Source organism: Conger conger, chromosome 1 (assembly GCF_963514075.1).
Source record: "Conger conger chromosome 1, fConCon1.1, whole genome shotgun sequence".
In the NCBI taxonomy this organism is placed as follows: domain Eukaryota; kingdom Metazoa; phylum Chordata; class Actinopteri; order Anguilliformes; family Congridae; genus Conger; species Conger conger.
In genome coordinates this window covers 68,684,073-68,805,968 of record NC_083760.1, presented here as the reverse complement: position 1 = coordinate 68,805,968, position 121,896 = coordinate 68,684,073, and the positions used below count along the sequence as shown (strand labels likewise).

The window sequence follows — 121,896 nt, the reverse complement described above, 5'->3', positions numbered from 1 at the left end:
AGGGCAACACGCCGCCATGGTGAGTTTAGAGAATATCCCATATTAAACTTTTCTGATTCCAAGTCCTTCTGGGTCGAGATATACAGTGGGCATCATAATCCATTGGACAGTGACACATTTTTTTGTTTTGGTTATTTTGGTTCTGTACCTTGGCACTTTGATTTTGATAGGATACAATGCCAATGGGGTTGAAGTGCAGACTGTGCAGCTTTAATTTGAGGTTATTGTCATCCATATTGGATGAACCATTTAGAAATGACAGCACCTTTTGTACATAGTGCCCCCCCCCCCCCACTATATGAAAAACATACAAATGGTTGTCTATTTCAAGTGGTATGTACTAGTGCACCTTGCTTAAAAACAGTGCTACTGCTCTACTTGATCATCTCGTCCTTGACATGTATAAAATGTGTCTTTTTTAGAACCCTCCATGATAACAATATGTTTTAGTAAGTTTAAACCAGGATCCGAAGGAACAGATATACTCCAATGTCATGTCTTTTACTGTACTTCAGGAGTTCCAGGAAAACTATTCCCTGTACCCTTAAGATGAGAGGTACCTACAAAAAGAACACATTCAGTACATGCTGATTTGCGGTTCTAATATAAAGCAGAAAACCAAAAATAACTTATGTTATGCTGGTGTCACACTCTTATTACTAATGATTATATTTGGGGTGACAAAGTGCCTCTAAGGTTTACTGAAGTGTCAAAATCTTGAAAATGTCCAGATTTGCAGAAATTCCAGAGTGAGATTTTGCCACATTATGACAATGGAATCTTAAAATAGATCATCACTTTCATGACTGTCTTTTTGCTTTGTAGCTGAAAACAGTATATTATTATAAATGCATGAAACACATGCCTACCTTTCCGTCATAAGATGTACTTATGTCCCAGAAGTGTGACTTCCCCTGGGGGTGTCAGTGGGGGTGTAGGGCACTGAGGAATCTGAAAAAACGGAACAGACTGAATTTAAACATAATGAAATATCAGATGGGTTTTTTTATGTTTTGTCAGAAGGTACGACAGCCATGTGGTTCAACCACTTCCTCTGATTGTGTCAACACCCTGTGTGTGTGTGCGTCTGTGTTTGTACTGTGTGTGTGTGTGTGTGTACTGTGTGTGTGCGTGTGTGTGTGTGTACTCAGAGAGCCAGTTGATAACTTCTCTTGAGTTGGAGAGGATCATGAAGAACAGAGCTGGTGAGTTACTTTAAGAACTTTCAGTTTACCATCTGTAAAAATTAGTAGGTTTTAAAAATGAATTTGCTGGTCCTTCTTTGATGGGGAATATGACGACACAAATACACACAGAAGAGTAACCATGCTGATGCCCTGTTGGTTATATCACACTGTAGAAACAACACAAATATGAATCTTCAAATATGGTATTGCAGCAAATACACCTATTAAATATAATGGTCAGTTCTGATCTTATGTAGAATTCAGAAGTTGTTTTCTCCTGCATATACTGTAGGTCTGTTTGTATTCACATTCCAGTGATTTTGAATGCAGTGATCTGACTGCAGTCTAAAAAACCTGATTAAAATATATTACTGCAAGATTAATATTGAAAAAGATATTCAGTGTGATACAACTATTTGACATATCAGGTATCATTTTTGTATTTATGCTACACACACACACACACACACACAGATACTGAGTCATAGGGAAAGCTCAAGATCTCATGAGTGCTTAAACCTTAATGAAATCACAAGATATTGAAGTGACACAAAAAACAATCAGCTCCTCCCCATCAAACTTGGGGCACTTCAGGTGTAGCTGGCCGAAAAAATGCTTTTCGTGAACAGAGTATACTTTTATGTGGCTTCTGACATTCTGATATGGACAGGGAGGTGCGAAACATTGTCTCAATACACAGTACTGTTCACATTATTATCTTTGTAGTCCTGAAATATACATTTTGTGAGGAATGAGTGCATATGACAAACTACTATTGAACAACTTGGCAGACTGTACTGGATAGATAAGTAAACTGCACTTAAAATGAAGATGAATGTTGGGGATCACAGGCTGGACCTTCATCACTTATGTATATAGCAGGTGTAATCCTGTGGCATCTTTTTACTGGCTGTGCCCAGAAGCGCACTGCGGTGAGCACACTTTATTTAGCTTTATCCTGCATTAGGTAGATGGGTTAATGTTACTGGTACGCAGGCCGTCGGTAAGAATGTGTGTTGAGTGCGTGCACCCCTGCAGTACTGAGGCTCTGCTGTGGCTGTTTTAGAGAGGAGGAGATTGGTGCGCAGTGCAGGTGTGTGGCCCCAGAAGCCGCACTGTCAGTGGCCAGTGAACAGGAGTGTAGACAGAGGCCTCGCTCCCTCTGGCACGCTCCAGCACGCCCCCTGGGGCTACGGTAAGTCCCTCTCCACCCTTCCCCGCTGCTTCCTTCACTGTACAATTTGACATTTCCAGTGAGCTCACCAAAGAGAGGGGAAAGAGATTTCTTTCTGTGACTTTTATGGAGGAGCGATCAGTTGGTATTTTTGATGTATTTTTCATTGTCTCAGGGTACCTGGTTTTGATCACATTTTATTGGAATGTTCTAGGCAGGAGGTGTTGGCTGGGGCCTTGGCCATGCAACTACCTGGTTTTTCAGTTCCCCATTATAAAGATGATGATATATTCTTTTCATAAAGCTTTTATAACAGTAATTTACAATAACCACATTTTGGTACCTGAAGCACCACAATTAGGCTGATAATTATTATTTATTATATGCAACGGTGGTGGGATGTATGGGCGATGTGGGCGACATGGCTCAGGCAGTAAGAGCAGTCGTCTGGCAGTCAGAGGGTTGCCGGTTCGATCCCCCGCCCGGGCTGTGTCCCTGAGCAAGACAACTAACCCCTAAATGCTCCTGATGAGCTGGTTGGTGCCTTGCATGACAGCCAATTGCCGTTGGTGTGTGAGTGTGTGAGTGTGTATGTGTATGTGTGTGTGTGTGTGTGTGTGTGAATGGGTGAATGAGAAGTATCAATTGTACAGCACTTTGGATAAAGGCGCTATATAAATGCCAACCATTTGCAGGGGCAGCCTGTAGCGTAGTGGTTAAGGTAAATGACTGGGTGGTTCTAATCCCGGTGTAGCCACAATAAGATCCGCACAGCTGTTGGGCTCTTGAGCAAGGCCCTTAACCCTGCATTGCTCCAGGGGAGGATTGTCTCCTGCTTAGTCTAATCAACTGTATGTCGCTCTGGATAAGAGCGCCTGCCAAATGTCAATAATGTAATGTAATGTATAATGAATACATTTTGACTAATATAGCATGATTACTTTTCTTTCCTATTGTCATTTACTTATTATTGCAAGAGAAGAAATACAGAATAAATTAATGATAAATGTCCACTGACCCTGTGAAATATTATGGAATAGTTATTATTCTATAAGTATTCAAGAACGTTGAGAGAGAAAATGATAAATCACAGAGAATTGAATATCTTGTGTCAGTGCGTGATTTCCTGTCATTCTCAGGATTTCTAAGTTACTTTTATTACATTGCAAAATTCTCACCTCATTATCAACCATTGACAATGCAAATGCTAAGTAGTCATAATAAAATGATGTTTGCTTTGAGCAAGTGTGCGTACTGTATTTTGTATGCAACTGTATACAATCCAGAAAGTACTACTTTCCTTTGTTCAGGAAAAGGCTTTGCATGTCAGAATTTTACAGTCTAATTGTGTAGTCTAATGATTCATTTGATGCAGTAATTTGTCAGATTGCATCAAATTAACTATCATTGCTCTCTCTTTATCTAATGAATCACTTTCAACTCCGGAGTAGTAAAGAGACATATTGCGGATTTCAACTGAACTAAGAATAGAGGTTGAATTTAATTGCTGTACACTGAAAGTAAAATAAGAGCTTGATTCTTGGTTGAAGCTTATTTGGAGCTTACTATGGCTGCATATTTTTGGATTGTTCCTTGTTGTTCGTGCAGCACGTTAAAATAAGATTCATTTTAACCTCAGGGGACTCTTTTCCTCCTGTGGCCACTCTGTGTGGTGCAGGAGTGTGCTACAAGTGAAACTGGGTTGTTGGAAGAGGAAGTCTTATGCAGATAAAAAAAACCATTTCAGCTTTGAGTCAAAGCTTTCCAAATTTATATTGTTGATTTTATAAAATGACCTTTAGGAACTTCCCATTTTTTTCTGTTATCGAGCTGGGAATTAAAGTGAAAATGAAGTGAGAACACATGTTTGAGTGTGTCCTGTTCCTCACACACCACGGGGGGTAAGGGGAAACGAGATGCCCTGCGGTTTGAGCCCGGCAGTCACAGTGTATTACAGATATTCCGCTGTATTCGCCTACATATCTGCTGACAACAAGTGCTTTCTCATCAGTATCCCCACTTCATCTCCTTTTGTTCCCATTTAAATGTGATTTAAAAGAACACGGCTCACTTCAGACTTCATCAGTCAGCAGGCTGTTCACAAATGCAAATAATGTCTGAAAAGGCTTTCTATTGTTCAGTGCTGCAGCTTTGAATAACATAACAGATTAGAGGGGACCCGGTTTTCAAAAACTCTTCTAAAATACAGCACAGTATATCATAAGGGTGGCATAATTACATAAAATAGCAAAATACATTATGGCAGCATAACCTCAATACATATACAATTCATATGCATATGTTATTATTTCCTCTTAATCATGTCAGTGGCCACGTCCAGTAAGACCAGGGACTTAGTTATTCTTCCTGTCATTAACATCCCCTCAATGGATGTGTAAGTCCTAAATAGATTGTGTAATGGATATATCATCTGTGAGTGATAAAATAACAAAATACAATCAATCAATCAATTCAATACATTTTATTTTAGGTTGAGTGCTTGCACACCAAGTGTCACTGGGCAGAGTAGTTAAACAACAAGGTGAAACAATACAATTAACAAAAATACAACATTAAAAAGGCAAAGCATCATTCAGTTAGGGTACATCCACATCTATTTGCTAAAAGCACAATTAACCCTTGGGTTGTCTTAAGGGTTAAAAATGACCTGCCACTATGTTTAACAGTGGCAGGTCCTAAATAATCTTGTGAAATTTTGAGGTTTAAAATTCAATTAAGCTGTTTTATTTGAGGGGTTTAGTGAAGTTGGATCATTTTTTATAAACAAGGGGAGTATACAGAATGTTATAGAATAGAAGACTACACAAGGATTGAAGAGGAAGGTCTTCGATTGGGTTATAAACATATCTATGTATATTCTCAGCATTTCTGATGAAAGATGGAACGGAGTTCCACAATCGGGGAGCCACAGTATTGAGGCCATACTTGGGAACAAGCTGTACCCTCTCACCTACAGTGGAGGGATCGAGCTGGTTCAGAAGGTGTTAATAAGCCTACAAGGTAGGAGGCCCCTCTCCCATTTAAGGCCTCATATGTGGTCATTGATTGCTTGTAGTCGATCTGTTGTTTCACAGGCAGCCAGCCAGTGATCTTTGGACAGGTGTGATGTGTTCAGGCCTGCGGGTGTTAGTTACCTGTCAGCTGCGTTCTGAACAAACTGCAGCTAGTATGGGCTACTGTCTGGCAGACCAGTAAACATAGAATTACAATAGCCAAAATGTTATATTATGAAGGAGTGGATCAGCCCCCCTTTACATGGCTTGTTCCAGCTTGTTTATATGGTATTCTTTTTTTTTAATAACCTGAAGAAAAGGCATAGGTCCTCTTGAAGGTGATGAAGGTGAATTATTGGCCATGGTTGTGAAAAAATGAAATTTCCTGTCATGCAGTCATATTCATAGATTTTTTATATGCAAAGCATGTGGTAAAATAATCGTCTAAGTGGTTACATTTACACAAGCACGGTCAGGCTATAACTAAATAAAACCCAATACATCCTGACCACCTGGTATTATCTGTCAGAACCTGTTTGATGTTTGCAATGGTTATAGCTACTAACACGGATGTAATATTATACATGCTAGATAAGGGTTGACACCTTTGAAAATCTAGTGATCCCCAATAATGGAAACCCACTGTGATATCTTAGTAATTTGGCTTACACACACAAACACACATACATGCATGCAAACAAATGGACACACGTGCACATGCTCACACACATGCACACACACACACACACACACACACACAAACTCAACTAAACTAAACATGCTATTGTTTCATGCTATATTTTAAAATCTACATGTATGTGCAGTAACGTACTATAATTTGCTCACTGTTGTATCACACCCAGTATGCACTTTAAGCTTTCCTCCTCTGAATACTCTCAGCTCTTTTGTTTTAACCATGAGCTGTCAGTCAAGTTACTTTTTTATTTTTTCTTACTACCAATGTTCCATTACCTCCAATTTCATCATTTCTTATTCTTTCAACTGCAATTTGAGTAGTGTCAATAAAGAACCTATCATCATTAGCTACATTGGTGAGATAGTATAGTAGATATCCCCCCTTATTTGTGTGAAACTTTGACTAAAGAATCTGTGATGATGCAGCACCAGTTTGATCCACATTCACACAAAGGACACCGGCTGTTTAATAATAAATTAACACATGAATTAATACTTGTGCTTGGAAATGTTTAAAGGGACTAGGCAATCGATGAAAGTGAGTGCGAAAGTCTATGCATGCAAGTGTTGAGTTTTAGAGCACTAAATCCGTGGACTCTGGGTATCATATTTAGATGAGGTGAGTGTGAATTTAAAAACATCTAAAAAGTTTCCGGTGGCTACTTGGCTGTGCCATGCCCAAAGGCACGGGTTTGTGGTTTCTTCATGTATAAGGCTGTGCTCTTTTGCCCTCTACTGGCCACAGGGCATCAAGCAACTTCCACCAACTCATGGAAAATGAACACTACACAGAAAGATTTTGTAGCAGTCTAGCCCTTGCCTATAATTCTTAGAAATGTCAGTGTAAACAGGGCTTGGGTGGGTGCGACAGTGGATGAACTCTGTGAACAGGGAATGAAAGCTCCGAGGACAGAGGTGATGGCTGACATCAGCCTAAGAAAACAAGTGCAGAAATATGGGAATTCTGTGCGTTCACTTCTGCGGATTTAGGGAAGGCATCTGTGTGTGTGTGTGTGTAGGGGGGGTGCATTACAGTTTGGCCAGTACTCACATTCCTATGAATTTGTGTGTGTGTGTGTTTGTGTGTGGTGTGTGTGTATGATTTTGTAGGTGTATGTATGTGCATGTGTGTGTGTGTGTGCGTGTGTGTGTGTGTGTGTGCGTGGAATGGGAGATACAGAGAGAAAGTGCAGCTGTTTGGGGAATGACTGTGGTGGGGTATAGGGTCAGGAGAACTGGGACTGGGTAGTTTATGAGAGCAGGGCGAATGTCTGGCTCATTATAATCCACATTTCAACCAGTTTTAAATGGAGATCCCAGTTAAATAACATCTGAAGGACAGGTCAGGTCACTTCTGTAGGGAATATTGCATTGTTACCCTCATTCTTTTAATCATATTGTATTTTTTTTTTTTACTGTTTAAAACAATGTTTAATAGTTGTTGTTGACATAAGCAGAGCAGATTTTCCTCAAAACACAAAGCTCTGACTGTACATCAGGGGTGAGAAAGCCGCAGTAATCTTGTATTGTATGTGGGCTGCACTTGCAGCCTGAATTCCTCAACAGGGTGCAAGTACTGGAACATATGCAGCTGCACCTGCAGAGGCTATTTATGGATTATTCAGAAATAGGTACTGCATTATAAACTCTGGGTTAACACAAGACAAAATCTATCAGTTCAAGTTACACACTACATTTTTTACACGGCTGAGAAGGATTTACTGATTGCTACACAGAAATATGCACAGTTTCATTTTTAGTGCTCTGCTTCATAAATGTCTTCAGAAATATAGGGGACCCATGGGCCGCAGGACTCCCGCCCTGGCCTCTGGACCTCTTCACAGCGTGTACCTCAGCCTTCCCGTTCCTTATGAGAGATGCTTCTCAGAAGGAGAACAGGTGGCTTGCTGTGTCCAAGCTCTGACCTTACCCCTGTCATGAATACCAGCAGCATGAGGCGTTCTCCCCTGATTGTTCTGCTGTTCTGTGACGCCTACGTATCGGGCCGGGTCCCGGTCTTTAGCCTGTAGCATTCCACACTCTGCACACACCCAGGCTCAGTCCCACTGCTCTGAACACCACCATTATTCCAGTCTGTAATATCAGTACTTTTCCACTCTATCTGAAGGGCTGAGGTTTCCTTATTGTATTCTTTTTTGCATTGCCTTCACCAAAATAAGTACAATGTTACTGCCAGCAAGGTTGAGACTGTATTGGTCCCAGAGGTTGTTTTGTTATTGATGTAATATTAGATGAGGTTACAATACGTCGAAGAAAGGAACACCTCTTGCCCGGAAAACATCCAGAAGATGTTCGTACGTATCAGTTTTACTTGGAATAAGTATGTTTGTAAATGCAAAATTGAAACAAAAATATTTAGCATGCATGTAAAAAAAAATTGTCTTAGGGTAGCTTAGCTTTTCATGCAGTGCAGTACCCAGACCTATCTTCTAGCTCACTACTTATGGGCCACCACAAAAGGCAGAGCGTTTCACGGATTTAACTATATTATATTTACCATATTATGTTTGAATTTAATACGCTTTGGCTGAAATAATTTCCGAATGTTCAATATGGAGCCGCGCCGTGTGGCATGCATTCAGTGCACAGAAGGAGAATTAGCGGCATGTGTTTGAGCCGCACAGTCCCTGTGTACCCCGCTCCTGACTGCCTGAGAATCTGTCCGGGGTGGAAAGGTCAGCGCATTGTGGAGAGTGCGGGCCTTCCCGCCCCCCTAGTTGGAAGATTTGTTGGAAGAATGCGGATACTCCCCATTACAGGGGACCAGGAAAAACATGCTGCGACTACTCCAGCCCTAAAATATGGCCGGTCCTCTGGGCTTCGTCTGCTGCTTTCAGTTCATTTATTATGAGCGGCATTAGATGCAGCAGTCCCACGGAGAAGTGCTCCCCCATTTCTTTCCATTGTCTCTCATGCTTCATCCAGTGCTGTAGGAGTTTACTCTGCCATGAATCATTTATGTATGAATGGTCTCTTTAGGTGGGAGAAAGATGGAATATACAGCACCGTGTATTATATATATATATATATATATATATATATATATATATATATGTATATATATATATATAAATGTATAAAGTACTTCATTTTACTGGCATTTAGCACATCCTTTTATCCAGAGCAGCAAACTCAAGTGTAAAAATCAGGGATCGAAGTGGGGTACTTCTTCCCTGGTGGGTGGACATGTAGTCTCAAGAGAGACAGCAAGTGGAAGAAGTGCTGACTTCTTTGACATTCTCTTGACCACCCTACTAAACCTTAAGCTGAGGTGAGCTGCAGAGGCCTGACAAGGCCAGTGAGAAGACAGTGTATTTGAGATTGGAGAAGGCCAGAGGCTGAACCAGAGGCTGGATGAGATGGTGATGAGGAATAGCTGGATTCTGCTGATGCTATATAACCCTGTTTGTGGACATCTACTTTCCAGTAGGTTTTCACTCCAACTCTAATTTGGGACAACTAATTCTACTAATTAGCAGCTCAGCAAGATCTCTAGCTGTTGAAAGAGGTGTGCTTTGTTAGGGCTGGAGGAAGATAGGAAGGCACATAGATCTCCAGGGACTGGGTTGGGCAGCCCTGTTATGGAGATAGAATCTGCACACCATGCTTGCAGTGGCTAAGGCTTGTCATCCAGCTTCACTCCAAGCTGACGAGAGAGAGATCTCATTGGGAGGAGACATGGCAGAGATGTGCAGCTTTAGGTGGTGGTTTTCCTTCCAGCTGAAGTTGTCATTCAGGCTGGCCGAGAGGCATGTGGAGACCTGTAGGTCAAATGATAGGAAGGAAAGAAAATATTCAGTGTCATCAGCATAGCAATGATATGACAAGCTGTTCGCAGCAATGAAAGACCAAGGGATCTGAGGTAGAGGGAGAAGAGGAGGGCACTAAGGATAGAGCCCTCGGGGTGTCTGCTTGGGAATATGCCAAAAGGTTACCTTCAGATCATCAACAGCTTCTCATGATGGCCAGGTTCAGAATGTTACCAGCTTTGTGTGTGTGCAGCACGATGAGTTTGAATGAGCATGGGACGTCGTGTCAGTCATATTAAGATGGTATAGAAACCAACATTTCTTTCTGTCTTCTTTCTTGCTTTCTTTCTCGTTTATCTTTTTGCTTGCCTTTCACCCTGTCTGTTAATATGTTTTATCTACCCCTTTATAGTATCATAACCCTCCCCGGCTCTAGGTATGACAATCCTTAGTGAGTGATTGATGACCTTCGGAAAGAATCCCAGAAGCCTTTATCTAATGTTGCTGATGTCACAAAGCAGTTTTTTTTCCTGCTTTTTGTTCCCGGGACTTGATGATATAAACAGAGACACTTGAGAGATTCACACTGACCCATCCCTTTATCCTGTGGGTCCAGGGACATGCCAGAGTGCTTCTTCATACCCCCGCTTTCATCTGACAGGAAACCTGTCACCCCGGACAGCTCATCCTGTGAATTATGGGACAGAGGAGGGCCCAGCAGCACCCCTCCCGCCTGCCGTGAAATCTGCCGAACAAACCTGCAGTGGAATTACATAGGGATTAGACACACTCTGGCCAGATCTGAAAGACAGACCTTCTCAAGGGGTCTTTGTGCTTGGATTTTAAAATATGTGTAAAATTAATTATGAACCCATTCGTTATCAAGACAAAGACTGTTTTTCCAAAAAGGAGGAAGTCGTGAGCATTCCTTTCTGAAAGTGTATCGGTAGCATGTTATTCTCCTGATTTATTCTGCTGTTTTCATTCTTCTATAACTCTTCTCTTTTGTACCAATGTCGGCTGTTTACATTATGATGCTTTGTCTCAGCCTTTGGGAGATGAATCTGACCAATCATTGCTGGCTCAATAATGCTTAATTTAGTGGCGGATATTTAACTTGTGCTGAGAAAAAAATAAACGTTATTTAAACTGTTATGAGAGTACACAGCCCCACAGGAGACATAATTTCCTCCTAAAGCAGGGGAACAAGCTTGAAAAAAAATCGCAACATTACAAAACAAACTCATGACAGTTTTGCACAATATTGGGTGACTCCACGTTGTCCTCCAGTGTTATTGCTGAGACTGGGCAGAAATGGTCACAGGAGAATGGGAACTGCGATGAAAGGATGATGTGGGGAAACAGTCAGTGCACCCAGCTCAGTGACACTGTGTGTGCCTGTTTGTGTTTGGCTGTGCCTGTCTATGTGTGTGCCTACAGTATGTGTGAATTTTATTCTTGTGTATACATTTATACATATGTGTATATTATTTATTTGTCTGTATAAATGCCATACATGTGTATGTATGTGCATGTATGCATTTGCGTGTATGTACTGTGTATATTCCTGCTTGTTTTTGTTTATGGATGTATGTATGTGTGTTCATTTGTTTGTTTGTGTGTGTATGTGTAATCATATCCCTCTATTATCGTTCACTTGAGACATTTGAAAAAAAATATTGCCAGTAAAAAACTTTTTTCCTAAAAAAGGCTGCTTCAGCATCATTCATTGTAATGCAATTTCAAATGGTATTCCCAGCATAGCTAGTTATCTGTCCATCAGTAGGTATTCTTTGACAGAGGGCTTTGTTGAGTGCTAGACAAACAATCTCAGTTCTAAGGAATGTTACAAATGCATACAGCTGGCTAGCCGGCTAGGCTGGGGATGGTTGACATTCAGATTCCTCACATAGATTTGTTGCATTTTTATCATGCTATTGTGCCCTTGAGGAAGCTACTTAAGGAACTGGATTTGCGACCACAAAGTTGCAGGCTTGATTCCCATGTTGCGCATAGCCATTGCAATCCTGAGCACGGTACTTAACCTAGATTATGGTGGTGTTACTGTATGTCCGGCTGTATAAATGGCTGATAATATAAATATGTAATCTGTGTAAGCATAGGACGACAAGTTAAGAAATACAAAATATTTCCCAAGAAGTGACATTTAACAATGTTTTAACTAAAACCTTTAAAGGTCTGCTCAACCAAGTGGTGTAATTATTCTATTATTCTATTTTTTTCTTTGCCTGCCAACTGAAGGGATAATGAAAAAACTGTGTGCTTTGTATATGCAGGTGTGAAAATAAATGTGTTGCTTTTGTGAAGCTATAAGCTGTTTCTAATTAGAAGCCATTTAGGAACAATGGCTAGAGTTGTTGAAGGATAGCTAAGAATACTTTTAAGATTCTCTGTTCATTATTACATATTCACATATACATGTATAGGTTACATGGCCCTAATGGGTTAGACTGTAGGGTAGTCAACATTTGATACAGTTCACAGGGCTATTTAAGGAATAATTTACTTGCTGTTCACAGTCTTCCTATAGGGAGTGCTGTTGCAGAGGGATCCCGACTGTTTCCTTATAAGTGGACAGTTTGAAGACTGTCCCCAAGGGCCAAGTTACTCAAAAGTGCATTATAGGAAAATGATCCAAGGGCAAGGGGTTACACCAAGGGACTTTTCAGTTCTTTGAACATTAAAGCATGACCAACAATAATAAAAAAAAAAGATCTGGAGCGGCCTTACATGAATAGAATGGAACAAGCCAATGTAAGGCATTGGATGAGACCACAACAGAAGTAGAGGCCATTGGTTCAGCTCTATGGGGATCTAAACTGATTTAAGTCCATCCAACAGAAACATCTCAAAAAAACATCAAAAAATAATATGACGTATTATTTATTACCATAGAGTATAAAAAGAGCAGATTGGTGCCTGATGTATCTGAGGTCATAGGGTGGCACTGGCTCATTGACAGGTTTCCTCTGGGAGAGAGGGAAGGTGTGATGGATCCAACCTATCAAAAGCTAGTTAGTTAGCATGAGCTGTCATGTAAATTACTACTAGTTAGTTGTTTGCTGGTGTTTGTTGAATTACCTGATTGTGTGTTTTCATCATTTGAATTATTTTGATGACTGCACTTCTAATGGTTGTATATGCAATTCATGTTAATTCCATTACGCTAAGTAGCTATATTGTACTGAATATGATGAACTTCAGGGTAAGGCAAATACCGAAGTCTGGCTTTTGGAGTGGACTATAAGGAGACTAGAATCTTAATCTTGAAGTGCCTGTGACTGCATGGGTGGGGCAGAGCACACGTGTGTTAATAAAATATGTACTGTATGTATGAATTTCCTTGGCAGCAGATACCTACAGTATTACTGATTTATGGGTGTGAAATATGGAAGCAATTAGTCGTATTCTGTGTAGATGCCATTCCTATTCTGTCCTCATTTGTCATGAGCAGACGCTTGGCTACAAACTCCTCCATTTTCCCTGGTGGCACGAGAAAGTGGGATGGAGGGAGAGAGAGCCCTAGAGCTATCAGGAGTGAGGGACAAGCAAGCACTAAGGGTTCATGAGGGACACAAGCGCACTGTAATAATTTTGAGTGCAAAGTGTATTCAGTGAACAAGTGGGCCAACCTTTGACCTCTGGCACAGCCGCCTAGCCGACTAAGGAAGTTGGGGGTTATGTACGCAATTAGAATTGATGTTCAGGTACTCCCACATGTACAAGAAAGGTTTTTTTCAAAACTGCTTGGTCTCTGAATTATGGTGTTTCCACTGAGAGAAAAGGGAGTGTTTGGAGAGAGAGACTGTCAAATGCAGATAGGCTGAAGAGATTGAAAGACTTGGTTGGAGGTAAAATGGTGTGTGTATGTGTGTGTTCACAGTATGTGTCTGTGTGTGGGTGTGTGTGCATGTGTGTGTATGTACTGTACATGAGTGCAATACCCTGTATGTTTGTACTTTTTTTTACATTTGGTTAGAAGCCTTCATTTCAGTAGTGTCTGAAACGGTTGATATAAATCCTTTGGGTTTTGACCTTGATTGTTCAATAGTGGAATAAATAACAAGTTTTCATTCATGAGCCCATAGTCTTCTGAGCGAAACGCTGTTTTCATAGGATCTCCTCCAGGAGACATTGTTTGGGGCTGTTTGAACTGCAGGAAGTGCTCATTTTCATTTTTGTTGTGTCTGACAGTTGTGACTGAAACAACAGCATCCACTGTTGTCAATAAAAAAATGAATAACACCATAACAATAAACAAAATCCAGAATTTATATTGTTATTTTCAGTACTTGAGATGAGTGCTTCTTTACAGTCATTGAATAGCAAAATTAAAAAATCTATTCTAGTCGTTCATTAAAATCAACACCAGTTCAGATAAAAATTTTTTTTTTATTATGAACAATTAATTGTTTATTAATCTTGGTATTGCATATTATTGCATCCAATTCTCTTGAATTAATACTTTATAGAAAATGAGAATACATAAATAAATGTTTGTAAGGAGGCATCCCAATAATTTCTTTACAACATTACACATTTTCATATGGACTGAATTTTTTGGTAACACTACTTGAACCCCTCACCATAAGGCTGTCATACACATGACATAACAGCTGTCACCAGATGGCATAACAGTTATGTCAAATTACATACTTTTACTGATATGGTATGGCAGTTTTATGTCATTTGAACATAATCTGTTATGCCATCTTGTGACTGCTGTTATGTTGTGTATGACAGAGTTATGTCGGCTTTATGACGAGAGGTTCAGGTAAAGTGTTTTCCTATGGACTGTATACATATGCTCTAAGATGAATCGGATATTTAACTGGAGGCATGGCCTGAATAATTTTTAAATGCTCACATTTTGTATATTTGCGTGTTTGTGTGTGTGTGTGTGTGTGTGTGTGTGCGTTTGTGCATGAATACTGTACGTATTATTAATCTGGATTTAGGACAAAGATTTTGTAACCAAATGTAGCAAGGAACATAACAGTAACTCTGATACCATCCACCAAAGATGACAAATTTATAAGTCTATCTGACACCCTCAAAAATTCAACACTTCACAAAGTACTTGACTATGGCTTCTGTATTTCAAGAGAATTTCACTGTGACACCAACTCTCCCAAATGAACAGTCCATTCAAGAGTGAAACTATTGCTTAAGGCCCTGGAGGATTCTGAAGTGTGCGTCATGGCATGTATCATCTGTCAATAATAAGTTGTTCCCTAATTATTGATTGTAGCTGCACCACAGTGACATCTCAGTAGGATTTAAAGGCAAGTTAAAGGAAGTCTGATCTGCAAAAAATGCACATCGCTGAAGCTTGGTGACAAAAATTTGAATCCTCCAATTTAGATTAGTTTTACAAATAAATACTTGTAAAACACAAGAAGCTGTCTTCCTTTGTTGCCGACTCAGTTGTGGTTTGAAGTATTGAGTACTGTATACTCATTGGCACCACAGCAGTTATTAAGTAAATCATGCACAATCATACTATATTTGTGCTGTAGAACAGCATAGATGTTGGGCTGAATAAGATCGGCTGAATCTCCTGGTCTCATCTGAAAGTGTTCTCATGTTGTTCTGTTAGATCAGAGTAACACATTTCATATTGGGACACAAGAACACTCTGTCACTCATGTGCTTATCAATAAATTTAGCTAGCTGTACGAGATCGGGTAAATATAAGGGCTAACTAAATGAAGTTCTAATCTAAATCTACAGATATAGCCCTTGGTGCTAACCTCTGCTGTAAGGTATTGTGTGATAAAGTTACACTTCTAATAATAATAATCTTCCATTAAATTAGCTGACTTTTGGTCAATATATTTCTTATATTTTATATTCTGTTTTGCTGTTTACATAACAATTGAAACTTATGAACATTACTCATTTTATGTAAGCCATCTGCTACTGTATACCCTAAATTATTTTAGTGGTCATTAGGATACAATAGTATATCTTGATTACAAATGACTGGGTGTGGTTGTGATTTCAAAATGGCGCTCAAAGTCAAAGAAGTATAGTCTTGCTGAGAGCATAAGGAAGGGCGGAAAAACATTTAACCTGTAATCTATCAGTGTGTTCAATTTGGACTTGTCTTAACACCATAGTAAGGTGAAAATTACTACAGTCAAAACAGCTATTGCACAATTCCCAGATGCATCAGCCCTCCATCACCAACAGAAGATCAATGCTTTCCAACAGAGCAGAACATATTGATCAATTAGATTTCTGTGAGCTGTGTTTTGTTTCCTGTGACCTGTACTGTTCTACTCAAAGAGCTATTTTTAGAGTTCTATCAATGCAGAGTGTGCAGTTCAAATGCAAGGCAACAAAGCAGCAAAATGTTATGCTGAAAAACAAACTAAGAGGCTCTGTCCTAATATTGCTTTGATAAATGCTTTAAATTTTCTAAAGTGAAGGCTTTGATAATAGACAAGGACCACTCAAAATGTCTTCAAAGAATGATGCATATGAAAGAAAATGATACTGACTAATTTTCCAAGATAAATGTTTTCAATCATAATCCATCTTATTTGTTTCTTGGTGAGGGGTATGGCAGTATGACATGAAAACAAACTAAAACTCAACTACAGCATCTTTGCAGCTAGAATGCCTGACAAATAAATCATGGGTTGGGGACATGCGGTGAGCTCCATAATGTTTTTGACTTATTTCTTGATTTGGCTCTATAATTCACAATTTTATACTTGTAGTCACACTATTCTCATTTGCTTAAAGTGCAGATTATATAATTTACATTTTCTTTATACATTAAGTTTAACCATGTATAAATTAGACCCCCCACCCTCAAATACAGGGCACCATAATGCTTGGGACGAATGGCTCAGATTAGTCAGATGTGTCCAGTTGCTTGTTCATGGAGGTATAAGAGAGCTTTCAGTATCTAGTCTTGATTCTAGGCTTTTGATTACCTTTTGAGTCTGATTTCTGTCTTGTCAACATGAGCACCTTAGCTGTGCTAATGAAAGTCAAGGAATCCATTATGAGGCTGTGAAATAAGACGAATGATTCCAAAATCGACTGTTTGCCACATCATCATGAGGAAATAGAGCTCTGGTGAGCTCAGCAATCGAGAAGGGTCTGGTCGAAAGACCTCTACAGTTGATGACCACAGAATTCTCTCTATATACAGAGACCAGGGTTGCTACAGCATGATAAGTTGCTTGCAAAGCAGTTTAGACAATTAAACAGCGTGGCAACCTTATATGATGAAAAGTTGCTGATACTGGCAAACCTCAAATTCACGAGGATCCCCTATGGTATGTGCACACAGATTTGATATGTTTACAAGCCAGCTGTGAAACAGTTTTCCTTCCACATTTAAAAATAAAAGCATGGTGTTGCAACCTCATTTACTATTATTATTTAATATTATCATCTGGACTTTTAAGGTTTGAAAGCTAATTATGTACAATAGCCACCAAACAAATCCATGCAAGCAAATAGTTAACTGATAACATGACATTGCTGTATACATCTTATGAAATCTTTCATTACACAACAGGCAATCCTATACTTTCATAAATTGATTTAAGGTTATGTACAAAAAAGCACTACCTTTTAAGAGCTTTTTGTATGTCAGTTGATACAATCTGTAAAGTGGGTTGAGTATTGCCCAGAAAGGAAATAACGGAGAAGACTAGACTGCTTAACCTAATAAGAGTCAAAATCATTAGCTGAGAATCTCTTCCCTTTAACATATCCAGACTAAAGGGCTAATTGGATTTTGACCTAAAAACAACAGTTTCAGTGTTTTTGAGCTTTTAAAGGTTTTATTCTGAAGGCTTTGAAATTATGACATAACAGACTTTAGTTATGTATAACCTTCGACACATTAAAGTAGCAGAACGTGCTAAAATAAAACAATAACAATATATTATTAATAATAATAATAATCATCATCATCATCATAATTAAATGCAAATAATAAAGCTGCAATGAAATACTTATAAAAGCACAGCATTAAGCTCAGCAGAATGTAACCCAAAAGAAGAATATTAATGTTATTGTGGGCCTGTGTTTGGGGCTCACTCTGGGTAGATTGGGTTCAGCTAATAGCTGGAAGTAGCTTGTCTTTTAGGCATGGTCAGGTGGAAAGATGCAGGTCAGGTGCTGTTCAGTGATCCTCAACCTGAGGTCAGGCGTTTGTCCTGGGCCCATGGATCCTGAACTGAAAGTGCTGTACTACCGCTGTAGCCACCCCCTCTCTTCAGATGAACACTTACAGTACATACAAACATACACTTATAAAAACTCCCATACAAAGAATAATTTTACACAACAAAGAACCCTTTAACTAGATAGGGTTCTTCTATGAAATCACATGGTTCCTGTTGGAACCATTTATTTTTGAGAGTACACATGCTAATCCTTTATACGGCCTTACAAAAGCTGTTCCATTTATTAAGATAACTTAACTGTATTTTTCCTTTTTTCCTACCGTCACTGTTTCATTTAATGTATTTATAAAACAAAGAATGACAATCATCCAAAAAATGATAAAAATGATCACCATAGGTCCCCCAGCATTGATGGTGTGAAGTGATCAGGGATTCCTGCCAATCTCTCCAATAACTCATACATGCAATAAATGGCTCAGGAGAAGCTGATGCAAGTTTGTTGGCGCAAATGCAATTTGTGTTTTAGTGGTGATTCCCAGCGGCAGCTGCGGTTCTTCCCAGGGTAGGACTGCGGCTCCGGGGACTTCCGACTCGGGCCCGGTGATTACGTCAAGGCTTCCCGTTTCTAGGTGTCTCTGCTCTGGCTACTCCCAGGTGCTTCTCTGGAAAATGGCAACTATCCTTTGGCAATGTTGATGTGGGCTACATCCTCCCCAGGTAACATGATGAAACCTCATAGCCAGGGCACATAGGCAAGGAAATGCAAAGTGTCATGCACTAATAGCGCAAGCCGGCGTATAGTAGAGGAACTGGAACATATACTAGTTGAATTTTATTGCTCTGTGTACTTAATGCATCCTAGTGTAGCACACGTCTGACTGCTTAGAAATATACTGAAAAACAAGGACTGAAATGGGGTTGTTGACTCATCCTTTTCCAGTCATGGATCCCCTGTTAATGAGCATGAGAACCTGAGAGGGAGCTGAGAAAGAAAACAGGATCTAATTAAGCAAGCGGTCTTGTTCACCACTGGTGTCAAATTCTGCTCAGGTGTGTGTGTGTGCGTGCATGTAACAGTTGATTACATAATATGGCCTAGCTAATTACATGTATACAGTACATTCTAGCTGCAACAGGATTGCCTTAACTGGTGAAAAATTGTGGTGAAAATAGTTATTAGTGGTAGGGGTAGGTGATATTATTTAGACCTACTTAAACCTGTCTATAGCAGGCATAATACCATTTTAATATTGTTTTCAATTCAATTTGGGTGATCTGGTCAAATAAACCCCAATAACCCATTGCAGTGATGGGGACACTGAGCTGTAGGAGACACTATCTTTCGGATGAGACGTTAAAACAAGGTCATGACTCACTGTGGTCATTAAACATCCCATGACACTCATTGTAAAGAGTAGGGGTTTCCCTGGTGCCCTGGTTAAATACGCAACTTGGCTCTCTCTACCTGCCTAATCATCCCCTGACATAATTGGCTAAAGGATTGTTCTCTCCCTCTCCAACTCCACTGATGTGTGTTGAGCGTTCTGGCTCAAAATGGCTGCCATGCATCACCCATGTGGTTTATATGCATTGGAGGTGGTTGAGGTCAGTTTCCCCCTCATCTCTATAAAGTGCGAGAAGAAGTGCTTCAGTATATACTCTCAGTGAGCACTTTATTAGGTATTTATTAGACTAATTTTTTAGACTTATTACATATTCTGCTGCTGTAGCCTATCCACTTAGAGGTTTGATGTGTTGTGTGTTCAGAGATGCTCTTCTGCATACCACTGTTGTAATGCATGGTTATATGCGTTACTGTCACCTTCCTGTCAGCTTTGTCTGGCCCTTCTCCTCTAACCTCTCTCATTAACAACATGTTTTTGCCTGCAAAACAGCTGCTCACTGGATGTTTTTTTGTTTTTAGCACCATTCTCTGCAAACTATAGAGACTGTTGTGTGTGGAAATCCCAGGAGACCAGCAGTTTCTGAGATACTCAAACCACTCTGGCACAAACAATAATTCCACGTTCAAAGTCACTTAGTTCACATTTCTTCCCCATTTTCACATTTGATCTGAAAAACAGCTGAACCTCTTGACCATGTCTGGATGCTTTTATGCATTTAGTTGCTGTTACATGATTGGTGGATTAGATATGCATTAACAAGTTGGTGTACATGTTTACCTAATAAAGTGCTCACTCAGTGTGAAGCCATTCATAATTATAATTCAGTCATAAATATGCTCTAAATGCTCAAATTAGTATTCATGTGTACAAAATGTTTCTTCAAGAAATTTTTTCATATTATGTTTCTCTCATTTATTTCATTATTGCAATAGTTCTGGCAGGCCACAAGAGTCAAACCCGGCTCCGATTGAATCAGCTAATGGCTCACCTGAGTAGTGATGCTCACCTACTGTATCATAGTCCATTCACATGAGAGAGTGGTCTATTTAAACAGTTAAACAGTGCGAAAGGTGTCTACCTACAACACCATCTGTGCCTTTGTGGCTGTCTGTTACACTACCTACAGTAGCAATGTAGCTGTGTGAATGGAGCTGGTGAATCTTCTGCGTCCATGTTCCTTTATCAATAGCAGAATTATACCCTTTAGCGCCTGTTATGGCCTCTTATAACCTCATGTCTCTGTAACGTACTTATATATTATGATGAACTCTTGCAATTTGTGGTAGTATACTATGTAATAGTATGAAATATTATTTTTAACACATTATTTTTTTAGCAATGCAGGTGCACAAAGCATGTTACAGACATTTAAAACATAGTGAAAAAATAGGTTGAAATACGTTCATAGCAAAAAGGTACAAATAGGAATAACATTGACTATAATTAAAATAAGTAAACACAATAAAATAATGATATTAAAATGATATGTAAAATGAAAGCAAGTTTATCAAAATACATCTCAAAAGAAGTTGCTGTTGAATGGATTTTTGGATTTTGGGCTCTGAAACAGCCAAAAGGGCTGTGCTATTGGACCTGAAGTGATAATATTTACTATGGGTATTAAATCATACCTCATTGTAAATACAGTGCAATATACTTTTTTGAAAATGTCACGTATTGTTAGCTCTCTTATAACTTATAAAAAATATAATAATATAAAAAATGTAATCCCTTGTATTTGCTCCTTCTGGGACCAATATAAATCAAATTTTTGCCTTGAGGGATCACAAAGGTCAATCAATCCATTCTTTTTGCTGTTGGGTTAGGTTGCAAGATGGGTCATATGTGTAAAAAATGATATTTTTGATTGATTGAATGGATTAATCTAGCTGTATGAGATTTAAAATAAGAGTACTTTAATACACACAAAAAACAGAGCCTATCCTATACACAGTATACACCTATCTGTTTGTTTGTGTGCACACCCTGGAGAATCAATCAGACCAGAGATTTCTGACTGCTTTCATGTTACACAATGCCCATTGTTGTGTGACATTTTGTTCTGAAGCTCTCTTCTTGATGAGGGTACACCCCCCCCCCCCCCTCTCTTAAGAAGGCTGTGCAGAGCTGATGACAAAGGTGGCAGGGCGCTCTGTCTGCGAGGGCAGCGGTGTGTTAGCCGGTCTCTGACGTGGGTGAATAAATGCTTTAATAGGACTAGAGCAGACAAAGGCCGTCATTGACGTAGGAGGACTATAACTGCCCAGCCACGGGTTTGTGACCCAATGTCTTCTTACAGGGCTATTTACAACCCAGCAATCCTTTATCTAGTCCAGAAAGCTAGTTATAAATAAAAAGTGTAGGTTAATCTCAGCTAATGGTCTAAATTAACTGCCTAATATGTATATTTAAGCAGTAGTAAGAGCAGTTGAGTCTCTGGCTATTTCTGTCAGTATTAGCAATTTGAGGAAAACTGTGAAAACACAAATATTGTTTTGAGCAAATATTTTATTTTCCAGAGCTGAGAATGAAAGGTTGTTTCATTGTTTGTGTGCATTTGCTATATATTTTTTATTCTCATATGCATGTGCATATGTATGCACACATGCAATTAACTAAAATATTTAATCATGATTATTATTACTAATTCTTTAAAAAATGCACTTTAGCAAATTCCTTATTCAGAGCAGCTATGTATCATATTAACAGCATTATATTTAGTTTTCAGCTGGATTAGCGCATGGTAAATGGTCTGCATTTTTTTTATCCAAAGCGCAGTGCAATTGATGCTTTTCCTTCACCCATTCACACATTCACACACTCACACACCAACAGCGATCGGTTACCAACCAGCTCATCAGGATTCGGGCAATTGGGCGGGGTGCTCTTACCTCTTACCTCCTGAGCCAATGTCGCCCAACACGCTCAAACAGTGTCATCCAAAACTAAAAACCCTTAACCCTCTGGTAATCAATCAGAACCAGGTGGAGGTTTGGAGAACATGCCTTGATGTGATGATAGATGGAGGTGTTTGATATTGTTTTGCAAACAATAATTTTTTTATGCTATTTCAGTGACCAAAGACCACATTTATCATTTGAAGACTTCATTAATAATTTATGTAGCTTTTGTTTTTTCAGCCTTTGAGGAGTAGAATTAGCAAATCATTGTCTAATGAGGTTTTAAAAAAAAATGTTTTAATTGAAAACTGATATTTTACATTGCATAACAATGAATAAATGTTTTTGTTTCAAGGTAAACCACGTGACGTTTCACACAAAATGATTAAAACTGTCAAGATACTTATAAGCATATAACATGATTCTTTTATATATATGTTTTGGATATTCACAGAAGAACTCTGTGGAATTGGAAATTCATTTTTCTGCTTCCTTGTAAAGCCCTTGTAAAAGAACGGGGGGTTAATTGTTTGCCCGGCTGAAACAACACTGTAAAACCCGTCTTTCTCTTTCTACCCTGCAAGACAGGAACTAAAAATAGCAGCTCGGGCTGGCTGCCTGTGGCTGGGGGACAGGTCAGATTATGGAGAAAGATGAAAAATTTAAAGGCACAGCATGATTGGACACACTCTGCTCTGCATTACCAGCTGGACAGACACAGCACGTCCATGGCATGTAACTGTGACTTTCCTACTGAAATGGGATTCTTTCCTTACATAAAACCTCGTTATCTTGTTTGTCAGATGAACAAACGTGACTCTTTACTGATATATTCTCGTATTCCTTACAGTTCGTTGACGTATTTGAAGATGGTGGATTTATTTCCATCCATTTCTCTACTCCACTCGTGTTTTGTTGTTTATGTTATTTCTTTCAAATGGCGCCTCTGAAATATGTAGGGAACAGAATGGGTCTGGTGAAGAGCATGTAGCTGGAGAAGTCCTGTTTTTGTGTTATTAAGCAGGTTTTGTCTGAGAGCAGTAAACAGGGTGTTTAGGATGCGGTGTAGCAGAGGGCTCTCTGGCTGCAGTGTGCTGGGCAGTGCTCTGAGCCTGCGTTTCCTGAGGGGAACCGTGGCTGCTTCTCACAGATGGCTTCAGTGGTGGTGACAAAGCTGTTCATCACATTTGTTTATCCCACACTGCTGGCACTGGTGATGTCTTCCTGAAGATCTCCTTATGATCAATGCAGCCCTGAAATAGCCCTCATGAGCAACATTCCCATTATCAACTGGCTTCGGCTTCTGTACGATCGATCGCTTTGTCCCTGATTTTTAATAATAGATCCATTTTTTTTACATTTTATTATGCAACTGTAGGGGTTTGGTTTTAATTGATCTTGTTTCAATACCCTATTGCCCTCTCTGATTATTATCTTTGTTTTTATTACTTTCTTGCATCTCCCACCAATGAACTTCTCATACATACAGTAACCTGTCATCTTCATGTATGTGTTACGGAATTTGCACACTTAATGTAGTCCTCGTCTCATAGGAACAGCTTCTTTTCATGTAAGAACGGGCATAACGGTATGGGAATAAAAATAGCAAGCTCTATAGTTGTGAAAAAAATTTAAATCATCAACTGGTTCGTTTTTTTTTACAGCAGTGTGAGTATGGCCATTGCTGAAATAAATGTAGCAAAGCTGTAGTTTAAATCCACATTTATTATTTGATGTAGAAGACAACACCCATTGCAAAGAGTCATAATCAGCAAGCATTGAACCCATTCATTCGTAACATAGGGTTTGTTTTACAAAATTTGGTAAAAATGTAAAGATTTTATCTCTCATTTGAAGTTTTAGGACTTGATTTATAAACTTTTTAACATCTGAGATGAATAAATATTATGAGATATCTGAAAAGTCCAAAAAGAAAAGCTAATCTCATTAATTATTTAAGGGAGATCTTTTTAAAAACTAACATGGATATACCAAGTTTCTCAAGCCATAAAACAGCACAAAAAATATTTTTTCTTCCTAATTCAAATCCAAAAATGGAAGTGGGCTTCATAGCTCCATTGTAATAATAAGTATTTACCCTACATATCAACTCAGAACTACTACTTCAAATATGAATGAGTTTCTTGTGATACCTTATTGTTTAGTATGGTTAACATCCTTCTGTCCAGTTTCTCAAAAAGGGTTTGGTAAGGTTGACATCAATTTATTTGTGTCATTTACATTTTTTATTATATCATAATTTGATAATCATAATTACAAGAGAGGAATACATGAAAATTATTATTTAGCAGGTTTTTAGAACTGAACCTTGGCTGAACTAGAATGAACGGTCATTGGTTATAATAGAAAATAGAAGTGGTTAAAACAAGACAGGAACAGAAAGTTGAAACCAGTCATTTAGGTGTTTTCTTCTGAATTACAAATAGAATCAGTGAAGTCACATGTTAACTATATTCATTTTCCTTGCCTGAACTTTCATAATTATTATTCAAGTACTGAAAGCGACGCTATGGTGTATCTTTTGTCCAATTTCCTGAAATATACAGGGAAATGAGTCAGTCTGTTGGGGTATTGGAACAGACTGACCTTAATTAATACCTTTTGTAACACAGTCTTGGTAAAAAATCCATCAAGTCATTGTAATGATAGATAGATAGATAGATAGATAGATATCTTGGTTGACTCAATTGCACCAGGCAAGATGAATCGAGCAGACAGACAGACAGACCTGGGTCAAATACGTAATTGTTTTGGATTCAAATAGTTTCCTATGCTTTACTGAGCATGTCTGGTATATTGAATCCCATGAAATACTCTCAAAGAGTGTAAACCCCATTCTTGGTTGGCTCAATTGCACCAGGCCAGATCAATCGAGAACAGAAAATATTTCAATCAAAAATAATTATTGTATGTATTTGCCCCAGGCCTGATAGAGAGATAGGTAGATAGATAGATAGATACCGTACATATATAGATAGCTAGACAGATAGATAGATACCATACATAGATAGATACATAGATAGATAGAGGAAGAATGTAAAATACATTTCAGTGTGAGGCAAATCAAAGATGGAGGGATGACACCAGTTAGAAAAGAAGATAAATTATACAGAGAGATTGTACATAGAGGTAACTCAAAAGGAGCCAGGTGACATGCCTTTGGGAGAAGACCGAGAGAGGACAGCTGTGTTTGCTGTGGTATTTTTAAACACGTCAGTGCTACTCCAATCCGTGCACCCCTGCCTGACCTATTTCTGGCCGGGGTTGGCCATTGTTCTATTTATGTCACCTGTGGGCCACGCTGTTGTTGATTCACATGCAAATGAGCTTGCGCCCAGTGCTGGCCGACGACTGGTTGGAGACAGTGACTTTTCATAGGCACTGAAAACAACACAGTCTGGGAGCACTGCTTCCATTTTCTCTCTTTCATTTCACAAGAGGGGAAGAACGGTGGCATAGAGAAAGAAAACGAAAGAAAACGAAAGAAGGACGGTGAAGATGCAAAATAAAATGGAGTTAGACTTGTTCTAACAGGCTACAGTTAAGAGGCAGAAGATTTTTTTTTTTGGTCTTCTTGCCAGCTGCTATTCTGTGGGGATCCAGTGATCTAAAAATACCCTGGCAAAACACTCCTTTAACACGCTCAGCATTGTGATTTCCCTCTCTTGCCACTCAAAGACGCAGACTTGGAGGAAAAGAGGAGGAAGAAGAAAAACAAGGAAAGTAGCAAAAATACAGTTTGTCTCTAAAAAGAAGGCTGAAGAGGAGCTGGGTTGCCCCCCCACCACCACTAAGGTCTGGGTTGGCCGTTCACTGTGACAGGAAGCTCAGGGCAGCCATGAAGCTGCCGGCTCGGGGAACCCAGCACTGAGTGGAGTTTCGTTATGCTTCAGACTATTTACGAGGGTGAGTCCTGCTTCTCATCACACTGGCTCTGTGGACACCGGTGGCTTTTGGCTCCAGAAGAAATACACAGTGCTAATGGCTCAGGTGACCAGACAGGCCTCCTTTCTGCTCACTCCTCCTTCCCTCTCTCTCTGTCCCTTTCTCTGTCTCTCTCTCAGTCGCTCTCTCTCTCTCAGTCTCTCTCTCCCTCCTCCCTCCCTCACTCTCTCTCAGTCTCTCTTGCTCTCTCTCCCCCTCCCTCCCTCTCTCTCTCTCTCTCTCTCTCTCTCAGTCTCTCTCGCCCTCTCCGTCTGTCTCAGGGAGGGGGAGCAGGGGGGGTGGGGGGAGGTGGCTCAAAACTTCTCACAACACCAGAGCAGCATGATTAGTCACTGTTTACTGTTTCAGGGCGATTTCTTTGCTGCTACACTGTTCCGGACAGGGTCTGCCGCCTGCGTGGGGCTTGGCGTGTGCGTGTCGTAGTAACGTTAGCTTGTGCTCTGGATTGCCACTTTCGTTGGAGCTGTCTCCAGGGATCGCTGTAGTGAGTATGAAACTGAGCCTGCGCTCATGTGGCTGTGCACTTAGATAATGATCAGCGAGGACCACAATGCACAGCCTGCCATGCAGTAGGATATTAGTGGCGGGCTTGTTTACCTTATTCGCAAGCCTCCAGCTAGCCTCAAACAAGATGTCATTGCACAAAGGATGCCGCGCCTAGTTTATTGTTGGTTTCCTCTTTGGACAGTGTGTTTAAATAGCTGGAAGTGACAGGCGCGTATAGAAAGCAGAGCGAGGTCCTTATTTGTGACATTTTCAACAGGTTTTGATTGTTCTATTCTTGGTGTCTTCAGTTGATGTAGCCTTAGCTCTGTGCACGTACACTTTTCTACAGACTCCTGTCACTGTGCAACATGATGTGAAGAGCATCAAAAATAGCACAGTGGGAGATAATGTAAAAAGGGGGCCATTGTTATCCCCTCAATAACGGAGACGTGGTCCTGACGGAATGTGTGTCTTTTCTCAATTCACAGTTTGGGGGAAGAGTTCAGTACATGAATGCATGCCTTTCATGCAGAGCACAGAATTGACATCACCATGAGCAACACTTATTAGCTGTATTGTAAGAGCCTGACTCACTGGGCTCTTTCACTGCTGTCCAAGTTTACTGTTATTCATAAAAATAGAGCTGACTTACATCCTCTCTGCAGTTAGCTGAAATGTCATGGAACCAAGTGGGCTGTAGGTGTTGTTTCTGTGTAAAGTTTGAATCTGCTTCCTTTTGATGGGTGGAGGAAGCACAGAGGCTCTCTTACTCACCACCTCTATTTTTAACATTGTTTTATCGTCATGCTTAAGGCACTGCAAACACAGCCACGATTCGTTTAGATTATCTCCGTGCCAAAGGGGAGACAGCCTGCCAGACAGCACGTTGGGTGAACTTAAAACTATTTATCGGTCTCAACACTGGGCTAAGACTTAAAATGAGTGTCATTAGAAGGCACAGCTGTCCCCTCATTAAACAGACCGACTTATGCATACAACCAATGCTTTTTAACAGTACCTGCTAAAAGCCTCATGCTTTTTCTGGTTTTACTTCAGGCATTGAACGGACAATCTAGGCTTCTTGCGTATTCTGTGGGTCAGCTATTCTTAGACATGTTATTTTCAGCTTATGGCATTAGGGCGCTAAGATTAGGCAGTTAGGCGTTATCATTCCATCTGAGCTAGATCCTAATATAACTGTACACCGGAACAGTTATTTATAGAGCATTTTGTCATTTTCACTCTTATTTATGGCAGTTTGTATGAAGATCGACAGCTTTCTTCTGCAACCACAAGTTGTACCTACATGCATGGGTGGTTTGATAGCTGAATACCAGAAAACAAGCTTCATGGTGGGGTGATTTAACCATGAAGGCCTGATTGTATCACCTCTCTTTGGAAATGTCACCAGAGGATTGTATGTCTAGGGTCTTGTTGGGGTACTGTTGTGTAGCCTTGTGCAAGATAATATGCTGATATGAACTATTTAAATAGTTAATGGAAACATAAGCTAACCTTTGCCAAACCATTAAAGTGTACTATATTTCTCAATTAATCTTTTTTGTGGCACAGAATATGTCAGTCAGTTTAGTTGTGCTGTAGGGCTTAGTGTATTTGTGTATGAGCATATGTCATCACATGTTTATATGTGAAGTTATGTGAAGTTGTGTGCCAGTAGCTCTTTAACTGATATTCATGGATCCATTTTCATGATCACTTGAAAGAAGGAGATAATACTGGATATGAGCCATAAACCATGTGCATCATGCTGTCTCTCTTTGCATAATTTGGAGAAGCCTCATTACCTGATAGTGAACTGCTATTTATGCTATCCCTGATCCAGTGGAAAACACACATGTTTAATTTACATATACAGTAGATACAAAATAGGATATCTATATACATTGCGGTGATCATTGACATTGAAGCACATGGGTAAAGTTTAAAATAACAAATACTCGTTTGCCAAAAACACTGTATCTAGCAAACAAAATCATTAGCTAAATTAGTTTGTGCAGTTTTTTGCAGTGTTTTCCATCAGAATAACAATGCATCCCTTGATAATGGATTAAAAATAGAAGACTCATTATTTTCGTTCTATCCACTCCAGCCCTGACAGATCCACCTCTTTTTTTGTTTTTGTAGTCATTGCGTGCATTAACATGAATGGCCTCTTGCTCTGTTTTTGTAGTCATTGCAGGCATTAACATGAATGGCCTCTTGCTCTGTTTTTGTAGTCTTTGCATGCATTAACATGAATGGCCTCTTGCTCTGTTTTTGTAATCATTGCATGCGTTGACATGAATGGCATGTAGCTCTGTTTTTGTAGTCATTACGTGCATTAACATGAATGGCCTCTTGCTCTGTTTTTGTAGCCATTGCGTGCATTAACATGAATGGCCTCTTGCTCTGTTTTTGTAGTCATTGCATGCATTAACATGAATGGCCTCTTGCTCTGTTTTTGTAGTCATTGCATGCATTAACATGAATGGCCTCTTGCTCTGTTTTTGTAGTCATTGCAGGCATTAACATGATTGGCCTCTTGCTCTGTTTTTGTAGTCATTACGTGCATTAACATGAATGGCCTCTTGCTCTGTTTTTGTAGTCATTGCGTGCATTAACATGAATGGCCTCTTGCTCTGTTTTGTAGTCTTTGCATGCATTAACATGAATGGCCTCTTGCTCTGTTTTTGTAGCCATTGCGTGCATTAACATGAATGGCATCTTGCTCTGTTTTTGTCGTCATTGCATGCATTAAGATGAGTGGCCTCTTGCTCTGTTTTTGTAGCCATTGTGTGCATTAACATGAATGGCCTCTTGCTCTGTTTTTGTAGCCATTGCATGCATTAACATGAATGGCCTCTTGCTCTGTTTTTGTAGCCATTGCGTGCATTAACATGAGTGGCCTCTTGCTCTGTTTTTGTAGTCATTGCATGTATTAATGTGAATGGCCTCTTGGTCAATAAAAAACATAACGTGCCTGATAATCAAGATGTATTCATTGTAATCTTCTGTGACAATAATGCTGTACATAGTACTGCTGTGTTCTTTAAAATGGATCAACTCACTTTCAGAGGCCCACATTTCACCCTTTGACTGCACAAACCATTTAACAGATGTGTCTTACCATATTCATAAATGTGCTCTCTAATACAGGAAGTAATATCCATTAGCATTGGTACAGTAGCAGCCATTAGTGTGGATTGCTTGATGAACACATTCAAACATTTGCAGCAGGTGTGCTTTTTTCCTGTTTCTGTGTTTTTCACTAACCAACCTCCCCCTTTCATTACTTTAGATTCCATTATTTCACATTGTATATACAAGTATATATGTTTGAGACATTTATGTGAAAGATACAAAATTAAAAGCATTCAAAATGTGGACATGGTTTACCCCTCTGGCCACTGTGTTAAGCCCAATGTTACTGGTGTGGGGTGAAAGGTCATACACTTCTGCCAAAGCTAGTCACTAAAACCAGCATGGAAAGCCAATGATTCAGAGGGTTAGAGCATGGTACTGTATTCTGTTCCTCCGAAAACAAAAAACACACAATTCACATTAAAGCCAATAGCAAAAAGTAAAATAAAAATGGCCTATACTGTTTAGTGATAAAGCAATGCCTGGTATAGGTTTGCTTCAAAAATTCAACTTCTATACTGAATACTAGGTAATAATGTTTTTGAATATTATACTTGTGAAAATGATTATTTGCAGACGGCTATGTGATGACAATAGTCTGTAGCTTGAACCCCAGGCGTATGACTGAGTGTGTTGTGCAGCTACTCGTGAATAGATATCCTTCGAGCTGGGGGCCTCGTTCAGTGACAGTGGCGATCCTGGGACTTAAAAATAAAAGCCTGTTTCCTGCTTTAGACTTGCAGCTGCCCAGAATATCTCGACCCTTAATGAGAGAAGCAGCATATCACAGGCAGGGGCATCCATCTACTTTTGCCATTATAAATAGTTCCCTGCACCCTCAGCTTCTATTAATACAGCCGAGAGGAAAGAAACGGCACATCTTGGTGGGCCTTGGGTTGTTTCTGGATGCAAAAGCAACTCATTAATGTTGTTGTGACCTTTAAACACGTCCAATTGGAGCATGCACTTCTTTTAAAGTGATGAGGATTAGTCTGTTTGTCGGCAGTACCAAGAAAGCACCAGACATCCTGCCTCCAAACTCTATATACTCATATATCATGTATATATGCGGGACATATTCCATGTGACTTTCCTTTTTAGTTTCCATTTTGACTCACAATTCATTACAAAATTTACTTTTTTCTATAAAAGAACCAAACTTTTTAATGGGAAAAAATCTATTGCATTTATTGCAGATTGAATTCCAGTTAGGGTTAGTTTGTCTCAGAGTTGTGCAAGAAATCGCATAAAAGTTACACTTGAGGTGCTTACTATTTGAGCCCCCTATGAAAAGCGTTTCTAACCACAGCACTATAGTGTTGCCAACAGGTAGCAGATGGAGCCACATTCATTTCTGCATGGAAATCCGTGAGGAAATTGCTTTCCTGGTGACAAAAAAGAGATCAAAACAAACAGAACATAACAAACAACAACCTTGAAAACTATTTCTGAGAGAGCTTGTGAGTATGCGGCACAGTCTTCTCATTGATCGTTGATTTTAGAGCATGGATTTAATTGCATTGGTGCCTTGTCATCCTCTTTGAATGGCAAGTAAAGTAAATAAACATTTCTTGCCATTCACTTATTATTCTTTTATTTATTATTTATTTTCAGTAGCTGCCAAACTCATAGCAATCGAATATCAATTACGTATATAATGCAGGCTTAAAACACAGTAGCCCAGGTAATACAAAGAATTTTGAGAATGTTGAAAAATACTACAGTGAAATGCCCATTTGGTTCTGAGATAATTATGATGTCCCCAAAATAGTTTTAGAACATATTTTCACTCAGTAACAACTTTATTAGGTATTTATTTGACTTATTATCTAAACGTATTGGTCTTCTGCTGCTGCAGCGCCTATCCAAGTTCAGTACATTGTGTTGTTCTTCTGCATACCACTGTTGTAACGCATGGTTATTTGAGATACTGTCACCTTCCTGTCAGCTTCGACCAGTCATTCTCGGTCATTCTCATCTGACCTCTAACAGTTCGTTTTCGCCCACAGAACTGCCACTCAAGGCGCCACTCAGGATGTTTTTTGTTTTTCACACCATTCTCTGTAAAGTCTAGAGACTGTTGTGCATGAAAATACCAGGAGATCAGCTGTTTCTACTCAAACCAAATCGGACAACAGCAATCATTAATTGGTCAAAATCACTTAGATCACATTTCTTCCCATTCTGATATTTGGTCTGAATAACAACTGAACCTCCTGACCATGTCTGCATGTTTTGATGCATTGCGTTGCTGCCACATTATTGGCTGATTAGATCTTAGCATTAATGAGCTTGTGTACAGGTCTCACTAATAAAGTGGTCACTGATTGTGCGTGAACTAATGGTCCTTATGACTTCAGTATTGGCCAAGGGATGTCCGGGAAACTAGATAAATGTCCATGTTGGGGACACTTGCCCTAACATTATGGGAATGGTCTGAGAACCGAAAGTTGTCCACAGGGATGCGTATCTTAGCAAAACAATTCAAAGGGAATCTTGTTAACATGACCTATAAAAGAAGATTAAGCATCATATAGGCTTAAATTTCCATCAGGATAAATGCTATGATCAGGACAGATAAACAGGCTGTAAGCTGGAAGTCTCACATGTGCATGGCCTGATCCCTCTTGGCGGTCTGCAGGGAGAGTCATTTGGGCACAGTGCTGGGTTCTTGTCACTCCTGTGCGCTAAAAACAAACTTGGACCTGTCATTCATAAATCTATTACTGAACAGCATTCAGTGACACGTCCAGTTCCTTTCCACCAATCAGGAACTGCATATTCTTTACCCCTTGGAAAAATGCCCCATTACTACAATCAATACTTTGAGGTATACTGTCTGACAGTAATGCTGTAGGTATATGCTTTTTCACATTTGTCATATTGTTTTTTCACATATGTGTGGCTACTGAAAACACTGCCTGTAAGTTATATAAATGCTTCAATGTAGTTTCTTCTTATTTCTTTCCTTTTAGCAAGAGCAAAAATAGCCCAGTGGCTTCTCAAATGTGACACCCTTTCACACATTGTCTCTGTAAAAAAAACATGGCTCAAAAAAGCTTTTATATTTAGCTGTAGTTGATGGCAGTTCTGAATGTTCAGATTAAAATGGCATCCTTGGAATATGAACACCAGCTTTCAGTTTCACGCTCATGTAATGGTTGAATTTCTGATCTCTTAATGTCGTCTTAAATACCTTAACTCATTTATAATGTATAATTCAAAATCAGCATACATTTAAAAAGTGAAAATAGTTCAAATATTTCATCATCTTCATCCAAGGGCAATGGTAGGAGCACATCTAACCTAACATGAATGTATTTGAGTGTGGGAGGAAACCGGAGTACCCACAGTAAACCCATGCAAACACAGGGAGGAAAGTAGTTGTACTTAAGTACTAGGTATAATGAAGGATCTTGATCAATCTTGATATCACTTTACTTTACAGAACTGACTATTTCTGTTAAATTCAAGTTGCTTTTATTTTAATGTTTATTTCCATTTTTCTCCTGACAAACTGATCGTGTGTTCATTTTCTTTCGTCGTGTGGTATTAACGAGGAGTGTGTTTGTGAGGTTACATGCCCACGTTTGTGAACGTGTGTTTTCAGGAAAGCTCGGCCATGGAACCTGAAGTCCTGGTATTTTGACTCACTGTAGAATGCACGTGTAGACAATGACGTGTGTGGTGTACCTGCCTGTGTCTTTACTCCATAGACAAGGCGACATAACATAATCGCACATGCAGCTTTACCCGGAATAGTGACAGTACCTTACACAAATGTCCTGTATCACCTTCATGTTGGGTTTACGAACTGCATGTTGAGTTTTTCTACTTCACATACTGTAGAGTTACACTCACTGAGCACTTTATTAGGAACACCTGTACACCGACTCAGCCAATCATGTGGCAGCAGTGCAATGTATAAAATCATGCAGATACAGCTTAGGAGCATCAGTGAATGTTCACATGAGCCATCACAATGGGGAAAAAATGTGAACTCAGTGATTTTGACTGTGGCATGATTGTTGGTGCCAGACTGGCTGGTCTGGGGAATGTTTTCTTGGCACACTTTGGACGCGCTAATAACAATAAGTCATTGCTTGAATGCCGCAGCCTATTTGAGTATTGTTGCTGATCATGTGCATCCCTTCATGGCCACAATGTGCCCATCTTCTAATGGCTACTCCTAGCATGATAATGCACCATATCACAAAGCAAACCTTCTCAAACTCAAACTGGTTTCATGAACATGGCAATGAGTGAATGTTCTTCAGTGGCCTTCCCAGTCACTGGATCAGAATCCAATAGGACCTTTGGGATGTGGTATAATGGGAGATTGACAGTATGAATGAATCATGTCAACATGGAACAAAATCTCAAGATAATTTTTCAACATCTTGCAGAATCCATGCCACGAAGAATCAAGGCTGCTTTGAGAGAAATTAAGGCCCTATCCAGTGTTAGTGTAGTGTTCCTAATAAAGTGCTCAGTGATTGTATATGTATATTAACCATGGCAGGAGGTTACCGATTATGATAAAAAAAAATATTTCTTGCTTTTCTAAGCCAAAGTTGCCTAAATCATACCTTGGTTGTGCTGCATACATCGTGATTATGTTATGACCTATCGTCCCATCATAGCTCTTTTTGAGTTTTTACCAGTCTCTTGTTCAGGCAACAATTAATGGAACTGTAATATGTGAATGCTACCAACATATATATATATATATATATATATATATATAATAAATCGTGGTTGATCGTGGTTGAACAGGAGTAGCCACTAGCATTATTGGAAAAGTTATTTGTGCTCCCTGTCTTAAAGCAGCTACAGTAATGACTAAACAGGTGATTTAAAGGCTGTACATTATTTAAGGTAAAGAGTGCAACTCCATTTTTTTTTGCGAACACTTCCATTGATAACCTTCAGAGGGTTCAACGGCAGGTAAGACCTCAGCCCAGCCTCAGAAGTCTTACCACATTGGCCTGGGGTTTTGAAGTCCTTATTGGTTCTTGGTCTGGCTGTGGCTAGGTGGCTACCTCAGGATAGGAAAGGGGTTTCTGTGTTTTTGGCTGTTTCTGTGGTATGGTCTCAATCTTGGGATCAAAAAGAATAGCAGGAGATTCAACCAGCCACCATTTAACATACCCAAATACAACACAATCTGATTTTCATGTTCAATTTATAGCGACAACAACCGAAAATACCGCTTCAAGCTCACAACCTAAAGTACAGCCTCTTCTGTATTTGTTAGAGCTTTCATTTCAGGCAGTTCTGCTGATGAAAGTCTTCTCCTTTGATGACTGTTGCAAGAGTACATGAAACATGGAATAAATGAGAGATCACAGCAACAAATTCTCTGAAGCAGTAGGTGTTTTTCAGGCTATATTTAGCTTCATTAGAGCGGTGGCGGCAGCTCTGTCTGACTCTGCGTGAAGCTTTCATTGGCCAGGTCTGCGGTTGCTCCTGGAAGAGAGCCTGTCTGCTGGTAAAGAACCCTTTGTCAGGTCCTCAGCAATTAAGATTAATATTCATACTTATTTGAATAAGGTCCAGGCTACAGGTTGCCCTCTTACTGTGAAGTGCACCTCTCTATTTAATTGTAGCTATTTTTGCTGAGGCTCAAAGCATTAAAGCAGTCCTTGGTCTGTAAGAAAAAAAGAAAAAAGGCTGTTTATTTTACATGTAATTTGAATAAACAGACATCCGTAAAACTTGTTTATGGCTAATGCTATTTGTGTATAGTTTTTTGGAAATATGGGAGCATTCTATTTTAACTGCGTCAGTCTTACATGGAGGATATCATATCCCTGGTCTCAGAGAGATGACAGAATGTTGTGAGGCTCCTTGAAGGCAGGAAGAGGAGACATAATTATGTCGACATGGTTGCCATGACAGTGTGCTGGTGGGGGGGGGGGGGGTGTCACTGCCTCAGATTGTTGCATTTTGCTGTCATATTTTTGCTCAAAATTGTCACGGGTACAGAGGTGCAAAGATTCTCAGTTGAGGCAAAGCGTTTGCACCTTCTTCCTCCAGTGTGCACTTTGGGCTTTCTAAGAGGACAAGTACTTATTCCACCACTTTTACCCATTTTGGGATAATACGTTTTATTTGTGAGTGACATTGGATTATCTGGCCTCTATATTAGGACCATTGCAGTAAGACCTTAGCTGACGTTTTGGAGTTGTTTGCTGGCTTACATTTGCAAGTTACCCCCCATCTACCAGTAGCTTGTGGTATTTAAATTGAATTAGATTTTATTTTGGTTTAGCAGCGGTAAGAACAGAGTAATAACAGTCGAGACAGGATGGTATACTCATCTGTGTAAATTTGATTTAAGACCCATTTACAGTTGTGGAGCATATACAGTACAATTTTCTTTGTGTACTTGTTTCTCAAACAATGTGAATGCCAAGAGATTAGTGTACAATTCTCTGAACCACCCTGGGTTCAAATTTGTGTTTTGATTAGTTCTGTAAACTGAGATGTCTCATGGTTGTTTTCAGCAGTATGTGCAAAGAATGGCGTGATTTCACATGTGTTTTGATGCCTGAATATCTTAGTTGAGTAACTTGCTGTGTGAAACACACACAGAGTGTGTTTGCTTTTATTTTATGACCTTCCAAAGGGTGTTGTAGGCAACATATTACACCTTAGGGTTTTGTACTATACATGCTATCTGATCGACTATACATATTACCTGTTTATACAGAAAGAATCGGTCTAAGCATATTGTTCAGAGACATACTGTGATGGCTGTGCCCTACCAGGGAACTGTATCAGAAATGCCCTGGACCTGATACTAACAGGACCTGACTCTCTGAACAGCAGCCTCAAACACATGTTGTTGAAGCATGTGGACAGGATATTTTCTAGCCGTGCTCAGTTGTTTGCCAGTAGTGTGGGTTTAAGGCATGAATGGTAAGAGTGGGACTATATGAAGTGGTCAGAGGTCATGCACAACTCGTTCACTGTATTATGGTGATACATTGGCAGCACGCCACAACCCTACTGCCAACGAGAAAGGAAGACTCATCCACACCATAGCGTGCTGCTAAGTTCTTTTGAAAGTCTATATTTAGTCTGGATGATTTGATTTTGGAGCATGGTTGAGACATTTTTACAGTTTCTCAAAAGGCCCCGAATGCCCACCTCCTGCCATTTTACTGTGTGCCTCCAGAGCGCTCCGTCATAGCCCAGAGCACTTTGAGAAAGACAAAGGCCATGTCCAGTCATGCCGAGGATGTTGTGGACTCTTTGAAGGAATGAGTCCGCAGATAAATTTAAACAAGAGCTAAAGCCACAGGATCCACAAACAGATGGAGCCGGTCATTTTGTGACCGGACCATTTCTGTTTATTTTTTCTTAATTTCCGTGGGGAATGAGGAAGGTCAGTGCTACGCATGCTATGGTGTCCCAGGGAGGGAAAGGGGGCCTTTAATTGCCGTGAGTTATTTATGTGATTAGTAATGGTTATGATTTTTCAGTAAATAGTGCAGTGCCCCTCCATGCTTCAAATGAATGTTTCAAGCATTCATGTTTGGCTGCCATCAAATCTCAGCCCTGTTTGTTTTGGTTTGATTCCGGACTCCTCTGACTAAGAACGGATATGAGCATGTGTTTGTTTATAGCAATTATATTATAATTGACTGTTTCCTAGGATCACATAAGCAAGCCAGAAAGAAGGAGGGACTTGTGTTTTGTCTTCCCATCAAGTTTTTTCTCATTCTTCTCTTCTCTTTCTGTTTCTCCCTCTCTAGAAATTTGATTTGTGGTTAAATTGGCACTAAACTGAAATAGCCTATTGAATGTGGTCTCTGGCCAGCGTTTCCACATCACCTATACATATAGGTCACTACTTTCTGTAATGAGAGTACTGAGAACTGCAAGAGAACTGCCTGACACTGTAAGATAAGATGGCTGCTATTCAATGTATTTCAAAGAAGTAAATAGTCAAGTACATCTCTCTCTCTCTCTCTCTCTCTCTCTCTCTCTCTCTCTCTCCCTCTCTCGCAGTGGAAATAAAGCCAGAGGTTCAGACAGTTGTGGAGCCTGTGTCACCGTTGGATCTGCGCACGGACGTGAGGATGCTGGGGCCGGGGACAGACCCGAGCGTGTGGGAGAAGCAGCTACAGCAGGAGCTGCTGCTGATCCAGAAACAGCAGCAGATCCAGAAGCAGCTGCTGATCACTGAGTTCCAGAAGCAGCACGAGAACCTGACCCGACAGCACCAGGCGCAGCTGCAGGAGCACCTCAAGGTGAGAGTGCACTCGTATCCCCCACAACTCATGTCCCACAATTCAACCAGAACCTGCCCATTTCTAGATGAAGAAATTATGCTTTATAATTTTTAAATGCATTTTTATTCTTAAGCAGTTGATAGAGGAAGGTATGCTCTGTCACAACCAGATCAGTTTAGTATGTATAGGGGTTGCTGAACAGAGAAATATTTTAATCTGTGGGGGTGAGGATCAAGGCTGTCTCAGATGACATCACCATCACATCATCCCCATTAACAACTCCCCTACCCCACCGCACACACACAAGCGCACATATAACCACACACATGTTCACACACACAAGCGTACGCACACACACGCACACATACACACACATACACTGTACACACACATACATTCTGTGGACACAGACAGATACACACACAGACAGGCACACACACATATATACTGTACACACACACACACACACAGACACACACACACACTGTACACACAGACACACACACACACACACACTGTACCCACACACACAGACACAGACACACACACACCCACACACACACTGTACACACACACACACACACACACACTGTACACACACACACACACATGCTGTCGTGCTCTCCCTGCTCTAAAGCACTGCTGCTGTCTGTGGGTCAGCTTCAGCAGGAGCTCCTGGTCATGAAGCAGAAGCAGGACCTCCTGGAGAAAGAGCGCAAGCTGGAGCAGCAGAACCAGGAGCAGGAGCTGGAGAGGCACCGCAGGGAGCAGCACCTCCTCATCCTGAGGAGCAAGGAGCGCGCCCGAGAGAGTAGGAGCTCACCTCCGAGCCTGGAGCTTTACCCAACGCAATGCACGGAACACCCTCCGAGCTGCTTATGCTAATGCCCACAGCACTTTACACAAATAATACACAGAATGCAGCTTTTGTGTGAATTAGCCTCCACCCTCTGCATATTACTAACCCACTACATACTGTGCGCTCTTTGTGCATTATACACCATCTCCACAATAAACACTGCACTAGACGTGCACCCACGATCTGCCCACATAGCAACCAAAGCCACAACAAAAGGTCCAATTCGTACAGCGAATGCACGTCTCCAACCGAACATGCACACCCCTTGTACATCTGCAGTAATTAATCGGTAAAAATGGTTTTGCTCATGTATGCATTAACATAAACAGAGTTATAGTTGACTACCGTGGTTGTGCCTCACACTGAACAATGATGTGAAATGACTTTTGCGATTTATATGTGCATGTAGTGAGGCAAATACACAACGAATTGAGTAAATTTAACATAATGCCAGTGTATACATAAACATGTCAATTTAAACTGAATGCACCATAATTATACATAGCCAGTGTTGGTTTGGCTCTCACACTTCCTGTGGGCTCAAACCTCACCCTTGTCCTGCTTCAAAATAGATTCCCCTGGATCGTCCACAAGGGGGAGATATTCCTTCATAAGTTATTCAGTCCTGTGATGGGTTAAAAGATCTGCAGTACTTTCAGCTATTTGTTGTAACTGAAGCATTTGATGTCATAATCTCACATTCTCTGTACTGGTGCTGTCGGCAGTTGTTATAGGATCTAATAGTGGTGACTGAGCTCCTGGCTGCTTGGAGCTTGAGGATAATCCTGAGGTCTCTACTTCTGAACCCTGCTTTCACAGGTGCGGTGGCCAGCACAGAGGTCAAGCAGAAACTACAGGAGTTTCTGTTGAGTAAATCTACCAAGGACCCTGGCCCCAACGGAGTCAGCCACCCCCTGGGCCACCACCCCAAACTCTGGTACACGTAAGTAACATTCCAGCAACATTCCTGAAATCTTTCATAACTTGAGTTATTTGTTTGCCTCTATATGCTGAGAGAGTATAAGATACACAGCTTAGTCCTGTTTTAATAAAAATATGTTAACATTTTGAGCACTTTTGCTGTTCTGATGGTATTGCATGAGTTTGCTTGAGGAGGCTACAATGAAAGACACCGTGAAAAGCAACACTGCACAGTGCAATACTGCACTGTGAAAACAACTCTGGATATAATGCAGTGTTGCATTATGAATACCCAGATGGTTTTGCATGCCCCCTGGGGGAAAAATATGGAAAAATTTTAAATGTGTCCCATAATAACACCACATTCTCCGTGTTTCACCAGTGCTGCCCACCACACCTCGCTTGATCAGAGTTCACCCCCCCTGGGCGGGACTTCCCCCACCTACAAGTACACCCTCCCCTCATCTGTGGACAACAGGAATGACTTCCCACTGCGGAAGACAGGTACGCTAAATACAATCATCATCCAGGATACAATACCCCAGATTACACTCAAGGCAGCTCATGTATAGTACGCGTAGAGAAACACAGTGGTGGAGTATGGCCTGCCCTGCCCCTAAATAGTAGGCTCTTGAAAGAGGGCCAAAAGGCATTAGCCAAATTATTAGATAATTATCACAGTTACACGATAAATCTTTTAGTTCCACACCATTTGCAACAGAGGTGGTCTGCGCATCTCTTCACTGTGTTTCTCAGTCATCTTGACAAACCTCTGCAATGGCGGAGATGAATGTCCACCCAGTAGCACTGACTGCCTAAATGTTTGCAGATGGGTCCGGGTGATATTAATCACTGTGGTATGAGGTCAATGGTGCGTGTCACATAACTGACATCCTCAAGTGGTGGATAATATGGCCTGTGAGTGTTCCTGTTTACATTTCGGGTCACCCCTTTTCAAAAGAGCGCTTGCCTGTGGCTGCTAATCCCGGGGTTAATGCAAGCTCTTGCAAATTATCTCGAAGGGGGCCAATACGAGAGGCGGGGAGTAGGTTTGAGATGGGCTAACGTGTTTTACACCCATATCAGTTTGGAGGTGACTATATTGTCACTTACTGGGGTCACCGTTGGGCCTGTGGCCATGGAGCACTCCCTGAGGATAGTCACCTTTGGACACATGACCTCTGACACAGGCCAAATGGTCTTCCTTGCCCAAGGGGGCACTCTGACGCTGACAGGACTTCTACTCGTCCAAGCTGTTCTTCAGCTAATAGAGGCAATAACTCAAAGCTTTTTTCTCAAAACATCCTATTTTTATTTGTGCCACTTGCACAGAATGAAGTGTACAAGTCTAGAGGGAAACTTGCACAGGAAATCGTGTAATTTCGGCTTACTATTCATAGATAGTTTTTCATGTGCAGTATTTTAGATCATATTCAAAAATAAGCTAAAAGGAAAGGCAGGGTGAATGTATCTTATTTCCCACTGGAAGATATCTACAGACATGAAAGAACTGTGCAAGTTCCTTATTTTGTGGGTTGAGTAAACCCCCAGACAATATCCTCTGACGAGCCTGTGGGCTCCATAGGTTCACTCCAATGAAGCACATCAGTATGTTTCATAATGGAAGACAAGTTAGCCATTTATTTTCCATACCTTTTATATCACAATTCTAGAAGTTTAATGAATGCATATTTATACATTTAAGATAAATATTAATCGCAATAAAAACAGGTAAATACTATAGCTAGCTATAATATTCCCAATTCCCAGCTAAAAGTGTAAAGTGTTTTAGTGTTTTAGTGGTCAGACTGAACGTGAATGTAAAATGCAGTGAGACAGAGCGCAGGCAGAGCAGATTACCTTGCGGTGAAGTACAATCACTGCTAGCAGCACGTTTTGTAAGAGCACAGATGTGATGAGCACAGACCGCCGAGCGGGCATTTTGAGTCATACGCCTGCGCAGAAGACATTGCGCTCTTGAGTCCCTGGAGCCAAGATGGTTGTTGAGATGCCTGTGTAAAATAATACTGCTTCATTAAAATCGCTATTATAACGGCACGCATGCCGGAGGCATGCAGGGTTCATAAGAGCTGAAGAAAAAGATGGAAAGGTGCTTAATTTCTGCTGAGTTATGAGCCTCACTAATTGTTTTGAAAATAGTACAGGACTTTTCATCGGAAAGCGCTTACGTTTTTGGTTTAAGTTCAGGGGAAATCCCACGGGAGCTCTATATAAATAAGAGTTACACCTCCCTCTTGGTCTCAGTGGTCGCAAATGCCTGACAAGCCAAAACTGTTCATAATGTTGCTGTGAAGTCAAGGAAATTACATTACATTCCTTTCCCCCTTTGTGTCCCAATGAATTACAGTTGTAAACAATTATACCTGTTCAAATGACTTTACCATCTGGGCTGGCATATTGTATATCTATGCAATTACATCTTCAAGTTGTGGAAATTTCAGACCATGTTTGCATAGTTTGTATGCAAAATATAAACTTTATAAACTTTAGTCAGTTACATGTATGAAGTATGCTTTGTAGCAGAGTAATTACCTCTGTATTTTGGTTCTGTATCCAAAATGTAATTCAAATAACTTTATATGAACTTGTCTTTCTCTTTGAGAGTAATAGCCTCATATACATGTATAACAAGAACATCCCACAGACCACTTCCTGTTGCTTGGATTTCAGCCTTTAGATGTGGTCATTTCCTCCTCCACTTCCTGTCCATCCTTATTAAATCCCACTCATAAATTGGCACGCAAGGGGAAGAAACAAAGGTACCACTTGTTCTTCTGCCCAGTACCGGTCACAGTTGATTGGCACCTGTCACTGGTGTGTAAGGCAGAGGTGTACATAATCAAGTGTGACAGGACTGTTTACTTAAGCAAGGATAGCTGTTTCAAACCAAAGCAGGGACAATTTGTGGGGCTGAAATCTCAGGTTTCAAATCTGGTCTCACACTCCATTGTATCAGGGTAAGAAAGAGTGAATCTGTTTGACAATAGAGCTTTACTAAAGAGCCACGCTAGAAACCTCAAAGAGAACGTACGCACTGTAAATAACCAGTCAAATATGGATGTTTGTTAAACAAGATAATATATCCTGAGGTAACCATTACCATTTACTGTACCATAGTCTGGTTTGAAACATAGCGGTTTATGAAGGGATTGGAGACCACCTGTTTTAAAGCCAAATTTTAGTGGGCATCTCTGATGTATATAAATCACCTTCATAGTTGAATGCTGTTAGTTTGACTAAAGACTCCCCATGTCGCCATTCTCCTCATACCATGTCCAGACATGGCGGAACTAACCCATGATATGATCCCAAGATAATGAAGATATCATACCAAATTGCAAACAAATATTATGAAATCATGTAAGTTCCGACAACCCCTTCCCCTTATAAAAGGATGTTTACGTCAGGTTTGACAGAACTTCCTGCAGAAGGAGAATTAGTCAAGACCAACAAAGCAGGTCCACTGCAGCTGAGTGCATGTCAGGTCCATATGGTTTTCCTTGCTGAAATTGCAGGTTATGTTTGTTTAAGTGGTATGGAGGCTGGACACACTGAACCACGATGTGTGCGACTGCACAGTTCAAACGCTTTCCATGGTGGTGCTTTACACAAACAAGAGAGGTTACCCCGGTGTTTTCCTTTTGAATTAAATACGTTAAAACCTCCCAGCTAATTGTTGAGCAAATATTTTTACGCTATTTTTCTAATAGCTTGTATTCATCATGTGTCAGAAAGATGAAATAACAATATTTTGTCAAGACATAAAATTAGTATCTCTAATTTTTGCTGAAACTAAATGCATCCTTTTTCATTGTTATTGAGTGCAATTTTCTGCTTTAATACATGATAAATTACTAAGTTTCCTTTGAAGCAGCACATTCTGTCGAGCATTAAGCCTAGCTGTGATGTTATGTTGGAGATATGCCCATTAATATACACTCACTGAGCACCTGCAGAACTGCTGCTCCCTGGATGTTTTTTGTTTTTCGCACCATTCTCTGCAAACTCTGGAGACTGTTGAGTGTGAAAATCCCAGGAGATCAGCAATTTTGAGAAATTTCTGAAAAACATCATTCCATAGTCAAAGTCACTTATATCACATTTCTTCCCCATTCCGACATTCGGTCTGAAGCACAGCTAAACCTCTTGACCATGTCTGCATGCGTTTATGCATTTAGTTGCTGCCACATGATTTGCTGATTAAATATTTGCATTAACACGCTGGTGTACCGGTCTAGCTAATTAAGTGCTCAAATGCACATATTTTCTTGACTTATCCATTCATGTTTCAGAAAGCGAGAGAGAGATAGATAGAGAGGCTTTCAATGTTTTTTAGCGTTTGTAGTTGTTAACTTAGCATGTTAGCAGCCTTATAGAGAATATATAGTTTGGCTCTTGGCCTGGGTGTGGCCAGTGAGGTCTGTCATATGACTTCTAGAGGCCTCTGTTGTAGAAACTGATTGAAAGCAAACTCTAAATGGTTAAACATGAGACCTTTCTGCAAATTTTAAAGCAAGATTGCTTTTTCTTTTCATTTTTTACTGTCTATAAATCATATAAAAGAGGAAAAGGGCCCTGTGCAAAAGTTTTTAAGAAGATGATTACTAAGGCCCAAACCCTGGTGATTCACTAGTTAGGGCTTCAATGAGTCAGGTGAGTATAATTCCAATGCTGAACTTTTTATTTTGACGTAACTCCATGCCTTCTAAAGTATCCAACTGCAGTGGATGTTCTGTCTGGTGTTAACAACCATGGGTTCCTCTAAACAGTTGTCCAAGGATTTCAGAATGAAGATGGTTCATTTCCACCAAGAAGGAGAAGACTACAAAAACACTCTCAACGTTTCAAACTACCTAATTCCACTGTCAGAAACATTATTAGAAAATGGAAGATAAATGCAACAGTTGGAAAAGGGTGAACCCTTTGTAGAGAAGAACACCTTGCCAGCTGTTTATTGGAAATCTGTGGAGAGATCTCAAACATGCATTGGGAAAAATTCCAAAACTGAGAATTGAAAGACTCTTAGCTGGCTAGAGGAAACTTTACAAGCTGTTATATTTGCCCGAGGAGGAGTTACAAAGTACTAACTGACAGGGTTCCAAAACTTTTTCCTTTTTCTATTATTTTGAAACTGTAAAAAAAGTAACAAAAGCAATCTTGCTTTAAAATTTGAAGAAATGTTTAACTTTGTCCCATTTAGAAGTTAGGTTCACTTCTGTTCACTTGGATAGTAATTGTAAAAGGCTTTTTGACCAGGGGTGCCCAAATTCTTGCACACCACTGTATGCTTTGAGGTAGCAAGTGACTGCTTTTGCCCAATTTTGATAACAATGATAAATCCCAGGCCCATATCTAAAATTTGGATTAGCTCTTGGCTGTGTATTTGTGATCCTTTACTTTGCTGGACATTTATTCTCTAAATCCCTTGTACGGGACTAGAATAGACTCAATAAAGGACCTGTGATACATTGGGGGGCAAGAATAGCCCAGCTTACAGACAACGAAGAAAAAGAGCTCATTCTGGTCCTGACCCAATTTTGTGCCCCGAATGTGTGGATCAGGCACAGAGGGATGAGGGGGAAGGCATGGCAACTTTTCATTTCCAGGACTGTTGATAGCTTATCAACTTATACCGTCTCTTGCAATTATGGCAATCACATTTCTGATTATTGGTGCCACAGATACACATGATGGCTCTGAAACCCTTTGATCAATGATCTTGCTGTATCTTTGAAATTTCTGATGGATATTGTGGAGCAGTTTAATTTGAGGGAAGCCCCTCTCTTCTGAAGGAAGAAACGGTGAAGCTGGGCCAAACAGGAAGTGAGAGAAGGGAGTTTGGAAGACTGGGCGCAGGATCGGACAGAGTGCTCTCTGAGAGTTGCGTTTCTGTGGTTTGGAAATGGTGCCAGATCAAGAGCACAGCTGTGAGCAGAGTGGGTTTGTTTATACTGTGCAAAGTTGAAAAGGCCCCGTTTCAGCCAAGTCTGTCCTCATGTAACACACGAGAGCACTATTAAATTACCCATTTGCACAGCAGATACCCTTCTCCCCTCCCACTTACAAAATGCATGCTTCAAGAAAGTATCCTTCATTTACACAGCTTGATTTTCTCTGGAGAAAATCCTCAGTGCTCAAGGATGGCATGCGAGGGGACCGCACCACTAAACTCATAATGTTCTGGTGACACGTCCGTTTACTTTAATACTGCACCACACTGCCACACCCAAGATCAAATCAGAAACTCTCTGCTGTTTTCAGCCCTCAGTGGAAGTTTCCAGAAATGAAATAGAAATTATAGAGTATTTCTGATCAAGCACAGATATCATAATACAATAAATACACGTACAACAACCATAAAGAACAGCCTTGTTTGTCTCCAGAACCATTTCTCTTCATTATAGCTCGGATTTATAGACGTTTTGTTTCAGTCAGATAGCAATCTCTTGGCAGCGAGCCGATGATGTGTTGCACTGTTTTCGTCTGCGTGGACAGTGTGGACTTAAGGTGCTGGTGCAAGTTGTCAAGCCGGAGAGAAAAAAGGGTTTGGAAAGCCTCGCCCTCTCTGCTTTGGAAATAGGCTCTGTCGAGGCTCCCCGCCGCGCCGCTCGCTTGGTGCGCAGACCGCGGAATGAAACGACCACCTCCCGGGCCTCTCCATCTGCGTTACCGTGGTGACCGATTCTGATGCGGAGCGTGGTGGCGGTGCGGTAAAAATAGAAAGCAATCAGGGCGGCAGGGCGTGAAGCGGATTGGAGCGAGGAGCGCTCCTTCCTGCACCCTCGGGGTCTGCATCCCGCTGCCGCTCTGCTGGATCAGAGACTGTCTGCCACAGCTGACAGGGCTGGAAATAGAACCGGCGCCGCGCTGTACTAGAGCTGGCCACTATCGTACAAACACACACATACCCACAAACGCACACTCTCGTATACACACATGCACACACACACCCGCAAACGCACACTCTCATATACACACATGCACACATACCCACAAACGCACACTCTCATATAGACACATGCCCATAAACACACACTCTCATATACACACATGCACACACATACCCACAAACACACACTCTCATATACACACATGCACACACATACCCACAAACGCACACTCTCATATACACACATGCACACACATACCCACAAACACACACTCTCATTTACACACATGCACACACATACCCACAAACGCACACTCTCATATACACACATGCACACACATACCCACAAACGCACACTCTCATATACACACATGCACACACATACCCACAAACGCACACTCTCATATACACACATGCACACACATACCCACAAACACACACTCTCATATACACACATGCACACACATACCCACAAACACACACTCTCATTTACACACATGCACACACATACCCACAAACGCACACTCTCATATACACACATGCACACACATACCCACAAACGCACACTCTCATATACACACATGCACACACATACCCACAAACACACACTCTCATATACACGCATGCACACACATACCCACAAACACACACTCTCATATACACATATGCACACACAGTTCAGGTACAAAATCTTTACATCACAAATGTGATATCAGACTTATGAAATCTTGTTCATATTAATGGCAATCGCTTGCTGCCTGATGAGATTCCTACGCAATGATAAAGAATAAAATATGTTGCTTTCATTGTTCTTCAAATATGATCTTCAATTTTCCTCTACTGAACACACAGTACGGTACGAGCTAGTGCTTTGAATAATTCCTCTCAAGGATATCCAAACTAATTGAAATGCAGAATCATGCATTATGTAACTGAAAAGCAGTATTATGTAAGTTTGAAATGGTATACTTCTATCCAGTAACAGTAATACTTGTCTGGAGAGGAGTCCCCCTAAGCTTACAGTGAGACTTCAGGATAGATGTTTTGGAGAAGCAGTCATGCATACTCTATCTGAATGTGAAACACTGAGGTTCTCTGTGGGAGAATGACAGAGGAGTTTCTCAAACCCCCAGTGAATATGATGGGGACCGCCCTGTTGACTCACTCGTGATTTAACTCAAGAGAGCTCTGGGATACGGTGCCCCCTTCTGACTTGCAGCTGAATTACCCCAGGCAAACACCGTCTCATTAACCCCTCACCGTTAGCAATTCAAGTATAATCATGTATGTTTTCCCATCTGAGTTTCTGATTAGTTTACACTTGTCAATCAGTGTAAAATAATTAAGCTTCCCTGTTTTTCACAAATAATATTTTTTTCAACTTCAGTATGATATCATTTCTCTTAATTTCAAGCACTATTTCTGGTTTCTATTTTGAATATTCAATTAGAGATATATCCAGCTAAAATGTACAGTCCTTTAAGTGATACATATTACATATTAGGTTTACTTGCTTAAAGTATTTGCCCTGTAGTGATGTATTATCTAAATGTTTGCAATTTGTCACCGGAACAACCTGCTAATTTCTGAATAAAATGTTTTCCAAATCTATATTTGCGTACTGTATAATTAATATCATCACAGAATTAATTTGATGCTGTCATCAAGCAAATCTGAATCCCATCATAAAATGACATTCAATGTGTGAGATTTGAAATGTGACAAAAACAACCACATGATTATTCAGCGATTATTCATGTTAATTGCAACACATCCTACTCACATCTGTCAAGTAATACTTTCCGTCGCTTTGGGCAGAGATGGTTCTCTATCTTCGGCAATGCAGTGATGTGGAATAGCTTTGATCTCATTTTGAAACGCAGAACCAGATCAGAGTGTTTTCACCTTGAATGGGTCTGGATCAGTTTAGCCCTGGACACAGCCCTTGAGATAGACTGTGGTAGGAGTCCATGTCTCTGGTTTCCATTAAGAGTCGGGGTGGGGGGAGGGGAGGGGCTCTGTTTTACTGGGCCTGCCCGAACGTCCTCCGTGTTTTTGTGTTAGTTTAAGTGCTGCTACTGTATCGGGCTGTGGCCATCGGGCGGCAGGTAGCGGACTCTTTCACTTAGAGGCTCAGTGTTGTTTGACCTAATTTATTCCAGATGACAGAGAGCCAGTCCCAATCCTGACTCATTTAAATCCTGGGTCTAACCCCAGGATCCCTGCTTCCCTGTATGCTCAACAACTGCAAATGAAAAACAGCAGCTTTCTTCACAAATGAGTGCTTTTCGTTTGTTTATGTCAATCGTTAGCGTAGTAGGAAAGAGCATCATTGGCAACTACTCCGTCCTGCATTGATTTGACAGGAGAGAAGTGGGCCGGTCGGAATTGGATATATGAGCTCACTGCTTGACTGTGCGCGAGATATGAAGGGGCTGAACCATATGGCGAATCACTCGATTCCTCCTAATGAGGTGTCTTCTGCCCACAGCCTCCGAGCCCAACCTGAAAGTGCGGTCACGGTTGAAACAGAAGGTGGCAGAGAGAAGGAGCAGCCCGTTGATGAGGAGGAAAGATGGCAGTGTCATCACACCCTTCAAAAAGAGGACCCTGGAGTTCATAGGTAGGCAGTATGGAATTCTGTTGGACAACTGAGCAATATAATATACTGCACACACACACACTCACACAGACACGCATACAGTAAGATATATACAGTTTATACCCACATCTGTCCTACATAGAGTCAACTGGTGGTATATCCAAACCACAATACCACTTTTGTAAATGCACAGAAAATGTTGTGTATGGAAGTAGAGCAATGATATTTGGAAGCTATTCTGAAAATAAGATTATAAAGACTCAACCAAACTCCCCTGCCCCCCTTTCTGAATATGGACACAATAGTTTTGTTGGATCAACATAGTTTTGTCTCTGCCAACCATTATAGCATGTGTACAAAAATATGAGTCCTCCATTTTATTGATGTCCTTAGTTTGAAGGCCCATCCGTGTGATTGATGAGGCTTTTCATTGTCCTCTGTGTGCTCTCAAAGAGCCTAAATCACTCCTTTATGTAACTGCGCTCAGGCTTTCTGATCTTTTCCCCCTGAACTGACTGTGCTGGGTGAAGGATTTTCGGGCCAGAGAATGATTTTCAATGGTGTCTGGCTGGGCTTCCCTTTCAGTCATTTCTGATCATCCTGATCAATCCTGTTTAAAGCCATGTAGTCATAGTCAATCTTAATCATGGGGCTTCATCACAGGCTTCTACCCTGAAGCACATGGGGGGTGCTGCATAATTGACCATAATTAACCTCTGGGGAGGGAGGGTTTCAGTCTCTGGGGTATTTCCTGTGTCACTACTAAACATTGCTCATCTCAACTCTGTTTGCACCAACTCTGATAGAATCGGCTAACAGTTGTGAATGGGAACTCTAAATCGGTGGTGGAAAGTGGTGGAAAGTTAAAAAAAGAAAACTATATTTGCCAGGCAATTTTATGTTCATTATTTGATGATTTTTCAGAGAACAGTACTGCGTGCTCTTTTAAGAGGCATTTGGTATGCAAAAACAAAGAGGAACATGCGGTTATATATAGAGAGGGTGCATATATTTAGAGAGCCTATGGAGATCTTGAGTTGAGTTACACCCCCTTTCCCCCCTCCTCTCTCCCCTCTCTCCCCTCTCTCCCCTCGGGGGTGATCTGGTCCCCAGACTCTACAGTAAGCAGCAGTGCTCCAGGATCAGGTCCCAGTTCCCCTAACGGGGCGTCCAGTGCCCTGGGAGCTGAAAACGGACCCTCCTCCCTGCCCACCACCACTCAGACCGAGGTACGTCACCCATCTCCCTCTGCCCGCCTCCCCAGCCTTTTCATGGTGGTCTCTGCAGAGATGCCTTTCTTTCAGTGCAAAAACTCTGCCGTGCTATTATTAGACCAAAGGACATTCCACTGCTGAAACTCAACACTCTCGCGCTTCCTGTAAGATCAAGAAATCTCGCTTTTTACATCAGACCAACCCTTTCCATATGACACTGTGAAAAGCTTCACAGGTTACCAAAAACTGCGTTTCAGTTCAGCGGGCCTTATACAGTACATATGGCCGACAAATGGCGCAACAATGCCGTAAGAGTTTTTAGTGACTCGCAGATTTACTGTGCATGTGCTTAGAGATGAAGTGAACTGCTTTTCCTTGGAGATCCTGCTCATCACGCTCTCTGTCTGCAGCAAAGAAAACACTGTTACCCATAATGCCCCCTGCCCTTCCCTCTGTCACAGTCCACTGAAAAAGACTCTCCATGCAGACAATAAAAACACCCATGTCTCTGAGATTCTACCTCTTCACATGGGCGCATGCAGCTTTTCTGCTTTTGCAGAGGTTCTGAAAGCTCACGTTTGACAATAGCACAGTTGTGGCATACAATACATGTAAAATCCTAACAAACGTATTATTTCTTTCTTTTCAAAGATGTTTACAAAAATGAAATTGCAATGTTTTTATGAAGGCATACACAACTGGCAGATTCAAAAAGAGCTTTTGGCCTTTTTTCTTGTTTAAACTGTTCCCTTCTCTTGTGCATGTGACAGAGGAGCAGACATCAGTGAATGTGATTAAACTTAAATAAACATTGTAGTCATCCTCAGGGGGGTGATCATCTTGGAGGGCCTTCTACTTTAGCTTCCAACAAGCAAGCGTCTGTTCTTTCTAAAAACGAAAACTGCGAAAAACAGCATCTATATAAATAGTGGTGTTGCTCAGGAGAGCGGCTTGCTGTAAACCCAATCTGGCACTCATGAAAATAGGCTTCCTGTAACAGGAAGCAGGAAGTGATACTCTGAAATGATCTGGGATTAATTTTTTTTCATTTTTTCTATTCGCCCGATACAGGGAAAAATGTCAGAAAAATGGTTTGTTTAAACATATTTACAGTGCTTTGTGATAAAAGCTTTATAATGCTTATTTTTCATCCACCATTATGTGTGGTTACCAAACAAATTCATGTAATGCTATTCTGGATCACCTGCTAATATAAAGAATTCAAAAACATTGATGGTTATATTCCCATCTGCGTGTAAGATAGCATTTATCGCAAAAACTGTCTTGAAACTTATTCACAGAAAATAATTCCAGGGATGTCATGTACTAATTTTCTGGTAATACTCCTGCTTGGCTATAGTCATGAAAATACATCATTCACTGTCATACATTACTGTACTGAAATGCCAGATTCTTTGAAAATTGTAGATGTTTGAGGGACATCCAGGAAACTGGACAGATTTACATTTTGGAAACCCTTGGTTTTCTGGAAATATTTTACAAACCAAAAACTGTTGACCAGGCCATTTGTTGAATCTCATTGGTATGGCGGCGTGGCTGCGCGCGTGGGTGAAGGATCAGTTCAGGCGTGTCCTGTGCAAACGATAATGCGTGTTCTGTGTGAGGGGGCGCTGGCTGGGGCCCCGGCTGCTGGCTCCGGAGGCCCCTCCGGGGCATTTCTCTATTGATTCATGGCTCAGTTACCGGCTAGGCCTCCCCCAGGACCTCAGCCACAATAGAGTACATTATTGGGGGATGGCTGATATGACACGACTCCAAGAAGCCTTCACAGCCCAGCTGTGTTTTTATAAAACATCACTGTTTACTCTCCCATGATCCTCCAGCGAGATCTATAGGACACGCTGGTTAAGACGTGATGATTGAGAGTGGGAGTTTGAGGGCACGGGAGGGGGGTGTGGGCTTAATCGATATCCCAGGCACTGATAGCCGAGGACTATTGGACAATAAACAACGCAAACTCACTGGACAGCTCTTATTTAGACACAGGCGTAAAAACCCTCCTAAAAAGAGCCACCCATGTGCTTCCTGCTTGTTTCCCAAACAAACGGTGTTTTTGAATTGTAACATTCGGTGCCCCTTTCCGTGGGGAAAGGCTCCCCCGGGGCACATACGGGGCGGATGTCCCACACGCAGGTCATTGCGGAATGGCCTCTGGGGGCAGGAAGAGTAAACACAGTCCCCCAAGACCACATGCTGGACGGCAGCTCCGATGGGCACAGGAAGTGTGCCCTGGTGACTCCTCTCTGGAGGGGGCTGCTGTTACTATGCTATCCGTGTTACGTGACACTGAGTCAGTAACACGTACCACTGTTGGGGAGAAGTTTTACTTCCATTATTTTATATTGTCATTTTGCAGTGCCGGTTGAATGTCTCTTGTCCAGCATTTCCATATCACCTCTTTGTCAGTACATACTAATAAAGTAGTGAGAACTGTGAGAAAACAGCCTGGAACTGTACAATAAGATGATTCCTATTCAATGTATTTTGAATCTCTCTCTCTCTCTCTCTCTCTCTCTCTCTCTCTCTCACACACACTCTCTCTCCCACGCACATTCTCCCTCTCACACACACTCTCATTAACACACACACACACACACACACTCTCTCACACACACACATTTCTCTCACACACACTCTCACAAACACACACTCACATACACACACTCTCTCTCTCTCTCTCTCTCTCACACACACACACTCTCTCTCATAGCGCTGGCCCACACATCAGAGAGTACTGAAGCCTGAGGAATCGATGACCTTGCTGAGTCTCTACACATCTCCTTCCTTGCCCAATATCACCTTGGGCCTGCCGGCTGTATCCTCCCCCATAAACGTGAGTCTCCACGCTCCTCTCTCATCACCTACAGGCTCCAAATAGAAAAGGCTTTCCAACAAATATTTTATATGAAATACAAAATGATTTGCTCGATTAGGAATAAATGATATGGAGGCCAAGATGAATATGACTGCAATCCTTGTATGACAAAATAAAATACAGCAGGGCAGGTGCTGAAATGGGTGAAAGTCTTGTGACATGCAACACAAACAAAATATACGGTTTGGGTCAGGCTTCGGGGTTAGTGCTCCATGCTGCCTGTTGAAAGTCATGCCAATCAGCAGCCCCCTGGATTAATATATTGCTTAGTGGCACTGACCTTTGACCCCAAGGGATTTTTTCATACGTGCTGGATAAATAATGTATTTCAGGTTTGGAGTCAGCCACACTCTTATCTTCCTCTTTCACCTCATTCATCACCACTGTTTAAAAAGCTAAAGCAATTGTTTGCCTAAGTGCAACTTCAGATAGCAATTCCAGGTGATGAATCATGTTTGGTGTTTTCCTGACTTGTTGAGTTTTTCTGACACATTTATGTAACAGATTCCCCCTCTCAGTAGTATGTAAGGGAAATGCTGTTTGAACATTTACATTGTGTTGCACCTCAATGTACAGTTAAAATTATGCAAATGACACAGGGCACCTTAAATAAGATCTCTTTCACCTGTACAGATCAAACTACAACCTTTGTGTTACTTTGAATATTCATACAGAACTACTTGTTCTAAAGCTGAGCATAAACATGTGCTGAGAGTCTTCATCTTATACAATCAAAGAATATATTCAGTAATATATTCTTCCAGGAAAAGACTAATAGCATTGCGGTATATGGTAATGTGTTTACAGAACGAACAACAGATAATGTTGGTAATACATGACTCACCAAATGGAATTGCGCATAAAAAACATTTCTGACACTTTTAAGAATTTAGTTAGCAGATGGACTTATTCAGTGTGACATATCTCTTGCATAAGAAGAATACTTAAACATGCAGCTAGATTTTCGTTCCTGTGATGGACACGTCAATATTGCACCTGAAGTTCCAGCACACAGCCAAGTTAAAGTAGCGCTAAAGGCAGAAGCAGCCTCATCTGACTCTGTTTCTTTTCCCTGTGTTTCACGACTGTTTCTGTCCTATTCCTATCTCTCTATTTTTCTCTCTCTGTCTCACTCCTTTCTCTCTCTATCTTTCTCTCCCTCTCTGTCTCACCCTTCTCTTCCCCTCTCACAATCTCTCACCCCTCTCTCTGTTTTTCTTAACGTCTCTCCCCCACTCGCCCCTCTCTCTGTCTCTCCCCCACTCTGTTGATGTCTCAACCCTCTCTCTGTTTCTCTTAACGTCTCTCCCCCGCTCACCCCCCCCCCCCCCCTCTCTGTCTCTCTGCTGTATTTGACGTGTGCAGTAAGTCCCTCGTGTCTCTCTGCAGGCTGCTCTGGCCCTGAAGGAGAAGCAGGGAGATGGTGGCAGCGTGGCGGCTGCTCGACCGGCTCTGCCCGCTCACTTCCTCGGCACCGTGCCCCTTCAGCCCGGCCTGGCCCCCGTCGCCCTGGAGACCAAGGTCAACAGCAGCCACCAGGCTCTCCTGCAGCACCTCCTCTTGAAGGAGCAGATGAGGCAGCAGAAGATTCTCTCCTCTGGTTCGTCCCACAGATATTCTGTTCCCTACAGTGGGGTTTTGTCCATAGTATTCCCAGAGATCTGGGGGTTAGTCTGAATAAGGGAGAAGCTCATTAGACCTGCTACAACAGTATCAACAGAGAAGTTAAGGGCAGTTCCTCTCTAGACTAGATCCTTCAAAAGCATTACCCCCTATTCATTCAATGCCTTGATAAAATGCCCTGGCCCTTAGCTAGAGATGATATTCAAGATAGCCATAACCCCCTTACCTTTGTAGAGTGAGAGTTGTGGCTTTGGGAGAGTGTCTTGGAATGAATGATAACAACTCACTGCTAATGTTTCATCTCCCCATGTAGGCCCAGGAAGCACCCCTGTCCTTCCACAGTCCCCCCTGGCCATGAAAGAGCGACCGGCCTCCAGCGTGAGGCACAAACTCCCCCGACACCGGCCCCTGAACCGGACCCAGTCAGCACCGCTGCCCCAGAGCACGCTGGCCCAGCTGGTCATCCAGCAGCAACACCAGCACTTCCTGGAGAAACAGAAACAGTACCAGCAGCAGGTCCACATCAACAAGGTACAAGGCCCCGTGTGGTGCTTACACACAAGCAGCCGTACACATCTGGTCCCTCACCGAGTCACACTTACACAATTTCAATTCATCACTTTCTTGCGTCATCTCTTCTGTAGGTTGTATCGCCTATAGTACCATTTGAAGTAATGTCTCCTTTGGGAAAAGTCAGAGACCTGTTGCAGTGTTATGCAACTTATTGTTTGTGATATTGTGTTTAGTTATTTACCCTTTTTTTCTATTGTTTATATATATATTTTTTCAACTTATCCATGGACTGCACAAGAAAATGGGTAAAATGTCTGTGCTGCCCATTCCAGATGCATAAACAACATTGTGCACAAAGGTGGAACTGGAAGGTGGCTTCATGCGGATTGGTGGTGACATTTGAATCTGAAAGGCACACTTTCGCCTAAACATTAAGAGAAATCCGGCCTAGCTTCAAACATTTGGGAAACGCTGCCCTCGCACTAATTCTGTTATCACAGGCAGAGGCCTCTCCAGCGCGGGCATGCCAGGCCCGTGTAATCGCATTCAGTCAAGTTCAAACGAGCCACAGGGCCACAGAATGCACGTCTTTGTTCTTCTGAGGCAATATTTGTGTTTCTGTCCGCCGGCAGCCTTGACCCCCAGGTCCGAGCGGCACGTTGAGCGTAATTATTCTGTTCTGAGCGTGCGAGGCCCGTATCGGACAGGGCGGAAGTGGTGAAAGGCCACATTGTGCGACCGCACCAGTGGATGGGTCCCAGTGCGCTGGTGTAGGCTGAGACGTAGGGAACATGATCCCCCAGCTCTCTGATAGACACTTCAAACAGCAGCCACAGCACACTGCCCCTGACTGGCATGGATCGCTGTTCCAGTTCCCTTTTTACTTTAAGTTTACTTCTGGCATAATTCAGTCGCGCACAAGCCCCTCGTACCCCCCTTTAAACCCTGACTTGTGTATTTTAAGTACTCAAATTTAACTTGTTTTGTACTCCTAGAGCTTTACTAGTTCTTAATATGAATTATGAATAACGAAGAACACTGGTGGTCGTATTTTATTCAATGATTGACAAAGCCCAAAACAAGCAAAGCCCAAAACAGCACAACAGCAGAAAACAGCAGTAGTTTCAGTTGTATGCTTCAGAACTATACATCTGAGGACTGTGTTCACATCATTCACTTATGTGCGAAATGAATAAAGTTTATGATGCTGTAAATATCAGCACACAAATGAGCTACTGTCTCAACCTTAAGATAAAAAGTGTGGCTTCCGTGAGCCTTGTGTAGCACTTATTTTAGACATGAAAAACAGCTCTAGTTGTTGTGCAGGTGAAAGCTATTTTGAATTGCATTAACCTAATTGTCCACAAGGAACCAATCCCTAATACAGCTGAGCCCTACATTGAGTGCTGTTACCATGGGCAACAGCAGAACACTTCTGTGAAGGTGTGTTATAAATGTCTGCTAATCAGGGATTAGCTTCCTTTGTTTACCAGCAGGAATCTCTGAATCATTACCCCAATTAATTCTGAGCCTGAGCATTAACAAGCGCACCGGTGCATTTAGTAATGTTTTACCTGCAGTGTCAGGTGGAGCTAATGCAACTTTACAAGAGCTTATGGCTTTAAAAGGAGTTATAAAAAGCACTTACTAATGCCTGGAGATATAAGGTAATTCTGTGCTGTATTTTGGGGCCAAAGCGTTTTCTTGTTGCCGCTCCCTGCTGTGCCAGGCAGGTACGCACTGCTTTGATGTCGCTCCCCGCTACACGGTGACTTGTTTTAATGCCTTTCCCGTCCCAGCACACACTCTGTGCTGGAGCTGCGGCAAATTCTGCACACTTTCATTTCCTGAAAACGGAGAAAAGTGCAGCACCAGATCATTCCTGTCTACTCCCGTTTTCTTTTTTTGCACGACAAAAAGGTGCGGTTTTTAAGAGGTGATATTATTTTACAGATTTACTGGCACACAACCCCCTACCTCACAGCCAAAGGGCTTTAAAACCACTGCCTTAAAAACATAGAATTTGACTTAATCAGAGCTCATTTTACACCTAAACCCTGACCTATTTGAGTATAGGAAAAACTCTACATTTACAAGTTTCTTTGGTATGCTAAATCTATGATACATCTCTTACTGAGGATACTACCAGTAAGTCTACTACCAGAATTTATTCCAACTACAAGAGCCTTCAATGCCCTAGACTACCATTTTACATCAGTCCTTTCTGAAAATGTAATGTAATGTAATGTAATGTAAAAAATGCAAAACGTAAAACAATCCATTAAAATATGCATTGTGCACATGGGATTCACATTACCTACTTTCAGGATTTCATCACCACCGTTAAACATTTTTTTTTAAACATGACTTTTCTTTCCGCAGTTGCTGTCAAAGTCCATCGAACAGCTCCGCCAGCCCAATGCCCACCCGCAGGAGTCTGAGGAAGAGGACACTAAGGAGCAGCCTATGCAGGAGGACAGGGTGCCCCCTAGTGGAGTCATCCGGAACGGCAGCCAAAGCCACAGCAGCAGCAGCAGCAGCAGCATCAGCAGCAGCTGCAGTTCGGATGGAGAGCTCCCGGGCTCTCACCCGGGGGTCATCAAGGTCAAAGACGAGCCCCCCGACAGCGAGGACGAGGGCCTGGCCAATCAGAGCACAGCAGCCACGCAGAGCGCCTACCTGCACCAGGTAAAGGGGAAAGATTTCGCCCAGAGGCTGGTGATCAGGGCCATCATATGAAGCGTAGTAGAGCGAGAGATCACACACTCAGACACTGCAGCAGACAGACAGGGAACACTCAATCCCTCTAATCCTGAAACACAGGGTTTTACTGCGCACAAAAACCATGACTTTCTTCACCCCTTCCTGGCCCCTGGACAGCTTTCGTTGGTGATATTGTGTAGTGATCTCTGTATCGTTGTTTAAATGTTCTGTATATAATGTGAAAAGGAGAGAATGTGCAGCACCCTATCATCTTTGAGAGGAACAGTCCTGACTGATCTAATTATTCTGACTGAATATAAACCTTTGTGATCAAAGTAGAGCCATGCAAGATAGGCAAATGGATAAGGCATTCTTCACTTGTGCATTTTCACCTCTTTATATTTCCCAGAGATTTAATTTTATATGGATTTATTGTGAGTACTGACTGTATTATATGCTTATGTGTTGAGAATAACAGTCTGCAATGTGGTTGAAAAAACAATATTTTTTGAGCTGTGTTCTGAAAAGCAATGATTCACTCAAATGTTCATAATCACTGATCCTTTTAAAAAATAAATATATACAGAAAAGTATAAAGATATCTATCTATCCTATGGAATTATTTAATGCAGGGGAAAGTTATATTTATTGGAATCTACATTGTGGGAATTGGTAAAGGCAGATAATACTTTATGTTCATATTTGGCAAAATATTAAATCCAAAATATAAGTGATATGTTTTCAAGTATATGGTTGTATATGCAATATACAAATTTGTCATCAAAATAGTATATATAACTATAAAATATTATACATGATATAGTATATATAATGTAATATTTAATATGAGGCAGCGGCAACAAATGAGGTGATTGACATATGGTATATTTTGGATTTAATATGCATTTAAAAGACATTGCTTTTTCACGAGATGACATTAGTGTGTAAAATTGTAAAGTGACACAGGAGTGGAGCAGCTCGGGGGGCTAAGCGCAGACCTGGGCCCGCTCTCTGCAGCTCCTCCTGGGCCTGAGCCCCGGCCCAGAGCCCGGTCTGGAGCTGGCCCGGCTCCGCGGTGCAGTCGCAGGGAGCGGCTGGGCAGGAAATGCCTTGTGGAAGCGCGGAGCGGGAATGATTCATGTGCGCAGGAATGCAGGAGAGGAGTAGAGCAGGGCGAGGGTTTTCGGGGGCCACGGCTGAGAATTGATTTACCGTCCGAGCAAATAACAAAGCAAGCAGGGAAACGGTTAAGGGAGTGTAGGGTGGAGACGTTTCCTTTGGTAATTCCCCCGTGATGCGGTAACCGCAGCGATCCGCGCGGGTCCCCCCGGCCCCCGGAACACGACGCCGTCGGCCCTCTGCGCTGTTCGCTGTGGATGTGAGGGTGTTTAACACGGCGTGTAGTCCTGACTCTGCCGGTCAGTCCTGTTCTGTGTTCTATCTGTGATCTGTTTTTCATTTTCCCTGTTTTTGCATTGTCATTGTAAAACAGCAAAGGGGGGGACGGGGCGGGGGGGGGGGGGGGGTTGGGGAATTGTGTGTCCGGGAATCTGTAAAAGACGTCAACAAACATAGACAAAATTTTGTTTCATGTATCCAATGGGGCTGTAGATGGCTTTAAGACAAACGGGGCGATGTCAGTCTTGTTCTTGTGTTCCTTTGATTTTGTTGTAATGGGACCCTCTTGCTCTCAGCGAGGGGTCCTGCTTTCTGTTCCTTGCTGTTTGTATTTGTTCCCTTTTTGCCTTCTGTTACAAATCTTTCTTTTTTAATAAAGTTCATTCCCTTCCTGTGCACTATTCTGGTCTGTTTATTTTCTTTACTTTTTTTCACGTGGCGTTCAACGGAAAATCACTTACCTCATTCGTAGCTATACATGAATGTGTGCGTGTGCTTGCACGTGTGTGTGTGTGTGTGTGTGTGAGTGTGAGTGTGTGTGTTTGTGTGGATATTTATATGTGGTTTTTGTATGTTCCTCATGGAATTCATCCAAATATATGGAACATCTCTTGAACATTAAACATTATCATAGAAGTGCCATGCGGCATAGGCTGATCTTTGCTTTCTATGCTTAATGGATAATGTTAAATACCATCTACTCTATGTGGTGCTGTAACTGTGGTTTTCCTGTTTGATATAGAGCACAAAACGTTCCAATACCTCTGTATCATCAATGAGGAATCTGAGAAACACCCAGCTGTAAACCCTTCAGTTTACAGCATATGGGTTGTCATGGTTTGACAATCATCCTCCTAATCAGTTATGCGGGTTCTTCATTTAAGACACTGAACACATGACTTTTTTTTTTTTTACCATTTCAACATCTGAATAACTACAAGCACATAACAGGTTAAAGGGTGTAATACCGATGTAATACCCGCAGCTTGACTTGTATGCATTGTTTAGGGTATTTATTTCAGAGCTTGAACTAACTTTTAGATGTTGTTGTTTTAGAAAGTGAAGTATAATGCGTTTAGTTGGAGGTTCCAAGTGCTCACCAAGCTCAGTGGCCCCTGCGAGGTTGATTTATGGATGTGTACTGCTTCCAGCCCAAGACTTTCTCCGGTTTTACTTTCTCACTCAACCATCCCAGGTGCTTTTCGAGAACATTGCTAAATACAGATTTAGTGGTGGGATACAAGGAGACTACTCCGGCAGGCATTTAAATCCGCAGTTCTCTGGTCTCAAACACAGTGCCCCAGCCACTGGTCTGTTCTGCTCCAAACTTTTCCCACACTGGGTACTGTCTCAACTTTTCATGCGCAGGGATAAAGTTAACCCTTTAATGCAGGGCTTAAAGGGCTCAGAACACACTCCTTTGATGTGAACAGGGGCAGTCCAGTCAAGAGAAATTGGTTTAAGGAGGATATATATTACTAGCACTGATACTTTTTCACCAGGTTTTAAAATGCACGGCAAGGATTCCCAGACCTTAGTGGGTGGGGGTTGGGAAAACATGCTTTCTCTGTATTTGTTCATACCACAAAATATTTTTCTCTTTTGTGTTTCATTTATAATATCATAGTCACGCTATCCAATTTGCTAAAGCTTGAGGGTGCAACTAAAACAGCTAACTTAGTATTCTAGTAGTATTTGCAATGGTGGTGTTACACTTTCTCAATCAGAACTATAAGATTGCACAGGCTATTAAAAGCATTTACAGATAAATGGAAACTACACATAGAATTTCACCAGCTGGAGTATCCAACCTAGCCAATATTTGTGACAAATTATACCAAAGCTTTTGGTTGCATGATGGCTTGTGGCACTAGGTTTGTCTATTCATTTATTTTCTGTACATCTGTGATTATTTGTGTTTTATTTTATTTGTGATTTACTGTATTTCCCTCTGTTATCAGCATTAACCAGATCCAATATCCACTCCTTGAATGCTATTTAGATGACAAGAAGTGGCTACACTTGCCCATATAAACGTATGCTTGTGTTAAATAGTGCTCAAGTGTACACTTACAGTAGAAGCACATAAGTGTATGCCTGCGTGGGTGCACATGACTGAATGTTTAAATAATAGAATATCCAAGATATGAACGTATCAGGAGTAGACTCCTGTTCGAAAGCAATATGAAATACATCAATTTAAAGAATCCTTTGTCTGGAATAAAAAAAAAATAGTACTCTGGATCTGATGAGAATGCTCAGCCATTTTTGTTGATGTTAGCTTGAAGCTTGATGAACCTACCTGAATGCATTCCTGTCCTTATCAGAGTCCTATGAATATTGAATATTATATTCATGTTTCATTTTTCTCACCCTGCTTTATGTCAAACACTGTGATTTCCCCTCATTTTACACTTTATAACAAATTCATGCCCTCTTTCTGTCTCTGTGGTTTTATTTATTGTAAAGTGTGATTTGTTTATCTTTAATTATCAGCACCAGTGTCCAGTAGCAGTGTTCAAACTCTGTCATATTCCTTTCAGTTGAATCACCAGTCTGTACCTTTTACCGTTCAGCTTCTGTTGCATTTGTGAGCCTCTGTGCGGGAAATGATTACAAGAAACATTCCTGCACAAAATGTTTAGGTTTGTCATAGGTGTAAAATGCATTATTCAAAACCAAATTGTCTAAGTACAGTATTTGCCATTTTGTTTGCCAGATTTGTGTATATTTTAACACAAGCTTGATGAACAGCCCTAATTCCATCCTATATAATTAATGTAAACATTAAAGATAAAAGATTAGGAAGTACTTTAAATGAGGTGGTTATCCTGCTCAAATTAGACATTGCCTCGCATTTTGCTTTTTGCCATCCATCTTCGGCCTGGAGGCCTTGTGATTTTAAATGAGCTGTTACAAAGGCAGAAATAATAAAAGACCCCCTGTCCCACCCTCACCCCCTGGCCACCTGCACAAACCCTTCCCAGCTACCCACAGGACCAGTTATAAAAGCAAACAAGCAATCTTAAAGAGCATCCGACTGCACTAATAAGTGAGGAAACACCCTGCTCTCACAGTGCCGTGTGCAAGCCTTGGTGGGCTTTGTGTTTTATGTGCTCCCCCAAAACCTGGTTGAAATTATTTTAGCCTAAAAAGGTATAGCGTTGCTTTGTGTATATGTACAGGTATGTGTGTTTGTGTGTGAGCAAGTTTGTGCATTCCAGTGTGTGTGTGTGTGTGTGTGTGTGTGGCCAGGCTGACAGAAAACAATGTTTCCTGCCATTTGAGTTAATTGGTCTTTCACATGCTAACCAGGGCACAGAGCTTAAAGCACAAAAAGACGCCTCTGACCATTTCATTATCCTGCACAGTAGGTTCAGGGTACCATGGTTTCATTATCCTGCACAGTAGGTTCAGGGTACCATGGTTTGTGCATCATGTATAACGGTTATTGGAAACTGTGGTTGTGGTTATGGTTATGTTGATGATCCATGTTACTCAAATATTCATACTGCCTATTGTGTGCATACAACATTATCACTAAAAAATAGTTTTTAAAAGGACTGTGTCTGTGAGTGCTTGTGTGTGTGTGTGTGTGTGTGTGTGTGTGTGTGTGTGTGTGTTTGGGAGAGAGAGAGAGAGAGAGAGAGAGAGAGAGAGAGAGAGAGATGGATGGATGGATGTACAGCATGTGTTTATATTATGTGTTTGTTGTTATGCAGTTGAGTTTGATATTGTATTAAACTGACGAAAGTACAGTCTGACATTATATTTATGGCAGGGAAATCATTATCTGAGATTCAGTTATCTTGTACAAACATCTGGAACAATCACCTTTGAAAGTTCAGGTTTATTGTATATTGTGCCCATCTGTATTCCAATTGGTTCAGTATGTAAGGGCCCCTTAACCACCTTATTGGATAAGAATGTTCTAAATTACTTTAAACAGATGAGCAGTGTTAGTATAATTGTGGGTTAATTATAATTTCACAGTTCAAGGCTTCCAGCTTGTCATATTTATTTTTAATTGGCAAATTGGCACATAAAGCCTTATTTCTAATAAATAATTCAAATTAAGATTAGCCAATTACGCTCCCCTGGCCATGAAATAACATTAATGATAGTGAATCTAAATAAATATAATTTCTTCATCTTGTGATCAAGAATCATCCAAATCATAGTGACAGATTCTTGATGAGCCCCTGCAAATCATTCACAAAAGCATTAGGCCTTACCAGCGTATGGTTTCTATGGAGCATAATATAACATGTATGCATGTGATGAAAATAACACGCATACAACCTGAAAGTAATTTTGTTTGGCATTGGAAAAAATCCAGATACAATTATACAAAAAAAAATTATACAATTTCCTAAGCAATGAACAAAATAAAGCTTCCAAGTTTCATTTCAGTTTTTTCAGTAGTCCCTCTGAAATATGAAAATATGAAGATGTTTTCTATACCTTTGCTATTCTATGAGAATAAGAGTGCTGGATGGAGGTATGAATCAGGCTTTGGTGAATAATGAGCTGGGACTTGCCCTAATGAGGGCGACCGCATGCCTTCAGGAGCAGGAAGTGAGGCGGCTGCATTAGGAATGGTGCACTCTGGGTCAGGGACTGATTTGATGGCCTGGGGTTTGATTGCCATGGACTGTGGGGGTGGGGGCACCGTGGCACTGAGCTGCTCACTAAAATAAAGCTGTATTATACCTATAAAATAAATATGCTGCAGGATACTTCAAAATACATAATATAGGTATACACTAACATAAAATACATACATACATACAGTATATATTTCACAGATATACAGTATGATGTACACTTATATATGTGAAATTCCCTCTCCCCAAATCCCTACTGGATTCTAATTGTTATATAGTGCCTTTTGTTATCAATATACAGTTTAGTCAATTTAATCTTATATTGAAATTTTTTATTTTACTTTTCTAAATGAGATGAAAATGCTGCCATTTTGATTAGGACAGATTTGACAGATCTGCTGATGCAATAAGAAAATGTCACTTCTGAAGCATATGTCTGTGCCTGATTAAGGTAGCAAGCAAGCACAGTACTGATTAACATTGGGCCACTTGGACCATAAGAAGGTGTTACACTGCAATGTTCTTTCATGTTAGTTTTGTAGTAATATCACACTCAAATTTGGTAATATTGGTAGTATTATTTATATTCCAAAAAGACCATAATTTGAGTAACATTATAAAAGCAACCTTCTTTTGGCAGGCGTGGAATAATAAACATAATGATTCAAAAGTATCTTCTGCAATTGGTAAGCCGACTTTTAGTTTTTCCAAACGCTTCTCAAATACTATTCTAGACAGGAAAATACTGAGTATTAATTTTTTTAATAAAACCTTAGAATGATGGCATCCTATTCAGTGTGTCCGGCCAAGTGCAGCGGTGGAACTGGATCCAGGCTGAACCAGCACTGACTGCGGGTGGGAATCATCCTGATTGATGCATAATTGTCCGTAGCCTGGCCCACGAGTGGTTTAATTCAGCAGTGCTTCCTCACGTCACGGCAGACTGCAGTGTGCCTTCCCGTGTAAGACCGCTGGCACACCATGTTCAGTGCAGCCTGCCAAAATGGCTGGTTGACTCCAAGGTACCAAAAGAGATATCATTCCCTTTCTCATTTTAAATTATGAAAATGTTAACAGTTTGGAAATATACGTAGTCTCACCTCTTTTTAAACTGAGTTGTAACTGCATACCGCTGTATAAACAGTGCAAAAAGTAGTAAACATTGAGAAGTCTGAATAGCACAGCTTGATTTGGCATTTGATGAAGTTAGCTTCCAACAGTGAAAGTACAACTAAGTTCCAATAGGCAGACGCAAACCGTGCTGTCATTTGCTCAGTCTCATATGCTCTCCTGGACTGAGAGACCAGCCGTCCTGTGCCATAACGCTCAGCAGGTCAGGCACAGTACATCCACTTTGGGCTGGTACTGGATTAGGCAGGTTTTAGTACAGGGAACAGGCTGGTTTGCGCCACGACAGAGGCTTCATATCAGAGTAACTGGAGAGGCGAGCACAGCTTTTTTTCTTGTAGAGAAAGGCTTGATGACAGTTAATATGAATTGCAGGTCTAAACAAAGGCCAATATGCTACAACAGAGCAGCTGGATTTAACAAATGTTACTTTAGTGGATGTAATGGATTGTAGCACATTGTGTGACATGAAGGAATCTATCGCATTTTCAACGCAAGGGCAGTAAAGAGGGCGGAAAATACACCCCCTGTTTAAATGTTATTCAGACATGGTGAAACACGGAGGGTTGCATAGACTGAGGGGATCACAGTGCAGAGTTCATATATGGGTTCAGTAGTGACTGCCCTACAGACTGCACCACACATTTCACCCCTGCTGCTGCTCTTACTATTATCAAAACAATGTTTTCCCTTCTCATCCCTCTTCCATAAATTAAGAATGCTATTAATACATTGTCGTATAATACAGTATATACACTCAGTGAACACTTTATCACAGACGTATTTTTAAACTTATTGGTCATGTGCTCAGGGATGCTCACACAATTATGCACAAATATACTGTATACTGTAAGCACATGCACACACACACACACACACACACACATGTACACACACTGACAGACACACACACGCACGCACACACACACATGTACACACACAGGCACACACACATGCACACTTACACACACACTCACCCACACACACGCACACACACTCTGACACTCTGCACTGCACTGCATGTTTACTGCATTGATATGTGCTGGACTGTAACTCTGTGTTGCACCCAAGGGAGGGCCTTTCTAAAACGGTCTGTGTGGTGAAGTTCATTCTATCTCAACCTCTGTGATATTTTAAAGGCACTCTCGCAGCCTGTGCTTGTGTGGGTGAATTGAGTGTGGCAGTAAAATAATTGTGGGATATACGCTGTAGAGTTTGCCAGTTGCTGGCCACCAAGGAGGAAGAGTAATGTAACATGGTGTTTTTCTTTCCATGTGCTCTTACCGTGGTAAGATGCAGAAAAGTGTTTCTGAGACACGATGCCAGGCAAATACATGGCTTGAGTATTCTTGTATATGCATGGGTACATCTTGTTGTATGTACTGTACTTGCGTGTGTGTGTGTGTGAATGCTTATGTGTGGGTATACTGTATGTATGTGGGTGTGTGTGTGTGTATGTCTCTGTGTGCGTGCCTGTGTGAATGTTGCTATGCGTGTATAAAAAAAGGACCACCTCAGACTTGAAAACAGCGCGCTGGCAGGCTAATCACTTCAGCAGAGCCATTTATTTCTACGCCTCGCACTTCGCTCAGCTCTCCAGGGCTGGGCTTGGTGTTATTTTCACAGACTGTCAGGCCAAAGGCGCACAGTGCCAGCCCCTGGTTCCAAGTTGGCTGAAGGTAGACTGACCATAAAAACAAGTATTGCGTAGTGAAGGGGTTCTGGGCAATAACTCTGATGGAGAAAAGCTTTGCACGTCTCTGGGTGATGTCATCCTCTTACTGAGTCATTGTGAGACGCCTGGGTGATCCAAACACTACCTTCAGAACTTACATTTATTTCAGGGTGGTGAGCTATATGCGAATAACTTACATTTCATTTTATTCATACAGTATTATTCATTTGTATTACTCATACAGACCTGAATAAACATCTAACGGAATTATACAGTACATGATAATGATACTTTCAAATCAGTTCAAAACATAACTCATTTTACCTACTAAGTTTTAACTTATTAACTAATTCATTGATAAATAAAAACGAAATACACATGCCAACTATACCAAATTGGCAATGCATCGATACGTTTCATTCTGTATCTTACCTTACAAGGTTTCCACATCACACGGATGCCCCTTCCCAGGGTATTTGCCCTCTGCTTCCTAGCACATGAGAAGGAAGGAATTCTAGTAGCCCCCTCCTCAGCAGAGATGAAACAGGCAGGGCTGCTCTGATAAAGAGACTGTCGTTTATATACCTGTCAGTCTCGCTGACCGGTGTCATCCATATTGTTATCTGAGCCTGTCCAGGATTAATATTCCTTTTCAAGTTTAATGAGATAAGAGGCCTGTGGGAGGCGTGCCCTGGAGTGTTCAAAGGCCGCGGGGCCTCAGGAACAGCCTTATCTCGGCCTGCGATTGGCCTGGCTGATAGCTGATCCTACCAGACCAGGTCTGCTGCTCTCCAGGGGAGGGGGGACTTGAGCATCCTTACGTACCAAAGCTCGTGTTTGATTTCGGGGGCGAGACCCGCTTTCCTCCTGGCCTCTCGACACCGCTGCACTGCCATAAACCAAATCCAGTCCTCCCCGGCTAGTGGGACGGGACGTATTCACGAGAGCTGTTTGAACACGCCGCCTATGCCCCTCCACCTCCACCTGGGCCTGGCCGGGGCCCAGTGGCGTGGTGGCCGCGGCAGCCGCTCCCTGACTCTGCGTCATCAGGACCCAGTGAGCGGCTTCCCCGGGACTCCCAGGCCAGGACGCCTCATCCTCGTTAGTCTGACTAATTAATCCCAGGGCTGGAGCGGTGGAGCGTATATCAGACACGGGCCTGAACCGCTGGGCTCACGGGAGCGTTCTGCACTCCGGGCGAGCTGTGTGTCACCAGCGCACCAGTATTTCACTGAGAAACCTCTGAGGAGAACATCTGTTGGAGGGTTGTGAGGCACGTGGTGGTGTGACTGAACACAGCACCGCTCAAAGCAGTGGGAAATGAAGGGCTCCAATGACCATTAATGTCAATCAGGACAGGTTTTATACATCTGTGCCGATCTCAGATAACTCCATCGCTCAAAAGCACCAGCTAGGCTCAGTATCGCCGCTTGATATCAGCGTACGATCTTTCCCTGAGCACCATGACCTAAGCACATAAGTGATAGGGAAATGAGAAAGTAACATATTTACTGGGCTATCACCCTAAAAGCAGCATCATTCACTAAGATAATATTTTTGTTTTGTGTTGAAGGATTACTGCCTGGTCAAGATGCCCATGAACTGATTGTGGAATACACTCACAAAAAATATACCAGAAATACCACTATTATGAAAGATCCACTTGTTTAGCTAAGATTATATTATACTGAAATGTAAAGCTTACCCACCATAGCTTTCCAAAAAAAAAAGTTAAAGAATAGAAATGGATTAAAAGATGACCTAAAAGCAGGAAACATACCCACAAGACAAAATGTCTTCATAGAACCTGCACATTAAAGAATGGGAGATATTTCCTGTTTTAGCCTTCTAATGAAATGATGTCTCGGATTTACAAAAATAACAGAGGCAAAGATATAACTTTTTTTTCAACTTTCAAATAAATCTAATTATGCCATTTATCTATTTCAGTCAATCTTGTGTTTCCATAATAATGTTTACTTTTCCTGTAAAGAAAGGCCCACATCAAAAGAGATTTTGTGGAATGCTTAAGCTAAAAAGGTTATGCTTAACTCAATATCTAACACAAATAGCCCCAGGCTGGGTGTTTTTCTGTTTTTCCACATCGCAGTTATAAAAGTGGTGGCCGGTTCTCCAGGAGAAGTCAGGAGCACTTAGCTGATGGAGCCTGGCCGTAGTCGCGGCTCTTCACGTGGTTCTGAGAGCTCTGGGCTCTGGGCCTCTGTCCCAGCGCAGTCCCTTCCCTGCCCACTCCTGCAGCAAGCGGTTCATGTACTCTGCAGCGAGCGGTTCATGTTCTCTACAGCGAGCGGTTCATGTTCTCTGTGGTGAGCGGTTCATGTTCTCTGGAGTGAGCGGTTCATGTTCTCTGTGGTGAGCGGTTCATGTTCTCTGGAGTGAGCGGTTCATGTTCTCTACAGTGAGTGGTTCATGTTCTCTGTAGTGAGTGGTTCATGTTCTCTGGAGTGAGCGGTTCATGTTCTCTGTGGTGAGCGGTTCATGTTCTCTGCAGCGAGCGGTTCATGTTCTCTGTAGTGAGCGGTTCATGTTCTCTACAGCGAGCGGTTCATGTTCTCTGTAGTGAGCGGTTCATGTTCTCTGTAGCGAGCGGTTCATGTTCTCTGTAGTGAGCGGTTCATGTTCTCTGTAGCGAGCGGTTCATGTTCTCTGTAGTGAGCGGTTCATGTTCTCTGGAGTGAGCGATTCATGTTCTCTGTAGCGAGCGGTTCATGTTCTCTGTAGTGAGCGGTTCATGTTCTCTGTAGTGAGCGGTTCATGTTCTCTGTGGTGAGCGGTTCATGTTCTCTGTAGTGAGCGGTTCATGTTCTCGGTAGTGAGCGGTTCATGTTCTCTGTAGTGAGTGGTTCATGCTCTTTGTAGTGAGCGGTTCATGTTCTCTACAGCGAGCGGTTCATGTTCTCTGTAGTGAGCGGTTCATGTTCTCTGTAGTGAGCGGTTCATGTTCTCTGTAGTGAGCGGTTCATGTTCTCTGTAGTGAATGGTTCATGCTCTCTGTAGTGAATGGTTCATGCTCTTTGCAGCGAGCGGTTCACGTTCTGCTCTCCTCACGAGACTTCCGTCTCTTGACAGCTGTAAAGAATTAGAGCACGCGCTCTTGGCCTGTCCTCTGGCCACTCCACAGGCCAGCGGTCTGCTCAAAGGTCACCATGGTCACAAACTGCTGGGCCTTGGGACTTTGCTTCAGGGAATTTGCTGCATTTTTGGACAGAGGAGGTCAAATCCTGTTTCCTTTGGGCTTAAATTAAATATTGAAACATTGAAAGATGGTTTACAACAAAAAAGGCATAAGAATGGGTATAATTATTACCTTTTAAAAAAGAAATCTGTTTTAAAAAACATTGAAATTAAAGGTTTTGATTTTGGTCTTTTTTAGCCAGATCTTATGTAGTTTCATTCAGTTACATTTTATGTCGAGTATATAAATTATTTAAAGTCTTTGTTCACTGAAAATCACCTCACGGTTGCTCTGTTCACCTAATAACTGGGACAAACAATGTAGCTTGCTCTGATGTGATCTATGGAGAAAGTCCGTTGGCCTGAATATTCTGTCAGCTATGAGCCAAAACAAACCTTCCAATAGTTGTCAAACGGTACAGCTGATATTCCTCAGAGAAAGTTCTGGATGTGAGAGGTGGAGAAGGTGAGGAAGCTGACAAACAGCTGTAGCTTTGTTTATGAGCTAAACCAGGACTGGGGAAAATGACTGGAGAGGGTGCCTTAGTGATTGTCTGTGCAATTTTATGGAGTGAAATCCACACACATGACTCCATACACTTTAAAATCCCAGAGCATTGCAGAATCCATGAAACACATAGATACAGACACAGGCACGCTCTCTCTCCCTCAGTCTCTCTCTCTCTTTCTCTCTCTCTCTCACACACTCACACACACACACACACACAAACACAAGTATGCATTCCTACACACAAGTAAGTGCATACATGCATTCAAGCAAATGCAATCATTCACAGACATACACATGAATAGTATGCCTCCATAATGAGACAATTCATTGTGAATGTATTTTTCTGAAAACATTCACAGTATGAAACATTATGACTGTAGTCCATATATAATGAAAATTCAAATTCAAATTCCAAATTGGCTTTTAAATGCAATTTTTACAGACCAAATAATACACCAAACCATTTTGAGAGTGGCATCCTTGTAAGATGTTATTCTCGCGGTTGGAATGCATGGAATTTGCTGCTGCAGATCCTCCAGGATGACTGCAATGTTATAAGCACCATGTTTAGTTTAGCCAGAAACTCAATCTCAGTCGCAATCAGGATATTGATTCGCCTCTGTACTATAGCTAAAACTCAATTGCTGCTTTTTCAAAGAATTAGCTATTTTTATAATCTTCTCAGCAATCAGGGGACATGATGAATATTTAAGCATATCAGTTCCTTTTTGTAACGCTCTTTGATTACGTTTAAGAGAACTGCTGCAATTCTGTATGCAGTTTAGCGTCTGATTGAGGGCTGCATGGTCTGGTTTCAGGTTCTAAAAAGAGGGGCTTAGTTTTGGTTATTCTTTAGATTTCAATGACAGCACAACGCTGGAGATAATTTTACTTAATTCAGACAATATTTGGTTAATCATGAAAGAAAGCTTTTGATGTTGATAATAAGCTAATATGGCCAATTGTTTTATTGACGTGAATAAGAACATTTTTGGGGGGGATATGCCAAAAGTAAGCCCAATTCGGTTATTACAGAACAGGGTGTCTGAAACTCTAGATCTCACTTCCTTCAGGTGTCATCTTTGTATTCATTTCAATTTTTCAAATCTATAAAAATGTACACTTCACATAAACTATTATTGAGCTTACAAGACAATAATTCCAAATAGGATGTCAAAAAATGATTTATTCATCCATACCCATTCTTCATCTATATTTACATGAATAAAATTAATTAATAAAATAAACAATATTCATATATATTTGAAGTGTGTGAAAAGAGGGAGAAACAAAGAGAAAGACAAAGAGACAAAGAGATCTAGTGACACTATAACTAGGTAAGATAAACTGGTTAATTAAGTCTGGAGTATTTAACAGAAACGTGATCCCAGTGGAAGACCCATGGAATCCAGCTGCAAAGGAGCCAGCGGAAAAAATCTATCATGATGAAGACAGCTTTTATTCCTGGCCCCGGCAAGAAAGGGACTCGCAAGACTCGCAGCCCCTATGCTACCTGATCCAGATTTTTGTCCAAAGTAAATACAATGCCAGAAACATCTGGATGAGATCCATTTGATCATTTATAGGGAGACCTGCCTAGCTGGCTTTAGGAAACCATACAGGAATACTGAGGTGGAAGTGTTGAAATGTGTGTGTGTGTGTGTGTGTGTGGAGGTGGAGAAGAATAGTGATATTTTTTTGGTATTTGTATGAAAATATAAATACTGAGCTTCGCAGTGTTTGAGCCTTTTCACACACTCTGTTTGAATACTGGTCTATTGTTGTCTGATGTGTCATTGGTTGCAATAGAGATGTGGGAAATTCACACCTGGCTTCTCTGGGGAAATGGCCCTGCCTCATTTCCATATGGACTACAGTACAGTTCCCCAAATGTAAGCACAGCACTTAGAATCCTATCATTCCTTCAATAATGTTGTTGGAAAGTAGGACTGCCAAAACTGGTAAAACTGAGGAATTACTGCTCCAGTTCTGATTAATTTATATTTCATAAATTAAACATTCCGAATATTTTAGACAAATATTCTCCCCCGTGATCACATGTAAATTAATAAATAAAGTCATTTCCTTTTTTTTTTTTAATGGTGCCGGAATCACCCTGATTAATATCATTTTTTTTAACAGGCAAGGTCAATGTGAGGATTTTTAAAGAAAATGTTTCTTTCTTCAGCAGCCCACCCCACTGATCTACCCAAAACATTTTAACATTAATTCCATGTGGCAAAAAGCACCGTTTTAAATGCAGTATTTTTGAAAAGAAAGTTGATGATCCTTCACTTGATGATACCTGCTTTTCTGGCTTTTCTTGCAGTCACACAAAATATATTTGTTTGTCTTCAAAAGCGGGATGTGTAAACAGAACCATGTTGAGCCTGGCCACCTATAGTACAAGCACCATTTATGAATGTGCTGTCTGTCTTGTGTGCTAGAGGTGACAGGCTAGTTAATGTCACAGTGAGTAGCAGTGGGAGCACATCTGCTGAAGAGATCAACAGGCCTGACTGAACTTCTTCCTCTGACTATTTACCGTGCTACTGAGCATACCAAACCCTAATTAGCTGACATTTGTTGCCTTGAGTCCACCTCTTCTCATATTTTCCCTCCTGTTGTTTTTACTCTCCCCTCCCCCCTGACCTCACCCCCCTCCCTACGTCTCTAATGACACAACCTCCAGGACCCAGGGCACATCCAGCAGCTCCGCTGGTACCAGGCCCAGCTGGTGACTGTGATGGCCGCCCGAGCTGACACCAAACCTGGGCCGTCTGCGCTGGACTCGCCCCCGCGGCCACCACAGGCCTTACTCAGCCAGGCCGGCACGCCTGCCCACTCCACCGGTGAGCGTCCGCGCGCGGGAAACGGCTGTGTCCGAGCGGGGATCATCTGATTTAAATGTACAGGATGCCGCAGATTGCAGCATGTTGGCGTTAACATGGCTTTTATTTATGTATAAGTGTAGCTGGCACTGCCACCCCGCACACCCTGGTGGTAAGCCTCCCTGAATAATCGCACATTATGTGGAGGGGCTAGCGCTGGTGTCTCGGGAACAGGTGCCTCCCCCTCCCCTCCCTCGCTCCTCTGGCCTGAGGACGGTCTCAGGGCAGCCTTCGCGTCCCACGCGTTGAGCTACACACATTCTTCACATTCATGCTGCTTCCATTTCCCTAAAAAAAGCATTAGAGTGCACATATTGTACTGCTGACTTTGAATGTAGGCTTTTTTCAAATGTGGCAGCGTTACACAATTTCTGTCGATTTATGTCATGAGGCGATGAAAAACAGGCAAGCTGATAAAATGAAAACAGAAACTACATATTACTGCTAGGAACACAATGCAATACACAATTGTGAGTGGAGGTTTGCTGAAATATAAAATGTATGAAAGTGTGAAAGCATAAACCCGAAGCTTTTTTGAAATCTTTTTTGACAATAGAGCTGGAATATTCATATGGATAGTGTTTTGTACAGTAGTTCTAAGATGTTTCATCTGCGAAAATACAGCTATATTTTGATTGATACTATTTATGAGGAGAATTTTGTAAAGATTGATTCCCGATCCTATAAAAGTGTCATTGGGTGGTGCCTTCATCCCTGCAGGCCTGGTGTATGATGTGGGAATGCTGAAGCACCAGTGTGTCTGTGATAACTACGCTAACCACCTGGAGCATGCAGGTCGTGTCCAGAGTGTCTGGGCCCGCCTGCAGGACAGCGGCCTGGTGGACTGCTGTGAGGTATGGAGCCTGTATGCAGATTTATGTGTGGGTGTATCATCCATGACTCATTTGGCCAGAAGACAGTGGCCCGGATTCAGTATTACCACAATGCGGCCTCTCTCTAACTTTCAGTAATGAGAATTTAAGAGACTTTCCCTCTTGTACGTTGCTGTACTTAAAGGAGCACTGTCACGGTTTTTTGACTGGAGTTTATTTAGATTAAATGCTTGAATTATGTGTGTAGGCATTCTTAAAATCACCGTCAGTGTAGCCGTTTCCTAGATATAGGGCAAAACTTATCAAAACCAACACGTCCGTTTCGCTTGAATCTCAAGCCTTATTACCCATAAGGTAACGGCCGCTCAAACTGGTTTATGGGCTGCCACCCATCCAGGCGATCAGATGGCACTACGAAAATACCGTAACATTAGCATACAGATATAAGGGAACTTACCTTGGCAAGCCTGAGCGATATATGGACAACTCTGACTTCGCCGAGTTACGGCACGGCTCCACTGCAGCAATCAACGTCAGCAATCGCCGTGAGCCATCATCAATAAATCTGACAGCCTACTGTTGTGTTTTGCTAGCTCACTTTACATTGAATGTCGACAGCTACGATGCTCATTAGATTAAGCAACAATGCTCTGGTTCAGTTGTAACCAGCTAATTTAGCTAAGTAGCTAGCTCCAATCTCACATAAGTCTTTTGAGAGACTGGGGCTAGCTCGCTAAATTACAGACTGATGACAATAGCCACCCACTTTATAATGTGTATGGACTTAAATAAGAAGAAACAAACAGAACAATTACATTTCTCATTAAATTAAATTCACTATGTGGGAATGAACCTAACCGAACGATTCTTTAACTTTGAATTTGACGTTACGTTCCGTGATATTTGTATGCTGCTCGTACAGAAAATGATAACTTAGAAGAACCGATCTTTGAATCAAGGCAGTAGGCTGTTACGTTAGCAAATATTGCTAGGCTATCAGTATGATCACCGGTCTAATTCATATACTGGCTTTATTTTACATTGGAGATTGTACTGACCTAACACATAATTAAATGAACTGAAAGTGAAAAGAAAAATCGAAATATTTTCCATTCTCCTCTTCCAGCGCATCGTTGGTCGTAAAGCTAGTCTGGAGGAAGTCAGATTGGTCCATTCTGAACGCCACTCTCTCCTGTATGGAACAAACCCACTGAACAGACAGAAACTGGACCCAAAGAAGCTGCTGGGTTTGTATGGGAACAACAGGGCGTCCTGCAGCAGCAGTGTTTGAATATACACATGATCAACTCCAGCTGTACACTTAGCATAGTCTTCATACAACACTTCCTACATCACTTAGCAATATAGATATAGTATATATAGTATATAGATATTATATATCAGGTATAAACTGCAGTCTATAACAGTGATTTTTATTAATAATATGAATGTCAGACAGTAGTTTTACGAACACAGCACAGTTCTTCAAACGTCTAGCAATTACCTAGCTGGTTACATTTAAGTGCATTGAAAATACTGTACGATTCAATGCACCAGCTCACATTGAGCTATACTGTTCTTGCTGACAACGAAATTAATTACTTATAAGCAGTGATAAAATATCCCATGCAGATTCTGTAAGTTTATGTGAGTTTGCAATGTAGGCCTACCCTCCACCTCACTCATTTGAGATCAGAGTCAATACTAGAAGGGACACTGACAGAATATAACAACAATCATTAGACGCTTCCCTAACATTGACGTGTCAGTATTCATGATTAATCTCAGAATTTGAAGTGGTACAGGGAATGGTATTAGATAGCCTAATAGTGTTTAGAAGCTTATAGTCAAGTTACAAATCCTGTGTGGTGAATACATATTGAGGACAACCACAAAAAACACAAATCATTATTACATAAGCTTAATTTTACTACAGCTAACAGATTAATTGAAACAAAGAGTCAGTCATGTGCTTCTGTTAAGGGTTTGTTTGAAAATGCTTATTAGTGACTGGCATGTACATGAGCAATTTGTAATATAACTTCACTGAATGCTGTCTTATTGAATATACAGTGTCTGATAAGAATTTTGGTTCATGAAGTCATTTTGGATGCTGGATGATGGGGTATGTGGACATTTATATTTAAAACATACTGTTCATTTACTAACCTTCTGTGTCTTGATAGGCTCCACTCCTCAGGACAACTTCACTGTATTGCCTTGCGGGGGATATGGGGTAAGTGTAAAGATGGATGGGGTCTGTGTGAAGGCTGGGGTCATTGAAAAGCAGTTGGGTGTCAGAACTACAATATAAATCTGATTTCATTACGCTTTTATGAAAGAGCAGTAGCATTTGCATGCAATCCATAGCATGCATTTATGGTGCCCTTGAAGTACCAAAAAAGGCAAACATTACTTTTATATTTAGTTAGATCAAAAGCAAAGAAAAAAACCTAAAAATGTACTGGAAGAAAAGGAAAGTGCATTTGGAAAAAATAATATGCTGGAAGGCAATGCTGCTCAGAGGGAAACAGGGTAGAAATGCCCTTATTCATGATGATTTAGATGTTTTAGACCGCTTTTCATAGCATCTGTTTACACAGCTGGGTATGTTCTAAAAGCATCTCAGGTTACACGATTTGCTAAGGGCTCCAATGGCTGTGCCCATTCCGTGCCTTAATCTGCAGGATTGTGGTAACAATTCCTAATCCTTAACCAGTACACCACACTGCCACCGCACGCAACAAAGCTTATGCTGTGATACATGCTGTTACCAGGACAAATTAACAAAGGCATTACATTTCCACCAAGGTTGGGCAGCCAGGATATTTTTTTGCTTTAATGATTTCTTTGTTTTTATCATTTTTATATACGTTATATCTGTTTCTCAGAAAACGTAGCGCTCTTCATGCGCTGTAAAGCACGCATTGCATGTCCTTGGATTCTCACAAAATAATGAGGTGTTTTGTTTTGTTTTGTTGATTATTGTGACTGACAGTGTGTGAGCTCACACTCCCTGTCAGTAAAATCCTGGTTTGAATTCTGCTTTGTAAAATTCTGTCAATTTTTTGTGGTGAGGCGTATTCCATGAGAAGATGCTGTCAGTTATTATTTCACAGTTCCTTTCAGAACCCATCTGAAAGTCTGAACACTGAACTAAATTTAGAAAATACTTTTCTTCAACACATGACCCTTATCTTGGGTGAGAGGGAAAAAAGGGTGGAAAAACGTCTTGAAGTAATTTTTTCTGCCATTGAAGTCCCTGTCGGTAGGCTGTGTAAACCGCTAAATCAGAGAAGGGCTATTTTTTATGATAGTGACGTCACCATGCCTTCAAAAGGCCCCCTCAGCATTTGTTGTCATTTATATATTGGATGGGATGGGCTGGGCGATTCCCTGGATGAGTTTCCCTGAATTGATAACAGATTGTTTGCTCGTCTTTCTGGCACGGGATAGAGGACATTTGAATCACACCGCCACTGGCACCGGCAGTGAGTTTTAAAAATCTTTTTCTTTTTGAAAAGGGTTATATTTGCAGGAAAGGCTCTGATACTTGTTTGAATGAGGAATGGGCTTTCTCACCATGCAGTGGTCCTGGGTACAGAATAGACAGGGGCAGCTGAGGGGAAGAATATTTCTGTTTCAGTTTCCCTCTGAAGTTCTGCTGAGTGCATTAACCCACAATCTGAAGATGAGGAGAGTGCAGCCAGCCCACACTGGGGGGATGGGATGCCTTTGTCCAGTTCACACTGATGTGATTTGGTTCGAGGGAAGTGGGTTGGGGGTAAGGTCCTTGGAGCTTATGCTGACAACTGTGGCTCCTCAGATGATCCAGAAATCTGTATTCAACAGTGAGAGACAGAGAGAGAGAGAGAGAGAGAGAGAGAGAGAGAGAGAGAGAGAGCGAGAGAGAGAGAGAGAGAGAGAGAGAGAGAGAATTGGCCTGGGATGAAAAAGGCAAGTAAAAAAAGAGAGAAGTCTGCTTTCCATAAATTCCTGGCTTCTTTTAAGACAGACCCACTCTGCACTCATAAATCCCCTGTTTGAGGTGTTTAAATAGAGGGACTTTTTCTATATTACCAGTGGACAATGTAAGAGTGGGAAAACAACCGCCTTCTGAACATTTCTGCTTTGAAAAGTAATGAAAGATAAATTTGTTAATATTGAATATTATTCTGCATTGAACTGTATTTAAAATATTGCCTGCCCAACAGTGAAGGCAGGATGTCGTAGTAATTATTAGTAATTATGCTAATTGTGGCAGTTTTAAACTATACTGTTATTTTCAAGTTTTCAAACTTTTAGCAATGTATGTATTTCACACAATTAAAGATTAAAGATAAAAAATGTAAATTATTTATTTCTGTGAGCAGTAAGAAAAGATATTTCATATTAGTGTTGCTGAATTTCAAATCCGTAATCTAAATTACATTTACACTAATTTACAGACCTTTTAGTTTAAATTGTGTGACTAAATAGAAGGTTGTACAAAGAGACTGATATACGCAGATTGACAGTGAGGTGGCCAGTATGAGAAAAATAAACAGTAATTCTGCACTGGGGTTCTACTGTGTGCTCCTCCCTTATTGTTATTATTAAAAGCATACTCAGCTGTGAACTCTGTTCTGGCTTTCACACAATTCCCTCACGTTTGGCAGAATATTATAACGTACATAAATTTCTTCTTCCAGTTCAACGCTTTTTCAATGCAATTCTCTCCTAGTGACAAATTTGTTGAAGGCAATTCCTACAAAAACCTCAGAAAAGCATAGTGCTACCAACATGATAATGCACTAGGACAGTTTCTGGGAAGGACAGGGATGGCCCAGACTCAAATGTGGGAGGGTTGAAATCATGCTCACAGAAAACATGGAAAGAGTGTGCAGAAATGCTTGCCTACTGCAGCCGTTCATGGTCTAGTTTCCAAAATTGAACTAATAGTAGCTCTATGTCTGTACAATGTGGGCCCTCGTTGAGTCACTCAGCTGCACTTTTTTGTAAATGCAGTCCAAGCACCACTTTTTGCTTTTGTGTTCTTGCAAAAGTTTTTTATTGTTGTGTTTTTCATGGCCCCCTAGTCTTTGCATGACATGACATAATTAGGAAATCGATTTTTTTATTTTATTAAAAATTCTCACATAAAGATGGGGAAGTGGAGAAAACGTGAATTAGGCAAACGGAATGCCATTGCTCTTTCAAACATCAGTTGGAAGCCACGTCAGTTACAGAAGTGGCAAATGTGTGGCAGATGAGGAGATGTTGATCCACAGGCTGATCATTTATACATAAGGTTTTGCAGAAAAAAAAATCAGAAAAGGATGTTTTCTTGCTCGAAGGAAAGATTGGGAGTACCTAACTTCTACTTCTAGCTTCGAGAAGGAACACTTAAGGGGTTGGAATGTCCTTAAATATGCCCGACCTCGATCAATGTCCAGGTCAGAAGCAAGGAATGTGGAGAGGAATAAACGTTTGTTCAGAAAGGTTCACAAGGCTGATGTGTAGAACTATTGTATTTGAGGAAGTTGTTGTGTTGGTGGGGAAAGATTTGCCACCGCCTATGAAAGTAGTCTATGCGAAGCTTCTGATCCACCTAAAAGCAACTATGCTTTCATTGTGTTATCTTATGACAATCTGACAGTCAAATTCTTGCATCAGATCTAATGTCTGTACTGTCAGTATCCAACATAATATTGGATATGGCATAAATATTTCATGTTGGAACAATCACAATTCTTACTGGAAAATTGAATTTGCCTTACAACAGAACAGCTGAAGTATACATATCACAGAGACGTATGGAAAAGTATTTAAATCAAAGGAGTTTAATGTCATTCTACTGACTAGAGCAGATGTCACAAGCAATACAAATTAACCGGGTTTGATGCAGGGTAATACTCCTTAGCCATTTGCATGCGATAGTAATGGTAAAGAAGTACACAAAAATGCTAGTACAAATTTGGGATATGGTACAGTCGGGTTATGGTGTAGTCCGTATCAAGAACAGATAATATGGATGCTGAAATGTGGCATATACCGGGTTGAAATTTGACCCTAGCCCTGCTTAAAAGGCACTCCACACCTACATTTGAGTCTATTGGCCCCTATGTGATTTTTAGATGTTGCAATAATGATGATTCATTGAATTTGTATTGAAGTGAAGTGTAGATTCGGGGTCTCCCTAGCCCAACGCTGCGGATAAGGTTCTTGCTGGCCGGTACACAGGGCATATCCAGCCCATGCATGTAATGTTGTTTGTAATGAGAAATCTAAACATGGACTGGCAGTGAGGCATGACAGGAATGTGTTTCCATTGGAGGGAGCTCTGTGCAAGAAAGCGAGGAGACTAAAAAAACGCAAAAACAAAAAAGCAGGAGTGAAGTCGAGTCCGAGCCTCGTCCAGAAGGAACTCTATGCTAGGCCAAGACGGAAGACTAATGTTATTGTACATTGGCTGTCACCCTGCCAGCCCTCCTTCACCATTGGTCTCTTGCTTTTTCTTCCCCCCTCTTCCCTCCCTCCCTCCCTCCCGCCCTCCCTCCTCCCCCTCTGTTTGCTCAGGTGGACAGTGACACAGTTTGGAATGAGCTGCACTCATCCACGTCGGCACGCACGGCTGTGGGCTGTGTCATGGAGCTGGCGTCCAGAGTGGCCTCAGGAGAGCTGGAGGTGAGCCTGGAACCCAAGAGCGCCGTGTGTGGGAACCAGGCAGGAAGTGGAGTGCAGTTCCAGGGGATGAAAGTGAGAGGGGAGGAAGAGAAAGAGAGAGAGAGAGGGAGGAAGAGAAAGAGAGAGAGAGAGCGAGAGAGAGAGAGAGAGAGAGAGAGAAGAAAACAGACCACCAGTTCAGAAAAACGGAGAGTGGGGGATGGGGACAAAGATGGGGGGGTGGGGGGTACGGGGTGGTTTGTTGATTTTAAAGTTTATGGCCCACAAAATTTGTCTGGAAACAGTGCAGCACTGGGTTTATTTTATCATGCCATGCTGTCCTAATATTTCTGTCAGGAATTCCCATTTTGTGAAGACCAATCACAGTCTAAACATTGTATTCAATTCAATCGGCAGCACTACTGCTTTTTCTTGCTTTGGCCCCAAACATCTATGACATCTGTCTTGTGATATTTTTGTTAAAAAGGCTTTTCCCCGGGAATATTTATTTTAGAGAGCAAGGAATTTTGGCACATCTAGAAAGGAAATGACATACAATTAATCTTGGAAAAGATTAATTAAATTACATTCACTGATCTGGACTCCAGTGTATTTTGCTTTGATCAATTAGTTCTTACACTCTGATCATTCAGACAAAGAATTATTTACTATTCGGTAGAATAATTCCAACTTTATAAATACTCCTTCATATGTATCATTGAATACGTATCACCAAATCAAAGCCATATTAATTTGTAATTAAACTGAAAATCACGGAAAATACTGTGAAAATGTATTATGTAATTTAACCCTCTTTAAAGTTATTTAACTTGTCGTGACCTGCTTTGGGCAGGCTGAATGCAGGATGTCATTGATAACTTGTTCTATTAGTTCTCATTCATGATCAAATGATATTGTAAGTTCTATCTCCATGCTTCAGAGATGACTACATATAGGTCATTTCCACCACTGCTTATCATTATAAAAATATTTTTCAATACTTTCTCATTTTTCATTTTCGAAATGATGCAGCAGATAAGCATGCAAAACAGATAAGCCTCACCAAAGGCATACGGTATGTCTGCCTATGAAGAATGTACTATTCATTGAGAATTTGTTTATTTTGCATAGTGTAAGAAATTACATTTATGATTTGTGGAGTATGAGAATTGTGTTTCCTTTTAGCAAGGCATCTCTACGGTTATTACTTTGTAGGAATAACGATAGATCACTTGCAGTTCCTTACTGTTTCTCTCAGTCATGTTTCCCAAACGCAGTATATTGCTGCTCTCTGACGGGTCTTTCTCTGACTCTTTCAGAATGGCTTTGCTGTGGTGAGACCTCCCGGCCACCATGCAGAGGAATCCACAGCCATGTGAGTTCCTCTCAGCTCCAGTTTGGGCAGCTCACATTGGTTATAGCAGTGGCCTAAACTGGAGAGAAAAGTGTCCTTTATCTCACATGAGCGAATTGAAAAACAAGTTAGGCTATTGTTTTACTGGCTAAACCGTACTTTTATGTTTACTATGTGATTTGGATGCTGATCTGTAATTTGTCTTGTGGGCTGGCAGAGCTAGCCAGACAGCTAGCGAGCTCCTCATGCTAACCAACAAAGGAACACGATACATTATATGTAATCAAAACTGCAGGTTTTTTTAACTGTATCTAGATATATTTGCGACCATGACAGCGTGTCTCCAATTTCCGAAAGCTAGCTGGAATGTTCCTTGAGTGGTGGGAGGAGAAAAAAAAGTGGTTGCTTAATCTTGAATTTAACCTGTCCTGCATAGAATTCCAGCAAACCACTAATGCACTGCAAAAATGTCTACAGTGTTTATTTGAGGTTTCCAATGCAAGTGTAGAATTTTTTAAAGGATGTAACACCTGACTTGACACAAGCTGGAGTGATGTTGCTTTTCAAACCTAGAAGTGACAGCACATTGCATTTAAAGACATTGGCGATTTATTCAAAGCAACAGCAACCAGTATCACTTCAATGTGCACTGTACCGTATATGAGCTGGACAGTGGTTTCTCTTTCAAATTAAATAGCTTATTAGCATGTTTGAACCAATAACAGTTGCACTTTTTGTAAAATTGCAAGATTTACCATCGGCTCTGAATGTGATTCAGTTGTTGAATGAGAAGAGCACAGCCAGAAGGAAAAAATGTTGAAAACAGATATTTGGTCTAAGTAGCGCCAGTGACCTAGACATCTACCATACATATTAAATTCCATCAGACTAGAACACATACAAACAGGAATTTTACACTCACAATACCAGAACCAAAAATGTTATGCTCCTAAATGAAAGCAACCATGAAGTGAATGGTCAGTATGTGAAATGTATATATTTGTTAAGCAGAAAAGCGTTATACAAGCAGCCCCCCCACCCCCCACACCCCACTCCTGTTTATTTTGCCCCTCCAATAAACAATTAGTCTTCACACAGCTCCCCTGTCAACAATACATCTACATCATGCATCTGGGTTTCAGAAAGACTGTGTGGACATCTTCCAGACCAGTAGAACACAATCTGCCCCTAAATGAAAAACAACCAGACACATCCAACCTTAGCAGTAGCCTACTTTTTGTAGTGACTAGTGCAGACCTACAGTAAATGAGTCATAATTATGGAGCCCACAAGTCAGTGCATGACACAAAGACCAGACAAAAGCGGAAATTCTAACTATGGAAATGTGCTGTCCATGATGTCGTATGCCACCCTTAATTAGACACTCTTTATGACTTATTTCAGAAGTATAAATGACTACTCATAAATAATGACAATATATCAATAGTGTTACTAATGTTACAAAGAATAATACTTGTCTATGTCTATGTTTTAATAACATATTTAAGCAAGCCAAAAACCAACAGCTAGTTCAAGACAAGTTCTAGCATCATACACAGATAAGTTGCCAGTTCAAGTTCAGTGTAAGACCAAGGCTAGTTATAGAGGCCCCTTCATCAACAGACTGATCAGCAGTCACCTGCACAGTCAAAACCAAGCCAGTCCACCAGAGAGAGGCAGATCAGTAATCACCTGCACAGTCAAAACCAAGCCAGTCCACCAGAGAGAGGCTGATCAGTTTTCACCTGCACAGTCAAAACCAAGCCAGTCCACCAGGCTGATCACAATCACCTGCACAGTCAAAACCAAGCCAGTTCACCTGCACAGTCAAAACCAAGCCAGTCCACCAGGCTGATCACAATCACCTGCACAGTCAAAACCAAGCCAGTCCACCAGAGCCAAGCAGATCAGCAATCACTTGCACAGTCAAAACCAAGCCAGTCCAGCAGCCTCAGGCTGATCAGTAATCACCTGCACAGTCAAAACCAGGCCAGTCCAGCAGCCTCAGGCTGATCAGTAATCACCTGCACAGTCAAAACCAGGCCAGTCCAGCAGCCTCAGGCTGATCAGTAATCACCTGCACAGTCAAAACCAAGCCAGTCCAGCAGCCTCAGGCTGATCAGTAATCACCTGCACAGTCAAAACCAGGCCAGTCCAGCAGCCTCAGGCTGATCAGTAATCACCTGCACAGTCAAAACCAAGCTAGTCCAGCAGCCTCAGGCTGATCAGTAATCACCTGCACAGTCAAAACCAGGCCAGTCCAGCAGCCTCAGGCTGATCAGTAATCACCTGCACAGTCAAAACCAAGCCAGTCCAGCAGCCTCAGGCTGATCAGTAATCACCTGCACAGTCAAAACCAGGCCAGTCCAGCAGCCTCAGGCTGATCAGTAATCACCTGCACAGTCAAAACCAGGCCAGTCCAGCAGCCTCAGGCTGATGAGTCACCTGCTCTCAGGGCCGGGATACGTAATTATGAGCAGATGGTGAGGGGGCAGGAGGGGACCTCTCCTAGGGCAGCCCCACAGTCATAACCTCTCAGATCATTTAGCTTCAAAAATAAATCTCATTGTTACCGCTGCACCTTTTCCCCAAAATGTGTTTATTTGTGTTGCTGTTCTTCTTTCCATCCTAGGGGGTTCTGCTTCTTTAACTCCATTGCAATCACTGCAAAATACCTGAGACAGAAGTTGAATGTCCCCCGGATCTTAATTGTGGACTGGGTAAGCTTTTCTTGTTGCTTTATTACTGCAATGATAATATATTTATTTGTAGGAACTATGTGTATGCAGAACATGGCAGTATAAAACCTTAAAAAAAATAAACTTTTATTCTTGTGGTTAATGTAGGACAGATACTAGTATGTGTATCCATTCAGGTTAACCTGAAATATCTGGTTATTTATAAGAGGAAATATCAGATATCAGTGTGAACCCTCTTGCTTTTTGTGCTAAATCGATGTTCTTGATGGTTACATGCTCCTAACCTTGAAGTTAAAGATAATTAAAATGATTATTTTTGCTGCAAATTGTATCACAGTTTATTGCTACACGGCATGAGATGTCATTAATATCACCAGCTGTTTAAACCCATGTAGCTGCGAATTGCATTTATTTCACAATATTTGTGTAAGTCTAGTGTTTCCATTTTTGTTCAAATCACCACTCTATCATAATTTTGTGGTTATTTTAACTAACAAAAATATGCAAGAATTGGATACCTGCTTATTATTTCAAAGGAACAACAAAGGACCATTGTCGTGAATTTTGGTATTCAGCTCAACTGTTTAGTTCTGTTTATAAATTAATGGGTTCCAATGAGAAAACTGTGTGCATAAATACTGATCTCACAGCGTAAGAATACTTCTACAGTATGAATAGCCTTCCTTGTGTGTGCATGTGTGCATCTGCATACAAGCGTGTGTGTGTGTATGTGTGTGTGCATGTGTGCATTCAGGTGTATGCATCTGCATGCAAGCGTGTGTGTGTGTGTGTGTGTGTATGTGCATGTGTGAATGTGTGTGTTCCCAAATGCTCTGAGCTATGAGACAAGCATCCACTGAGACTTCCTGTAAACACACACAGAGGCAGTGCATGTGATTTCATAGAGGGAAGTGTATTTCCCACTAAAGGAGATCTGCTCTTAACAGTGGAGACCTTTTTAACACTGGCACCTGAAGAAACTGGCGTGTTGATTTACAGGCCGCCCCTTTATTTTACTAGCTGTTCCCTAGGAGGTGTAATAGCTTGTCTGACAGAGCTGAAGCAGGAAACGGACCCTGGCATCCAGCTCAAATCAGTCACATCTGGAGGCAATTACTTATTGTCATTTTTGGGCAAGTGATAAAAGATTTAGGCACAAGAGTGATACAATGTCTCGAGGAAAAACAAGAATCCAATAAAGCTTTTAATCAAATCAGAACCCTTTGCTGCATGTCTAACAGCTGATAGCCAGAAAGTAAACAAGCATGAAGCTTGTTTGTGATTTAGGAACTAATAGGGAGAACACACCAAAGGGGCCAGAATGAGGTCACCGAATGCAGTTTAGATTGCCCCAAAGCCGTGGTGATTTTCTACGCATTTGTTTAAAGCTTTCAGCTTATGCAGAGTGATATAATCATGGTGCAGTGCCTCGGATTGTAACCTGAAATTTTACAGACTGTACATACCTGGGGTATTTTACGATGTGCCCGAATTCTACTTTTCCTGTTTAATCAGTTTTAGCGATTTAAAATCCCTCTTACAACTTTTTTCCCCATTGAACAGAAATCATTATAGCAAAGTATTAATATTTAAAATAAACGTGTTCTGTCAAACACTTGGCATATTATGTACATCGCTGAGATATGTTAACTTCACAACCTTACTATATTCCTTAAGTAAAATGTGGCCCATTCTCTCCCTCTTGATCACCTGCTGTGTATGCGATGGTGATGATGGTGACAGGCTACATTGACTTTAGCATGTTTTTGTAAGAATCACTCCATTTTGTTTTTGCCGCAAAGTTAATGAAACAGAACATTTCTTCCATTTGCGCACTCTGAATTTGACACGTATCATTTAGCAGAGCTGTTCCAGTAGGGACCTGGACTCGCAGTTGATCGAATACGCCAGGGTTTCATTTCATCTTTGTTTTGCAGCCGTATATCATTTCTCGTAATGTCTGATGTTCTGCTTTTAACAGTTTTGAAGTGCACGCAGATCTGAAACGATGTTAAGTTCTGCCTGCATTCTGATCCAAAATCAGTCTATTAAAACCATTTTATGGCTTCCCAAGTGACACATTTTATGATACATCTGTGACTATCAGATCAAACACACATACACATACCATTCTAGGGCAATGTGATTACAGCATATGAGCTTCTATTATGTGCTAATAACTTAAGTCTCACCATACACTGTTTGAATGTTGTGAAGTTTCTGTAATTGTATGTAATATCATGGATGTTTCTACAATTGCTTATTTTGCATTTGATTTGTTGAGATATATGCAGGTAATGAAGCTTTCATAACAATTTATTAAGGAAAATGTTACATTACTGGAGAACTGGGCAGGCAGGAAAAAGATGCACGTTGTTTTCCCTGCCCTGGCCTATTGGCAGGCAGTGCACAGTGTTTATGAGGTGATAGATGATTATAACTTTTCTGCTCATTATTTTTCATCATTGTCACATCCTCAAACTCCGTTCTGTTGACTTTATTTCAAAACCAAGTCTTTTCCCCTTGATTTTGTCCAAATGAAATATTTGCATTTCCTTTAGGGCCACATTTAGCCTGTGGATTATGAACTGTTGGCACTTAATACACCATAAATTTTCTCAATACATGAGGATGCTGGACTCTGTCTGCAGGATACATAGTACAGAGACGCTGTATTGAAATATTTAACTGAGAGCAGGAGGACTGCGGTTTCTCAGTGACAGCTTGCCTCTGTCTCCTGGGTATGCCTACCATGATTTCTAAAGAACTGAGTGCATTAAGGAGTAATTTACGTGGAGCAAACATTCATGAATGGTTTGGTCACTGTGTGTGTGTATGTGTGTGCGTGTGTGTGTGTGTGTGTGCGTGTGCGTGTGTGTGTGCGTGTGTGTGCGTGTATGTGTGTGTATGTGTGTGCGTGTGTGTATGTGCGTGTGTGTGAGTGCGTGTGCATGTGTGTGTGTATGTGTGCGTGTGTGTGGGGGTGTCTGTGTATGTGTGTGTGTGTGCGTGTGTGTGTGTGTGTATGTGTGTGCGTGTGTGTATGTGTGTGTGTATGTGTGTGTATGTGTGTATGTTTGTGTATGTATGTGTGTGTAGTGTGTAAGTGTGTGTGTGTGCATGTGTTTATGCGTGTGTGTGCGTGTGTGTCTGTATTCGTGTGTGTGTACGTGTGCATGTGTGTATGTGTATGTGTGTGTGTGTATTCATGTGTGTGTGTGTATGTATGAGTATGTGTGTGTGTATGTGTGTGTGTGTGTATGTGTGTATGTGTATGCGTGTGTGTCTGTGTGTGTGTGTGTGTATATGTGCATGTGTGCGTGTGTGTGTGCGTGTGTGTGCGTGTGTGTATGTGTGCATGTGTGTGTGAGTGCGAGTGCGTGTGCATGTGTGTGTGTGTATGTGTGCGTGTGTATATTTGTGTATGTATGTGTGTGTGTGTATTCGTGTGTGTGTGTATGTGTGTATGTGTATGTGTGTGTGTCTGTGTGTGTGTGTGTGAGAGTGTGAGTGTGTATGTGTGTGAGTGTGTGTGAGTGTGTGTGTGTGAGAGTGTGTGAGAGTGTGTGAGAGCGTGTGTGTGTGTGTGTGTGTGTTGGGGTAGTGGGGGTGAGGAGGGGGCATATGAAGGGGAAGAGACTGTTGTGATTACACTAAACATTATTGTGCTTGTCATTTGTTTTCTTTGGCCCTCAGGATGTTCACCATGGCAACGGCACACAGCAGGCCTTCTATGCTGACCCTGCCGTCCTCTACGTCTCCCTGCATCGCTTTGATGGAGGGAACTTCTTCCCTGGGAGCGGAGCCCCTGATGAGGTGGGTTCTCAATTTCAGTACGCCCAGGACCCCCACCTCTTCACCTCCCCCCACAACGCACTACCCCGTCTCTATCAAATGGCACCCTGCATGATTAGCCCCCTATTTTCCCAGTCCTGCCACAGAGCAGCCAAATTGTACCCGATTACTTAAATTGCCCTGCGGGACCCCACTTCCCTCCTGCCCGGCTGCCCCAACCTACACCACCACCGAACCCCCCTCACACCCCCCGGCCCTCCCCAGAACAAGTGCAGGGCCCGTCTCCCAACCCGTCAGGCACCCCGACTCGCCGGCTGCTTGACGTTTTGTTTGATGATGGTTGCCAGAAAGCGTGACCGCTTGATGTTATTTCTGTTCTGGTGTTTCCCTGTCTCGCAGCGTGGCAGCGGCCTTGGCGAAGGCTATAATGTAAATATTGCTTGGACAGGTGGCCTGGATCCACCCATGGGAGACGTGGAGTACCTCGCAGCTTTCAGGTTGGTATGCTACATTCTGGTCTCCACGAATAAGATAAATAATAGCGAGGCATTTTCAATAGCTAATGTGCTGAGACAGTGTTTGGACCGACTAGATCATTAAATGGAACATTCCAGATAGTTGTGGATGTGCACACAAACTGGAACTGATGTTGTACATCGTGTCACTTCCTTTAAAGTTGGAACTGTATCTTTATCATGATATTCATAATATGCCATTTAAAATGAGGAATATTCGTGAGTAAGCTTTAAGAAATCTGACTGCGGTGATACATACTGGGAATTGCTTGATGATGATTAACATCACAGATCAAAATAAATATTTTATACTAAGCATTACGTATATATTGTCAAAATTCGTTGTGCTAAAATTTTGAGGCTGTTTATCTTGGGAAAAGTCAATTGAGCATAAATACTATTAAAATTGAAATAATAATTTTAAGTGAAAAGTGAATAAAAGGACCTTAGGATTCTGTTCTAGAAATACTGTCAAATCCAATTAATATCTAAAATGTGTCAGGTCACAAATGTTTGTATTAAATGAACCCATCTAATAAATATAAACATTTTCTTTTCACAGTCTATGGACTGTTTATACATTTTAGAGATATTTCTGAACTGTAAAAATGTCGAAGAGTTGTTTTTAATGAAGAATAACTGAAGAATGGTTAGCATTTATATGACTATAATATTCTGAAAATATATGTATTTGAAATGAATAACAGATATCTAACATCTACATTGTAGGTGACATTAGCATTAGTGACAATGTATATACATTTATTACTAATGCACTTTAAAGAATATAACATGCTAATGTGCATTACCATTTATTAACATTTTAAAAGCGGTGATGTTGACCAAATGCTATATGGTGAAGTTAAACATTAAAGTGAAGGTGGAAGAATGTTCTAGCTGGCAAACAGTTCTTTGACCAAGTCTCCATTCTGTTGGGATCACTCTTCAAGAAAGTCTTAAAAGTAGTCTTTGACAAACCTTGAACTTCTACGTCTTTACTTAAGAAACTGAAAAATTCAAGTTAGGACACAGTGAATAACATTATCATTTTTACATGCAAATAACCTAAATCTGAACCTCTTCCATTCCAAATTATACACCATTTCACAAAGCAGGAGTTTGCTGGATAACTGCGCTGAGTACAACCCAGAGCAGATCTTTTTACTTCAGCCTTTGTCCAGATTTGGGTGGGTTCCAGGTTTTACTCAGTGCAGTTATCCTGCTAACTCACTAATCCTGCTTTGTGAAACAGGGCCCAGGACTTAACTGGGTTTATTGAGAGAAGATGAAAGTCACTGGCTGAAAAAGGGCCTCACAATATAATTTGTGATTGATGATGATATTTGGCTATAATGATACAAATACTTACATTCAACGGAACCCATGATATACATCTGCAAGGATTCAGGTGCAATGACAGGATTAGATATTTCATAGGAATGCTTGCCGAAATTATAAATCATATTCATATTCCCATGGGACTTGTCCATTGTGACCAGCTAATGATGATCTATGACAATAAGTGCATGAATATGTGACTATCACACAAACATGCTAGGGTAATTTAGGTTCCCTATAAAGACTTCATGGATGTGTGATATTCACATGTATTTATTGATAAGTAATCACCTCTAAACTGAAATGGGAAAACTGAATGTATGTGCACCCTCCTAGGTTTCAGTGTTGAAACATTTGTGTCTGTTTAGTCATTTAACCTGTCATTTCCCAAGGAAGGAGCATCTGTAAATGGAAATAACATAAAATTAGAAACATAAAACCGATTGTTTATTTTGTTTTCACCTGTGACCTTGGCAACATCTATATCTGCAAATCAAAGTAATAATCTCGTAAAAGATGCCCAGGGGTCTTGGCCAGAGAGTGCTCATTTAAAAGCCGGGAAAATTGGATACCTGATAATGAGTTGGGGTGGCTCATAAATGTATACATGTATGTTTTTTTGCTTTGTTTTGTTTTTGTTATTTACCATTTGCGAGGAGTAAAGGCTTGCCACAGGAAAAAAAATCTTCATAATGAAGGATGTGAATGCTTGTAAAATTAGGTTTATGTGCAGTTAACAATCTATTTTGCTAACAAAGCAAAGCTAACAAAGCAAAGACCATTCTTGTTGACTGTCATCATGTTCCCTGCTAACCCTTTGACATTTGTTAAGCATTTGACATTCAGTAAATTAGATTCATGGGCATTATCATGCCTTTTTATCTTGCTATTATTCGCAATTGATCATAATATTTATGTGAAAAACTTCTCCAAACACTATTGTTATGAGCCAAGGCCATAGTAATTCATAATAATTAATAATAGTAAGTCATTTTAGGACACTGAATGAAGGGGCTGAGGGTTCCTCAGGTGAGTTTTGGTGTGGGGCTTCTCTATAGGGAATGCACAAAAGCAGTAAATAGAGTAATTGGGAGGAAGCAGTACAGATGGACTACAAGCAGACATCAGGAGTGACTGGACTGGCATAGCTAGCAAATGGGTGAATATGCATGTGAAGTACCGGTGCAAACATTTATGGTCCAAGTTAGCAGCATAAAATAGCTCAAATTAATGGTACCATGATGTTAGTATGGTATGTCGTTTGCTAATAATATATAATTCTACCCCAACAAATTGCAAGCTTGTTAGATAATAACTATAAATCCAGTCAATCAATTGTTTCTCAGGAAAATAGTTTGTGGGCACATTTTGAGGGAATACAGATCAACTTCATCATTGTATTTACACCATTCCAGTGATGGTGGGCAAATCTATAAAGCTCAGATCCATATGAAAAGTTGAATCGTTTTTCATAGTTTTTTTTAGGAAAAATGAAAAATAAACCATGAAAGGAAATCCAGAAGCCCAGTCAAAAATAAAAAAATGACCAACATCTTTGACAAACAAAATAATGTGCATGTTTTTCAGACCTTCAGGCCCTAGGGTGGAGAATGGAAAAATTATTTACCAAGCATAAAAATATTCAATCACTAGAGGCAGGGGGCAAGAGTATTTTAATGACCTGGTCCACAGGCCTTTGGCTAGCTGCAGGCTTTCTCAAATGGCCATGGACCTGCCACACTGACTGCCAGCCCTTGGGTCATGAGTGAGATGAAACAGATAAGATAATTGAGTCTAATGAAATCCAGAAGACAGGGTCCCGGCCAGTTCTTTTCCTTTTTTTCCTTCTCCTCCTTGTTGAGCTTGAATTTGAAGAGTGCGTGTGGAAGTGGAGCTTTAATTCAAACCAGGGCCACTCTGCCGGGCCTAGTAGTCCGCCACTTTGATATCGTTTGAAGTTCTGAAAGTGTTCACTACCCCACTGGCCCGCTGGGCTCAGTTGCTGTGGTTACCTTAATTACCACGCTTTACTGCCGACTTTACAGCACAGGAAAGGAGCCATTATATGTTCTGTCGACATTCGCCTCTTTTTGGGCCAGGGGTTAAAGGTCATGTGAGGGAAACCAAAATAATTCACTTTAAGACAAAGAAAAAAGATCTCAGCAGGGAGGATAAAAATACGGAACAACTGAGAAATGTCTAACTTCTTGAGTCATGATTAGTGTGGCAGATATCTAAAAACAACAACAAAAGCAGGGCTTGCAACGTGACATTTCATGTTTTTGCCGTTTTAGTTTCTGTAGATGTGCCATTCACCATGGTGATCTATGTTGAGATACTAACATGGAAAAAAGCCAAAACTGCAATCAAGTTCTTGTGGGATTTATTTTGATCTTAAAGGGTTCGTGCAGATGTTAGTGACATAGGAATTGATGTGATTTACATTTACAGAAGAACGGTAAAAGAAAGAAGAACCATGAAAGAAAGCATCAGCTGCATTTCTGAACTCATTCTTCATGACCCTTCCCTCTCAGTCCTCAGGACAGCCCAACACCTCATCGCTCCACCGTTACCTCACACGCTCACACATATGATTGCCTCCACATTTTGCATCCAAATGAGTTGCATTAAATTACCGCCCACAACATTTCACAGCAACTTAACTCCTCAAAGACATTTATCTTACGGCTTTACAGACAAAGGGAAAACTGTTCTGATGGGAATTACACGGCAAAGCATAAACAAACAAAGCAATTAACTGAAGAAAGATACACTCTGAGAACTCTCTGAGAAGAGTTAGACTCTCAAAGCATCTCCTGAAATGATCCAGATCATATCTGTTTCTACAAGATGCATTACATTGTAGTACAAAGCAGAGTTTTCATTATGTTTTTATTTAATAAGTAATGTGTGTTACCTCCTGTGCTCAATGAAGAAAAACACATTTGTATACATTTTTGTTTTGGCCTCATACTTTATGGCTCCCCCTACATTTTTATAGAATGATTTTCTGTCATTAATATATAACTTCTATTCATCTGATTCTTTTTTGTTTTGGCCTGAAATTTTGTAAATATGTTTACCTCATATATGTAACAGCACACTCTGGAAACAACTGGCTTGCAGTGACATCCGAAACTGATAGCTGAAATTTGAATTGATTTATATTTGTATTTATTTATGATTGTCCTTGTTCATGGATAACTTACTAATTGCACAGAATGTTACAGTACGATGCACTAAAAGGACAGTTGTATTTCCCACAGTCCTACACAGACATAGCCCGCGGCCATAGAGGAGAGTTAATGTAGTGTAGCGCAGGAAAAAAGCCCTCATTATCAGGCCACTCCATAGTAATGACCACTTCATGCTGTAGCGCTAAATGCCTAATTACAGGGCTTTTGGCTGGACCACACTCGCCTGAGCGTCCCCTGTTACACCACAGTCCGGTCCACACAGTCCTCTGCACCAGACCGTTGGGTGCAACAGCAGCGTGACCGTGGAACATGACCAGATTGTGATTGATATCAACCTACAGTAACCAATGAGGAGTGTCATGTGGTCTTTTATCTCTGTTTAAAGGGAATGTTATGCAGTACTGGAATAAACAAGGAAGGTAAAAAGAACTGTGGGATTACAGGACTGTTATGTTAAAAGAAACCCATCTCATGATAGTTTCCATAATTTTATCATATTTATTCCTTATTTCTGAAGGATAATTTCATTGTGCTGTTGGGTATTTAAGAAGACCAAAAGATGAGTATGCTGAAAGAAAAAAAAAAAAATTCTGAATTAAAGTACTAACCTCTAGTCGTGAAGATTATCGAAAAAACATTGAACTTAAAACTCAAAGAAATACATTATGCCCTTTCTTTCTTTTTCCTTCTTACTGTACTCGCACGTGAGGCCTGTTTTGCTTTTACCACAATGCTTTCATCTTCTTCTCTCTTAGGACGATAATCATCCCGCTCGCCCACGAGTTTGATCCCGATGTGGTGCTGGTATCAGCCGGGTTTGATGCCATGGAGGGTCATGAACCACCGCTGGGCGGATACAAAGTCACGGCCAAATGTAGGTGCCCTTTATTTATGCTGTTCCACTGTAATCAGTGGCAGTGCGGTAACCAGAGGGTTGTGGTTGTGCCGTTCACCGGGGCAACACTGCTGTTGTATGTTTGAACAAAGTGAAAGTGCTTAACTGGAACTGTTTTAGTAAATATCCTCTGCTCTGACATAAATTCATTCTGGTGGAAATATACCGGGAATAAGCATGTTTACCTAGCAGGTTAATTATAAGAAAATAAAACTTTACTCCTCAATGCAATGGAGCTGCGATGGCATGCTAACCAACAGGGTTAAGATTCAACAGTCGTTACAACAGCGCTAAAGCATTTTGATGCAAATACAGAACAGCTGCCAATATTCAGGAACACGTTTAGGGGTGCCCTGTAAACGGAGAGAGTTAATAGAGAAATTGCAGCGATCTCAGCGCAGTCCCACTGATGTCATTTCTAATGCATTGTGCTCTACGTAGTCAGTGAGCGTTGTTTCTTCGGTATGCCAATTTTAACCATTTTAATGGTATAGTTAAAATAGAGCCTACAATGTTTTTCACATTTTGCTTGATCATTTACCCTGTGTGCTCTGGGTTAAATCAAAGAGGGGTTAAACCCCTCTTTGAATTTCATAGTAGATAATAACAATCATTATATTTTATTGATACTAACTTGTCTATGCAATAGAGACATTTACAGAAATTAACAACACCGAGATGTTAAATAATCAAGTGACTAAAACAAAATTAGTACCAAATAAAATATATTTGCAAAATATTCATGCTGTACTGTGTGGTTATAAATAACAATGAAAATATTATTATTGTCCTCAGATCCAGTTTTATTTGTCAGGGTAAAAAACACATCCCTCTGTACTGTACAAACATGCGAGGCAACTCTCCCATTGTCAACTTTTAAAACTCGAAAAACTGCAATAGACTTATTATCATTTTTATCTTTTGTTTATGTAAACAAGTTAAGGCATCAGATCTGGACTTTTTGTGTAATGCCAAGGGAGAAAGGGCTTAAAAAGCGTTAAATAGGGTAATAAAAACTCAACACAGAGAGGAGGGGGGAGCTTGCAAGGATTTGGGACTCCCTGGTGAAGCATCAAAGCATTTGGCAGACCGTTGTCTTTTTTTTTTTCTAAACAAACACCTCTTATCTGTAACCGTATTCTAACATGAGCTTTTCACGATCATGGACTTCAAAAACATGCCACAGAGACCTAGTAACCCTCAGGATGGCCCTCCATCAGGCCCGGGACCGGCCAGGGGAGGGGAGGCTCCATGCTGTTTGTTGTTGTCCTTTGAGCCGCATGGGGCGATTAGTGACCATATGTGTTTTAATCTGTGAGACTCTGCTCCGCCCCCTCCCCCATCTTACCTGGTGACAACCCCCTGTGAGGCTGTCAGGGCTTCAGGATTTCATTATCCTTCTTTCACTTACTCAAAATTTTACCCAAAATGAGGTGTTTTAATTGCATAAAATCATTAAAACACTTGCATGTTGCTCTGTCACCTATATATATATATATATATACTCTTTATCCTCTATTCATTTGAAGTATTAAAACTGCTTTTCTGTTAGCTGACTGAACATTTTTGGGTTATATGCAGTGTAGTTTTCCTATTTTCATCATTTTTAACAAAATATCTTTTAACTCTTAGGTTTGCGTTAGGATTTTACCTTAATTTGAACACAAGGGTTAATTTAGAACAAATTACATTATTACATTACATTATTGGCATTTGGCAGACGCTCTTATCCAGAGCGACATACTGTTGATTAGACTAAGCAGGCGACAATCCTCCCCTGGAGCAATGCAGGGTTAAGGGCCTTGCTCAAGGGCCCAACGGCTGTGCGGATCTTATTGTGGCTACACCGGGATTAGAACCACCGACCTTGCGTGTTCCAGTCATTTACCTTACCACTATGCTACAGGCCAAATAATAATTTACAGCAATGACCTGCGTCATACAGTATCTCTGGACTGTGGGGGGAGGTCTCAGAGGAAACCCATGTCAACATGCAGAGAACAAACCACGCAGAGAGACTCACTGAACCCCAAACCTCCTTCTTGGCAGGCAGCATTGCTAAACACTGTGCCACCTTTAGGCTTAAGGGTTTGGGGGGGTTGGCCTTTACTTTTTGAGGCTTATCATAATCTACACTTAATACTTTCTTGGGGAATGGCCACTCTGATTAGTAAGTGATGAGTTGAGATTGTTGATACAGCCAGGGTGGAACCTAGTGCTCACTTCTTTGGAATTTTCTGGAAAGTAGCTATATTTCTGTTGAAAATTACAACACACTTCTTATAATTGACTGTAAAATGTTACTTCTGTAGAGAATAGGGAAATGAAATCAGAGGGGGATTGACTCTAACAACTGTAATGATGTACAAATGACTAATAGAGTGTTAGACATTTGTTCATTTCAATAAATATAAAGTTGAAGTTGTTCCACATTACAATGCAAAATTATTCTGTGCTTCTCAGTATAACTGAAAATATGTGTTTTCCATCGTCAGAAATGCTCATGGATTATGGGATTGATCACCATGATGATATCCACTGTCCGGTGCGCCTGCCAGCCTGTCAATGGTCACACTGTGATGGGAGCTTCAAAAGGGCATCTATGGGTTGACTAAACACAAAGCACCCTGGGTATTTTATGACAGCCCCAGTGTAACTCTATATCTCGGAGCATGCCACAGCCCGCTTTGAACTTGATTTAGCACCACGGTCCCAAACGGCCAGGTTTTCCATCCTGTCCGCCGGTGCCAGCACCCTGGTGATACGCCGATCGGGGACACAGATAAGTCAGCCTTTAAGTGTTCGCAACCATAAGGAAGGAGAGGCACGTGGATCCTGAGTAGCTTCCTGGAGAGATCTGTGTACAAATGGACACAGGACACTATGGTATTAAGGGCTCAAATCGCAAAGTGTTTTGCTAAGTGATAACACACTTTCACCTCCAACCCTTCATGACTTCCTGCCTTTTTAACCAGAGCATTATTTTCTGTAAGTTTATGGGTAACAATGTCACGTTCAACAATCAGTAACTGTTACCCTAATTATGCTTTTTGAGAGGCTTTTCTTAATCATACACTAATGTAATTTAAAGAACTGGGCCTCGTTTCATGTACTTGCCCAAGTGAGTTAACCTGATTAGTTTGTTGACATTTTTGGATAAACCCAGGGTTTTTGGTTTCACAAAGCAAGTTCACAAGTAACCAGACTGGAGCGACAGACTCTTAAGCAATAAAAATGTTGTTTTAAAATTTGTTCAAGTGGACTCAAGTAGATGCCAGAGTCCAAATCACAACGACAACGACAGTGATGAACGATATCATTGGAATCTCTTTCAGAGCGATCTTTTCCAGCTCCATGAACAATAAAACACTGCCCAAATTTACAGGGCACCATGTGTAAAATGGCATTACACAAAGACATGACAGTCCAGTGACTATTTTCAGAACATTACCGTTCAGCAGTGTGGATGCTCACATCGTTATTGTTAGTTATAGTTCTTGGTGTGGATGGGCCTTCACAGGAACACAGGCACTTTGTATTAGACTGTGCTTCCTTGCACCTGCACATTTTTCAATGCTGCTTGAGAGGCTAAAAATACAATAATTCTTATAGCACCTATCATATATAAAATGGAAAGCGAAGTGCTTCACATTTGAGGACGAGAATAAAAACTAAATAAAACAAATACATCGGAACAGGATACAAGATTACGCAATAAATACAGTTGTAAAGTTGAGGAAATGGAAACATGGCTGAAGCCAAAATTTAAGAAGAAATAAAATTAGAAATTGATGAGCGATCAGGAATATCAGTGTGTTCCTCTATTAAGGAAGGTTTCAACTATGTGCAGTTGCAGGTGAATTTGATATCATTTGAAGAGGGTTTCACAATGGTAATGTTTATATAATCACTAATAAATGTTTTTATAGCATTTCCAAATGTTCTCCCCCCAGTAGCATGACCAGCTGAATTGGCTCTCTCCTGGGAACTGCTGGGTCCTGTAAAAATAACCTACACATTACATAGTTCCACTCTCTGGAGTATGTAGGAGGGTGAGATAATGACCTGTCACTGTGCATTGGGAGGAGGGTGGGGTAGAATTAGCTAAGGGGAAATGTTGAGGTAATGAAGGATGAACTGCACCTACCACTAGGAGCTGTAGCATCCAGCCATTGGTTGAGAGCAGCTGTGCCTGGAGATGGTGTCCACCAATGGCGAGTCGGTGTTGTGCTGCAGCAAAAGCTACTCAGCATGGGTGAAGGCGGGGCTAACAGCTTCCTTGTTGGCTACATTAGGACAGATTTGGGAGGTTAAAAATGCTTAATTACCTAGCAGAAAATGTAGAATTGAATTAAAGAGGCTCTGTCTTTTTAATATATTTTTACATTTGGCTTTGACCTGCTGCCAGGTCCTTTTGTACAGTAGCTGCTGTCACATGCCCTGGGAAGCCATTAAAAATAATATAATTTTATGTTTCAGTATGTCGTCATTATCAGGAAGTATAAGAGTCCACATGTTCAGGGCTTACCATTGCTTTAAAATGTAGCAGCACTAAATGAGCCACTTTAAAGTGAATACAGGTCTTACACATTTAATCTATCTGTAATTCTCTGCCAGGCCTCCTCTCTGCCAAACTGCCACCACTTTAGAGGTGAGAAATATGCGAAAATGAAAATAATTTAGTGATCTATAACCCCAGAACAAAATAAAAAAAGACAAAGAAGTTACATTATTATACATTATGAGTTCTAAGAAATATTGCTTTCATCAATTTCAATGTGTTGTGCGATCCTGCAGAAGGCCGCTTTGTGTCTATGTATATAAAGCATATAATAGGCGTGATCCAGTTTGTGCATGCAATTCCTTTTATAGCAGAGAGAAATTTTTCATAATGACTCAAGGCTAGATTGACTAACCACATTGTTATTAATATTCATGAAATGAGTAAACTCGAGTTCAATAAACAAAATAATTTGATATAAGGTGTGTAAAATAATCCTGGATTGTTTATAATCATGGAAGTCACGTACATGAAACAAAGGCCTTTTGTGAAAAGACAAGGAACCATAGTTGTCATAACAATCATATGAGAAGCATGTAAAAATCATTCCTTGTGCGAATACTTCTTTTCCCCCTTTCAGTGCTGCAAACTATGATACTTTTTGTCAGGGAGAATACTGCTCCAAAATGGCCTCATAGACAGTATGGGTTTCTGGGTTTGGACGTGTGTTTAGGTTCCACTTCTGAGATCTAAACACACTTCACTTTAGGCTGATAGCCCCAACAGAGCCATCAGTTCACACGCCTGCTCTTTCCCATTGCCTTGTTCCGTAGACCCCCTAGTGTTTATAGTCAATTACTGTAAATCAAACTTAATTTGAATTGAGCATTAGGATATTGTAAACACGACTACCCTGTGGCATTGACAGCAGAATAAAAAGAAGGGGAGAATGGTTGGTCTCCTGTTTAATGGTCTTTATTATACAATGGTCAATCGGGGGCATGGACCTGTGCATAGGACTTGTGGAATGTAGCTCAGCATATCAAAATAGTGTTTTGGCATACACTGCAGTGGAAGAAAACAACAAAAATACAAAAATAAATAAATCATTATTCTTTGTTATCAACAAAGGCTGGAATGGAAAATCTGAAATTTCCTTTGTGTAATGCAGTTATTCATAACACTGTGTGAACAGCCTAACCTGACTTTAGTTAACTTGTTATTTGGTGAAGAACTGAAAGACTTAATCTTTTATTTGAAATAGAGTAAGATAGAATTCCCTTGAGATAACAACATATTATCAGAAAAGTATGAATTTGCAGTACTCATCATTCCTATTAGTCTGTTGTCTTGTCATTCCCATCCAAAAATTGCACTTTGCAATAAACTTTGGCATTAGACCTCTGCTAGGTCTGCTTACAAAATACAGGGGCTGTTACCAATATGCTATCATCACTCATTTGCCTTGAAGTGTTTTTTATAACTATTAATTATTTAGAAATTGTCACAATATTAAACTTACACATATTACAAACACTATATTAAACAATAATTAATAAACCATTAATTAAACACTATTAACATATAGTACATCTGTGTCATTAACTCATTGTTCTGTAGTGCCTGATATTTCATCATTAGACAGCTTTAAAAATGACCATTTACACATTAGCAGTATAGCTGAATACTTATTGAACTGATTTAAACTGTGTGCATTGCAAATGGGGGCAACATTACTGTGTTTCCTCCCAGGATTCAAACAGGCAAATTGCTGGTTAACAGTGAATTTACATGTACAGATCTGCTGTTATAAATGTGAATATGATATGATGATGATAATAATGATGCTATCTCTAAAAAAGTCTTGCAAGAAATATACATACAGTACATATTTACACCAGTGCTGTATAATATACGTATGAAGAAATTTGTCACATTTTAGTGTGTATTAATGCATATATAAATTAGGCAACATGTCGAAAATGTTAGACATGTTTTATTCATAAAATAATTATTTGTTCATCTTGACACTCATTTACATATTGATAAATAAAACAGGTTATGCTAATCAGCCTTCAAGTAATTTAATAACACACACACAAAATAGTGACCGAGCTCAAATCTTTACTGATTTATTTCTATAGCATCTGGCTTAGAAATGTTTGGATTCTGTGTTTGCATGGGTATCATCATACTAATTGATTGCTATTGATCACACTCATGACACACTCATGAGTTTTTCCTCTTTCTGAACCCGTTGATAAAAAACATCAGACTCAATTCTTTTGAATATAAAATGCGATCAGAGTCCAACGAGGCAACTTCATTTCAGATTATTCTGACTTGCTGTATTGCACGCATTTCACATGTGTTTCCACAATATTTGGCACTGCGAGCACTCACGGCAAACAAGACAAGTGTGCTGTATGTCCACCGAAGGCATTGACATTGTCATTGTTGGGCTTTTCGTTTCTCTTTTGATTGGATCTAGACTGTGGCCATTTTAGTTTCATGAATATTTATATTTCACATGCATTAAACATGGGCCTCATCTGGAAAAGGTTAGCTTGTTGATGTCCTTTTGGGGAAAAGCCATGTTCTCCTATGGAGGCATGTTCATTCCCAGTTTGACTACTGCAAAAATTCCATATAGAAAAGAGGAAGACTCTATGAAGAAAGCAGTGCTAATTGATAAGTAAAACAATTGATATTTGTGGGTTGTTGTTATGTAGTGTTATACCCATGTGTTCTTTATTAAAGCTTAATGCTTAACAAATATCCAGCTGTATATTGCTTATTGTGATGATGACATTTAGAAACTTCAGATTTTTGAAAAACAAATTGATGTTTTCAATATCCGTTGATGAAAGCAAAAATGTTGGCAAAAATATTCAATTCTATTCTTCCGAAGGCCTTGACAAAAAACCAAAAATCTATTTTCAATAATTTGACCCATTCGCAGTAAAACACTCCTGCAGATCCCTTTTTCATTACCGCCTTGTGAACAAATTATTATATTCTGAATAATGACAAAAATAGATGTTGTTTTAAATGTTTAAAAAATGTACCAATGTGTAAAACTATTTCAAATAGCATAACATTTAAATATATGACACAGGTCTGTTCTTTTTACTGGAAATAATGTGAAATGCAGTCTCAAACTGAACATATCGCAGGAAGGTTTGTGTGGAGTGTAAAGCAGGGCAGTCTTTAGATCGGGAATGCCAAACCAAACGTTTCTGCAAAACGCACGAACTGAGCAAACCATGAGTCACAAGTGGAGAAATGTGGCTTCTTTAAAACATTTTAATGCTAGGCTGCGGCATAAAAAAAATAAAGTGGAATTTTACCTCCACTAAACTGTTTTAGCACAAATAATGTAAAATAAATTAAGTTAAAAATGCGCTGTGTAAATAAAAAGGACTGTTAAATACATGCTCGCATAATAATAATAACAATAATAATAACTATAATAATAATAATAATACTCTTCACATGGCCACTAGTCATGTTAAATTGACGTTAAAATGTGGTATTAACACTCTTTATTGATGCTGCCATGTCAATATGTTTTATCTGTCAGTGAGGGCCAGTGAACTCTGAACATGCAGCTGTTCTGTATGAAGCATTCTCATTGGCCAAACTGCTTGCATGTCTCAGTACTGAACAGTCAGCATTGGACACATGGAAGAACTTATGTTTACGTCAGATAACAATAAAACTCTGCAAATAACTATTCCTTCACATACAGTAAATTCTGATAATCACCCTTTTGTAGAAGATAAGTCTTTTAATGGCGCAATACAGGACATTATTAGTTACAGGGCTGTTAATACGATGACAATCTTGAATCTTACTTAAAGGCCAGACCTCAATGTAACATATTTAATTTACACTAGGTATATGAACCTCAAAGGTACAAAGGGTGTTTCAAGCTTCAATAGGGATGACACATTTCCAGAAGAACTGACATTATAATCCATACACATTTATGTATTTCTACTTTCACAATAAATATATGTGATATATGATATCATTAAAATATATGAATTCTTTCTATTCTTAACTTTATACTTGATGCTTAAATAAAATTTATTTTCATTGATGACAGTTAAAAAAGTTGTAAAGTTATATCTTCAGTGTATTTTCTCTTATGTTAATCTGAAGCGGGCAGTAATTCTCATGAAACTGCTGTTTGCTGTTTTAAAATTTGAATTGTAAAGTGCGCAGATCAGAGGATTCAAGAAAGCAGCGGCACATACTGGCATCAGTCATTGTGTATTATTGCAAACGACTTCTCGTTAAGTTCACAGCTCCACACAAACAATGCTAACGTTGGCCTGGGTATCCTCTGTGAAATATGGACATGCACTGAACCCAAAGCCCACTCTTATGGGACCCGACCTTTCCTCTAGGCTTCAGTCATCTGACCCGGCAGCTGATGCAAGTGTCCCGGGGCCGCCTGGTCCTGGCGCTGGAAGGGGGACACGACCTGGGCGCCATCTGCGATGCGTCAGAGGCCTGCGTCAACGCACTGCTGGGAAATGAGGTAAAACGCCGTGAGTCACTGCTCCACGCCAGCGAGGGCTCCCGCAGCGACGCGACAGTGACAGGCAGACAGGAAGCATGCGCGAGTGAACGGCAGCACGCAGGCGGTCACACGGTCACCCAACATGCCCACACGGTCGCCAACACATCCACACGGTCGCTCAACATGCCCACACGGTCGACAGCACATCCACACGGTCGCCCAACATGCCCACACTGTCACCCAACATGCCCACACGGTCGCCCAACACATCCACATGGTCTCCCAACATGCCCACACGGTCACCCAACATGCCCACACGGTCGCCAACACATCCACACGGTCGCCCAACATGCCCACACGGTCGCCCAACACATCCACACGGTCACCCAACATGCCCACACGGTCGCCCAACACATCCACACGGTCACCCAACACATCCACATGGTCACCCAACATGCCCACACGGTTTCCCAACATGCCCACATGGTCACCCAACATGCCCATACGGTCGCCAACACATCCACACGGTCACCTAACATGCCCGCACGGTCGCCCAACACATCCACACGGTCACCCAACATGCCCACACGGTCGCCCAACACATCCACACGGTCACCCAACACATCCACACGGTCACCCAACATGCCCACACGGTCGCCCAACACATCCACACGGTCACCCAACATGCCCACACGGTCACCCAACATGCCCACACGGTCACCCAACATGCTCACACGGTCACCCAACATGCCCACACGGTCGCCCAACACATCCACACGGTCACCCAACACATCCACACGGTCACCCAACATGCCCACACGGTCGCCCAACACATCCACACGGTCACCCAACATGCCCACACGGTCACCCAACATGCCCACACGGTTACCCAACATGCTCACAAGGTCACCCAACATGCCCACACGGTCGCCCAACATGCCCACATGGTCTCCCAACACTTCCACACGGTATCCCAACACTTCCACGCGGTCTCCCAACACATCCACACAGCCGCCCAACACATCCACACAGCGTTTCACGCAGGCTGGGATAATTCTGACTGCCAATTGAAAACGAGTGTTTATTTATCTTCACAGTTTTATATATCACTTTGACTTGCCAAACTGAGTTAGCGAAACAAATGTGTAAGTGTGTCTAATTTCAAGTCAAAATTAAAGTGTCTATCTGTATTTTTTTCAGTTTTGGAGGATTTTGAAACACCTGTGGTCACTGGTGGTTCATTTTCACACTCCAAATACAACAATTCTATTGAAGGAAACAAAGCTGTTTTCTAGGACCTCATCAAGTTAGTTAGTTTTTTCTTAGGAGATAATTCAGATAATTCAGGGCGTTTAGAGGCAGAAGACTGTCTAGAGAACGCATACAATGTCGCCAGAGCCGGTAATATTTAGCAACAACAAACGTAATGTTAAAGACAGTTTTTGCATTTTATACTCAAGCAGTTCCACATTTATCATGCAACGTTCTGTGCATGCGTCAGACCTTGGGCAAATCTCGAGCTCTTAGCTCATTACAGTACGTGCCAGCAAATTTGTATATCCGGTGGGAACGTCGCACCTGACACCAAGCATAAGGGAGCAGTTTAAGAAGGCAAACACATCTCATTGATAATACTATAAAAATGCTGTTGTGAGAAGGTTTCAAATGTGTGATTTTTAATATGACAAAATTACGGATTGACACTGGACAGATGTTTAATGACAGATCATTTTAGTGAATGCTGACTATAGGTCATCTATGCCCAGTGTTTGTGTTCTATGTTAATTCTGACTTGCATTTTATACAATGGAGTGCCTCTCCTTTAAAACCTAACTACAATGTATTTGCTTATCAAGTATATTTACACTTTCGCCTGAACACTCACTGAAGCAACGCAGCCTGTATACCTCAATAGTGCTTATAGTCCAACAGCAAGGCCTCATCTCTGAGACCTGAACCTGCTGCCTTCTTGCGACAAGTAAATTCCATAGACATAAAATGAGACTCCATCATGATTTCAAGGACAGGTTGGCAGAGAGATCCTTTATCTCTGTATTTATGACTACAGTCAGTAAATCAAACCTCCACAACCCTCTGGTGTCCTGTTTGACATGGCATTTCAATGCTCTGTTGCACAGAACAGCTCATAACACGCTAGCAAGCTGTTTCACAAGCACTTGGTTCAAATAAGTCTAGGGACCTTATGTCTGACATGGACAAATTAGGCATGGATTTTCCAATTCTTTTTTCATAATTTCTATGATTATAATTTTATTTGTATTATTATTCTTATTAATATTATTTCAGCTGGGCTAGTAATATGACACCTATGTGTAGAAACCTTGTAGATGCTTTCAGAAAGCAAAGCCACAATGATTTGTCCTTGAGTAATAAATGAGTCATTTTCCAGTACACTGTTGCTGAATAAACTTCTCTGAGCTTTTTCTAAAGAAGTTGAAGCACTTTCAGAATGAACACTAGGGAGTGTTTACCTGGACACCCTGAGTGCATAGCAGCTAATTGGGCCCTACTTTGCCTAACTTACCTCCAATCTAGAACTTTCTGTATGTTGTCATTTTTATGCAGTAACCCTAGATGCCTATAAACTACCACTTTAAACTCACTATTACAAGGAATTAACTGAGAACTGAGGAAGCATCTGCTAGTTCATTCAGCACTGCATAGTTAGGGTGACCAGACAGCCCGATTTATGAGCATCTCTCCAGACAAAGGCACCATCAGGACGCAGTTGGCCCTGATGATTAGAGTGAATTAAAGAGAATGGACCCAATGCCTCCAAAGCTTTGACTCAAAAGTCCCCCTGCAGTCCGTGATCCCAATTTCCCTGTCTGCGATGGCATTCTCCTTTATTCACCTCTCATCTGGTCACCGTATATATAGCTGGACAAACACTGTGTTCTCCATTAAAGCCACTTTTGTCATTGATTAATATGCAAATTATCACTCATTTTCTTCTTCTTCAGATTTACAAATAAATGTAAGAGGCAGAGCTTTGGTGTAAAACGTGTCTAGATTTGCTTTGGCTGCATTGCACTCCAAATTTGCACCAAACTCAAATTACAAAGGTGAGAACAGAGCTCTGCTGAAGTGCTCTGCAGTTTGTCAAACATGTTTATTCATGTGCTGGAGACTAAAATCCCCAAACACTTTGCTGGTTCTTTGTTTAATGGTTTCATTGTTTTTCCTGGCCATTTGTCAGCAGCTGTGCCCACCGGCCTGTCCATATTTGCCGTAGGTTTTGATAAATCTTATGATAAAACGATGATATATGATTCATGAGCATGACGGAAGTATGCCATCTGTCAGTAAAACTGACTTGAGCTTCAGGGACAATTCCCATAGATGTGATCATCATTTTTATAACTGTAAATACTCACAATTGAAAAACTAAACAGGAATATAAAATATGCAGGATTGTAATGAAGAAAACGTGACTGTTACCACCATATAAAATATAACCTCAGGTAAAGTTCTGACCAACTAGATCACTTATGGTATCTGATGTGAGCCAAGCACTTTCCCTGGGTCTAAGTCATTTGGATAAGTATCGTTCATGTTCATTAGACAAACGGCCCAGAGCATTTCCAAGAGTTGAGAAATCAGCATAGAATGTTAGACGTGCCAATGAAATGGGGATAAATGTGAAACACCAATTCAATTTCCTGTGCCACACAATGGAAACGGGATGAATATCAGATGGCAGTCCACGTCCATCCACAGGGTACTAGCTACTGCTACCCATGCGACTGCATGGAAAGGACTCAGTGGAATGTGTTTTGATAGGAAACAGAGTTAGCACGTGTGTTTAAAATGTGCTGCAGTGGGATTTCTGTCAGGGAAACTTTCTTAATAAAATAAATATGCATGAAGAATTAAACATAATTTTGTATGAAGTGAGCTGCCAGAAAAAAAAAGAACTTGGCAGAGCGCTGATATCATAAACGACAAATTCATAATCCAACAGTTATAGGTGACTTATTAAAGTTGGGCTGTAACTGCCACTAAATATGCCAGATTTGCTTATCTAGGTTTGATAAACTATTTCTGTCACTTGCTCTTCCAACAATCATATATGAATTTTATTTGCTAGTGATTAAGCAAAAAAAAAAGGAAAAATAGCAATAAGTTTCATTGTATACCTTATAAACAAATGACAGTCAAAGAAAACCATCACTCCAAAAAACATTTTAAGCTGATATTGCAGGTCCAGATGAATATGACGGAATCATTGTGTCGCACCGCTCATAAATGAGACATTGTTATGTTGCAGAGCATGAAAAAAGAGAGAACGGTGTGCTTAAGTGGATCATGATCAATTGGAGGGAATGAATGTGTGAGTGTTACGTTGAGATAAAACACAGAGAGGCTGGGCTGTAGTGGCCCCTGGGTGCCTGAGATTAGGCAGAATTAGTCCAAATGAAGTCTCCAGACGAGGCAGGAAAGGAAGAAGGGAATCATTGTAATACCGAGGAACAACACTTTGATTCTGTGTGTGGGACAGGGGCACACTGCGTGGCTTTGTGGCACTTTGGGGCTCCAGCAGACACAGGTTAATTAAGGCACGGGGCTTAGCACCCAGTGAGAGCCCACCCCCCAGGGAGGGCAGGTGGGGGTGTAACTGAAGGCTAATTACCCCGAGGGTGGAGAGGATCTAATGTTAGAGCCACACTGACCATTGTGCTTGCAGAGGAGGACAACACAAGTGAGGTTTTATATACACTGAAATGGTAATACGTATTCTGTCTTTAGCCATTAATATTTCCTTTTAGTTTTTCGGGGGGAATTTGATTTGTTTAATTCAATTACAAGGCCACTGTACATAATTCAGAGAGACCTCTGAAGTCAGTCATCTAGCTGTGAAAGTGAAAGAAGCAATAGATGTAGTCATCCACATACCTCTACTTTCACTGACCATTACAAAGGAAAGAAAAGCCAAAAGGATCTCAAACACTGAAAACAGCTGTACAGCTATCTGCTCCATCCTATTCATCACTTTACCCTTTATCCCACTGTACACATGGAACACAGATGAAGTCTATTTACTGTTCTTCCTTTCAATGGCTAGGAGGGCCTCTTTGAATAATCAGAACGTTTACGGGTTACGTGTGTATGTGTGTGCGTGTGTGTGCATGCGTGTGTGTATGCTTATGTGTGTGTGTGTGCACGTGCAGGTGTATGTGTGTGTATGTGTGCGTGTGTGTGTGGGTGTGTATGTCTGTGCATATATGTGCGTGTGTGTGTGTGTATGTATGTGTGTGTGTGTGTGCGCGTGTGTGTGTGTGTGTGTGTGTGTGTGTGTGTGTGTGTGTGTGTGTGTGCACAGACGCCCATGTGAACATGCATGCTCCTCTAGTCTGTTGTTTTTCAGAAGGCCCTCGGGTTTGATCTTGATATTGAGGTCTTGTTATTCTGCTTATATCTCTCTTCAGCTGGAGCCCCTCTCTGAGGATGTTCTCCACGCAAAGCCGAATGCAAATGCCGTGAGCACCATCACAAAGAGCATCCATGTTCACAGTGAGTCTGCCCTGGCTTCCTTTAAGAGATCTCACCACCATTAAGGTAGATGCAAAAATACTGACTACAGGAAAGTCTCTCTTCCTATGCTGTATAAAAATATAGTGCTGCATGATAACAAGTGTGGTCTAAAAAACATTGGCTTGTTTATAGTAGTCCTTTGTAGTTTTGCTATTGTACATGGTGTTACACTTTCCAGTTTGTCCTGCAAATCCTGTATCTAAAACAATCGTAGAAGCAGCAGCAATATTGTTATCTGTTCACATTTCTGTCCTGTGTTTCAGGCAAGCATTGGAAATGCCTGAAAAGATATTCCCCTACTGTTGACCTATCACTCTCTGAAGCCTTGAGTCAGGAAAAGGACGAGACAGAAGCTGTCAGAGCAATGTCACTGCTCTCCGTCGATGTGAACCTTTCATCAAAACCACAGGAAATCAGGTAAGAAATAAAGGTGGTTTTAGTCAACTTTATTTTGGTTTCAAAAACAGAAATAGCAAAGGCGTGGGGAGGGCCGTCTACCATATCAGTATCCACAAACATAGGTGCGGACATGCTGTGGGTACACATGCAGAAGTCCTGAAAGCAGGCATCTACTCGAATCCCAATACCTGACACCTGAGCAGGCTTGGGCCCAGAATGTTGCCATCCAGGTCTGGTTCAGATCCAGGCAGAATGCCTTTGGTCTCTGCATGCGTTAATATGTGAGAGACCATGTTACTGAATGCTCTCTATATCACTTACTCCTCATTGCTGTTTCTCTACCTGTGCTGTCTGCACTCGATTGAAAAAGTATTATAACACCCACAGTGCCAAATGTCTTGAATGAAAACATTAAAACAATACTGCCGTGTATTCAACAGTGATTTGATATAAATGGTGTTTTCATACACGCTCAGCATTTTTGACTGACAGATGTTTAACAAATGATATTTGCACATGATGGACATTACTTTGTATGATCCCCCTCATGACATTTCTCACCATGAGGGGAATCACTTAACTGAGAAGTTGTCACACAGCAGGGCACTAAAAAGGACTGCTTGCTCTCAAAAGCCAGCTACTGTATAAGTTACTACAAAACTTCAGCTATACTGTGAAAATACAGTTGAAGGCAACAGATTTTCTGTTAATCAGATATAGAAACAGTATATGATAGATGGGAATCAACAAGTATTGGACTCGATAGATATTTGACATTAAACGTTAACTTCACAAACATTTGGTGAATTGATGTTGCTGATTACTAAGCTTGTTCAATTCTGTAGCGAAGAGTTAAGATAGATAGTGAAGATAGAACATGAATTGTGAGTGAACTGTTAATAGGATCCAGATTTAAATAAGTGATTTTAATAAAAAAGAAACTATTCTTAACATGGCAACACTAAATAAATGTGGGGGGGAAAGTATTAATGATCTGCACAGCCAGAAAGTGTAATAAATAAAGAATTACTCTACATTCATTCTGTTTGAAAAGGACAAAAGTAAAAATAGAGTTTGGGCCCAATCCATTTTCAGTGGATTCATGTCTTGCAAAGTCTGACCAAATTTATAAAGAAATGTTCTCAAAGGTCACACAGCACATTCTGAGGGATGTTCTCTCTACTGTGTGTAGCTGAACCGAGACAGAAATGTTGACACTTTACAGCTATATGACTTAAGACAGTTATGTATATAGACACAAGACAGTTCTTCAAATTGCATGTGCAAACATTGACAGAGCTTAATTAAAGGCTGAATGATTTAGCATAATGAAATGCCTTTCCCATTTAACTATCCAGCAGTGCAACTAGAAACCTACATTTCTACTTTTCTGAGAGAGCTGGATTTTGAAAATATATTGCTAGCTACTGTAAACAGGACAAGATCTATTCAAATGCATTATGGTATTTCAGTAATGTGGCTTGATCTCCGTCTACGGGAGCTTGTGACTCTCTTTATATTGCTATATTCTTGGTTTTAAATTGTAATTTTGCTGTAATTCGTCCGTGTAACCTACAATAATTTTTAATATGCTATTACCCCTAATGCTATACAGTATGCGGTGCAACAAATTGCAAATAAAATCAGAAATGCCTGTGGAGGCAGATCCAGCTAAGGCATGTCTTGTTAGTGAGGGGCTGTTTCCTACAACCCAGAATTATGCACTGAACAAGAGGGCCAACTGTGGCTGAGTGTCCCATAATGCAACACATAGAATTGGCCAAGGAGGGACTCAGTCAGCAGGTTCTTACCTGTATCATCCCTCAATACAATCCTGGGTTCAATCACCCTTTGCCCTTAAATTACAAGCATTTTCTTCCTTCATAAGCACAATTTGGCAGGATACTTTTGATGGTTTGATGTTGTCAAAGTTGAGGACAAATGTTGATTGAATCCAGGCTAGACTCCTGTTCAATTGGGTGCCTGCAGTATGTCTGTGCCTTAAACAAGTGTTTAAATGCAAATCGACCATCCCCTGTATTTATATTGAATTAGTGATCTGCTTTCCGCTGCGCTTAAACCCTAGAATAGTAGACCCTGCTTGCAGTGTGTGGGGGGACACTTTCAAAGTGAGAATGTTCCCTTTTCGCATGCAACTTCTGCAAATCTATATCTATATATACATGTGTTTATTGGGCGACACACAAAAGCTACTGTGGTGTTCAGCATATCAAATTTCTCTGGCAGGGCTTGAAGCACAAGTTCAGTAAAATATAACAGAGCTATTTTTGGTGTAGCTTAATTCAAAAATGTACAGTTTACAGCTTTCCTTTGACTAGATATGATTTAAAAATGCATTCCAACCATAGCCACATGTGCAGGAGATGTCTGGCAGGATAACCCAGTATACGATTTCACAGCAAAATGAGCTGAACTTCCATGAAAGTAAAATAGTTTACATTCTACCAGGATACTTTCTTTTTTTCTATCCCCTCAGAAAATAATCTTTTCTCCTTTCTTTTTCAAACCATAACTTTTTGTTAAATATACAGCTATTCAAACATGCTCAAACGTAAACAGGAACATTTGAAATCATCGCTTTGGATTTAAACTGTTTTTCCACTTGATGTGTGTTTATACTTCCTGCAAAAGGGCCTCTATTTATGGACAACTGGATAACACAAATAAACATCACACAGAAGTGAAAAATCAGCTTTTATTATCCATGAAACTCTACAATGTCATTGTGTACTCTTGCACCGCGTTCTGATTGCCTGTTTATTTTCACAGGCCGGCCCCTGAGCCAATGGACGAAGAGCCAGTTCTGTGAAGTGCCAAGTCTTCCCAGCCATTTCCTGTCTGTGACATCATTGTGTATCCCCAGAAGGCACCCTGATCCGTGTCTTGTCTACTGCCTGGGTGGCGCACATCGCACGGAACGTAAACACGGAGCACAGGACTCGTTTCACTTGTTCCTTGAACACATATGAAAGCAGAACTCTGGTTCTCGTCATTTTTTGGGATGCTATTTCAAGCATGGAGTCGCTTTCGATTAGGAATATGTCTTTCATCATGGTGAAATGCTGACACGTTATAGCTCCAGATATTCTGTTTCATATGTTTGTTTTTTTAAGTACACAAAACACCTTTTCAAATTTTCAAATCATTTTAAATATCATGGAGGCACGTTCTCCATTTCTTTTCTTATGAAAGCATTTTGAAACAGCATGCTGGTCTTTTGTAACTTTACAAAGTGATGGAGGTGACTGACTATTTTTCTAGTTACATTTGTATTTACATAAAAATATTTAGCCAAGTGGGCCTTCACTGAGCAAGAAATTATACGCCATGCATACAACCATTTATGCTAGATCAATGAATGCCAATGGGCTTTTCCCAATCTATCTATCTAACTTCACAAGTGTAACAGCTATCAATGAAGTGCTATTTGTTTAGGAACAAATTATTAGCAATCTCCCCTCAACAAAAGCAATTAACTAAAGATCCTCTGATAGCTCCAACACCTTTTTTTAAAAAGTAACAGAACTTATGAAGAATGCTGGTTACTAGCATTGCAATGGTTCTAATTCACAATGTTCCTGTTTGTTATGCACCCGCTTTGCCCCCCCCCCCCCCCCCCCCCCCCAGCAGCTTGAAAGCGGCACGTTAAAACTAAAACAGAGGAGCATCGCACGGCGGTTCACAAATCTGAAGGGAGCCATAACTAGAACAAGCTTTGCTCAAAGGTTACGACGATATGAAAGATCAAACAATGTGGTTCCAGTTAGGGCGAAGGGAGACCGGTAAATCAAAGATGAAAAGATCTCACTCAAATAAAATTATAGATTTCTCTTTAGTCATCAAGACAGGCAGTATTTTTTTGGCATGCAGGCACACAACAGGGTCAGTTGTTGCCATTCCATAAAGCAGGACTGCTCAGGTAATTGAATAATGAAATGTTAAACCAATGAGGAAGACATAGGGTGGGGGCGCATGTGATCATGTGTCTGTGTACCCATTTTCTTTCAGGGACAGGGTGTGGGGACTGTTGGATTGGCCTTATTTATTTTTAAGTGTATACTAAATTCGGCAGGTAGAACCTTTGGAAAATGATAAGAGTTGCAATAGAATCTATGTGTTTTTTTTAACTGTGTTTGAAATGATGGCCCATAATGACTTGTAATGACTAAATTATGAATGTGTTCCTTTTTCATTCAAATGTAAACAGTTTTTAACAATATCACATTAAGTTATTGTTAACATTTTTCTTTTCCCTCTGTGATGGTATATTTCAGATGCGACCGGGAAATACAAATGTGCAGTTTGACGGAATGGAGCTCTGTTCTGCATTAGTTTGTCCCAGAAAGTGATTCTGTTAGAGGGCACTGTCAAAGATTGGGTAACGTATTGAGATTGAAGAACTCAAAACTGGCAACTCACACATTACAGCTACAGTAAGTCTACCAAGTAGAACTTTTACATCTGCACTGAGAAGACAAATCACCAATACTACTATATGAGTATTGGAAGTAAGCAGGGGTGTGCGATGGCCTCTGTGTTGTCAGGTGTAGTATATAGAAGTTGTCCGCTTTTCTTACAGAGTGAGTCTGAAGGGGGTCTTGCGTGGTCACTGGTGGTATTTGTTAAACATTTTGAAGGAAAATGGGGTTCATTGGGTGTTTTAGTTTTTGAAACTGGTGTGGTAAAATGCCACTACTTCACATTACAGGTATATACAGTACATGCACCACTATCATTAACTACCTGCACACAGTATCTTAGATAAACACACCGCTACACAAAAGCCCTGAAGGCTCTGTGGGTAGCCTCCACCTGCCTTCATACTTTCACTCATATGGACTCCAGCTGAGAGCAGCGTGGCACTGGCTGTGTCACTGCTCCTCTTCCGTCCTGGGGCTCCTCAACATTCCTGGAGAACTAGCCATAGACTGTCCCCTTTCCTTAATGCTGTTTTTATGTTTATGTTATGTTCAACAAATTCACATTTTCTTTAAATACTGAAAAGGTTATTGACACATCCCTTCCTGTGGAGTTATTTTTATTATGTAAATTGGGCAAGGGACATTCGAGATGCATGTGCATGAAACATGCATCAGATATTTCTGTTGGGGAAAGTTTGAATGATAAAATGATCGAACAAACAAATATGAATCTAACTGGGATGCTCCCTGTTTTCTTGAGAGATTCCTCTTAGCTGGAATTGATTCAGCAGATATTAAATTGTATAAATGGATGGTGACAGAATGGATGTGACGGAGGCTGTTGGCTGTTGGCTGTTGGCACCTTATTGAGTTACCAAAAAGAGGTTTTATAGTAATAATATTAATCATTGTTACCAATCACTCTATCTAGAATTATTTTGTCCTTCGTTAAAGAAATTACATTTAATCAATATTGATGCTGTGTTTTCCAATCACATAATTCTTCCTCACACATCATTACAGATTGGGATACTGCAAAAAATAAATAAAACCTGTGAAAGACAAAACACTGCAATACCATGGACTGAATGCCCCTTCCTACAGTATCATGTGCTGTAAGATAACGTAGAGGGAGAATACATTGGAATTTATGTGCAATATAAAGGCAATCATATAGAGCACCAGGACATTCTCACATATTTGCCAGTGTAAATCTGTAGAGAGGCTTTGGTACAAAGATATAGGAATTACTGTGATATATTTCAATATTTGTGATAAACTGTCTACCTATCTGTGTACAACAACGTTGCCAAAATAATCTATTGTAATTGATGCAGATAGTTGATAGATACCTGCGTTGTCTGTTGAAGAGTATTACATCTTTTTAAATAAACACTATTATTGGTGGATCTACTTAAAACAGTGAAAACTGGCAAATGTTCCATTCATGTCATAGCAGTTGAAATATAATGGGAATGATTTCTCTGATTTTCTGATTTTCTCTTAAAAGATATATATAGGGACAGTGGATGAATTATGTTTCATACAGATAATGGGTTCCAATAGTCAAATACATGAATGAAAGTCAAACAAAAACAGTACTGGGAAAACTTTAATTAATGGCTAATTTACCTGATACCCCCACACAGTAAAATGTATCATTTCTGTGTGACATCTGTGTTTGTTTGTAGCTATTTTCCAAGGAGAACAGCCACCTGAAGCTTTCCAGGGCAAACTGGACACATCTGCTCCAAATAAGAGTCATCCAATAGGAGGAATTTATGAATAATTCATTATAATTTCATTTTTGGTTTAGAAGTCTCTGAGTTGGTATAAATGCAAGACTTTCAGAAAACAGTTCTTTCTACAGGTTTGCAAAACAGAAATTCCAGAATTGTATTATGCAGCCGAACACCTGGTTATTTTTGCTTTGTTTTCAGTTGCAATACATTTGGCAAAACATGTTCATGTATATTCCAAATTATTCATGTGCATTTGTTGAGAACATTTTTACTATGAACTATAAGCTGAAAGCCATCATACAGTTCATTCAGGTAAATTATTTGAACAAAAAGAATAGGTATTTGCCCTTTGAACAAAGCATTGAAACCAAGTTTTTCAACTGAAAATTACCACATGTAAGAAATTATGAAATAACATGATTTTAAATCAAAATTGCAAGGAGATCAAATGCTCTTGAATATGCATTACAGTTTATGGGGCTCCCCTTGAATGAGCATTACCTATAAGAATCCCAATATGTATAAGCCTGCCTTGAGTTAGAGGAATCTTATGGTGATAGGGGAGTTCTCCCTACAGTGTATTAAGTCAGGAAGGTTATTTCTGGGTCTGGTAGGGAGAGGCCAGGTTTCATCTAATCCCATTGAGCACAGTCCTGAACTACAAATAACATGATTTAAAAGGTTTTGCAAATTGTGGTAAATTGTGTTTGGTGAACACTGGAATTTATTATTTCTTATTATTTGTATTTATTATTTTTTGTAAGAATCTTAGTAAAATTAGGGCCAAAGTGCATTTCAGTAATATGTAGGCTTTCCCAAGTTGAGCTTGGACTACTGCTAGCAATAATGTGACAAATCACAGACTGGATTGAATTGAATTGAATTGAATTGGAACATTGTTTGTGAATGTATGCATATATGACAGCACTATTGAGGGGCAGTTTGTTGAGTTAATTCTATTGATCACAGATTTTGCACTCAAAGTTCAAGATATCGATTGAATCAGGACAAAATAATTTATCAAGCTATTTGGTGGGTTTCAGACATAATCGCAATGGTACTTTTGAGAATGAAAAACTGGAGTGGCGTACAGCATGCATTAATCGGTTAAATGCCTCTTTAGTGAGGAAACCATTTTTCCCTTTTCATTTTCCAGTATTTTTCTTGTCCCTTAATTATATTATTATGCTTCTTTCACTTTATTAGAAGCCTGTTTGAATGACATAAGCAACCATGCTATCCCTGTTAACACCATTTTTTGGAAATATATTCTTGTAAATATAAAACTATGTAGATAAATATTATATATGTGTAAATAATACCACACTGTTATTATAATGGTGTACTTTGTTGTACTCAATGCTAACTTGCCTCTTATTCACTTTCTGTTATAACCTGTTGTTTTCTCTTGTGAGTGTGTTTGACTTTTGTAATAAATCAGCTTTCATCTGAAAAAAAAAAAGATTAATATCCACTTCTGAAACTGAGTTTTTGTCCCGAAGTTACAACAGTTAATCAGGTGAAGGCTACTTAAGTAGTCTTATCTCAACATTTTACAGCATTTAAGAAAATTATAAAATAAATATTTAAATCAGTAAAAAAACCTATATCAATACCTGTGCCTTTTTGGGCGGCACGGTGGCGCAGGGGTTAGCACGGAGGTTCCGGGTTCGACTCTCGGCCGCCTGTGTCCTCTCTGCGTGGACTTTGCGACAGTGTCTTGTCAAAAACCCCGCTCTCCTCCCACACCGAAAGACATGCATGTCCGGCTTGGTATACAGCTATACTGGCCTCAGAACTGGAGTTGGTCCCTGTGGTTGTCCACTACTGTTATGTAGCTAGGAAGTATTAAATTCTGAGGACAAATTACCCCACCAAGTTAATCTTTCTCTGGGTGCTTTCATATGATGGTGGAAAATGGTACAGTAGCAGGTGCTTTTTAACTTCTTTAAATATAAGCACGCGGCATTAAGATGAAACCCGGCACTCAATGAAAAAATGTATTTGTTTCTTTGTCCTTCAATAGTATTGTCCATACTGTAGATGTACGGTAATCCCTCTTTCGTGAAGCTGCTTATTCATGATCGTGAAATTACGAAAATGTACAATGTTTTGGAAAATACTGTTATTTTGGAAAATATATAAGTTCAATAGGATTTGCATTTTAGGTGAAATAATATAATTTACCTCCTTTGCGCCGGAATGATTTGGAGGCCGGCGATTATATTTATGTTACTGTACTATAACAAGGCTACAACATTTCAACTGTATCATTAATACCTTCTGACAACTAATTCATTAAATATTATTAAGTCTGTCATAATTAAGGGAAGGGCAATACATTTCGATAGACTAGACTGGACATTCTTTCAAGCAAGGTACACGATAAAATAAACATAGCCGAAATGTAGGCCTACGTTGTACCAAGGGTTAAACAACTCCATGCTGAAGAAGCACCTGTTGGCACGTCATCTTCGAAATGTGTACTTCACCAAGTCTTTTTTCTTGTGGTAGAGTAAAATCAATACCCAACGTACATTATATTAGACACGTTTATTTAAAATATTTACTTGTATTATTATTATTATTATTATTATTATTATTATTACTACTACTACTACTACTACTACTACTAATAATAATAATAATAATAATAATAATAATAATAATAATAATAATAACATAATACAATACATAACTCAATGTATTTCAACAATATAACATTTTAAAATACTTTTGCAATATAACATCATTCTTGGAAAGCAAGAGAAGTTGCAGGTGTTAAAAAGGTGATGGTTCTGCATCTGGCATTGCCACAAGGAGACCTTTTAGTAATAAATCTTCCTGAAGAAACTTCCAGTCGAATGGTTGTATCGCTAGCCTACTCATACTTCCACCCAGAACCACGAACTTCAAAGGCTGACCATTTATAACGAAAGCGTGTAATAATAATTTAAAAATATATAGTCAATGCTATGCTGTAAGACAATTGCATTGCTACGTTGTTGCAATGACATTTTTGGAATTCGCGATTTGTCAACTGTGCGACTGCATGAGGTTTTGGTTAGGAAGAGGAATGTCCCTATAATTGTCCGTCAGAAGCACAGCTGCCGACAATGTGACATTCTTCACCTCAAAACCATGGCATCACGGTCACATTATTATGTAGCTCTGGTTGATCAATTGCCCCAATCCCTCTGATTTTGCTGAATTTTTTTTTTTAAATGAATTATGCGGAATTCAAAAATTAAGAGAATCTATAAGCAATGCAAACATGCATTGTTTCACAATCCAGAATTCCAGAAGTTCAAGTTCATGTAAAAGTAGGACTACTTTTTCTCATAACAACCCAAACCAAGGGCGCCGGCATACGTAGGCCTAATCAACGTTGAAACAATCTACGTTGCATTGCATATAAAGCTAACAATCTCATTACAACCTTCGTTTGTTTGTTGATTAATGAAAACGCTGACCTCCTGCACAAAACATTTAACCAAGTACATGCTGAATTCAAGTTGTTTTATTATATTGTGGTTCTGAAGAATATTTGCATCACAGCGCAGAGTGCAGCCTATTTCATTAGGCCTACGTTGTATTTTATCACTTGGCTATACCACGTAAAAGGTAAACGAGGCCTTCATCGTAAAGCCTTTGTATGGTGCATGCGTTATCCTTTAAGCCTGGTTCTTACCTTTCAGATGACATAGTACCTTGCTCTCATACTTTTCGGATGTTCAGCAACAAAATCTGACAATAAAAACACATAAAAACATACACTAACACACAAGTTCACATAGGAGCTACACTCATCCGACAATCGTTTGTCTTTCATGCCTTCATCAAACCTATAAACTTTTTTTTCATTTAATGTAAAACTTGACATGCGTTTCCAAGATAGATAGATAGATTGCTAGTTGCCATCGTTCATTACAAAACAAAAAATAGTTTAAAATGCGAGCAATTATGAAAAACAAAAACCAATGTTTATTTTGTTATTAATAATGAATTGTCATTTCATTTGAAATTCAGTCGTAAAATTAATGTAACAAATATCCTTATCATGCAGTCTATTGGCTACAAATCGCAAGGAAGTAATCCCGGATATCAATATTTACCAAACGTCAAGTCCGTATCATTCGAAGAGTACCTTTCCGCCCTTGAAAATGACATGGCATTTTCCTTGTTTGGTCTTCATCACATTTCTGCCCTCTAGGAGCCAATGAATCGCTTTTGCCTTTTCCAAACGAGGTCCGATGCATTCGCAAAAAGGATCAAACAAATCCATTTTTCAGGAAATATACCAAAATCATCGATCGAGCCTTTCCTCTTTCTTTGAAGAGCCCAATATAATGTGTGATTTATGTCCAAAAACTTATTTCAAGCTCTTTTCAAGGAGAACATTTGAAGGCGTGTCCATACTACTGCTGAACATCTGTTCATTTCACGTGACGCTTTAGAAAAATACTAACATCTGGTCAAAATAAGTTTCATTCAGGTGCCGCAGTAACTTTTCACATGCCAAAATACTTCAGCTAATAGGAAGTCATACTTAGTACCATGGTTATGTTACACTGCCCAACCAGCTGAAATCTCGTGAGCTAAAAAATAAACATTGCTGATGTCTCATATGTAGCCTAGGCCTTAGAGTATAATTGCATTTTAAATGTGTCTGTTTACCATGAAAATAATTTTGCATAACGTTCTACTTCTCCATGTCAAAAAATACACAATACACGCTGTGCAAATGGCATAGTTTTCTCCATTTTATCTCAAGAATTTAAGCGTTTGCCATTTGGTCTTTAACTGTGCGGCCTATGTCATTATGTTAATTTATTATTTTCTAAAACAGGTGTGCAAACCGAGTAATTCGTTTGACTTGCAATAAACATTAGTTTCCCTATATTGTGTGTCTGTGTGTGTGTGTGTGTGTGTGTGTGTGTGTGTGTGTACAGTAGCTACGAGTATGTAGCCTGCGTGTGTGTCTTTGAGAAAGAGAAGGGGGCAGGTGAGGTTAAAAGTAGCCGATATCATCCGATATCATTCCCAATGTACAACATTCTTATCTTTTTTAATGGTTCAGGCCATAAAAAAACTACGTACAAGTGATTTTAACCTGTCCCGCCCTCCAACGACCTGCTTAACGGGCCTACCATTTCAAAGACATCTGGGAATGTCATACATGTCGAAACCCCAATTACACACCTCCTTCAAACGGGCTTGTGCTTTGATTCAAATGGATTTAAGAGGGCAAGATTGTCTAAAACACTTTTCCAGACCTAATTTTAAACCAGTGTAAATGCATCCAACAAACACAGGCTGACATGTGTCACATACTTCAAACTGCATTCAACCGAAATCCTCTGATAAAATAGCATATAGATTTGTTTGCAATCTCTAGACAACATCCATTGTTTATTTAAAAATATATATTATACTTGACTATAAGCAGCGCAATAGCCGAAATAACTAAATAAATGTATAAATATATTAATGTATGTGATACCGGACATACCGGTATGGAGCTGGAGGCTACCTGTTTGTGATCACGCTAACTAGGAAAAAGGGTTAACTAAGAAATTCTCATTAATAATGAAATAATAAAATAAAATAAAAAAATCGTCAGACAATTTTTTTTTCATCAGTTTTGC

General features: G+C 40.6%; 1 protein-coding gene across 1 annotated transcript; it reads left to right on the top strand.

Moving 5' to 3' along the window:
- The first annotated feature begins 1,095 nt into the window (after nucleotides 1-1,095).
- LOC133130155 (histone deacetylase 9-like) lies at nucleotides 1,096-112,993 on the top strand. The gene is given in 30 exon segments (XM_061244510.1): nucleotides 1,096-1,205; nucleotides 2,254-2,382; nucleotides 37,937-38,178; nucleotides 38,821-38,971; nucleotides 39,839-39,962; nucleotides 40,323-40,444; nucleotides 49,342-49,473; nucleotides 50,566-50,681; nucleotides 53,398-53,520; nucleotides 54,952-55,162; nucleotides 55,499-55,716; nucleotides 58,081-58,198; nucleotides 58,201-58,496; nucleotides 59,419-59,541; nucleotides 59,711-59,779; nucleotides 68,005-68,310; nucleotides 73,608-73,767; nucleotides 74,527-74,660; nucleotides 75,766-75,886; nucleotides 76,826-76,875; nucleotides 81,198-81,305; nucleotides 82,604-82,659; nucleotides 85,271-85,358; nucleotides 89,034-89,153; nucleotides 89,532-89,629; nucleotides 94,938-95,056; nucleotides 103,994-104,127; nucleotides 109,560-109,644; nucleotides 109,929-110,082; nucleotides 112,855-112,993. Coding segments are annotated over 30 exon segments (3,963 nt in total). The 5' UTR covers nucleotides 1,096-1,189; the 3' UTR covers nucleotides 112,895-112,993.
- Nucleotides 112,994-121,896: the final 8,903 nt, after the last annotated feature.